This window comes from Rhinolophus hipposideros (genome assembly GCF_964194185.1).
Source record: "Rhinolophus hipposideros genome assembly, chromosome: 13".
Classification (NCBI taxonomy): Eukaryota; Metazoa; Chordata; class Mammalia; order Chiroptera; family Rhinolophidae; genus Rhinolophus; species Rhinolophus hipposideros.
The window spans coordinates 784,536-919,877 of NC_138059.1; the positions used below are offsets into that span (position 1 = coordinate 784,536).

The following is a 135,342-nucleotide window of genomic DNA, read 5'->3' on the forward strand; positions in this document are numbered from 1 at the left end:
CACCCAGGCTCCCCACAGCAATCCCGACCTGCACGTGGGCCAAGGGGGTTCATCCCTGGATGACCAGCCCCTCAGCCTGAGGGTGCTACCCTTCCTCTCACACCACGCTCAGATATTTTATCCACCCCACCTGATGTCTGGGGGGCCACTTCCCGAGGACAAGTCTCAGGCAAGGCTGGGCCCCCTCTGACTCGCGCTGCCTGGTCTCGTCCCCCAAAGCACATAGGTCAGGGGTGGTTCCAGCAGAAGTCTGCACACTGGCTTTCCTTCCTCACCCACTGCCATGCCCACCAGGTGAGCTGTAACAATGACTCTGACCAAGGGCCACTTTTTCGAAGCGCAGTGACCTTTAACGCCTTGAACAGGAGTGGGGAGGCCAATGGCTTTGTCCCTAACCACCTCCTGAGTTGCAGGGTCCCTTACCATGGTAGGGAAAGTGTTATCCTCGAGGGCAAAAGTTTCCAGCTGGACCAGGACGACATGGGGCGGGTGAGAGTGGGAGAGCGGACCTCTGTACCTCAGGAGGGCTCTGGGCAGTATCTCTGCAAAGGCATCCCCTCCTCCCTGGAGGGATTGGCATCTCTGGGCCTCATACAACCAGCAGCCATCTGAGTCTAGAACTGGACGGAGAAATAGACCATGCAAGAGCTAGGCAGTAACGCACAGGCCCAACCCCCTTTAAACTGTGCCATCCAGAAGGCCAATTCCTAGGGCCCTTGGCAGTGCCTGAAGAGGCAGAGGAGCCCCAAGGGGCTCGAAGGCACTGCAAGGTTGTCCTGGCACAGCTGTCAGTGCTGCTAGGGGAGTCCAGGAGCTTGTCCAATCAAGTCACCAGGGCCCAAGTCCAGCCGCACGCCAACCCCACTCAATAAGAGCTGTTCAGAAAATGTATTTTCTTAAGGAAAATGAAAAACCCAAGTGGAACAGAAATCTACACCCTACTGCATCCAGAACCTCAGGAAGCCCAAGTGCGGGGCACCGTCCCCCTTCCCAGCCCACAGAGCCATCCTGCAAGAATGGGTCCAGGCTGGGGACTGAGACCCCACCCTGACCTCCTAGAGCATCTGTAAAAACGGACTTAATGCGCTAAAAACAAAACCGAGTGGTGCACCTTTCCACTGAGATGACCGTGTGGCTGTGGCATGGGAACTACGCAGCACCAGGGCTTGGGGTGGACAGGAGTCCTGGGCCCTTGTCCAGTGCAGGTGACAGGCTACAGGGGTGGGAGTGGGGTTGGAGGCCTCAGCTTTACAGAGACCAGGGCAGGGCACAGCCAACTGCACTCTGGTAAGTGCTGTGGTGTGTGAATGCCAGGCGTGCCTGGGAGGGGACCTGGCTCCGACCTCAGACCCCATGTGGATGCTTGCCCAGGGAGGAGCATGAGCCCGGGGGCTCTCCTCCAGCACCCCCAGGATGACCCTTCAGCAACAGACAGCCCTTCCAAGCCAGGCTGGGCTGGGTTCCCTGGAACGCTATTCACGGGGTGGGCCACCCCAGGGGAGGGGAGGAGGGCAGAGGGGAGACTGTGTGTGTCCTCTCCCTCCAGGTGCAGCAGGACAAAGGCCGTTGGGGGGCTGCTTGGGCTGTCTTGGTCACACCCCGTTGTCGGGGACTGTGGGAGAGGGCCCAATGCCTCCCAGCCGCCGGGCCATGCTGATCAGTGAGCGCAGGTGCACCAGCTTCAGTGGCCCCACCTCCCGGGGGTCCTGGCACTCCAGCCACCGCAGAGCAGTCTCCAGACCCCGAACAGCCTCTCCAGCTGTGGGCATGGGGCCCTCCTCCTCCTCTGCGCCCTCCATGACAGAGGGTAGGCTGGTGGGGGGTGGAGGGGTCACAGCGGCCAGCACAGGGGGCCGGCCAGGACCTGCCTCCTCTCGGCAGCCCTCAGGCAGGCCCCCGTCATCGTCCAGGTGCAGCCACTTGGCCACCTCCTCAGGTGCCAGGCGCTTGTAGGCGAGGGCTGCCAGGTGCGTAAGGTCGCTGAGCACCCTGCTGTGCTCGGCCGCCTCCTCCGCCTGGCCGGCCGGCTGCCCCACACACTCCTCCTCCAGCCGAGGCTCAAAGGCTGCCCGCAAGCCCAGCAGCCAGCAGCGTTCGATGCTGCCTGCCTGCACCAGGTCCCAGGAGAGGCCCGCCAGGTAGAGCATGTCCTTGAGCATGAAGCTGCGCATGAAGTCCAGCGGGGAGCCGCCGGCACAGGACACGGCCAGTCGCAGCAGCTCCCGCTTGTACAGCTGCTTGAAGGCGGCCACCACGCCCTGCTCCAGCGGGGCGGGGATGTGTGCCCGCCTGCTGCCCTTCGACAGGAATAGCACCCGGACAGCCCCATCGGGGGTCTGCAGCTCCTCCGGGGAGCCCAGGGGCTCTGGCCGAAACCGCCTGGGGGTCTCGTCGCTCTCCTCCAGGGCGAGCATCCTGGCCGCCGGGCTCGGGCAGGGTGGGTGGGCGACCAGCAGCACCGCCTTCTGCTGCAGGCAGCTGCGGCGCAGGTAGCGCCTGACGCCGGGGACGAACTCCTCGAAGAACCAGCCCCGCAACAGAGGGCGACTGAGCCAGGCGTCGGGACTGTAGCGGTAAGAGGCTGGGAACTTGTCCTGGTTGTGGTGGCGCAGGCTGGGCGGGTCCGGCAGCTGCCCAATGACCAGCGGCTTCAGCTTGTGGCTGCCGGTCAGGTTAGCGGCTAGCAGCACAGTCACCCGGTCGCCCCGCCAGCGGCGGCTGCAGCCCCCCGCACCTACAGGCGCAGCCTGCTCCGGAAGCAGCTTCCAGTAGAGGCCGGTGACGTTGGCGTTGTAGATCTGCTCGTCGCCGTAGCCACCCTCGGCTGGAGACGACGGGGCCGAGGCGCGGCCCGGCACGGGGCCGGCGCCCGGGGGCTGCGCGGGCTCCGGCTTGACGGGCGGGCCGGGCGCGGGGCTGACAGCCGGGGGCTCGGTCTCGCCGTAGATGCGCTGGCTGGAGATGCCGTGGCGCTTCTGCCAGCGCCAGAACCAGCCGTGGCTGGCCTTGAAGGTGCACTCGGGCCCGTAGATCTGGCGCGCGAAGGCCTCGGCCTGCGCCTGGATGAGCGGCCCCGACAACGGCACGCCGTGCTGGCGCAGCGCCAGGAACCACGAGTACACGGCGCGGTCGATCTCCTCTTCGTTGGCCAGTCGCATCTTCTTGCGCTGCGTGCCCACCTCGCCGCCCAGCTGCTCCAGGAACCAGCGCAGCTTCGGCTCGTCCTTGAGCCAGCCGCGCAGCGTGCCGCCGGGCACGCCAAAGTCGCGGCACACGCTGGCTTGCCGCTCGCCGCCCTTGACGCGCTCGATGGCCTGCAACTTGTCCTTGATGGAGTAGGCCTTGCGGAAGGCCATCTTCACCGCCACGCGGGGCCGCGCGGCGGGAGACGGGGCGGGCGCGGGGGGCCGCGGCGGCTGCGCTGGGCGCCCGAGAGGGGGCCGGCGGCCGCGGCGCGGGGCCGGGCCTGGCGGGGGGCCCGCGGAGTACATGGCGGCGGCGGCGGGAGCGCAGGAGCCATAAGCCCGCCGGCCGGCCGCGCGGGGCGGGGCGCTGGGGGCGGGGCCGCCCTCGGCCCTCCCCTTTGTCTCGCCGGCTCCCGGGACGCAGGCGCGCTGGCTCCGCCCCGTGCCGACGAGTCCACTGGGCCCGCAGCGCAGGAGGGGCGGGCGGAGGGCGGCTCTGTTCCCGGTGGTGCGCTCCGGCTCCTTGGGGGACAACGAGCCCCGTGCTGGTGTCCCCCTGGCCTCCGTGTTGGCGGCCGCTGGGAGAGCCGCGCGGAGGGCCCGGCGGCGGGGCGGGGCGGGGCGCGCGCGAGCCGCGGCCCCCGCTGCCCTCCCGCGGCGCGTGGTACAGCCCGCTGCTTCACTTCCCGTGCGCGCCGCCGGGCCGTCTCTTTCCTCCGCCGTCCCGCGCCGCCGAGCTCTCCTCCCCGGTCAGCGCGTCCCGGGCTGGCGTGTGAGTACCGCGGCGGGCCCCGAAGCAGCCGCACGCGCCGCGCAGGCCCCACGCGCCGGGGAGCGGGCGGCCCGGGCTGCGCTCGCGGCTCCGCGCCCTGAGGGACCGCGGCGCAGGTGCCGCCGGCGTGTCGGCCTGGGGGCCGTGGGCCAAGTGCGGCCCGGGGCGCGCGGAGGGGCGGGGCCCGCGGCCCACGTGGCCGGCCGCGCGCGGCGGCTGCCGGGCGGGACGGCGGCGGGGTTGCCAGGGCGGCGTGGGCCCGTGTCGGTGGGTGACGGCAGCGTGTGCCGCTGGGGCCCAGGCCTGTACGCCTTCCTTTGTCCCGCGCGCGTTCACTACGCACCTGCGGCTCACGGACGCGGGAGGGAATAAGGACGTGACTGCTGAGTGACGAGCCCAGGGTTTTCTGAGCGCGACTGGCGTCTTGACTTGGTTAAGGTGTCCGGGCAGCAGCCGACGTGGAAGCCACCGTCAAGGGGAGGGAGACGCCTTCCTGAAAAAGGGGCACTTTGAGTGGCAGAAGGGAAAGGCTGCCTGATGCTGCAGCCCAGGGGTGCAGTGGCGACCCCATGGCGGCTGCGTGTCAGAGTTTCCAGGACGAGGGGCCACCCTGGAGCCAGACGGCCATTGGGGTGGTCCCTGCCGGACGGTGGTGGCCCGGAAATTGACGCCGGCGTGAACTCCTCGCGGGCCTGGCCTGGGGCAGGGAGGGACGTCTTCACCTTCCGCGGCTCCCACAGGAGCAGCTGGGGTACCCCGGGCTCGCCGAGGCAGGAAGTGTGCAGGCTCGGATGCAGTTTGTGCCCAGTCCCGGGGGCAGCGTGCCCCCTGATCGAGCGCCTTCATGGAGCGCCTGGCACACAAACTAAGGAGTAGGCTCCGGCTGCCCCCTCTGCAGGGCAGCGTTCTGGGCCGTGTGCCAGTCCAGGCCTCCGTCTCTTCCCTGTGCAGTGGGGCTGCTGTGGGGTTCATGGGAGCCTGGGCAGAAGCAGCCCTGGACTATGGGTCCCTTCTTGCACTCGATGGGCCGAACGACTGCCGTCTGGAGATGGGCTGGTTCCTGGGCTTTGCTGCTGGGAGCTGGGTGAGGCTGCAGGTTTCAGCATAGGTGGGCAGATGTGCTTGGCTGGGGTTCTGGTGAATGGTTTCTTAAGGTGATGTTTTTTAAAAGGTCCATGAAATAATGTCCTCCAGCATGTCACGTACCACTGTCAACTTTGCAGGGGCCGCATGCGGGTAATGCTGGCCTGAGGGTTTGTCGAGCCCTGGCCCTGTGCCCATAGTTTTAAGATGATATGTGTTGGAAGCGGGTGGCAGCGAGACACTGAGGTGCAGCAAAGGCATTGGAGGAAGAAGACGGATCCCAGCCGCTCACCTCACCAGCTCAGAGCCTTGCTTCCAACTCCTGTGTCCCAGCTGTGTGTGAGGCCTGGGGACACACCAGGTGTGCACATGAAGGTCGGAGAAGCACATGCAGAACCAGTGTTGCCCCAAGGGAAGGACGCAGGGACCTGGCAGTCCCGGTGGAGCAACACGGGCTGGGACAGAAATAGAACTGACAGGCTGTGGCGTGAGGTGGGACCGTTGTCAGGCCTGGGGTGTGACTTGGGTATCCACAGTGTGAGCCCCGAGGCTGTGGGGGCCCCTTCCTACCGTCAGATGGGTTGGCAGTTCTGAGTGGGGCTGAACTATCCAGGAGGCAGAAGTCAGAGAGCCCGAGTAGGAGTTTGGGGCTGTGGCACCCGCCAAGGGGAGGCAGAGGGCACCCCGGCCGTCTGCACCTGGCCTGCACTGCTGGTGCCGCTGCTCAGTAGCTACGTGTCTGTTCTCATCGACTGTGACGTTTCAGGGGCTCGAGGCTGTCCTGGCGGCTGCTGCAGGTACACACACACAGCTCTACTGCGCAGCAGCCGTCGCGGCCATGCCAGCCGGGGGCCCAGGGCAAGCCGAGCCAGTGGCAGAGCAGCACACCGCATGCTTGCTCATGCCAGTCTCACTTCCAGTGGCAGGTGGGCATTTTTTGACCCCTGGGCACACAATCTAGGAGCTCCTCCCTGTGAGACTGCAATGGGGAGAGGGGGGCTGCGCCCAGAGGATGGGAAGGTGTGTGGAGGGTGGAGCCAGGGGAGGGGCCGGCCCCTCCCAGAAACCTGACACTGCTGGGCACAGCTCTGCCAGGCCACATCCTGACCTTCCTTCAGGGCCCTCTAGCCAGGAGTGCCCTGGGTGGGGGCTGTGGGTGGGTTCCTCGTGCTGGCACCTCTTGGTTCAGCTGGCCGAGAAGGGCCCATGGCCCACACATGCCCTGGACATGTTTTGGTGCACTGGGCTGGGAGCATCCAGACAGGGGCCGTCTTTAACCAGGACCACCTCAACCGTGTCAACTGCCTTCGCCACGGCCTGGTGGCCAGGCAGGCTATGGTCCCACTGGGGCCTCCCAAACTGGAGGCCCCCAAGAACCGGGGGTAGCGCCCCCTTTATGAGAAAGGTCTCAGTGTGCCTGATGGACAGGGTTGGGCCGCAGTGGGGATGGTCACCTCCTGGCTCTGCAGGTGAGCGAGCCAGCCGCCGAGGGGCCTCCTGAGGCCACTTCTGGTCCTTGCTCTGGTGTTTGTGAGTTTTCGTCCCCATGCTCTAAGCTGTGACCACTGCTGCCTGGACAAACCGTGGAGAGGAGTGTCCCTGTGGAAGCGCCGGGTCCTCACTGGAGAGCTGTAGGCATGTCTCTGTCCTCAGAGGGAAGTGTTTAGACTCCACCTCACTTTTCCACTAGGAAACATGGGGTTTCAGCTCAGCGGGTCCTTATGGAATGCAGGGCCCACGGGACAGGGGAGGTAGAGGACATAGGTGGGCTCCTGCGTCTGCTGTTTGGCTGTCTTGGGACCTAGCAGCAGAATGGGGGGAGCCAGAAGCGTCGCTGTGGGTGCTGTTGGCCCTGTCCCAGCATTGGCTTCGCCCCGGGTGGCTCTCCACTGCTCTCAGCTGTGACCAGCCTCCCCAGGTGAGGCTCCGTCACTGTCTGCAGAGCGCCCTTGACCCCCAGTGCCATACCCTGTCTGCCCCCCGCCCCAGAGCCTCACCTCCTGAGCAGCCCGCGTGGCTGTGCTCCTGCAGGCAGCCTGCCCAGGACCTGTGTGCTCTGAGGGGAGCTGCCTCCCCTTGGTGCCAGCTTGTCTATCCACCCCTGCAGGGCACCTTGTGCACCCCCATCCGGCAGTGACTTCATGCTACGCAGGGACCTGGGTAGCATGTCCCCAGAGCTCCCATTGGAGAAGGGAGACAGAGTCTTAAGAACTCTGGTGCTGAGTAGCTGCGGGGGACCCCAGGGCAGGGCACCGTGGGCAGGGCATGTCATCTGTGCCCAGCGGGCCTCTTAGAGTTGGCTTCTTAGTTTCCTCGGGCGGGCTGCCACCTCCTATGAGTTTGGGTGTGGCCCCTAGCTTCTGTGGCGTTTCCCCATCTGTGAATGAGCTGTAAGCCCTGTCCTTTTGCCACACGGGGAGACTTTGTGTCCCTCAGAGTCCTTTGGTGGTGCTGTGTTTCGTCATTGGCCCTGAGGCACGGTGGCTGCGGAGACCGCTGTGTGGCCCTTGCCGTCTTGCACTTTATCAGAACTGCTCCTTGGGGAGCAGCCTGGACCAGTGGCAGCGTGGGGCTGGGTCCTTTCACAGCTTCAGGTGGACAGTGGGGGCACTCGGTGCTGGCACACCTGCCCCAGGTTGCCTCAGCCTGAGCGAGGAGCAGGTGGGGGCTGTTGAGATGGTGCTTCTGGCGCCTGCGTGGGCTCCAGTCAAGGGGAAGCCCAGCATGCCCGTTTCGAGTGATGACAGCCTTGCTACCCGGGCGGCCTGCTGGCGTTCTGGTGGTGGGCCTGTGCTCACCATGTGTCCACCGCTCGCCTGCACGCCGCCTCACCGAGCAGCTCCTCAAAGGGCTGCCCTGTCTGAATGCCTCTAACTTGCTGCTTTCTCTTCATGCTGTCCTAGGAGGTCAGAGTGAAAGTAAGTACACCTGTCCTGTGTGCCCTTCATCTGAGACTGGGAAGCCCCAGCGTAGCCGGCACTGCTCCTGGAGAGTGCGGGGCCTGGCTTGCCAGGCTGCTGGCTTCTGTCCTTGTCGTCTGGAACACAGAGGAGCTGGATTTGCCGTGCTTCTGACCTTGATCCGTCGGGGGGAGCAGCAGCGAGTGTGGTCTCAGTGCTTCCCTGGGCTGACCAGCTGTTCCCTGAGCGGGTCAGGACTGTGGGTAGGGCACAGAGCTACAGCCCCTGCAGGGCTTGGGCACAGGGGGTCCAGCCGTGTGGGCAGGGCTGAGGGGGCTTGGCGTCAGAGGTCAGAGGGCACACACACCCTGCCTAGGCAGCCTGCTGCCCCCTCTGGGACAGTGGGTGATGTCACAATGCCCTACCTCCCACTACTGCCAGCCTGGCAGGAAGGCACCTGGGGGCGGCCCCAACTCCTCTCTGGGACCTCAGAAGAGACCTGAGGCATGTGCCATTAGAGGCCCCCAAGGCGCCCCTCAGGACAAGGGGGAATCTCCCCGAAGTGCTAGGCAGTGTAGGACTTAGTCCACGCGTCCCCACGGTAACTGGAGTCAGGTTTTGGTTTTGTTTGGGGGAATGGTTTCCCATCCAGGGTGGAAGGCTGCCCTCCCTCTGGAGACCTTGTCCCCAGGGGATGAAGGCTCAGTGGATCTGCCCTTGCTTAGGCTCCACTAACGACCCAGAAACGCAGGGGAGGCGGGGATGGTCCGAGGGTTAGCACCTTGGTTAGCGGTGGGCAGTCAGCAGGAGGCTTCTGCTTTGGGGAGCAGGGCCCCGAGTCAGGCCTGTGGCTGGGATGGAGTCGCTGTGCCTCTCACAGCCACCCCTCTGGATCAGGCCAGCCGAGTGAGCTCGGGAACCCTAGACGCACCATCAGAGGAGGCTGACTCCTGTTCTTGCTGAGTGGGGGTCCCTCAGCGTTCTGGTCTGGTCAGCATAGTGGGCGCCAGCCTTTCCACAGCACCACGCCTAGGAGCAGAGTGGCGGGTGGGGGGGGTCCCCGTGCCAGCAGCAGGATCGGAGTGAGGCCATTGTTGTCAGGCCAGCTGCCCTTGGAGCAGACGCCTCAAGTCATCTCCAGCGAGGACGCGGAGGCTCCCGGCACACAGGCTTGTCTATTGGCCACAGTACAGGTTGGGCCAAGCCCCCCACCTGTCTCCAGACATCCCGGGGCTCAGAGATTCCTGGTGGCCCCTTAGTTTAGTGCACCCAAAGGTGTGAGCTGGTTGCCTCTTGCTAGGAGGCGCCTGCAGCTGACAGTGGAGCCTGCTTCTCCCTCCCTGCCTGAGCCACTGGGCTCGTTCCCTTTAGAGGGTCACCGACACGGTGTCTGGTGTCTTCCGGAGGTGGGGCCCTCCACCCTTTGCGCCCAGCTGCCACTGCGCGGCCAGCCCATCTAAGACCCTAGGCAGCTCCTCTTGGAACATGTGATGTCTGGACGGTACTGTGGCCGTGACGGGCATGGGCGACAGGCTGGGCACACTGTGAGGGGCCGTCCTCAGGCAGCTATGTGCTTTCGGGAAAACCAGTGCCTCGGGAGGTGGCTACACTCAGCAAAACAGGACATCAGTGTCACTCTCATGAACAACAAGTAATTTATCGTTATAAGGGAGTCTCGTGTTTCGTGGGGCGTACTTATTCTAAAGATTATTTGTTGTTCACATAAAAGTAAGTTCACTGAGTGCATCGTGTATTTTATCAGGCGAGCCTACCTGGAGATTCTGTGAGAAGTTTCTGTGGCCAGAGAGGTTTGGAAACTTCTCCAGATTTCTTTGGAGAGCTTGGGGCATGTTGGATTAGAAAAGACAAGTACGGTTAGGAGAATGCGTGCGTTTACACACCCAGATGTACGGTGTTAGTTTATTGCGGTACTGAGCTCCCCTGGGCTAGACTTGGGATCCCTGCATGTTGCCTGATGGCTCCCCTTGGGAAGCGTCCGGGCCTCCACCTCGTGGCCGGGCTGCGGGGGAGGGGCTGGCTCGCTGTGCTCAACCATCTTCTTGTCTTGCTTTTAACGCTGCGTGGAAGATGAGGAGCGGGAAGGCCTCCTGCGCTCTGGAGACCGTCTGGGAGCACAAGCAGAAGTACGGGGACGCGGAGCGGCGCTTCTACGAGCAGGAGGCCATGCGAGCCGCCGCCCACCAGCAACTCCTAGCCACGGCACCTGCTGCGAATGGGCCTGGCCAGCAGGACACTGAGGCAGCCGCGGAGGCGGCGGCCCCGGGCAGCTGCAGGGGGGCCCCTGGGAAGGGCTGCGAGGGGGCAAAGCCCCTGCAGAAGAAGAGGAAGCGCTCCCCGAAGAGCTGTCTCATCCAGGAAGACCTGGCCCTTTTGGGCCTCTCGGCTGACCACGTCTGGCTGGACAAGCCGCTTTTCGACCAGGCTGAGAGCTCCTATCGTCAGAGGCTGGCAGACGTGGCTGCCCAGGCAGCCCGGCCGCAGGCTCTGGCCCCCAAAGGTCCCTGCACGCATGGAAGCCAGGTGGCCTGCCACCACGTAACCTGGGGCGTCTGGGTCAACAAGTCTGCCTTCGACCTGGCCGAGCGGGCGTTCGTGGAGTGGTCTCAGGCTTTGCTGTTGGCTGCAGAGGGAAGCAACAGGCAGGGGACTCCCGACACAGGCCAGCCGGCACCTGCCCCTGACCTGGCCCTCACCTGCCAGCCCAGCCCACCGGCCAACGGCCAGCCCCCGCTGGGCAGCCTGCAGGCCCTGGTGCAGGAGGTGTGGCTGGAGAAGCCCCGCTACGACGCAGCCGAGAGGGGTTTCTACGAGGCCCTGTTTGACGGCCACCCCCCTGGGAAGGTGCGCCTGCAGGAGCAAGTCGGCCAGGCCGAGGGCGCCAGGCGGGGCCGCAGAGACCGGCCGGGCCGCAGCGCTGTGGGGAGCCGGCGGGCCGGGCCTCGGCGGGTCGATGGGGTGATTCCCTCGGCCCTGCCCTACTGGTACTTCCTGCACAAGGACGCCGAGGCCCCCTGGCTCAGCAAGCCCACCTACGACAGCGCAGAGTGCCGCTACCATGCCGCCGAGGCCGTGCGCATGGCCTGGCGCCTGGAGGCCACGGCTCTGGCTCACCGACCCGCTGCCCGGGCTGGCCCATCTGTGTCCACCCTGAGACCCAAGTAGGAGAAACGTGCTGGGCGGGTGCTCTCCTCCCTGCCCCCCACCCCAGCAGGGCTATCCCCGAGACGGCTGGACCCGGCTAAGTTGGATGCACTAGTGGGTTGAGCAGTGCAGCCTCCAGGGTCACCCCTTGGGGGTCACAGTTATTGGGGCAGGGAAGGGGTTGGCACAGGGCTGACTGCCCCACACAGGATTCCCTATTGGCTGGGCAACTCCTGGGGCAGCGTTGAAGGCTGAGCCTCAGTGGGGCAAGACGTGGGAGGCACCACGCCCCCGCCTGCCCCTCCTGTCATCCACCCCTGCCTCCCTTGTCCTGGGGCACTGCGGAGGTAAGGTGGGTGTCTCAGGTCCCCCAGCACACGGCCACCTGAGCAGCCTGAGTCCGAGGGACACCGCTGAGGAAGGCAGACTTGCTTTTAGCCTGAGGCACCATTGGTGATCTCTGAGACCAGGGGCAGGGGCAGGCCAGTGCCTGGCCACAAAATGGGTTGTGGCGAGCTGGACCCAGGCAGGGGGCCACACAAACCCTAAGGAAGACGAGGTGCAGCTGGGCTGGGTGAGGGCTGGCGTGTAGGCAGCTGTGTCCCAGGCTGGGCCAGTGGGGACTTGGAGAGGTCCCTTGGGCCTCCAGTGCTGGCCTGGGCCCCTTGGTTCTGCCCTCTGGGGTTGATCTTGGTGTGAGGAACGGCACCATTGTGGGGGGGGGGTGATGCTTAGGGGGGGTTCATGGTGGTCTCGCTCCTCGTGGGGTGGGGGTGGAGCAGGTTCATGGGACCCACCCCCTCTTGTCACGGGGTCACTTGGCAAGGTCCAGTGGCGGCCTGGGGTCTGTTTCTGTCCCATTCGGTGAGGAACAGGAAGGGCTCTGCAGGCCCAGGTCTGGTTGCTCCCACCTTGCCGAGCGTGGGACAGCAGCAGACGGCCGGCAGGTGTGTGTGGCAGAGCAGCGACTTGCAAAGCGCCGGCTGGGTGTGGCTCTCCTGCAGGCGGCTTGTCCTGGTCCAGAGCAGCAGTTCTCAAGCTTCATGTCTCCGGTCCCCAAAGAGCTTTTGTCATGTCTGTCCATTTTTACCACATTTGCACTTAAAACAGATGCTAAAAGTGTTTATTAAAGAATGAGAGTAAATTTGAGGGTAGACATTAGGACTGACAGCATGTTTTTATGACACGGAGTTTTTCTGTGAGAAAAGCCTCCAGTGAGTGCGTGGCTTCGTTTCACATCGTGGGAATGTGAGTCAGTGTCTGGCTCAGGCGGTGTGCTCTCTCCCCTGCTCTGCACTCAGGCTGGGTGTGTTGTCTGACTGACCTAAACCCGGCCTCGTACACGTGTGTGCTCGGAAAACGGAGGGTCTCGGGGACCCCCAGAAGTTCCTGGCCACACTCTGAGAGCCACTGGTCTTGGGAACAGGCCTGGGACCCGCCTGGGCACTGAGGGAAGCCTGTGGGGGGAGGGGCATACAGGCTCTCCGGCCCTGCTGAGAACACTCATGCTCTGCCCCGGTGCCTGGAGCCCCTGTCACCCAAGGACTGGGACGGCCTGCCTGCCCCTCGGTGCCCAGGCTGTTGGCAGGGGTGCCAGTGCAGGCCAGGTTGTCTTAGCCTCCTCTCCTTCTCCTCCCAGCAGGAAAATGGCCACAAACTTCCTCGTGCACGAGAAGATCTGGTTCGACAAGTTCAAGTATGACGATGCAGAAAGGAAATTCTACGAGCAGATGAACGGGCCTGTGGCTGGCTGCTCGCGCCAGGTAGGGGCTGCGCTTGGGGCCACAGTGTCTGCAGCACCAGGAGGACAGGCACATTGTGCCCAGCGGCTGCTCCAGGTGGAGGGGTCTTTGGCGGGGTGGCCCTGGCTGGCTCCTGGGGTGCTGGATCTGCTCCTGTCGCAGCATGGGACAACGCGCCCCCACCGTCTCCCGGGCCTGGGCTGGGCCTGTGGTCAGGGCTGCAAGACTCCAGCACCCTGCGCTTCTGCCTGCTGAGCTCGTTCTGCGCACCACACGCCCGCTGTCCACACAAGGGCTCCTTTTTTATGTTTTGGAAGTTAAAATTTTTTAATGAAAAAAAAAAAAAGACTGGTTCTTTCTGCACTATCTGCAGGAGAACGGCGCCAGCGTGATCCTGCGGGACATTGCGAGAGCCAGAGAGAACATCCAGAAATCCCTGGCTGGAGTGAGTACCGCGGCCTGAGTGCTGCCGGCGCGCTAGTGCGGCCGCCCTCACGCCAACGGCACGCCCCACTTCCCCCACGACTGCTGGCTGTGGCCTTTGGAGCAGTTCGGGCAAGGTGTGCAGTGCTGTGCTCCTGCCGGGACCCAGACCTGGGAGCCTTCCTTCCTGCCGGGCCTCTTGCCTGCTTGCTGGTGCTTCCCCGGCTCTCCCCGCTCGCCCTGGCCGCTTGTGGGCACACGCCTGCGGCCATGTGAGAGCCTGGCATCTGTCTCTCCCTGAGGCCTTGCGCTTCCCAGAGAGAGGGTTCACAGAGTGTGGGGTTCAAGTCAGAATCGGCACCACCGTGAATTTGAGGCCCAGGGAGGCGCCCTGCAGCCCAGCTCGGCCTTTGGGATCCCAGGTGGGGACAGAAGGGGACAGCCCCGTCCAGCTGTGCCCCAACCTGTTCAGGGAGCTTGGCCCTAGGAGGTGGCAGACCTGCTGCTCCGCTGTCCTGGCCCTCGGAACCAAGACCTCATTCTCCCTTTGGGACGCAGGGGTGTGTCCTGACATGGTGTCAGCACGGCTGTGCTCCTTCTGGAGACCCCAGGAGAGAAGCCATTTCTTTGCTTTCTCCAACTTGGAGAAGCTGCCCATGCTCTTTGGCCTGTGGCTTCTGGCCAGCAGTATCATGACTGATGTTTGCCTCTGTCCCATCCCTTCTCTCCTTGCTTCTCTCACATATGGACCTTGTGATAACACTGGGCCCACCTGCATAATCCAGAAGCATCTCAACCCCATGACATCTGCAAAGTCCTTTTTGTCATGTGAGGTCCCTTGGCTGCACAGCTGGTTGACATGGCCTGGCTACCGGGCCACAGGCTGGGCAGCCTTGGGCCGTTGTCCCCCAGGAAGTGGGACCACCGCACTGCAGGGCCTCCTGCACACTTGGGCCCTCTCTGCCCCTGCGTTGCCTTCTACCCGACCAGGTTCAGGCCAGGCAGACAGGGAGCCAAGTGGCACGAGGTTTTTGCTGCCGGGGCTCAGCAGCTCTAAGCTACGGGAACTCTCCCTCCTCCCACCCTCAGGCCTGGCTGTGTTGGGCTCGGCTCTGGATCCTGGGCTTTGGGGAAAGCTATGCCATGCTGCTCGGGCTTGGGGACAGTATGTTGGGGCTGGCCAGCACCGTCCTTCCCGGGTCCCTGTCAGCAGCTGAATGACGTTACTCTAATGTTTAAAGCACCACAGACCCCATGGTTTAAACAATAGACATTTATTTGCTCACAATCTGAAGGCTGGAGTCCAAGATCAAGGTCTGGGCGGGCTTGGTTCCTTCGGAGGTCTGTCTCCTGGGCACACAGACGGCTGTTTCCTGCCATGTTTTGCGTCATCTTCCCTCTGTCTATTGTAAGGACACCAGTCATTGGGTTAGGACCACCCTAATGCCCACATTATAACTAGGTCACCACTGTAAAGACCCCACATCGACGTGAACGTTAGAGGAACGTCCTGCCACTGCTTACAGGACCCGGGAAAGGACAGGGCTGACCCAGTCGCAGGCTCGGACTAGTGTGGGGTGGAGCTCAGCAGACACGGGCTTCAGCACCCGTGGGTGCCTGGTGCCAGACACAGCACTGGGGGTAAGGGTGGAGACCAAACCTTGGTGAGCAGTGCTGCCTGTGGCTTGCGACAGCTGTACCTGGACTGGGCCGCCTGGGCCCTCCTTTCTGCGGCAGAGGCCCTGGGCTCCCTGGCTGCCGCGTCCTTGCTTTGGAATGAGCTTGTGTGCAGGGAGGGCAGGGGGCGGTAGTGCCCAGGCATAGGCTTCCTGGAGAGGTCTGATAACACTGCTTGCGGGGAGACTCGGCTCCAGCCTGCCACCGGCATCGGCGTCACTTCGCTGGAGCATGGCGCCCTGGGAGGGGAGCCTGCTGAGCCGGCCGGCAGGAGCAGGAGGTTCTGGCTTTCATCCGTGTGTGACAGAAGCCATCAGGGATCTTAGTGGGAAGGGCATTGGGAGCTGAGTGCCCGTGGGGGACAGTGGTCTAGGGAGACACCCTGGAGAGCTGCCGGTGGGTGGTGTGCCATTGACTGACTGAAGTAGGAGGTGGGGCCTGCATTGAGCTGAGGAGGGGAACGAAGTGAGCAGGACCCCCTGGGCCGTGCTGGTCAGTGTTCCTTCTGCAGCCACACAGTGCCCTGTCCACCCTGGGCCAGCTCTGCGAGGAGCAAGCTGGTGGGTGGGTCACTGCCCAGTACTCTGGCCGGGAGCCAGGCACTTGGCGGCCTGTCCTCTCTGGGGACCATGGTTCGGGGGGAATACAGAGTAAGGGGAGGCCACGTGGCTTGTCCTTTGGCTGCTTGGCAGGTGGACCTCAGGCCCAGGTCTCTGATTGGACACCTGAGGGGGACAGGGAATCCTGTCCTTGGTGCAATTTCGCTGGGCTGCACGTAGGCCCCTAGAGTGTGACTCAGGTGTGAGCTCCTTGGGCAGCATTGCGTGGGTCAGGCAGTGGGAGCCAGGCTTGGGTTCCTGGGTTGCCCAGAGCCCTCAAGGGTGGGCTTGGTGAGCCAGACGGTGGTTGCGTGGCCCAGGGAGGCAGGGTGCTGTGCTGGCTGCTGCGGGGTGGCATGCTCCTTCCTGCTGTTCCTGGGACCGGCAGCCCTCCGCTTCCTTCTGCTCTGCTGGGCAGTGCTGGCCCTGGCTCTGAGCTCCCGCTGCCTCCATGTGGGGGCTGCCCTGGGCCCTTTCTGCTTTTCAGTGTCACCGTGGTCCCTGCTCTCAAGGCTCCTCCCCCTCCTGGGTGGAGCATGGCAGGCGGACCCAGCTCAGGGCTACACTTACGAGTGGCTGTGAATGGCGGGGACCATAGGAGCAGGCTGGGGTGCCAAGCTGTCACCCTCCCCCTGCCTTGCAGAGCTCAGGCCCGGGGGCCTCCGGTGGACCTGGCGGAGACCACAGTGAGCTCATCACCCGCATCGCCAGCCTAGAGGTGGAGAACCAGAGCCTGCGAGGCGGTGAGGCCCTGACCCTGATTGGGGTGGGGGAGGGGGTCCCCGCCTGGCCCTGGCCCCCTGACCAGTCCCCTTGGCTCCTGCAGTGGTGCAGGACCTGCAGCAGGCCGTCTGCAAGCTGGAGGCCCGGCTGGCTGTGCTGGAGAAGGGCTCGCCAGCCCACCGCGCCACAGCCCCACAGACCCAGGTGAGCGCCACCTAGGCCCAGGGTCCCAGGTCCCCCGGGCCCCCCAGCCAAGCTGTGCGGGTCCCAGCCTCCACTCCCCCTCGGCAGCACGTGTCCCCGATGCGCCAAGTGGAGCCCTCCACCAAGAAGGCGGCCACTGCCACAGAGGATGACGAGGACGATGACATCGACCTGTTTGGCAGTGACGAGGAGGACGACAAGGAGGCCACGCGCCTGCGGGAGGAGCGGCTGCGGCAGTACGCGGAGAAGAAGGCCAAGAAGCCCGCGCTGGTGGCCAAATCCTCCATCCTCCTGGACGTCAAGCCCGTGAGTGGCCCATCTCTGACCCCCCGACCCCCGCCTGTGGTCCTGGTGGCAAGTGAGAGCCAAGTCAGAGACCTCGGGCTAAGGACAGACACGGGGCGGGCAGGGGTAACTCCGGCGGCTCGCGGGGCCCTGAGAAACGCGCTCTGCTGTGCTGCGGGGTGGCTCCCCAGTGTCACAAGCTCCTGCCCCAACCTGTCCTCCCCTCTGTCCCCAGTGGGATGACGAGACGGACATGGCCCAACTGGAGGCCTGCGTGCGCTCAGTCCAGCTGGATGGGCTGACCTGGGGGGGCTCCAAGCTGGTGCCCGTGGGCTACGGCATCCGCAAGCTACAGATCCAGTGTGTGGTGGAGGATGAGAAGGTGGGGACCGACCTGCTGGAAGAGGAGATCACCAAGTTCGAGGAGCACGTGAGTGGGGGGGCCCCCACAGGGGCTGGTCTGCAGGGGACAGGAGCGGGTGGGCCTTGGGGACATGGCCCCACGTGACCACTGGCCTCCTTCCTCTCCCCAGGTGCAGAGCGTGGACATTGCTGCTTTCAACAAGATCTAAGTCCGCAGTGGGCCTGGGCGCGGCTCTGGCCTGCAGCCATTAAAGACTGAGATCCAGCGCTCTGGCTCCTGTCCTGGTCTGGGCCCTGGGGGTGGGCGGCGTTCCGTGAGCAGCATTGCCAGGTCCCAGGTCTCAGTAGTGTCCCTGCTCCTACACTGCTGGTCCCAGGAGCCATAGCCTGCCTGTCACCTGGCCTTTGCGCAGCCTCCTCAGGGCCGGGGTAGCTCACCCCTCTGGGTCTCTGCTCCATCTCGCAGCCGCCCACCTGTCCTCATCCACCAGTCAAGCTGTTGAAGGCAGGAGCAGAGCTTGCCTTGGCGCCTTCCCTGCAAGAGGCCCAGGAGGCAGCCCCGCCCTCCCCTCCGTCTCTGCACTGTCTCTGCACTGTTCCTCAGCTCGGCTACATTCCTAGCTGAGCAAAAGTGCCAGCCTGCAGCTGTGCAGGAAAGAGAGGTCCCAGCGGCCAACCTGGCCCTGCTGCTGTGACCAGGCCCCAGCGCTGCCAGGTCTGACCTGTGTGAGACCTGGCCAGGGCCCACTGTCTCTAGGAAGAATGCTGGGCTTCGTTCCTCGGCCCTGAGGACCCCGTGGTCCTGGCCCTGTCCCATCCTCCAGGGGGGCACTCTACACACGCACATGCGCTCTCTCACACACCCAGTGCACGCCTGTCTGGTCCACAGCTGGAGACCTGGACAGAGCCCATGATGTACTCATTGCTCTATGGAGTCCATTGCTCTATGGAGTCCGGCCTGCTGTCCTGGCCTGCTGTCCTGCCTGCCGTCTCCCCTTCCCTGTCTGGGCACTACTGGCTCCTCCCCTGGACTGTTGCCCAACGTGGCTGGAGAGGTAGCCGTTCTTTGGGAGGAAGGTGGGCTGTTGTCCTGGTCAGAGCTGGTGTTCTCTGGGGCCTGGAGCCACAAGGGCATGGGTTGCCCTTCGGTGGGGGCATTGAGGTGACGGTCAGGGTTTTACAGGACTCCTGTGGGGCTGAGGGCGCAGGACCCCAGCCCCGTGGTGCCAGCTGAATTTAGAACCACCTCTGCTGCCTCTCCAGGCCGGGCTTGGCTTCTGGGTGGCGCGGGGACAAAGTTTAGCTGGCGGTGGAGTCACCACTGCCCTCGGCACCCATTGCTGGAGTTCCGGGCCAGGGGGCGGGGCCGGGAGGAGCTGGGCTGTCCTGCGGCTGCGGACACATCCCCCACTCCAGCCGCGTCACGAGGCCGGCAGACCCGCTCCGCCCGTTCTAGTTGCCGGGGAACGCCGCGTTCCCAGGGTATCCCCACCCTCGGGGCCCCTGGTGCGCGGTGCTGGCCATTGGGGAGCACCGTGTCACGTGACCGGGCGGGGCGGGGCGGGGAGGTCAGAGTCCCGGTGTCGGGCGACATGGCTGCAGAGCAGGACCCCGAGGGGCGCGCAGCGGCGCGGCCGCTGCTCACCGACCTCTACCAGGCCACCATGGCGCTGGGCTACTGGCGCGCGGGCCGGGCGCGCGAGCCCGCCGAGTTCGAGCTCTTCTTCCGCCGCTGCCCGTTCGGCGGCGCCTTCGCCCTGGCCGCGGGGCTGCGCGACTGCTTGCGCTTCCTGCACGCCTTCCGCCTGCAAGATGCAGGTACCCCCGTGGGCCGTCCTCCCCGCCTGGAGTCCCACCACCCAGGCAGGACCCTCCTGCCCAAGTCCCCTTCTCGCGCCCCGACGAGGCCCATTCGGCGGGATAAGACGTCTCCGCCACGCGCTCCCCACTGCCGCACGCTCGCCCCAGCCCACGCGGGCCTCTGTCGCCCACAGACGTGCAGTTCCTGGCCTCGGTGCTGCCGCCAGATACTGACCCCGCGTTCTTCGAGCATCTCCGGAGTCTCGACTGCTCCGGGGTGACGGTGCGGGCCCTGCCCGAGGGCTCCCTCGCTTTACCCGGCGTGAGTGCGGGCTGAACGGGACGGAGGGGTGGGCCTGAGCGGGGCCGGGCGGCGCCCCGCTGACATCCTCCTCGCAGGTGCCATTGCTGCAAGTGTCTGGGCCGCTCCTGGTGGTGCAGCTGCTGGAGACGCCGCTCCTCTGCCTGGTCAGCTATGCCAGGTGGGACTGACCCGCCCGGGGCGCCACCGAGCTCAGACTTCCAGGGGACCCGCCCTTGCGAATGTGGGCGTGGCTCCGAACTGTGTGGGTGGGACGCAGGGTCTCCAAGAGAGGTCGGGCTCTGGTGGCCTCCTGACCCTAACCCAGGGTCCCCTGCTCCCCACAGCCTGATAGCCACCAATGCGGCGCGGCTTCGCCTGATAGCCGGGCCAGAGAAGCGGCTGCTGGAGATGGGGCTGCGGCGCGCTCAGGGCCCCAACGGGGGTCTAACAGCCTCTACCTACAGCTATCTAGGCGGTGAGGGTCACGGGAGGGAATTAAGGGTGGGGGGAGGAGACTTGCTGCAGGGCCCCTTGCCCACCGCCTGAAGCCCCCCAACCCTGCCTGGTGCCCTGGTCTAGGCTTTGATGCCAGCAGCAACGTGCTGGCAGGACAGCTGCGTGGTGTCCCAGTGGCAGGAACCCTGGCGCATTCCTTCGTCACTTCCTTTTCAGGCACTGAGGTGCCTCCTGACCCGGTGAGTAACCCTCTCCTTGGCTGCACTTAAAGCCAGCCCTTGCCTGGGGGAGGGGACCCAGTTGCTGCCTGCACAAAGGCAGATGCCATACCTAGCCCACCAGCAGCTCTGGGAAGCTGGCTGGCTGCTGGCAGCACCCCTGCTCAGATCTTAAACCCTGGGGGAAGCAGGCCCCACGCTGCACTCTGTGTCCCCCATCCTTCACCGACCCCTCTCCCTAGATGTTGGCTCCAGCTGCTGGTCCAGGCCCCAGGGTGAACCTGGTCACTTGTGTGGAGGCATGGCTGGAGCGCGTGTGTGCCCACCTGGGGCTGGGGGTGCAAGAGCCGCACCCTGGTGAGCGGGCAGCCTTTGTGGCCTATGCCTTGGCCTTTCCCCAGGCCTTCCAGGGCCTGCTGGACACCTACAGTGTACGGAGGTGAGGCCCAGGCAGCCCCCTGGGGGAGGTGGGTGCGCAGCGGAGCAGCAGCAGCCCCCCCATACCCTTGTCCCTGCCCGCAGGAGTGGTCTTCCCAACTTCCTTGCAGTAGCCCTGGCCCTGGGTGAGCTGGGCTACCGGGCCGTAGGCGTGAGGCTGGACAGCGGTGACCTGCTCCGGCAGGCCCAGGAGATCCGTGCGCACCTCAGGACCTCTGCAGCCCGGTGAGTCCCTGGGAGGGGCCGGGCCTGCTGAGAGACTCCCCGTGGGGCAGAGCGAGGGAAGGGCCGTGCCCTTCCCACAGTGAAGAGCTGTGAGAGCCTACCTCAGTGGAGGCAGTGTGGCCCTGGGGGGGATGCCACAGCCAGGTGGCTGGGGCAGAGTCTTCCGGGAGCTGGGGGTGGGGATGCGTGGCTGCGGAGGGAGGGAGTCCAGGTGAATTAGAAACTTCTGAGGGGCTGCCCCTTCCTCCCATTACAGGTTCCAGGTGCCCTGGCTGGAGTCGGTCCCCATCGCTGTCAGCAACAACATTGACGAGGGAGAGCTGGCCCGACTGGCCCAGGAGGTGAGGTGGGGTAGGGGTGGGGTGGGGTGGGGCAGAGGCGGGACGTGGGCGGGGTGGGGCGGGCTCAGCGGCGGGGTGGCTGGAAGGGCCCCTGCTGGGCGAGCTCAGTGACCCCTCCCCTCCTATCCTCCAGGGCAGTGAGGTGAACATCATTGGCATTGGCACCAGCGTGGTCACCTGCCCTCGCCAGCCTTCCCTGGGTTGCGTCTACAAGGTGGAGACAGAGTCTGGGGCTCAGTGGGTTTGGGCCAGGGGCATCATGGGCTGCAGTAGAAGGGTCCAACTCTCCCAACACCTCGTCCCCACAGCTGGTGTCTGTGGGAGGCCAGCCACGCATGAAGCTGACAGAGGACCCTGACAAGCAGACATTGCCTGGGAGCAAGGCCGCCTTTCGGCTCCTGGGCTCTGATGGTGAGGCCCTCCCACCCCGCTGGCACCCCTCAAGTCCCCAGGCCCCTACACTATTCTTGGTGTCCCTCCCTCCCACACATACACAGGGTCCCTGCTGTTGGACCTGCTGCAGTTGGCAGAGGAGCCCCCACCCCAGGCTGGCCAGGAACTGAGAGTCTGGCCACGAGGGGCCCAGGCGTCCCGTACCGTGAGGCCAGCCCACGTGGAGCCGCTGCTGCGACTCTGGGTCCAGGAGGGACAGGTGACCACCCCACGCACCCCCTTCATCTGCACCTACAACCCAAATCAACCCCTGACCTGTGACCTTTTGCCAACCCGTTCCTTCTCTCCCCCCCCCAGCTGTGTGAGCCCCTCCCATCTCTGGCTGAATCTAGAGCATTTGCCCAGCTGTCGCTGAGCCTTCTCAGCCCCGCACACAGGAGGCTGGAGCAGCCTGAGCTGTACCAGGTGGGTGGAGGAAGTGGCACCAGCCCTGTGTGCCGCCCACTCCTACTGCCACCCATTGTCCTTGTCTCTGCTCCCGCAGGTGGCGCTGTCTGAGAAGCTGCAGGCCCTGGTGGCCAGACTGAGTGCTGGAGGCCCTCAGTGAGAGCCCCATGGTGGGGCTGCCTGAAATTAACACGAGTCACTCACTGTCCCCCACAACTTGTCGTGTGTCATTTCTTCACCTAGCCTGCTACTCACCAGCCCCCAGAGCCTTCAGGTGGGCTGGAGTTGGGAATCAGAGTGAGGGCTCATGCTTTCAGGAAGGGCCAGGCCTAGTCTGGGTGAGGAGACAGCTCTGTGCTGAGGCCTGAGGGTGGTTGGGAGCTAGGCCAAGGCCGGAGCTGTGCCAGCTCGCGGAGCTGGACCTCAAGAGCAGATCTGAGGCTGGAGAGGGCAGGGCTGTGGGGACGGGGTGGACTTCGGTATCCAGCCCGCAGGTGTGGATACCGCGGGAGGCCTCTCTCTGCTGGAGGCTCAAGCAGGAGCCATGGGGTGGGGATGAGGTGCAAGAAAGAGGGGCTCGGGGCTTCCTGTGTCCAAGGGTGGCTCCCACACCTGCCAAGGGCACTGCCCTGGGCTCAGGGTCAATGGGACACCTCAAGCTTCCCAAGCCAAGGAAAAACCCAGGTGTCCCCTCCTGCTGCCAGCAGCCCTGCACAGCTCTGCCTTGGGGACCCTGCACTCCATCCGTCTGGCTCTCTCCAGACCCGGGCATCTGTCATGGGCAGCCCCACCTGGGCCTTGGGGACCCAGTTCCTGTCCTAAGAGGCCTCGGAATGGAGAGGAGGGTCAGGGGCCTACACTAGAGTCGCCGAAGAAGTTGCCCCGTGGTCCTGGGCTGGCTGTGACTGCAGGCAAGCTAGTCGGGTCTCCACCAGCTTTGGCAACGTCAGCTCCAGAGGACCTGCCCAGGAGAGGTTCTAGACTGTGCAGGATACAGGACAGAGGGTGGGGCTTGGGCCTCTCCCATTTGGCAGCAGGAGGTGGCACAGGGACAGGAGCATGTGGGGGAGTGCTGGATGGCTGGGGCGCTTTCCGCAGCACTTCCTCCTGCCCAGGTATTTGGCCCAACTGGCTCTACTGGTTCCTTGGGTTCGGGCAGGCATTGCCTGCTCTGTTGCTGTGTTAGAGTGAGAGTGGGGATTTGGAGCAGAGGCCTAGTTAGGCCAGCCCTGAGGAGCATGAGGCGTGGAGACACACACACACACACACACACACACACACACACACCAAAACTGGGTCCCAGGTACTCACAGGTCACCACTTCTCAGCTGCATACTCACTTCCTAGGAGCCAGGACCCAGGAACCCTGTGGTCCAGCACTAGGGGGTGAGGGCACCTCAGAACTGTCTAGGACCTAGAGGGCCCACCCCAACAAGTCAACCGGCAAGAGGAGGCAGGTGCAGCTCCCCTCATTTGCTCCACCCCAGGGCTGCCAGAGCTCAGAGGTGGCGACAGCTCTCCCAGTCATGCCTGTCCCCAGGAAGTCTGGCTGGGTTGGAATGCAGAGGGGACAGCCCAGGTCCAGGTCCAGGCTGGACTGCTTTAGGGCTGAATCAGGCCAGGACTCAGCTCGGGGCTGGGCTCAGACGTCTGGACCCTGCTAGGGCCTCCTCAGGTTGTCCACACCTGCCCCAATGCCCCTGGCTCAGCCCCTGTTCAGTGGGGCTGGAGATCAGGGTCGAGGACCCTTCTTCCCCCGCCCCCTTGCAGACCCACCACCTCCTGGGAATCATGCCCCTCCCCCAGGGCCCTGGTGGGCAAAGCCAGCTCCCAGATACTCAGGCTTCAGGCTGGCTTCTCAGCACCAACAGTCAGGGCAGGAGGACCTCTCACTAGTCCTCAGTGGGCACCAGGGTTGGGGAAACCTCTGTGTGGCTCCCCGACTTGCCCCACCCACAGAGATCACACATAGGTCACCACACCTGTCCCTGGTCCCGCCCCCCCAGGGCCTGCTTCTAGGTCAGGCCTGGGCACAACTTCCTGGGAGGACCAGTGGCAGGTGCTGCAGGCTGGGTCCCCGCTGAGCAGCTCCCTGAGTGTGGCAGCCATGGCTGGGGGTGTGTGGTGCCGGGCCCGGGGAGCCCCTGTGGGGGCCCTAACCCTGACAGCTCTGGCTGAAGGGATCCGGGCCAGTCAGGGACAGCCCATGAGACCCCCTTCCAAGGGGCCTCAACCTGAACCTGTACCTGAACCTGAGGCAGAGCCTGGGCATGTAGCTGCCCAGGAGCCCTGCTCCCCGCCCCATGGGCAGGAGCCAGCCCCTGAGGGGCTCTCTCAGGTGAGTGGGAGGGAAGGGAGGCTGAGGGGACCAGCCTGGGGGGCAGGGGAGAGAGCTGGGGGAAGGCAGGGGGTCTCACCGTGCTGGGGAACAATAAGAAGGCAGGGGGACTTTGTCAGGAGCTGGCAGGGGGCCTCGGGAAGAGAGCTGAAAGCAGCAAGGGCCTTCACACACCCTACCCACCCTGCCCTAGGCCCTCCAGAGTTCCCAGAAGGAGGGGGCCTTGGCAGACCTGGCGTTGTACACAGCTGCCTGCCTGGAAGAGGCTGGCTTTGCTGGGACGCAGGACACAGCACTCTCCCTGTCCTCAGCCCTGGAGGCCCAGGGGGAGCGGCTAGAGGACCAGGTCAGCCCCCACCCACGTTCTGCCCCCGAGACTCCTGCCCCATCCCCTCCAAGGTTGGGGGGTTGGAACACGCTCCCTGACACTGACACACAGGCCTCTTTTGGGCTGCACCTGCCCAGTGGGGACACAGAGGGTAATGTTGGGGGTCAAGGAGGCCTGGCTGCTGACATCTGCCTCTCCACGCCAGGTGCATGCCCTAGTGCTGGGGCTGCTGGCACAGGTGCCCAGCCTGGCCGAGGGAAGGCCCCGGCGGGCAGCTTTGCGGGTGCTGAGTGCGCTGGCCCTGGAGCATGCACAGGACGTGGTGTGTGCGCTGCTGCCCTGCTCACTGCCCCTGGACCGGTAATCCTCCAGGGCTGCACCCCCACTGTCCCCACACTGCTGCCTTCCCCCTTCCCTCTTGGCATGGAGTCTGGCCATGGGGCGGATAGTGGAGCGGGCAGAACCTCCGAATTTCCTCCTCCACCCCGCCCCTCTCAGAGTCCTCGGTACTGGGTTACTGACTTGGGGCCTGCGTTCACTTTCCAGGTCACCCCTAAAGTCCAGCCTGGGGGTGTGCGAGCCAGGTGGCTTCTGGGACCCAAAGCCTTGGCTCTTTGGTTTGATTCACCCCAGGAGAAGTTGTCTGATTTTATTCTCTATGTGATTGTGTATAATGCCGGGTTTGTCACTGTCGCTGGCCTGAGAGTGTTCTGAGTGGACCGTGCTCTGTTGTGGTCTGCATAGATGGCACTTATTTTATTCCTCTGGGATTGGAGGTGATATGGGGGGAGGGGATATTTTACCTGTCGCTCCTCCCGCTGGAGTCCTAGTGGCCATCTCCACCCTGACCTGAGGTCCTGCAGGCCAGCACGGACCCTGCATCGGGCACCCTGTGCCCCCAGGGCGGCGGCCGAGCTGTGGCGCAGCCTGAGCCGGAACCAGCGCGTGAATGGGCAGGTGCTGGTGCAGTTGCTGTGGGCGCTAAAGGGTGCGGCTGGACCTGAGCTGGAGGCACTGGCGGTACGTGACAGCCAGCACTGCCAGGGGACTCCCCCTCACCGCTGGCCCAAGGGGGTGGGCAAATTGGGCCAGAGGCAGACTGGGCGGCAGGGTCTTGCCTGAGTCACACGCATCTGTACTGTCCCTCAAGTGCCTGAGGCTCTGTCCTCATCCTGTCTGCGGTGCGCCCGAGCCTGGGTGGGCCACTTGTTCCACAGGCCACTCGCGCCCTTGGGGAGATGCTGGCTGTGTCCGGCTGCGTGGGCGCTACACGGGGCTTCTACCCGCACCTCCTCCTCGAGCTGGTCACGAAGCTGCACGAGATGGCCAGGGGCACAGGCTCCCCTGACACCTCCAAGGTTTGGACCCCATCCCACCAAGGGCCACCGCACAGCCACGCCAGGTGAGGGTCTCACACTAGGGGAGGTGAGGGCTGGATCAGTGCCCTGTCCTCACTGCCCTCTCGCCCACTGCCCCCACCCCCAGCTGCACAGTGGAAGCCTTGAAGGCCTTGCTCACGGGGGATGGCAGCCGCATGGTGGTTACGTGCATGGAGCAGGCTGGGGGCTGGAGGAGGCTGGTGGGAGCCCACACCCACCTGGAGGGTGTCCTGCTGCTGGCCAGGTGTGGCGCAGGGGGTGGGGGAAGAGGCCAGGCATGAGGGTGGCCGGGTGCGGGCTTCTCCAGGGATGAGTCCGTAAGCAGAGGGAGAGCTGCCATTTCGCCCCAACCCAGTGCCATGGTGGCCCATGCGGACCACCACCTGCGAGGCCTGTTCGCTGACTTGCTGCCCAGGCTACGCAGCGCCGACGACACGCAGCGCCTCACGGCTATAGCCTTCTTCACCGGGGTGAGCCCCTTTCCCGGATGGGTGATGAGGGGTGACCGTGGACCTGGCCCGTAAGCTGCACCACCAGCATCGGGACCGTGAGAGTCCTGACCGCGTGGCCCCCGCCCAGCTGTTGCAGAGCTGGCCCACCGCGCGGCTCCTGCGGGAGGAGGTGATTCTGGAGCGACTCCGCGCCTGGCAGGGCGACCCCGAGCCCACCGTGCGCTGGCTAGGCTTGCTTGGCCTCGGCCACCTCGCGCTGAACCGCCGGAAGGTGAGGAGCTGGGAGGGGCAGGACGGGACAGGGGTGCGAGCGGCTGCCCAAGATCCCTGCCTCCGCAGGTGCGGCACGTGAGCGCGCTGCTGCCCGCTCTCCTGGGCGCGCTGGGCGAACACGACGCGCGGCTTGTGGGCGCCGCGCTGGGCGCGCTGAGGAGGCTCCTGCTGCGGCCGCGGGCGCCCGTGCGGCTTCTGAGCACAGAACTGGGGCCACGCCTCCCGCCACTGCTGGACGACGTGAGCACTGCCCCGCCGCTCCAGGCCCCGCCCCACCAGGCCCCGCCCCGCCAGGACACGCCCTCAGGGACACGCCCCCAACCGGACACGCCCTCCAGGCCCCGCCCCTCTCCCCAGGCTCCCCCACCGGGTCCCGCTCCTGCCCCCAGATTGCGTCGCCAGGCAGCTTCCCTCCTGAGAGCCTCTCCCTCCTGACTCCCCCTGACTGCATCCTCGCACGCAGGCTCGGGACCCGGTCCGCGCCTCTGCAGTGGGGCTCCTCGGGACCCTGGTGCGGCGGGGTCGGGGCGGGCTCCGGGTGGGGCTTCGAGGCCCCCTGCGGAAGCTGGTGCTGAAGAGTCTCGTGCCGCTGTTGTTGTGCCTGCATGACCCCAGCCTGGACGCTGCTGAGGTCAGCTGCCCCCGAGACTGTCCCACCGCTGTCCCCACCCAACCCCACCTAGCCCACGGGGCTGTGTCTCCGAAGATGGCCCGTCAGGGATTTGCGCAAGGGTCCCGGGTGCAGGCGTCATGGGCTCCCAGGTTCCTGGCCCTGGGCTTCTCCACCCCTCATCTTGGCCACACCCAGGCCACCTCTGCCACTTTCTGAACCCGTAACCCTGCTCCCTTCCGGTGTTCCAGAGCTCAGAGTGGACCCTGGCTCGCTGTGACCATGCCCTGCAATGGGGTCTGCTGGAGGAGATGGTCACTGTGGCCCACTATGACAGCCCTGAGGCCCTAGGTCGCATCTGCCACCGCATGGTCAGAAGGGGAGCAGTGACAGTGAGGGGGTGTGGTGAGCTGCCCACTTGGTCCAGTGTACACAGGGACCACTGCCCTCAAACTGAGTCTCCTCACCTTCCCAGCCAAGGTGGTAGCAGGTCTAAGACCTCGGGCCCTGACCCCTTGCTCTGGGGGCTCCCCAGGGGACCTCAGCCCCTGGGCTCAGCTCTGCCACCTCCTCTCCATGTGGGGTTGGCTCTCCTGTCCTGCCATGAGCCCTTCTGTCTGCCCTCAGGTTCACTGGTACCCGAGCCACGTGCCCAGATTCCTGAGCCAGACCCAGGGCTACCTGCGGAGCCCACAGGACCACCTGCGCCGGGCAGCTACTGTGCTCATAGGTGAGGCAGTCCAGGTGTCTCACTCTCTCTCCTACCCAGAGCTCTGGGAGCTGGGGGCGTGGCGCCAGCACTCACGGGTTTGCCTTGGTCCAGGCTTCTTTGTCCATCACACCAGCCCCAGCCATGTCAACCAGGACCTGCTGGACTCCCTGTTCCAAGGTGAGGACCAGCGTCGCCAGGGCATGGGGTCCTGGACAGTGCAAGAGTGGAGTGGATGGGAATGGATGGGTGGAGGGCCAGGAGTTCTGGGGCGCTTGGCAGTCCTGAGCCCTTGCGCCCTGCCTGAGCTGCCCTGTCCCCGTAGACCTGGGGCAGCTGCAGAGCGATCCCGAGTCGGCTGTGGTCGCCGCTGCGCAAGTATCTTCCCAGCAGGTGGCGCTGCTGGCCCGCGCTCAGGGCCCTCGGCAGCGCCTGCGCTTTCCCCGCCTCCGCCTGCGCCGAGCCCGCGCGGCCCGGCCCCCGCCAGTCTACCCCGACAGCCCCTTCCGGCGCCGGAGCGTCACAGGCCGCTGGGGCTCCTCCACGCCGGGTTGAGCTTCGCCCAGCGCCCCCATCCTGGTGGGGCTGGGGGTCTGAGTCGGGGACCCCTCTGCTCTGTGGCCAGTCCTGGCACACTGCACTTGAGGGGCACCCAGGCCTAGTGCCCCCTCGAGCCACCGCAAGGCCTGGTGCACACAAAGACTCCTCCAGGAGCTCACCACCGTGATGGCACGTGCCCTAGAGGGACAGCAGTGTTTCTGTCAGCACCATTTCACCCTCAGCCCCTTGCCTCTTGCACCCATTGGTCCATCTGTCCCCCCCAGACCTGTTGCTCTCCCAAGCCGCGGTCTGGTGAGGAACACTGAAGCTGGCACAGCCCTGGGAGCTGCTGCTCTGATAGCCTGCCTGCTTCTTGGGCCTCTGCCCCTGCCTTCCCCTGGCTCCCTGCCTGTCTGGCCCCCGCTGGTCACCCAGCAGCTCTACACCGCCCACCAGGTGCCCCACTCCTTGCCAGCCCATGTCCTGGCCCAGGTTCTGTCTGCTCAAAAGACATTGACCTGTTCCCCTGTCCACACCTGCTACCCTCCCCCCCCAGCCTGGCACTATTTTCAGACGCCCCCACTCCTGCTTATTGTGTCAGATCCCACCTGAGCCTTCTCCACAAGGCAACCCCTGACCTCTCACTCCACTGGACACCACCGGCCTGGGATTAGGTGTGGGGTGCCGCCATCTGCACCCCTACCACTGCCTTCACGCCAGGGTTGGGAAGGAGGCGTGACTGGACATACAGGGAAGAAGGCCCTGCAGATGTCACCCAAGCTGTGACCAGGCCCCTCTGGGCCCTCGCCCCAGCAGGTTCCGCCACCAGAATGCCCATCCTGGAAAGCCCTTCTCCCCTGAGCTGCCGCCTCACAGAGGCTTTGACTCTGAAGGCTGGGCTCTGTCCCTCCAGACTGGGGACACCTCGAGGGCAGGCCTGGGGTCCTGCCAGCCCCCTATGGAAAGTATCTGAATAAAGACCCATGGATCAAATGGGTCTGGCATTTGTCTGGGGTGTGGGTCATGGCCAAGAATGTGGTTCTGATGGGCGGTGCCTGGTACAAGATCGAGCTCAGCTGGGATTGTGGGTAAGGCAGTGTGTGGGCAGGAGGAAGGGGTTAGAGTCAGGCAGGTTCAGGGTGCAGGCGTGTGGCCAAGTCAGATAGGGTTTATGAGTCAAGGAGGTGGTGGGGCCTCATAGGTCATCCCAGGGCAGGGTAGGGTCAGGCCAAGGGCACGGTCTGTGAGGAGCCAGACTCATGGCTTAGCAGTTCGGATCCTACAAAGCAGATATCAGACAGATTACACTACGTGAAAGGCATCGGGTATGCTAGGCAAGCCAGGAGGCCCTCAAGCTCCCATGAAGGAGACAGAGAGGGAAGGGAAGGAGGTAGTGGGCTCATCCTGGACACCTGTGCTGGCTTTGGGGCTTCTCAAGACAGTCCCCCGTCAGGGAGCCTGCAGATCTCAGGACTGGGGCCCCCCTGCAGGGCTGGGTTTCCATCCTGCTGTCAGGGTCTGTGAGGAGCCTGGGGCTGGGCGCACAGCAGGAGCGTCCTGGGACCCCTCAGTGGCCGCCCCCACTCCTTGTGGTCTAGGAGCCAGCCCCGGGGGGAGCGTCCATGCCCACTTGTCCCACCAAACACGCTTGTCCTCACCGCAGAGAACAGCTGGACAGGCCAACGGCAAGCCCTCGGTGGTACATGAATCACGGGGTCAGGCAGCCAGCACCCCGCCCCTTCCCACCCCACTTCCGTGGGGCCTGGGAGCCCACAACCCACCCTGCAGCGGCTATTTGGAGCTCAGGCTGTGTCTTGCATAACACAGCGGCCTGCTCATGGTCATGTGCCTCCCCTCCCACTATGGCCCCTGCCCAGGAGCTGACAGTCTGCTGGATGTCCTGCCTGCTAGGCTGAGGTTCAAGCAAAGCTCACATAGCATGAAGGCCAGACTGTTGCTGGGCCCTGGGAGTGTGACCCTTCTCGGGGACTTCTGTGCTGGGGGGAGCAGTGGCCTGGTCCACCCGAGGCTGCCTGTCCCCCTGACAGTGCCGTAGCCCTGCCCCCTGTGTTTTCTGTCTAGTCTGCGGGCAGAGAGCCCATCCACTGGGGCGAGCATCTGAGCACTTCATTCCATGTGTAGCCCTCCAGCATTGATGTTGACACTCAAATACTCCCACGTGGGCTATGTCCCTGGGGACCTCAAGGCATCGGTGGGCCTAGGTCCCAACAGCCACCAGTCAGATCCTCCAGTGGAGCCTGGGTGGGGCCTGTCCAGGCCCTCTTTCCCCGTGGCCAGGAGAGTAGAGTGTCAGGGCCCCCAAAGTGCCACTTCTGTACCTGCTCATTTAATGCTTTCTGATAGCCGGGCTCTTCCAGTCCCACTCATGCTGCTTTTGCCTGTTAGGTCACCCTAACCAGGGTTCCAAGAGGAGGACCGTGTGCCCTGGAGGGACAAATAGGCCTGAGAGGCCTCCAGCTTCCTCACTGTGGGGGAGCAGTTCCTGTAAGTGGATCTGGGATGTTTGAGGGGGCACTGTCTTTTTTTTTTTCTTTTAATTAGTTTCAGGTGCACAAGACAAAGTAATACTTAGACGTTTATCATTTATATCCCTCACACTGTGTGAACCCCCCACCCCCTATCCACTATCCCTCTGAGGCACTGTGTTTTTTAATTTCACTGTTGGGCTTGGGTTCTAGGTCTGTGTGGGGTTTGATGTCCCAGCCACAGTCGGACCTTCTGTCCCTCCTCTTGATGGAGTTGTGAAGCTGTGTGCTCCTACAATGCTCCAATGGGCCAGTGCTCCCTCGTCCCGCCGAGGAAAGGCAGACTACCCCCGGCTGCCCCAGTCCCAGACACGTGGAAAGTGCCCACTGATCAGCTACCAGGCCCACCTTGGCCACTCCCCCATGCAGCCCCTACGTGCTCTGAGTCCTGCCACTCTGCTGGGAGGCCTACTCTTGGGAGACTCTTACCTCTGAGCTGATGTATCTGGATGAGACGCAGACCCAAGGCCATCTGCTCTGGAGAGGGTCACTGCTTCTCCACGAGACCCCAGGAGTCCCAGGAGCCGGTTGGCCACACATGCTCTACCCCCTCTGCAGCTCCCCCACCCCCGGCCAAGGATGGGCTCTCTACCGGCAGCAGTGTGTTCTCAAGTTCCCTGAGGCAGAGACCCATTCTGCTGGAACTGCTCTGCTGGAGTCTTTCACAGGCCAGCTCACTGGAGAGGAGCCAGGGGTCCGGCCATGCATGGCCAGGTCCGAGCACAGGGCAGGCTCCCCCTTGGCCCTGTGGCGTGACACGCTCGAGACCATGGGGGAGACACCTTCTCTCAGCCCCTACGTCCCTCCTCATCCTGTGTGGGCAAGTCCCTGCCCCTGCCCCCTATCCCAGGTCTAGGAACCCTCAAAAATTCGCTGATCCATCTTCCCTTTGTACGTCGAATTTATTGGCTTTCCCCAACTCCCGAGCCCTGTGGTGGATGGGCTACTTGGCTGGGTTTGGGCTCTTATCTTCTCAGGGCTGGCAGCTGGGTGGGCATGAGCTCTGCTCCCCTGGAGAGCGGCCCAGGCGCATAGGTCCGCAGGCTAGCAGAGTTGGCCCAGCATTAACAGTAGAGCCAGACAGGCATAGAGCGCACAAGTGCAGCCCTGGGCCTCCGGCTTCCAGCACACCTGGGGGGCGCCCACCTGCAGCTCCAGACCACACTCCTCCAACAGGACCCAGGTGGGCGCTTCCGAGCCCCAGCTGCTGCCCAGGAGCCCAGGCGGCAGGAACACGGCCCTACTCTCCTTCCATGGGACACTCTGCTCCAAAAGGCTCTCCACCTGCCAGGACAGGGTGGGATGTTGTCAGTGGGACCCCAGGCATCCAGCGCCTACCCACAGCACCCCCTACTAGAGGTGCCCAGTTTCCATCCCACAGGGCCCACCCTTTCCCCCTCCATCTGCGCCCTCTCACCAGCTTAAACGGCTCCATCAGGGCCCTGGCCTCCAGCACCTGGGCCAGAAGCACATGCTGGGTTTCACTCAGTGCTGGGGAGAAACCTTGGGTAAGAGAAGCTCAGGAAGGCCCAGCTGAGCAAGCCCATATCCCTGCCCACTACCTGCCAGTGCCCTCACCAGCCAGAGCTTCCAGTAGGTAGAAGATGGGGTCAGCGAGCTCCTCTACTAGCGTTCTGCAGGGGAGCACCAGGCACTCCAGGATGGTGCCAGCTGGACCAGGCAGAGGCTCCACCTGCCCGCAGCACTGACCCTGCTCCAGCTGGGGGGAAGGGTGGGCAGTGAGCCTGGATGGCCTGGGGCAGGCCCCGCCCACCCCACCCACCCTCCCAGGCCCCAGTGGCTAGCTTACCGACTCCTCTAGGGCCTGTAGGGCCTCCTGGTCCCGCAGGACCTGCCCCAGGGCCCCCAGCAGCTGCCCACACAGCATCTTAGAGAAGTTCTCCAGGCCCTTGGCACAGCTCCTCACCTCCGTCTTCAGGCCCTGGAAGTCTTCAGTAGGTACGAACCAGTCCTTGGTGGGCCCGTCTGTGGGGACAGGGCTGGCATTGCCTGGGTGCCCATAGGGCCCTGGGGAGCCTTGGTCAGGAAGAGGAGACCCCCAGGGGACCCCAGGGGTGGTCAGGAAGGTACTGACCCGACAGCATCTTGAGGCGGTCAGAGATGGACTTCATCATGGAGGAGAAGGTGGAGGGCTCCTGGGGCTGGTCATCTGGCCGGGCAGGGCAGGGCTCGTTAGCTCAGTGTGTGGCTCCCCGAGCCAGAGAGAGCTGAGGCCTTCCCTGGGCCCTGACGGCCCCTCACCACCATCCCGTGCTGGCGACCAGGGCAGGGAGCAAGGCCATGCCAAGCTGGTGTCAGCCCGTGCTGTGCCACCCTTGCGTGTGCGCGCGGCGCACATTCCCAGCCCTCGGGAATCTCCCAGCTGCCCCGTGCTTGCTATGGAGGCAAAGGCCTCAGCTGCCAGGAGCTCATCCCCCTGCCCAGGCCGTGTGGGGGGATCCATGGGCCTCACCTGCCTCGGACGTCACAAAGGTCTTCTGCTTCTTGTTTGGGATGAAGTGGATGTCTGGCAGTGGGTGGGAGCAGAGGTGGGGAGGCAGATTGACGGGGGCTTCCAGCCTCCGCCTCATCCCGAGGCCCCCCTGCACAGTCCCCGCAGTGTCCCCCAACCACTCCACACCAGAGCACAGGAACCTCGGCCACCCCGGAAGCTGGGCAGCCAGATGTGCCACGCACCCCCAACCAGCCGGTGGCTCTTCCCAGGCCTCCCTGCATTTTTGCCACAGAGACTGGGCCCCAGGAGTCACCCCAATGTCAGCTCACCCAACTCAGAGCCAGTAATCACGAGCTGGGCCACCCGGAATGCGAGGATGCTGCCCGAGGGGATGGTGACTGTCTTCTTTTGGCTCAGGTGGCCCTGGCCCTTGCCCTGAGGGGTAGACCTGGGCTCAGGCGTGGGCTGCTACAGGGGTCTGCCTAGGGACACTGCCCTCCTGCCCCACGACCCTTCCCTGGACACGGCGCAGGCTGCTCACCTGCAAGCACGTGGCTCCAGGCAGCGCAAACTGGCCCGAGCCCTCCCGCCGGTGGGTCCGGGTGACCTCCACCTCCTTCTGCGTCTGCAGCACCTCAGTCACCACAAACACGTCGTCCCCATGAGTCCGAAGCTGCTGCAGGACTTTGTGTTCGGGCTGCTGCAGGCGCCTGTGGCGGGTTACGGGCAGGCCAAGAGACTCATGGTGCAGGTGGGGGGCACTGGCCCTCTCCCACCTCTGCAGGGAAGGGACAGCTTCCCTCGCCGGGACCTAGGCCTTTGTGCCCATCAAGGCAGGGGGTGACAGGGCCAAGGGGATCAGGACCTCTGTGGATGCCCAGGCGCGGGTGGCTGTCATTCCCCTCCCAGGTGCTCCCGACAGTGTCTATGGATTGGTGGGGGTGCAGGGGCCAGTGGAGGTACCCACCCCTCAGCCAGCTGCTCACCAGGCTGCTGCTGCCCTCCACTCCCTGGGAGCAGCCAGTCTTCTCAGCGGCCTCGGGCTCAGTCTGACCCAGACCCCCTGGGCCGTGCCTGGCCACCCGTGCCCTCAGGGTGCAGCCCCCAGGACCTCTGCAGCCTCCTTCCCCAGCGCGCTGGTCCCAGCACGTCCCTGCCTCTGGGACTTTCCTCCCACTGTGCTGACCCTCAACGTGGCACAGACATGCTGTGAAGTCATGACCCAGTGGCTAGCGGGGGTCAGCAGGGCCCTGCCCGAGGCCCCACCTCTCTTGGAGCATGGCCACCCAAGTGTTGGGGCTCACTCGCAGCGTGGACACATTCATTGAGGCACTGGAGCTTCCGGACACTGCAGCCCCACCTGCAAACGTCCCCTGTCCCGGGGTCACCAGCTCCACGCTGCCCTGCAGCTTCCCGTCCACGGCATCTTGGAAGTGGAAGTGGCCGACACACTCGACAGCTGGAGCAAGGCCAGAGGTGAGGCCCCATCCCGCTGGCCGCGCCTGTCCCACCCAGGGAGCGGACCTTTGAAAAGGCCCTGCCCTCTGAAAACAGACAGCCCAGAGGCCCAGAGCAGGTAGCAGTCTGGCCCTCCCGCTCCCCTCCCAGCTGGGACTCCGACTCAGTGTCGGTGGGGTACCTGGTTCCGGGATATTGGGCTCCAGGATGTCCTTGATGGACAGGTTGACACATACATAGCGGGGTCTCCAGAACCATGAACTGGAGGACTTCCTGCTCAAAAGGCAGTAGGGCTGGAAGCTGGTGGAGTTCCGAAGGCTGTTCATGGGGATGAGCTCCCCACTGTGGTCCAGTTCCCGGACCACGCTCTTGACCACCCCCTCAAAGGCCGACGCCATGCTCCTGAGGAGGACAGATGAGTCAGGCATTGCGCCCTCGGGCTGGAAGCAGGAGTGGAGATGGGGGTACGGCGGGTATTTGGATGCCTCCAACAATGGGGAGCTCTTCGCCTCCAGAGACAGGCTGCATGGCCAGTCCTGGCATGCTGTGACTGGCGGAAAGCTCCTGGCTCTGCCCATTACCCAACACAGAAGGAAGCAGAGTGTCCACCCTGTCATCCACCAGTCCCTTCCTCCAAGGGGCTCTGAGCCCCTCCCGGCAGGGATGTCATTCACAATGACATCCGGCCATTCACACCCTCTGTTCTGGGACCAGAGTGCCTACACGAAGCCCAAGAAAGCCCTGGACAACCTCTCATAGGGGCCACTACTGAGGCCTCCGCCACTTTGTCAGCCCAATGAGGCTTAGGCTGCCACCAAGGGAAGGCAGCGCAAGGTGGGGAACTTGGGTGACCCCCAGGCCAATGGTCTACCTGCTGTAACAGCTGTCTCCATGGCTGGTGTCCAAGGGTGGGGAAAGAAATATAAACCACCACCTCCTGGGTGCTTGGCACAGCGTCCCACAGAAAGACTCAGCCAGAGTGTCCCCAGCTCCCAGGCATGTCCTCTAGGGCTTTTTCTGGGCCCAGAGCTTCACGAGCCACTTGTCAGAGGCTGAGGCATCAGGGGTCAGAGGTAAAAGCTGGCCAGAGCTAGTGCAGAAGACCTGGGCCCAGGCAAAGGACCGGCCAGTCTCACTCCAGGAGAAGGCCTGAGTCTCAGTGCTGGTCTGAAATTGGAGGGGGTGGCAAAGGGACACCTGAAGGGCCCAGGCCACAGTCAAGCCCAAACCCAGCTGAGGCTGGTGACCAGGCTTCCCCAAGCGGATCTGGGATCGTGGGGAGTCCTAAGAGGGTGCTGGGACCAGGTCACCGCCCAGAAGGGCCGGCGCCCCCCCACCCAGTGCAAGAGGGACCACCCAGGCGCCAGGGGGCACAGGGCACAGCTCACCGTGACTGGCGCCCAAGCTCTGGCCTGCAAAGCTAGGCGAGGCCGCGCTGGGCCGGGTCCCGCCGCCTGTGCCCTGGAGCTGCTGAACGTGCACCGACCGCGGGTTGCCCAGACCCAAAAGTGAAACCGGCAAACTGAGCCTGCGCCACGCCCGGTGCTCCCGGAAATCGCCCGCGAGCCACCCCTATCCCCCTTCCCCCCCTCTGCCCGCCCACTGCACTCCTCTGCAGTTTCTTTCTCAAAAGTCTGGGCTATGGTGGAGGGGCTGAATGGACATTTCTCCAAAGAAAAAGTACAGACGGCCAACAAGCCCATAAAAAGGTGCAAATCAAATCACGGTGAGATGCCCCTTCACACACGCCAGGGACTGGTGGGAAAGAGCTAAGAGCAGGGGAGGGGAGGGAGGGAGCGAGAAGGGGGGGAGACTCCCACAGCCACTGCAAGCCCCATCCAGTCCACTGCTAGGTGTGTACTCAGAAATGAAAACATGTCCATGCAGAGTCTGCTCTCACGTTCGTGCAGTGGACTCATAACAGCCCCCACGTGGAAACACCTCCATGTCCACCAACTGATACATGGGTGAAAGAAATGGGGTAAATTCTCATGGGGAAGACACGAAAGGGTGACATTCCGCTGCAAACAGGAGTGATGTTCCCACATGCGGTACAACACGGATGAGCCCCAAAACACTACCCTGGATGACAGAAGTCAACTCCAAAGACAACGTATCACATGATTCACGCACACTAAGTATCCAGAGAAACATAAGGTTGGCACCAGGGCTGGGGGAGCGGGTAGGGAGTGACAGCTAACGGGTGCAGCTTTTCAGGAGTTCATGAAATGTTCTCAAGTTAGTTGTGGCGATAGTCGCACAGCTGTGAATATGCTAAAACCCATGGAGTTGTATACTTAAGTGGGTGAATTGTATGGCATGTGACTTACATCCCAAATCTGGAGCCAAGTGACAATACCCAGGCCCATCACAGGCTCCTCGGCGTGCTCACAGTCCTGGGTCGCATGCGAATCATGTCTGGCGCAGGGCAGTGTCCCCACATCCTTCCTTCCCCTCCACATCCTGCCTGGTGGCCCTTAACCCATGACACCTGGGCCACACCAGGGCTGGCCTGCCAGCCTGAGACACCCTGAGAGCTTGCCCACACTTGTCACCATCAGCACCTGGGCCAGGCACACTTCCCGTGAGGCTGTCACAGAGAAGCAGACGAGGCTCTGCCAGGCAGAGTGGCTGCCAGCACACAACGCCAGGCCTGGGACGGTGATTTCCTGCGCTGCATCCTGGCGAGTTGTAGCTGTGGTGGCTGGAAGGGCCGATTCAGACAGGAAACATGATCCCACGCAACCACAACTTCCCATCAGGCCGGCTTCAGGCCGTGGTGGGGGACAGGGGGCTGGCCTGTTCCAGGGCCGGCCTGGGCTCTCTAAAGCTGCTTTTCTCTTCATGTTGGGGCCTCAGGTACAGGCCTGAGGAGCCCTGGGGTGGTGGGTGCCCATCCCAGCTCTGGTCCAGCCCCTGGAGCCATTGGCTGCTGTGACAGGACATCCTTGCGGTGATGGCAGGCGGCTCCAAGAGCCGTAGTGGGGCTGAGTGTGTGTACGTGTGCAAGTGTCTGCATGTGTGTATGGATGTGCATGTTGTATGCACACGTGTCTGTTTACATGTATGTGTATTGTCTTGTGTGGTGTGTTTGTGAGTGTATACTTCTATGTGATGCATGTTTGTGTGTGTGTGCATGTCTGTACGGCTGTGTGTCTGTGTGTGCGTTGGGGGGCCCTCCTGGTGTCCTCCCCCAGCTCAGCATGCCGCTCCCTGCTCCCCTGGCAAAACTCTGCCTGGACTGTTTCCAGTCCCATTGCTCCTTATCTCCATCTTTCCAGCAGGCAGGCTCCAGGCCAAGGTCAGGAGGCGGAGGCTGCCTCAGCGGGGTAACCTCACTGTGGGTTTCCAGCCCTGCTTTACTTTTCTCGAAGGCCTTGTCTGCCACATGGGAAAATAGGGTGGAGACCGTGGTGCAGTCCCAGGGATTCGGTCTGAGGCAGAGGTGCCAGGCAGATGCCATCCACATGGCACCTGGGGATGGTGTGGCACACTGCACTCACCTGCCTTGAGGCAGCGACCTGGGGCTGGGTGGCTCAGGAAGCTGCTTGGCTGGTGCAACTTCTTGTTCAGGTTTTCAGTTCCGTAGATGTAACCAAAACAAGAGGAGTGGGCTAGGAGTGGTGGTGTAGCCTGGGCTCTTGACTCACAGAGGACAGACAGAGGTCAGCCTGTGAGGAGAGGAAGTGTGCCTGCTGGGGAGAAAAGAGGAAGGAAGGGGGTGGGGCTGGCGCTGAACCCCATTCCCATCCCCTCCATGGTACCCATGGTGGGTGGAGACAACAGTACATCTTGACAGCCAGAAACTATGGGGTGACATGATGTCCTCCTCACAGCCACCATGTGTTACATGGAGGTGGGTGACGTCACCCTGGGCAAGGTCTGGGCAGTCCTGGGGTTCCCGGGCTAGGGAGCCTGGCGGGATAAGGAGCAGTCAGCAGCCTGGGCAGGCTCTAAGGAAGAGAAATCACACTGCCACCGGCGCTCTGTCTCTCCACCACCCGTGTAAGGGGCTGGCGCCCCGCCAAGCACACTGGGAACGCAGCAGTGGCAGGCAGTGTCCCTGGGAGGGACAGAGCAGGTCATTAAGATCCCAGAGATAGCCCCAAGGGCGCACTGGGAGGGGCAGCTGGGCGATACTAGGGGGGAATGGGGAGAGTGGCTTAGGGAGAGGAGTGAGGCCGTGCGAGCCAAGCCAGGAAGGTGCAGTAGAGGCCAGGACAGCGTGAGACAGGGTGGGGTGCAGCGGGCAAGAGGAACCCAACCATGCTTCATAGCAGGGCCGGGCAAGCACCATCCCAGACCCAGAGTCGGAGGCGAGCGGGGCCTGGGGTACTGGGCCGCAGAGATGCCGGACGGGCGCACGGGTGGGACAGCGGCGGGCGCCGCTGGCTGTGCTATAGGAGCCAGCCGGGACCGTTTTCTGAGTGCGAGTCAGAGCATCTCGGGGTCCGCCCCACCCTGTCTGTGCCGGCCTCGGGGTGACACTCCAGCGTTCCCCAGGTGCCCGGAAGTCGGCGCCCAAGCCCTCCATAGCCCCGCCAGCCTTGACCCCTTTTCTCCCCTTCCCTGCCCTGCCTTCACCTCCTTCCCACCCAGCCCCCATCCAGCCCTGCCTGCGCCCACATCTGTGAGCGTCTCGGGGGGCCACCTGGAACCGTGCCCGGCAAACAGCTCTGCAGAGCGACCCTGGCGCAGGAACAAGACGCGGTCGGGATTAAAGAGGCACTGGCCTGGCTGTGGCGGCAGGACAAGGGGTGGGCGTGCTGAGCGAGAAGTCCCAGGGGCCCTTTCCTTTGGGGGGTTGAGTCACCGCCCCCACCCCCCCAGTGCTGGACTCTCGGGCACAACCAGGGGCGGGTACCCGGCTGCCCTTCGGGCTGCAGCTCCGACGGGTGGTCCGCAGGCCCTGCCCAAGGAGAGCTTAATCAGCGTTCGGCTGGGCGATGGGGGCAGCCAAGCAAGCTCCTGGCCCGGGCAGACCCAGAGCAAGGGGTCTCGAGTTCTGATGCGCTCCAGGAGTCAGGAGGGGCGTGGGCAGCAGGAAGGCCTGGCATTGTTGAGGGTCTGGGGAAACTACCCCAGCAGCACCAGGTCACCCCGCGGCTCAAGGGAGGGGTCCAGCGCAGGTGGTTATAAGTCCCCAGGGTCCAGGTCCTGCTTCCAGGCGCTCTTCCCTGGCACACCGTGCTCCTTCCTTTTGGGGTCCCCTGCCCTCAGGCCTGCTGCGACCTATCTGGCTCCCTAGGCTTTCTGCCCGCCAGGGAGCGGCACAGAACCCAGCCATACCCCAACTGGGCCTCTGCTGGAAGAAGCAGCCCCTTGGTCCTGCCTCTGGTGTTCTGAGCCTGGCTGCTCTTTGTCCCAGCTGGAAGAAGCCGGTGCTCTGGAATCCAGGCCTGGGGCAGCGGGCGTGTGTTCCACCGCGGTCGGGATGCTCTCCTAGGTTTGCCCAGTACTAGGGCATGTGGAAGACTGTCCTGATGAAATTCACACCATCCGTCCATCGTGAGCTCTGAGAGCCTCATAGAAATGCTGTGACGGAGGGAACAGCAGACCACTAGCCTTTTCCAGAAGCTTCTGGCTCAGAGTCTAAGGATCGGCTTTGCAGTGAGGGTGGGTGAGGGAGGAGATAATGGAGGGTTGGGGGGCCTACAGGGGGCTCGAGGTCAGTTCTCTTCCGCAGTCACTTCCTGCCCCCCCCAATAAGAGGCGAGGGGGCATCCGTGGAGGAGTGGTCCCAGCTGCCAGCCACTGCTCCCGCCTGAGGGCCTGGTGATGGGTCCGGTCCCCCGACTCCCACCCACTCCCACCCGGAGGCAGACGGTGCAGAGGCAGGAGGGAGGAATCCCCCAGGGAGGGGCCGGCTGACAGAGGGGGGGCGGAGAAACCGGACGGACTGGACGTTTGGTGCCGGTCTCCGGACAAATGCGGTTGCTTTGGCTCCACCGCATTCTCCTTCGTGACCCCTGCACCCCCTTCAGAGAGGCGGGTGCCCCTCGGTGGCCTTCTGGGGGGGTCTGGAGAGAAGTGGACGTGGCAAGGCCGAGGGCACGCCTGGGCGGCGGGGGCTCAGCGGGAACCGCTGGCAGCTCGGGAGGGAAGGCCGCTTGGGCCGCACTGCGGGGAAGCCCTCCGTGGAGACCGGCTGTGGGAGGCAGGGAGTGGGAGTGGGAGTGGCAGTGGGACGGGAGTCCCGCGAGCGCGGGGAGGGCGCAGCCCACCGCCCCGTCCTCCCAGCCACCGGGATGTCAGCAGTCGGGTGTGCCGAACGCCCGTAACTACGCGGAGACCGGCAGGAACCGCGCCGCGGCTCGGGTGCGGCCGGGCCTCGGCTCCCGTCCAGGCGTCAGGCCCCGAGAGCCCTCGCCACCGTCCGCTCCCCGCGCGCAGCTCGGCGGTGACGTCACCCCGTCGCTCGGCGCGTGCCCGGCCCCCCCCCCCGCAGGCGTTGCCAGGGCGACGGTGCGTCGCTGTGCGCCCGGCGGACGCCGGGCCGGGCCGCATGCGCAGTCTCGGAGCCTCCCGCGCTCCGCCCGCCCCGCCCGCGGGGACGCAGTCGCGTGGCGATGACGTCCCGGGGGCCTGGCCGGGCGTCGCGGGCTCTGGAGATGGAGGAGAAGGAGCTGTTACGGCGGCAGATCCGCCTCCTGCAGGGTGGGTCGGGCCGGCCGGGGTCGCCCGCCGGGCGTTCCCCTCCCCTCGCGGCGGGCCCCCCACGGGGAGTGGCCCTGTACCCGCCGTCCCCACGGCCAGGTCGGGGCGGCTGGGAAGGTGGCAGGGGAGGCCGGAGTGGGGGCCGTGCGGGCCCTGGCGGCGCTGGGCGGCGGTCTGGGCGCCGGCGGGAGGCGGCCCGGTCCTGGCCGCACGCGTGGGCGGCGTGGAGAAGCCCGCTCGGGGCGCGGGGCGCGCGTCCTCCCCCGAAGCCGCGTTTCGACGCTCGTAGCCTGCGAACAGCCTCCCGGCTCGACGTGCCAGGCCCGGGCCCCCAGGCCGCTGAAGGACGCGGACAGTGCGAGGGGGGCAGTCCGCTGCCGGCCCCGCCTCGGGTCACCCGGGCTCCCACCACCCGCCTGCGGGGTCCCCAGGTCTGGACGCGGCTGTCCGGGTCCGGGGGCAGGACCTGTGCCGGGGGCGGCGGTACTGGCCGGCTGGCCGCTGCTCTGTTGGCCGAGGTGCGGTGCCCGCAGCCCTGGGTCGTCCCGCCGGCCTGCGCCCCTCCCCAGGGGCCTCCTCGGAAGGGTCCTGTGACGGTCGTGCCAGTGCATTGCCCCAGGGCTCCGCGTGCTCCAGCCTCTCTCCTGAGGGGACGAGGGTGCCGTTCTTGTCAAGTGCTGACTGTGCCCAGGGGGGTCAGTTGTCGTGCACTCGTTGTCCTGTGTGCCAGGCAGGCAGCTCACTCACGTGCAGGCTTACCCCCTTTCCATCGGTGGCCAGGCCAGAGGGCCTCCATGGCTGGCTGGGCCCCTTTTTGTTGAGGCATCTCAGCATGGGGCCTTGGTGGTCTCTTCACACTGAGGGACTCTCCCTCAAAGGATTGTGCGCCCAGAATGATATTCCCGCACATAGGGGATATTGTGCCACAGGGGTGCATGTTCAAGACCAGCAGCCTGAAGTAGGACTGATGGGAAAAGGCTCACGGAGGACAGGCCTACGAGATTTAGGCTGAAGTGTCGGGGGTCCCCAGGCAGCAGGGGCTGCTCCTCCTGCACCAGGACTTGGGTTCAGCGGTGAGGGGTTCTGTGGGGTGTCTTAGCTGAAACCCCTCCAGGGGACTGTGGCTGATTTTCCTCTCAACTCCCGGTTAAGCGTGTGATTCTGTCTTCTCAGGTTTGATCGACGACTACAAAAACCTCCATGGCAGTAGCCCTGCCCCAGACACGTCCGCTGCACGCCGGTGGCAGCCACCAGCCTACAACAGCAGCAGGGCCTTCAGCGCTCGCTACCCTCGCCCCAGCCAGAGGGGCTTCTCCCTGAGCCATGGGCCTGCCTGGCGCAACAAGTACTCCCTGGTGAATCGGCCCCACGGCTCCTCAGACCCGCCCGGTGACTGTGCTGTGCAGCCCGTGCTCGGGGCTGCGGGTAGCCAGGGTCCCCACCGCCAGCAGTGTGTCTTGGAGAGGCGGGTCCAGCTCAGTCCAGATCAGAGTATGGTCATCAGAATCAAACCGCCCTCTAAGCCTGGCTCGGCGAGCACTGCAGGGGTCCTGCGGGGCTCCTCAGAATGTGAGGACCCACCCTGGAGTGACGCCAGGCCTCAGGAAGGTGAAGGCGAGCCCCCTGGCGGGCAACGGCAGCCCTCAAGGCCAGGAAGAGCCAAAGGGATCTGTAGCACAGAGGACCCCCTCCTGGTCTGCCAGAAGGAGCCCGGCAAGCCCCGGGTTGTGAAGTCTGTGAGCAGTGTGAGTGACAGTCCCTCGGAGCCCCGGCGGACAGTCAGTGAGAGTGCAGTGTCGGTCCAGGCGCGCTTCCTGCCCTCCACCCAGCCCCAGTGCAGTGGCATGGCCCTGGCCGGGAAGCTGGGCTCTCCCCCTGTGTCCAGGTGTGTTGCACAGCTCCTTGGGAGTGGGGCAGTGGATGCCGGCCACCCGGGTCAGCCAGTTTCCTCTGGTTCGGTGGCAGGCCCAGCTAGAACAGCTTCCGGCCCCAGGCAGGCCCGGGAGGCCTCCCTGCTTGTGTCTTGTCGAACCAACAAGTTCCGGAAAAACAACTACAAATGGGTGGCTGCCTCGGCAAAGAGCCCCCGAGCCCCTCGCAGGGCCCTCAGTCCCAGAGCGGCTGCGGAGAATGTGTGCACGGCCCCCTCTGGCCCAGCAGAGCGAGTAGAGAAGCCGCAGCCCAGAGGCGACGCAGATGCCAAGCCCAGGAAGGTGGCCGTGTCCTCCACAGCCGGGGCTTCCCGCAGCAAGTACAAGTGGAAGGCCTCCAGCCCCTCGGCCTCCTCGTCGTCGTCCTTCCGGTGGCAGTCGGAGGCTGGCAGCAAGGACCGTGCCTCCCAGCTCTCTCCAGTCCCGTCTAGGTCCCCTCCAGGGGACAAACCAGCAGTGGGACCCAGCGAGACCCTGCTCTCGGCTTACAAAGTGAAGAGCCGTACCAAGATCATCCGGAGACGGGCGAGTGCTAGGTGTGTGGGCAGAGCCAGTGGGAGGAGGACGTGCAGCCTCACCCATCGCCGCCTAGTCACTGCCTCGTAGCGCCTGAGCCAGCATGGAGCTTTGCGTGCAGTGGCTTTAACGTCCCCGGCAGGGATGAGGCCGGGTTACTGCTGAGGAAGGGGGGCTCAGCATGGCCAGGGGCTTGCCTGGGGCTCCCAGCCACGTGGGACAGGTTGGGGAGGGTGCCGGCCAGCCTTTGGCCAGCCTTCTCTTTCTCCTGTTGGTGAGAGACCACAGCCTGCTGGGGCGGCTTCCCTTCTGGGCCCATGGTTTGTGGACGGCTCGTGGTGTGCCTGGGCCAGGAGCTGGCCGAGCAAACCCAGGGTGCAGGGTGCCCACCAGAGAGGAAGGCTGTTCCATGGCAGCTGGGTGACTGCGTGTTCCTCTCCCGGCCTCCACCCCATGAGTTGTGTCTGGGATCAAGCACTTAATCATGGCGGCTGCTACTGGCAGGGCCAGAGGGCTTACCTCGGCTGTTTGACACGGTGGCTTGCGTTTTCCTTACTGGAAGGCCCCTCCGCCGGTCCTTCCCACTGTCTGACCTTGATCTTTGGCCCCACTTGCCCAGATAGGTGCCATTTTGGATGACACAGGCTTCCCTCACCTCCCTCACTTTTCTGGGTGGCACCCACCCGTTTCAGGAGTATGGAAAGGGGCACTGTGAGAGTAGACCCCTGTGGAGAGGGCTGCGGATGTCACCAGTCTCCTTCACCCCTACCCCAGCTCCACTCGGGGACGCATCGGGCCTGGGGAGATAGAGGAGACAGACCGCGCAGGGGTCAAGGGCTGGCTCCGGGCTCCTGGGCCCCTCTGCTCTGTGGCCGGGAGCCTGGGGGAGGGGAGGGGAGCCCCACCAGCAGACTGGCTTTTCAGGTGGAAGGCAGAGCCGGCAGGGCTGGGACGCATGAGGAGCAGCTGGCGGCCTCCTGGGGCCGATTCCATGGCACTAGGAACCGGGAGGGCAAAGGTGGGTGGGTTAGCTGCCCGCGGTAGGGAGCCCGTCGGGAGCTGCTTGCTCTTTGTCTCCACAGCCTTCCCAAGAAGAACAGCCCCCCACCTGCTGCCACTGCTAAGAGCCAGTTCAGCCTGCGGAGGAGGCAGGCCCCCCGGGGGAAGAGCAGCCCGGTTCTGAAGAAGACCCCCACCAAGGGCCTGATGCAGCCCTCCAGGCACCGGCCGTGCTGCCTGCCTCCCAGCCGGGCCCACCTCCCCAGCAAAGAAGGTATGAGGACAGGACGAAGGGTTCTGGGGAGGAGCGGTGCTGGTAAGCCCTGAGCTGGGCCCAGCTGGCTCTTCTGGGCTCTGAGGAAGCACCTTGAGTTCACCTCGGCCTCAGGCCCCAGCTGGAGAGCACTCAGCCTGGCGGCAGTGGGGGCCATGCTGCGGGCAGGTGTGTGGCGGTCTCTCTACGCTCCTGTTCATGGAAGGAGAGGGCAAGTGGACGAGAGGTGGCAGCCATGCAGTCCCGAGGGGGAGGAGGCCAGGGCTCCCTGGGGCTGCTGTCTGTCCTCTGTCCTCGTCCGCCTGCGCCAGCAGCTCTGCCGCCCCCTCTACTGGCTGCTGCCTGTTTCTCAGGAAGCCTGAGCTGGCCTGGAGTTTGGCTTTGTCCACTTTCCGGGTCACTGGTGTTTAATGAACAGCGTGGGGAGCGTTGTGGGCTGTGGCCTCCTTGAGCAGGACGGAGGTGATGGCAGCACATTGGGGGAGGTGCTGCCAGGCTGGCACGTGCTGGGAACCGTCGCAGCATGTGAGGGGCGTGGGGCTAGGGCCATGGGCCGCGGGGAAGGGGGACGCGATCACCGTGACACGTCATGCTGTCCTGGATGAGCAGGCTTCATCTGGGCGCCTGGTCCTGTGAAGTCCCCTCTCCCAACTCCTTTGAGCAGGTGGGGGGGGGCGGTGCTGGTGGCTTCTCCGGTGATGCTTGTGAAATGTGGAGGTGGCTTGGCCCCTGGCAGTCCAGCTGGGGACTTGTGCTCTCACGACTGCGCTGTGTTGTGCTTGGCGTTCTGGGACCCAGCTGAGGGCCCGTCCTTGGTCCTTGGTCCTTGGTGGGCTCCCAGAGCTGAGGGCCTGTGTGGGAGCGGGCCGCTAGCGGGCGGGGCGTGGGCCCACGGGGATGCGACGAAGTGAGGCAGCAGGGTGCCGGCTGCCCACCTGCCCTTCTTTGGATGCCGCACCCTGTGTGCCAGGGCGAGTGTGGACTCCTGCAGGGTGACCAAGCAAAGGGAGCCGGATGGTGGCTGCTGGCGTGGAAACCCAGCCCCAAGGGCCCGTTCAGCCTGCCGTGCAGCCTGGTGGCCAGCAGAGGGCGCACTTGCCCCTCTTATTCGGCAGGGCACCTTTTTCTGGTAATTGATTGCCTAATTTCCTCTTTATGTGAAAGAAAGCAGATATCAAGTAATTTGCAGCAATAACCTGCTAATGCTGGGCCAGTATCGAAACTCCCCTGTTCATTTCAAGTGGCAGATAAAACACTAATACATAATTATCCTTGCAAATTGGATTGTTTTAAATAACCACAAGGCTACGGCCAGGAGAAGCGAGCCCATCTCCCTTGAGTTACTGTTGCAGTGTAATTGCCGCGTTCAATCAATTTCCCTGGCATTAGAAATTCCATCACAATCAACATTAAGCTTTATTCGTTGTGATGGCTAAGAGCCGGGCCATTTCTCCTCTTTTTCTTAACTGGCAAAATTAATCAGGGAAAAGATTTTAAACATTTACCCGTGCGAAAGAGGTCAGCTCTGCCACTATATTGCTCAGCAGATAAGGGGGCTAATAAAAAGAAAATTGAATTACTAATGATCACCAGGAACAGAGAGTATAAACTCTGGCAGTCGTCGGTCCAGGAAAAGGGAGAATCAATTTTCCTGGGACAAGGTGCGCTCATTTTTTATTTTGGCGCATATTATCAGCAATTTAATTTGAGAGCGCATAAACAGGAGGAAACAGTTAGGGAATAATGAGCCCGGAGGTGTAACATGCTGCAGGATATATGCTGTACACAATTTATTTGGCACAACAGATAATCGCTTTAATTGAATTCAAAACTGCATTGTTCAGCAAGCGTGGGGCCCAGCCTCTTGGGGACTGAGTTGTGAAGATTCCAGCCTGACTCCTCTTGCTTTCCCTCCTCTGCCCATCCAGTCCCCTCTCCTCCCCTCCCCACTCCCTGGCCCTCCAGCCCTCCCTCCCGCCTGGTTCTCTGGGCTTAGAGTCAGACTTTAGCTGGGGGGGCGGGCCTCTTGTCATTTTCCTCTGGGGTTGGGTCCATCGGCAGCTGGAGGACTCAGAGGGCCCAGGGGAGTGGTTTGCTGGCTGGCGGGGCTCCTGCATCGCAGCTGCACAGAGACCCCACGGAATCTGTCTCAGGGCGCACAGCGCTGGAGGAGGCAGAAGAAAACCTTTTATAGACCTCAAACATGCTTTCCAATTTACCACCGTGTAATTGTGGCAACTAGAAATCATACCATTTCCCCAAAAATAAGACCTAGCCGGATAGTCAGTTCTAATGCATCTTTTGGAGCAAAAATTAATGTAAGACCGGATATTATGTTGTATTATATTGTATTGTATTATATTACATTACATTACATTACATTACATTATATTATACTGGGTCTTATAGTAAAATAAAACCAGGTCTTACTAATTTTTGCTCCAAAAGATGCATTAGAGCTGATAGTCTGGGTAGGTCTTATTTTCAGGGACACATGGTAGTACACAGCCTCTGACTGCAGTGCAGGCCCAGAGTGCAGGGCCAGTCCTAGGGCTTGTTCTCCTCTGGCCACACTGGGCCCCAGCACTGGGACGCAGGCTACATGTGTGCCACTGTGCCAGGCTTCATGTGCCAGGCTTCATGTGTGCCACTGTGCCTGTTTCCTATATGCAGAGAGGGTATTGCCCAGCCCACACGCACCCAGGCCTGACTGGGAGGGAGGGCCAGGCTCTTGCCTGTGGCGTGGGGGCTGGTGGCCCACCTGACCCCTGGGCCCCAGGCTAGGGGGCTTCATGGTGGCAACAGGTCACGGGATTCCTACAGCCACTTTTTGCTGTCCCGTACGAGGAAAAGCCACTGGTGGGCCGTGGTGTCACCTCCCAGAGATCACTGGGATGGGGGCCCCCAGCCTCACCTGCCTAGGACCATGGGCAGAGCCTGCCCCCTTCTCCTTCCTCTGCCTGTCCTGAGCCAGGGACCCTGCCTGGGAAGCCCCAGATGGCGCAGAAGGGTGGCCGGCTTGGTGGGAGAGAGTGCGGGCCTGGTGGGAAGCCCAGGGTTGGCTGGGCAGGTCTGTGGTTGACAGGAAGGGCCTAGTTTTCACCCCTGTCACCAGGTCTCACCCTCTGGTCAGCTGTGCCCAGTGAGCAGAGGCAAGCAGTGAGCCAGGCTGCAGCACTGCAGTGTTACTCTGGGGAGGCAGCCCTGATCTGCTGCTGGCTTCAGGGCTGTGGGAGGGTCAGTGGGCCAGGGTGCCTTGCCCTGGGCCTCCACTGGAAGGAGGCGTTTCTCACCCACTGCTTGCCCAGGGCCCTTTGGGTGGTCGGAAGCAGAGGGGTCCAGCCAGGCTGTCGGGTGGAGCGCAAGCTGGGAGGCTGGCTGTCACGAGCACACACTTCTGGAGCAGAGCAGCCTGGAGATGGGGGGGTCACTGCCTGCCCGGGACCAGCCTCCTTAGTGCCAGCAGCTCTCCTCTTCTAAGTTAGCCCAAGGCCACCAGTCCCAGCCTTGTGGGAGTGGGAGACGTGCAGTGAGCCCGGGACACCTCTCGGGGCCTGTGTGGTGGGCAGGGACACAGCAGTTCTGCCACAGGCCCCGGACTGCCCAGGCGCCCACCTCGCAGCTGAGGAGGAGACGGATGCAGCACAGGGTGCAGGGCCAGGGCGGGGGGCTTTCCCCTGCTGTCCCTGTTCTGTCCCGGGGTGCTCAGAAGCAGTCCTGAGCCTGCGCTCACCCTGGGATTGGCCCGAGGTGCTGGCCTTGCCTCCCATGCTTCCAGGTCTGTGACCTGGCCACGGGTCGTCCCCAAGGGCTGCTGTGCAGATTGAAGGAGCAGGCGGGCAGGTGCTGGGGGCTGCTGTGCGGCCCCCCCACTCGCCATGTGTGGGAGGTTTGCTTTTACTACGGCGAACACCGTAAAGGGCGGAGAACAGTTAAATCTGGAGTCCTGCTTTCATAGGGGAAAAGAAAGTGCTGAATCGGGCGCTCCATCCTGAGCCTTGCATAAATTATCAGGCGTGTTGTGGCTGCACTAATTAATTATTTTACAAGAGCTGGCGTGGGAGTGGCGTGTGCTCCCAGTGCTGGGAGGCATGTGGGAGGCACCTGGGCGGGCTCGGAGCCTCTCGGGGAGCCGTGACCTCCGCAGAGCTGGGGGTGCCCAGGCGACACTAAAGCTGGAGCCGGGGACCGGAGGGGGATGCAGTTGGGATGGCCGCGGCTCGCACCCAGGGGGTCTGGGCAGCATCCTTCCTGGGGCCTGGGGCGCTGTCGGGGATGACTTGGGCTGCCCCTGTGTCTGATGCCATGCGGTGCTATGCCCATGGCGTCGCAGCCCGTCAGAGCTGTGGCGGCTGAGTCAGGCCCCGCCTCCTGTCTTACCCAGCCCTGCCAGGCCGCAGGAGCCCTCAGCCTGCCACTGTCGCGAGCCCACCAGCTGCTGACCGAGAGGCCCTGCCCTCACCTTTGGCCTCCAGCGCTCTTCCTGCCCTTTGGGTCGTCTGTCCTTCCAGCTCTCCTGGGCCAGCCGGGGAAAGGGGCCCGCCTCAGTGGCGGCTCCCACCGGCTGGAGGTGGGGCATGGCTTTCGAGGTCCCTAAAATTTAGGACTGCTCCAAGGCTGTGAGAATGTTCCTGGGCCCCCCATCCAGCCGTGGGGTCCTACCCCTCTTTCCTGCTGTGTGGCTGCCAGGGGGCTGCCGCCTCCCCAGGCCCTCCAGGAGACCCTTGCCTGGGCACACCTGCTGGGCTCTCGGTGGTCTCCGTGTTGGGAGATTCCCCAGGGCAGGGCAGTGTGTGGCCAGCCCCCCACATGGACGTCCGTGGCTGTCGGTCAGGGCTCTGGACGCTGCCCACACCTGTGTCCCCTGGCATGCAGAGGCGAGTTCTTGGCGGGATGCGTGGGAGTGCTTCGTGTTGGCGCCTCCTGCCCAGTGCAGGGCTGGCACGGTGGGCTAGGAGAGGGAGGCCTGTGGGGGAGGGCACGGCCCAGCTGGTGCCTCCTACCCGCAGGCGCCTTGCCTTCTTGCTACTCATCCCTCCCTCTGTGCCATCCCTGGCCCTGGTGCGCTAATAGTCACTGACTGTCACCAGGCTCCAGGTGTTGTGCTGGGCATGTGGCCAATGGGCCAGCCTGGTGAGGCCCCCAACAGCCTGGGGACAGAAAGGCATGATGCCAGCACAGATGTGACTTGGTGGCAGAGACAAGACGGAGACCGGCCAGCAGGCCGCGCGGCGTGGAGGTGGTGCCAGGCCAGGAGGGCCTCCTGAGGGCCGAATGGAGGAGCCGGGGGATGGGGACTGGGCTGAGGGCATTCTGAGCAGAGTGCATGGGGGCCCGACAGGGCAGGCGGGTGTCTGAGCAGGTGTGGCTTTCCTTCCCCTGGAGTGTCCTGGAATGAAGGGACACGGGCACACCGAGCACGAGCGCACCGGGCAGGTGGCCGCTTCAGAGTGGGAGGAAGGGTGTTGAGCAGAGAGCCTCTGCGCTGGGCTGGCAGGGAGGCAGCCGAGGGAGGGCAAGGAGCCAGGTCAGGTTTGCGGGGCTGTTCCAGACCCTAGGCTCGGGGCCGCCAGGCCCGTGTGCTTCCCAGAGACGGAGCGTGAGGCTGGTGGCCCCGGGCCTTCCTCTGTGCGCCCCGTGTGCCAGCCGCAGGGCGAACGCCACCGGGCAGTAGCACTAAAGTGGGCAGGGCGGGAGGGAGCTCCGCAGTCCCAGGCGGGACAGCAGACCCCGGGAGGGGGTGCGGAGGCCAGCCTGCCCCCACAGCCCTGCTCACTCCCAGTCTGTGAGCCCCGCCCTCTGTCCCTCAGCAAGAATCTGGTGCAGGCTGATGACCAGCCTGGCTGCTCTGCCTGCATCCTGGGTGGCGAGTCCCAGTGGGGTGTCCGGGAGCTGAGTGGGTTCGCTCCTTGTGGATGCAGATGGGACCAGGGCATGGAGGCCGGAGTGCCAGCTGCAGTACGCGTGCGCCCAGCTGGTGAGCTCCCCTGAGCTGTGCTGAGAGGGCCTCAGCAGGTCATGGGTGCCTTGGCGGCGTCGGGCCGAGGACTGGGGGGCCACACCTGGCCCTGGGAGGGCTGAGGGCTTTGCACCTCAGGCCCCGGGACTCTGAGGCCACGGTGCGTCCTGAGCTGGGCCTGAGCCAGCCTTCCCTGTCCCTCTGCCCAGTGGGAGGCTCGAGGGGCCGAGGTGGGCACCTCGCAGAAAAACTCTGGAAGTGTTTCTTGTTCCCAGTTCCCTTTAGCCTGCTCTCCTCACTGCTTGCCTATAAAGGGGGGCGTGTGGGGTCAGGGCATCACTGTCTGGGCCTGGCTCAGGCTGCCAGCTCCACACTGCTAACCCCTGAGCTTGTGAAGGACAGGAGCGGGTGGAGGGGCTGCAGAGCCACATGGTCCCTCTTGCTGCCCTGAGCACTGGGCTGGCTGGTGCCTGTGTGTCCTTGACTCTGGGCTCTGAGGCAGTGCCCAGACAAGTGGGGAGATGGGCAGCCGGGGAGCAGAGGCCGAGGGGGCTGCTTTCAAGCTCTGAGCTGTCCACACTTAGTGGGCCTGAGCCCAGATGGAGTGCCAGGACCAAGTGGGTGGACGATTAGCCTCCGGTCTCTCTTTTTTCTAAAATACACAATTGTAAGGTTATAAATTTCCCCCTAAGCAGAGGTGTATTCTGCAGGTTAATTTTGTTTTCATCTAATTTTTTTATTATTTCATTTGATTTTTTCTTTGACCCATGGTGATTAAGAAGGGTATTGCTTCATTTCCAAAGCTATGGGATTCGAAGCCATTGTATTTGCATTTCCTGCTTTCTGGTTTAACTCCACTGTGTGCTGGTGTGATTTCAGTTCTGTGAGGTGTGCCAAGGCTGGTGTCCTGTAGGGCCCAGGTCACGGTCAGTTTGGTACAGCTCCCGTGTGCACTGGAGAGGATAGGGCTCTGGAAGGTAAAGTGTGTCACTCCGAGGATTCCAAACTCTGTCCTTGCTGACGGGCCAGGGAGGGGCTCTGCGTTTCCCACAGTCGCCAGGAGAGATGTGCTCAAGTCTTCCACTGTCTTCTGGATTCATTCGTTTCTCTAGTTGTTATTTTTGTACTAAATATTTGGCAGTTACTTTACTGGGCGCAAACCAGTTTATAATTGTATCTCCTGGTGGATTGAATCTTTTGCTGTTCTGAAGTGTCCTTTTTTATATCCAGTAACGCTGCTCCTCGCTGTAAGGTCTCCTTTCTCTGGTGTGGCTACGAGTATAGCCACACCAGTCTCTGAGGCAGCGATGCAAAACGTGTCGCCGTGCAAATACATGTCAGTATAACAACACGGTTACTCTCAGCTTATCTGTGTTACGTGTAGAATTTTTTTTATATATAGCAAATGGTTGTTTTTTAAGTGCAGTCTGGAATTGTCTAAGAAAAGATTTAATCTGTTCACACAGTGTAATTAACTGATGTGTTTGGGTGTAAATCTCCTGTCTTACTACATGCTTTTTCTTTGTTCCGCCTCTTCTGTGTTTTTGTCTCTCCTTTTCTTCTTTTCGATGTATATTTTTTGTTCGATCTCTGCTCAGTTAGCTTACTGGATGCTCGTTTCTTCTTCCTTTACTGGTTTCTCAGCAGTTAGTCACTTATTACCGTCTGATCACTTCCTAGATGGCATCAGGAGCTTGCAGAACAGAAATCTATTCCCCCTCTTCTAGCTTACATGCTAGAGCTATCACGATTTTAATTCCCCATGTATTTTAGACTTCACAACACATTTTATACAGTCGGCATTCATTTTGATTTACCTGTATGTTTACTCTTCCATTTCTCTTCACTCCTTCCTCTCCTGCCTGAACAACACCTCTTAACATTCCCTTTGACATTGCAAGTCTGCTGGGGACCATTTCTCCCCATAGAGGTTTGTCTGTAAGGTCTTTGTTTTTGCCTCCAGCTCTGAGCTGAAGCCTGTGGGCTGCAGGCCGGTCCTCAGCTGTGTGGTGCGGACGCGCCATCCTGGGACGGACGGCTGCCTTCTGCTGCCGGCCCTGGTCTCCGCTCGGCTCCCAGCAGCTGTGCTTGGTGTCCTGCGCTGTCTGCAGCTGCTTCGCTTCCCTCTGTGATCGTCACGAAGCCGTGGCTGGATGGTTTTCATCACCTGGAAAGTTCTCAGCCACTGTCTGCCAGTTCTGTTTCGGCCCCACTCCCACCTCTCCCCGGGGCTTAGCTACATTTTCCGTAACACTTTTCACCACTTCTTAGATGTTTCCTGTGCCCTTCTCTCTGTCTTCCATACGTTTTTTTCTCTCCGTGCTTAAATTTGGACAGTTTATTCTAACCTATTTTCTTGTAATTTACTTATTGTCTCTTCAGCTTTGTATAATCTGCTACGAAACCCATTCAGTGAGGCCTTGGTTTCAGTTATTTTTAAAATTTCCACGTCTTCTTCAATAGTTTCTACGTCTCTGCCAAGGTTTGCAATCTTGTGTTTCAGCTCCCAATCATATCAGTCATTGTAAAGTCCACTAGGTTGTCCGGGTCCCTCTTCATCCCACGGTTCATTCCAGGCTTTTCCTTCCTAGTTCTCAGTCGAGTCTGATTTGCTCGTGTGTCTGGTTGCTCTGTATTGACTGGTAGTCATTGTGGAGAGTTCTGGCTGGATGATGTCATCTTCCCCCGAAAGGGGATGCGGCCCTCCGGCAGACCGGCCTGCAGAGTCAAGGGCAGTGTGTGCCCGGGAGTGAGAATGCCCAGGCAGGCTGCCTGGGGGGCTGGGGGGCCTTTGCCCTGCTCTGCCCTGCCCAGGGAGGGGCCCTGCGCTGGGGCAGCTTGTGGGGCACTCAGGAGGGCTCTGGCTCTCCCTCCACAGTGCCTCCAGGGGCTCACTGTGCCAGCAGGCTGGTCCTGCAGAGCAGGGTCTGTGCGGGAGGAGGGGTGATGAGGGTGGTGAGTGCCCACTCAGGCCAGCCCCGCAGCTAGCAGCCCACTTTCTCATCTGTAGGGGGCCATGCTGGAGTGGGCAGCCACTCCTGCCCCCAGTGTGTGATTGGTGGGGGAGGAAAAGTGGCTCCAAGCGTGAGCGTCCCGGTGACCTTGTGTTTGGGACCAGAGTGGCTCTTTGACCTGTGTTCCCATGGGGTCTAATGCTGCAGGCAGCTGAGGGAGGAGCAGGGCCTGGTGACACTGGGTCTCCCCCCACCCCCAGCCTTCACCTCTGTGCAGCTGAGGCCCCGCCTCGCCTTGCAGGGTGGCAGGAAGTGTGGTGGTGGGCTCTGGCACACCCAGGCAGGAAAGCTTGCTGCCGGGGAGCCTGCAGGCAGGTGGTGGTCACCTGGATGAAGCCGTCCCAGGACAGGCACCAAGGACAGGGCTCCCTCCAGGGTCCAGGCTGAGACCCTCTGCTTCCTATCTGCTGGGGTGCTGCGGGGGGGGGGGGAGGGAAGCTCGTGGGCCAGGCTGTCCTGGAAAGGGTGGGGCCGTGTGTCCCTCTGCAGAGGCACTGCTCCTCCAGCTTGGGCTTCTAGGGAGAGGGTGTGACCTGGAAACAGTGCCTGTTTTCCTGGGGTCTTCTGCTTTTCATGGCCTCCTGCTTTCTTGTCCCTCTGGGACCATGGGAGGTGGGAGTGGCTTCCCCAAGATTGTTCAGTGACAGTGCTCCCAGCAGGAAGCCGGCACCTTTTCCAGGTGGAGCCCAGGCTGGGAGGGAGCCTGGCTCAGGGGAGCCTGAGACGGTGCCACAGCTCAGCTGGGCCCTGCTGGAGCCACCTGGGTGGCACCCTGCATGGCCAGGAGCTCCCAGTGCTCATACAGGATGCCTTCCAATTGGAAGATTGGGTCTAAATGCATAGTATTTATGGAATTTGCAAAGGAAATCTATAGCCGTACACTACGACCATAAATCCAACAGCTTCTAATCATTAAATGTTCAGTTGCTGTTGGTTTGCCTAAGTGTCTGTCTCCAGGCCTGGCAGGAAGGAGCACTGGCCTCAGAGATGTGCCAGAGATGCCACTGTCTGCCTTTGTCCCTTGGCCTGGCCCCACCTGTTGCAGCTGTGCTAGCGCAGGGGCTGAGCAGCAGCCCTGGGGCCCATTTGCGATGGCCTAAGGGAGCCAGGAGGCTACAGGCCGAAGGGGTTTTGTGCCTGTACACTCGCTCCCTCCCAGCTTGTTAGAGTTGGTGTGTGTGGTGTGGCCCTACGACACGTGCTACCCCTTGTGCCTCTCTTGCCCATCTGGTCGGGGAGACTCCAGGCCCCCCAGTGCCCTCTCAGTGCCAGCCTGGAGGGGACTGGAGCCTAAGAACCTGTGTCCAGGCAGATCTCCTGGGCCCCGCCTGGGCTTGGCCACCCCCCAGCGCCCACCAGCCATTCTACAGCTCTGTGCTTTCTGTGATTGCCGAGCTCCCGGCTGTGCTCTGGCGGCGTTTCTCCTAATTGCCCTTTCCACATCAGCAGCCAAGCAATTATGTGCTGCCTGTGGCGACTGCACTCCCCGTGGTGCCAGGTATGCCAGCAGTCACTGCGCAGAGCCCAGCCTGCTAGAGGGGACTTCGGGGGGTTGTGAGCGCACAGCCCCTAGAAGCACAGCGCGCAGACGGTCCGTCCTGAGAGCATGTGTCTGCAGTGGCCCTGCCCATGCTGGACGTAACCCATTCCAGAAAGGCTGCTGGGAGAACTGGGGACATCTCGTAGACTGGGGATGGCCCATTTTAGGGGTGCCTCCAGAGGAGTGCACTGTCCACCCCACATGCCCAAGGAAGCTGCCTGGCCGTGAATCATCGTGGGCAGGGTGGGGGGTTGTGGGTGGGTGACCGGGCTGGGCCCAGGCCAGGTACACCGTTAGCTCTGCCCACTGGAGCACGAGGCCCAGTGAGCGGATGTGGGAAATGCCGAGTGACCAGGTGACCATTTGCAACTGATTTCTGGTCCCCGCCAGCGTCCCCCAGGGTCTCCTGTGGTGCCCTGCCCTGCCCTGTACTGGTGAGCTGAAACCCAGGCTGGGGTCTCCTCTGGGCCAACCGAGGGAAAGACGTTCCTCTCCCCACTGCCAGGCTGGTGCCCCAAGTACCCGGACTTTCAGGGCCAGGGTCTGTGCCTTGCATGCTATCTGCTTGCAGCTTTGCAGCCATCATCCCTAGAGGGGACACACAGGGCTGGCTTGGGTGGCTGCCATATGATGTGGGACCAGCTCCTGTGGAAATCAAAAGGCAGTTTCTAATGAGCCAAAGGAAACAACTTCAGTCAGAGGGGTCCCCTATGGGTCCCCCAGGTGCTGTGTGCGGCCGTGTCTAAAGGGGACACGACGCGCGTGTTATGAGCACTAAGGATAGTTGCAGATTCAGACTCTGCTGCAACCCAGGGCCGTGAAGTTCATTTCAGGGTAAACTGTGCCCCGAGGGAAGTCTGGCCCAGGCCATGCGGTCAGCAATGGATCTCAGATACATGCCTAGGAGGGCACGTCCCCTCCAGCCTGACTCCCTTCCATTGGAGAACCCCACCCAGATCTGTAGGCACAGCTCTGAGCTGCAGTGCTTGTGACCGCCACTGGTGAGTGTGGTGCAGCTGTGCTCTGCTGCTCACCTGCCTGCTCACCTGCCACCCCCGGGCCTGCCCATGGACACTAGCAGGCGCTGCCAAGAGCTGGGCTGTTGCCCTCCTTCCAGGCCAGCTGTTTGCAGCCGAGGCTGAGAGCCTGCCCTGCTTCCTGGGGCCGCTGGTCTGCTCATCTGCGACTCTGTGGAAGTGGCCTTGTGCACGTGTAGGGACGTGTGAGGGTAACTGTGGTGCTGGGCAGCAGGTTCGTCTGACTGCAGGGCGGTCGGTGCCTGGCCCTCGTGTTACAGGAGGGGGTTGTGAGCCAGGAGGATGCGGCTCCCCGCCTGGCCCCCAAGTCTGAACTGGCCTTCTGTGGGCCCCCGCCCCCATGGGCCAAAGACCCACCAGCTTTACCTGGGCAGGGGCCTGGCAGTGGTGTTTGCTCTGGACGCTCTGCCTTCCCATTGCTCTGTCTCAGGAAGTGCAGTGCTGCGGATAAGTGACCACTGAGCACTCTGAGCTGGCAGCACGACTCCAGCCAGTGGCCTGGGGCTCCCTGGTGCTACACGCGGGGGCCCAGGCAAGCAGCAGCAGCAGCCGGGTGGCCACACAAGGGCTGAGGGGTCCTGAGGGTTGCTGAGGTCAGGGCCGATCTCCGAAGGCAGGAGGGCACAGGCCTGCCCTACGACCCAGGGCCGAGGGGAGGGTGGGACCAGATGGGGACCTGGCCATGAGTTCTGTCTTCAGGAAGCTGGACCTGAGCCCCAGCACTCGCCCTGGGCCAGGGGCTGATTCCCCAGCTCTGACAGATGCTGGCCACGCCCCACACACGTGTGTGTGCCCTCAAGTGTGCCCTGGGTGCTCGTGTTCACACCTCCACGTACACCCCTAGGCTGTCTGCATACAGGCCTCTTGTGGCTGCTGGGGCTGCTGAGGCAGAAGAGGGTTTGGCTTTTGTCCTGTGTCAGAGGCGGACTTGACGTGACTGGGACCTGAGTGAAACAGGTTAAGGGACATCCAACCCCAGGACATCCTGCCCGAGCGCTCTGGCTGAGGTCAGACGGGGCACTGGGAGGGGCAGCGGCCTCAGGGTGCGGCCCCCAAACTGCTCGGGTCTGCCAGGGAGGCTGAGCACCAGCTGTGCGTCAGGACAACCCAGCGTCAAGGCGGACGCTGCTCGCCCGCACACTCCGGCCGGCAGTGGCCCTCTGCTAGAAGGAGTGTGAGCTGTCTGCCTGGCCCGGAGCCCCTGCCCTTTGGAGCACATGGTCTGGAGGTGTGGCTGTCTCTTACTGCCACATGCTCTGCCGGGCCCCCTCCAGCTGCCTGCCACGCTGTCACTTCCACCTTCAAGGTCCACCTTGAACCCTGGGGATGTGCTGGGGCTCCCTGTCCCCTGGGCCCCACAGCTAGGGCGGGACAGATAGGGGGAGACACTCACTTTCCCCTCTTCCACTGCATAGGGCGATGGTTAAAAGGGAAGGGAAGACCCAGCCCCCGTCGTCTATAGCGACGGTCACGGGGCAAACTACCCCCATTTCATACAGGCGGTCAGGTGTCAGCACGCGATCGATGGCTCGCGCACAGTAATTATAGGAACTAGCGGCTTGTGTTGCTTGAGTGAGTTTAAGCAGAGCAGGGTCTCAATCTTTCCTCTAATAGGGCCCTGACAGTCTGCGGTGCTGGCGCTGCGTCCAGGCGACAGTGTTGTCATTTAACACCAGGTAGTGTGGGACAGCAGAGAACACGCCTGCCGTGGGACAGGCGGCTGACAGCGGTTGTTTGTCATCCCCGCGCTGCCCACGCTCCTCAGGCTGCAGTGCTGTCAGCTGATGCGGTGACGCATGGCCCTGTGGGGCTGCACTGTGATTTGATAATCAGTAAGTGTTTGTCAGAGGCCCACCCCAGGTCAGACGACCCCTGGACCCGACGACCGGGTGCTCCAAGGCTGATGACGAGCGCCTTCGAGCCGTGCGGACTCGGGTGGGAAAACCCATAGTTGGAGCCTGTCCTGTCGTGTAGGCCTGAGGGCCAGGAGCCAGGCAGGTGGAGCCCTCGTCCTCCCCAGGAGGCGCTGAGTGGCCCCTGCAGGGCCCTCAGGATGGGCCTGGGCAGTGACACCGATCAGACCCCGCCTCCCCTAGGGCCTGGGGTCCTCCCGCACCTCTGTCGGGGAGGGGGGTGTGTGTGTAAGAGAGACTGAGAGAGAGAAGGAACACGTGTCCACCATCCACTCCACGCCAGCTTCGTGCTGATGATGGTCAGTAACTTCCTGCGGCCACCTGCGTGAGGAATTCTGGCAGGGCCCTAGCCAGTCCCATGGTCCTGTGGGCGCAGAGCTGGGCGGGGCCTCCGCTGCCCCTGCGCCTTGCCTGGGCCACCACTGCAGACAAGGGCTGAGGCGTCTGATTGCAGCAGGGCTTTTCCAGCGTTTGAAGTGCTGAAAACCATCAAGCCCAGGAAAAGTGAAGTGATTTATTAGACTCATAAAAATTCATACTTCGTGATTCCAGTCATCCCACGTCTGAAGCTTGTTAGAGCAGGGTCCCTGGCAGCTCCTGCTGTGTGAGTGTGGTGGGGTGGGGCATTCGCTGCCTCCTGCGTCGCCTGCCATCGCTGCTCATTTGGAGGACTAGATGGGCCCCTGCAAGCACATGAATAACTGTTCCTGGGGCGGGGACTTTGCTATAGTTTTGTGGCTGTGTTCTCGTAGGTGGGAGCAGGAGGGCTAAGCCCTGTCGCCTGCGTGCTCCCTGCACCCTCGGGGCCTGGGCTGGGACTGGCCAGGGCTAGCTGGGCGCCAGGGCACTGCACACAGTGGGGCGCAGGGGTGGCAGCAAGTGAGCAGTGCACCTGTATGAGAGTACCGGTGGAGTCCAGCCAGAGTCCCTCATTTCAGGGGCAGGGGAAGTCTGCAGGTGTGTGTCCAGCAGTCGGCACAGGATGCGGTGGTGTGACCTCTGTGGTCTCCAGGCTGCTGGCAGTGGGAGTCGGGACCCTCTCCATCCTTCCTGAGAGACCCCCTAAGCATAGGCCCCCGTGGACCAGCACCTGCCTGGCCCAGCCTGGGCTCCATCCTACTGGGCATGGGACAGGTCGCTTTCCTGCTCTAGGCCTCAGTTTCCTATCTGTGCCCGGTCAGCTGTGCTGTGCAGTGGGCACTGTGGGTTCTGTCTAGAGGTCTGGGGGCAGCACCTGCTTCCTCGCTGGCAGCAGCAGGATCCCCACTGCGTGCCAGGGCCCCTCATGGGGCCATCAGCATCTCGCAGTATGGGGGCAGGGTGCCGACCAGCACAGACCTCCCACAGCCCCTTGCCTGCTGACGAGGGCGATGGGCAGGCTCCCCGCATCCCTCTCTTCTCAGTGTTGGTCAGTGAAGAGCAGTCAGGTCTCCTGGGAGAACCTGGGGACGCTTTCTAAGCTGCTAAGTGGGCTAGCAGAGAGGCTGGGCAGTTCCCTGAGAAGCTGAGTCCCAGCGAGGGCTGTGTCTGGGGAATGTGTGGGGGCTCAGCTCACAGGCCTGGACAGAGGGGCAGGTGGTTGTGGAGGTCTGGGAGGCGGGCCAGGAGGACACATGAGGGAAACCCTCACTGGAGGGTGGTCTGCAGACGGGGGCTCTCCTTCCCTGTCCGTGGGGCCCCTGGTCTCCAGGTTGGGAGGCCCGGACCCCATCTGGTAGGCCCTGGGCACCACTTGAGAGCACTTCTCATATGTGGATTAGATGTCCCGCTTACTGCACTAAATGTATGTGAACCACACACTGTAATTAAAAGACGGAGGCTTTTACAATCAGACTGCAGAGAATGTAACCCCAATCTGTGCCACTTTTAAACATCAGAACCTAGAGAGGAGGAAAGTGATGGGCTGTCCACAGCGAAGCTGGCATCATTACACGAGGGACAGAAAACAGATTTTAAAGCCAGAGGCCACTCAAGAGACAGAGAGGAAGCTTTCACGGCTGGGAGAGGTTCAGGCCAGCAGGGCGAGGCGGCAGGCTGAATGGTGGGGCTTTGGTAGTGGCCCGGCCGGGACGCGGCGGAGCTCTGCTCCGCTTTGAGGCTGCCCTGTCCGTTCCGTGTGGTGTGCTCTCGGGTGGGTTAGCTCACTTGTGACCGTTTCCCTGTATACTGGGGGTGCTCATACAGCTCATCTTGGGTGGAGGGAGGACAAAGTGAGGTGTGGGTAGAGCCAGCATGGGGGCTGTGTCACCTATCCACCACCAGTCTCCTGGGGACTATTAGACAAGGCTTGGAGCCCCATTACCAGGTGCCTTTCTTTGGGCTCAGACCCCCGAAGACCAGGACCCCACTCTGAGCGTCCTCAAGGAAGTGCCCCTCTGGGAGTGGCTCTGTCTAGGTGGCCTCCTAGACACCTAGCAAGCGTCTAGCCCAAGAATTGGCCATAGAGCTGGGCAGGGTGAGCCCAGGCCAGGCAGAGAGCCGTGTGATGGGTGCGGGCTGACCATCTGTTCCTTCTGGAAGGCTGGCTGCCCACTGGACTGGAGAGGCACAAATCCCAAGGGGCTGCCGCCTGTGAGCTGAGCACAGACTCCTGCCCTTTTTCTTGGGACCGGAGCCCAGCCTGCCCCCACAACAGAGTGGCACCCTGCCTGGGGGGGCCCTGCCTGTGCCCCTGACACCTGCATGGGGGAGCAGGCCGAGTACCCTGGGCGCAACGGGAGTGTGGTGGCTTCCTGGGGTTGAGCAACCACTTCTGTGAGTGCCTTGCCCGCCGCCTGGGGGCCAGGGAGGGAGAGGGATAGTCCAGCCCAAGTGGAGAGATGGCCAGGTTTACCCTCAGCCTCTAGGTAGGACCCTGCTGCCCACCCCAAGCCAAGGGGGCAGGTGGGGTAGCCGCACAGCCCTACAGAAGCGGGCTGTTGGCAGCTTCCACACAGTCCCACGGCTGGGCCCCATTCCACCGGTCACCCCCAGCAGCACGGATGGGGCGGCATCTTGGGTCCCCAGCCCTGCATCTGCAGTCGTGTCCAGCCCGGCTGAGCGTAGAACCGAAGGACCTGAGGATGGAGGTGGTGAGGTGCCAGCGTGAAAGTCCCAGTGGGTCCTGGGGGGCTGGCAGGAAGGCCATCGGAGCGGGAAGTGCCCGCACATGCGTGCCTGTGCCTGGAGGCTCCCGTGCAGAGTTGCCGGGGTGTCCCAGGGGCAGCGCGGGGACCCTAGGCCAGCCTCTGCTTGGCAGCTGCTGCCGTAGAGATTGGGGAAGGACAGGCCTGAGCCTGGGCGGGGAGGTGGGTGGGGACCCAGGGAGAGGGCTCCTGGGGATCCCCTCTGTAGCACCAGAGCCCACACCCCCCAACACCTCCTTCCTGGCTGCTTCCTGCAAATGGCACTTGTCCCTGGAGCCTGTCCTAGTGACCGCTGGGGTGTGCCCGCCCTTCCTCAGAGTCCAAGGGTCCTTTTCACCCCCAAATGGCCCTGGCTTCCCTGTCTCCAGGACCGTAGGGGTCACCGAGGGGACAGCTTAGATGGGGCCAACTTTCAGAAATGCCGGGCAGTGTCCAGAGAGTGGGGGCACTGCTGGTTGTGCCGAGAGGAGCAGGTGTGCGGGCTCCTGCTGGCAAAGCCTCCTGCCCCAGGAGCAGCGCCTTGCCTGCTGGCCTCCTCGGAGACTGTCCTGTTGACGCGGCATTGTTCCGTCTCCAGGAGTGGCCCTGCGGTCCCGCCACGTCAGCCTCTGCACACATCTTGGATGTGCGGCAGGGGTTCTTGCAGATGGAAGAGCAGCAGCAGCCTGAAGACCTCAGGTGTGCCTGCTGTTCTGTTTCCGTTTCTGTGGCCCTTTTTCCAAGAGCAACTCAGCCACCGTTGGGGAGAGGCTGCCTGCCAGAGCCCCGCTCAGCCGAGGTCCCCGCACGTGGCTCCAGAGTGCAGCCCCGCTGCAGCCAGGGGGAGAGAGAGCTGCCCGGCAGCCCCTTACCCGCCCTGCCCTGGGCAGCCACAGCCCCGCCTCAGGTGGGAAGGTGAGGCCCTGGAGGTGCGTCCTGGGCTCAGCCCCTCCTACTGGCACTCTGGGGACCCTTCCCCAGCTCAGGCTCTGTGGGCCCCTTGCTCCCCACCCACTGTCCAGACCCACCGTCTTGCCTGACCCGGCCTGTCCCTGTCCCCGCGGTGGAGTCTGACTGGGATGAGGTGAGACCTGAGCCTTGGGTGTAACCTTAGGCGGGGCCCCTCGAGGCCAGAGGCAGCGTGGGGCGGGCTCTCCCTGGGCTCCCAGCAGCCCCTGACCCACCTCTCCCTTCTGCCAGCTGCTTAGCGCTCTCCCTGCTGCTTATTGTCCTGAGACCTGGGCCCTTGCTGTCTGGACCCCACCCAGGTCCCTCCTGCTCTCTCTACGCCCTCAGTGTCACTGCTGGGGACACTGCCCCTGAACCCGGCCCACTGTGTGCGCCCCACGACACCACTGAGCGCCTGCGTGTAGTCACCGCTGATCAGGCAGTGATCTGGACGCCTGCTCTCCTGGAGAGCCAGTCCCGTCAGGGCCTGCCTCCCGGGGCCGAGGAAGAGGCCTTGCAAGGAGTCCCCGCTGCTTGCCCGCGGCCCTGGTCACCAGCCGGTGCTCCGCTGTCCCCACGCCCAGCTGGGAGGATGGGCCAGGCAGCTGTGCCTTCAGGTGTTGCTTTACCTGCAGCGCCCCCGCCGTGTCTCCTCCCGCCTGGTCCTTAGAGCCTCAGAAAAAGGTTTCGGGACAGAGGTGGGGAGCCCAGTTGTGGGCTGTCCAGATGTTGTCTTCTGGCCTCCGCAGCTTGTTGCGCTGCTGGCTTGGTTCTGGAGGCCCCGTGTCCCGTGTGTGGCCCGTTGACGGGTAAAGCCCAGAGGCTGGTGGATGGGAAGCTGTGGGGTAGGGTCAGGGCTCACCCTGGTGGTGGGCCTTCTGCTGTCTGTCCCCTCCCTTCTTGCCAGGCCTATCCTGCTTCTGTCCACATGTAGGGAGTTGGACAGAGAGCTGGACAGCCACCGGGGACACAACCTCGGCCCCGGGCTCGGCTCGTGGGGCTGGTTTTGAGAGCAGCTTTCTCTCTCCTGGTCGGCAGCCTCAGGCGGTTCTTTGCACAGATGAGCAGTTCTGGTTTCATCTTCTCACTCATTAAACAATTGTGAAATTAGTAACTCATTTTCCTCCTAGTTATTTCCCTTTGAAGTTCCATAAAAATCTGAACTCCCTGTCAACTCTCGCTGCACAATAAAACAGAGCGAGAGGCGTGACCTCTGTCTGATGGGCTGTGCCATCTGTGGTAGCTCAGCAGAGGGGGGCTGGGAAGGGCGAAGTCCCCTGCTTCTTTGCCACAGCCAAATGTGCTGGGGACGTGGCCACCCCATGTTGTCCAGACCCCGAGAGGCTGGTGAAGTCCCTGCTGTCACAGCTGGGGCACAGAGGGGCAGTGCGTGCTCCGGCCCAGCCAGACCTCCCGGTTCTGCCACCTGATGGCTGGTCTCCAGTAGGGCTCCCTCACCCCACCCACGGCCCGCGAGTGAGCAGGACACAGAGGCCATGGCCTGCACTGTGTGCAGGAGCGCGGCCCTGCTGATGGATGGGCTCATATCCCATTCAAATATGATGCCAGCAGTTTTTTTGTAGTTTGTCTTCCATTGCGGTAGTAAAGTTTTTAATTAGGAAAGCTAATGAGATCGATTAGTCATTAGGAGTGACCTCTGCACGGCAGGGCGGAGAGGCCTGTGTGTGCGGGCCTGATAACACGGTGCCGGGCATCGCTGCCATAAAGGCGCCAAGGGTTTGATTTGAGTGAAATGTGCCACAGGGAATTCATCATGCGGAGAAAAAAATTACAACCCTGGGAGTCTGTAATGAAGGGAATTAAACCAACATCCTATCTAAATAACATGATTATCTACACAAACCCTCAGCCAGCCAGGAGGAATGGAAGAGAGCCTGCCTGGCAGACTGCTGCTGGGCCGCCCTCCCAGCGGGCAGGGTCTGGAGGGGAGAGGGGAGCGGGAGGAGGGGACGGGGAGAGGGCTTCAGGCCTGGCTGCCCACAGGTCTGCGCACACACCCTCCAGGGCAGGCCCGGGGGGACCTGCCTCCTTCCCAACTTTCTGCCCCTCGTGCACCACAGCACGGTCTTAGGAGCCGTCACTGCTGCTCGAGCTGTCTGTCCGTCCACCCTGCTGAGCTCTCTGTGCCGTCCGCACTGGTGCCCTGATGGTTCTCTCCAGGGTCACTGCCACAGTACTTTTGCCCATGTCCGAGCTGCCCATTGGGGAAAAGTGGGGACTGGAGGTGGTTTGCAGGGCCGCCCTGAGGGGGTCACAGCCACACTGTGGGTTAGGGCATGAGCTGGGGTGCCCTCCCTCTGCCTCTCAGGCCACCGAAGTGGCCGGCATATAACAGGTAACAATGTGGGACAAGTGACAAGAGGCCAGTCTTATTACTTTGTGTTCTTTTAGAAGTGGTAATTGGGCACTAACAGGTGAAATGCAGTAAGTTAATAAACATTGACTTCACAGTAGGCCTGCATTGCACAGGAATGCGTGTAAACACTAATGTCCGCTTACGAGGGCCAGGCCCAGAGGTGCTCGCCCAGCCTGGGTACTGTGTGCCTGCAGGAGCTTTCTAGAATGCAGAGTCCAGTTCTGTGGCCACTGCGGGCTGGGGGCTTCCTGGAGGAGGTGGCATCTGCCGGGCCTAGTTGCAGGCTCCCTGTGCTCAGAATGTAGGTGACGAGGAAACCGGCCCCCGCTGGGCTCAGCCCTCCTTCCCACTCTGCACAGAGTGGCTCCGAGCGGGAGCCGGGCTGCACAGCCTGCACCGTGGGCTCCTGGGAGCCCATCCTATCCCAGAGCGGCAGGCGGTGGCCACCGTGGGAGGCCTGGGAGGAGGCTCACCCAGGTCGGAGTGGGGCAGCAAGGGCCACGGACAGGTGGGCTGGCCCCACGCACGGCCCATGGAGCAGGGAGCCTGGCAGGAGCTGAAAGGAGCTCCTGTTGGAACAGGGTGTTAGCGATTTTTGTTGGTGTCTCCTTGCTTGTAAGGACTCAAAAATTCAATTGAACGAACATTATTTATTGACCCCACTGTGTGTTTGGCTCTGCCCTACATCGGAAGTGTGTGTGTGTTATGGGGTGCCCAGAGCTGGAGATCCACTTCTCACTTTGGTCACTCACAGCAAGAGCTGGCACCCAGGCAATGCCTTTGGTTTTGCTGAACTTCCCTCTGCTCCCCACTTGCCCTGAGCTGCTGCCCTTGGAGGGGAAGAGGGAGGGAGAGAGGCATGGCAGGAAGCATAGAGTCTCTGCCTTCAGTCCCTGGACCACAGGTGTCCCCCGCTCCCAGCACTTTCTGGGCCACATGGCCGGTGAGGGCACATCTGTGGGGGTAGGTGTACCGTGGGGTACACGGTGTGGGGTCCCAGCTGTGGGCTTAGGGCTCGGAAAGCTGATCTGTAGTAATAATTACTGTCTGGACCAGTAACCGCTCTGGGGGCTGCTAAGAGGGAAGCTCCCGGTCTGAGTCAGACGTCCGCGGCTGCTGGGAGCGTGTCTCCTTGAGGCCTAGGGCAGCAGGTTACAGGTCTCAGAGCGCTGGTCTGGGCCTCGGGAGTGGGTGGCCGGTCACATCCAGGGCTGGCACCGGGCAGCAGGAGTGTGGGACCTGTGAGTCTGGTATCACTGTGCTCCTGTCCTGCTTCCCCTCGTGGGCCATCCGGACCCCAGGTGGCCTTCAGCTGCTGGTCAGCCAGCTCTGGCCCAGGGGTCCGCCTATCTCTTGCTGACCTCTGGCGGTGAGATGACGTGTGTGCTTTCCTGGAGGCCTCACCTGACACACATGCCCCCGGTCTCGGCCATCTTGTCCCCACTGACTGCACTGCCCTGTGTGGGTGGGCCTGGGTGGGAACCCCGAGAAGGTGCCTGGTGCTGGGGTCCCGCCAGCAGCCCCCTTCCAAGCAAAGCCCTGGGCATTGTGCAGGTAGGTCTGAGGGCCGCAAGGAGGAGCCCCAGGCAGCCTGGCTCCACAGGGCAGCTGGGTCCTCGGGGAGGCCGCGCGCCTGCCTCTTGCTGCATTAGCTTTAATTATCTGGGCGGTTAGAGCTGGAGATTAGGAAAGTCGGGCAATTTGATGCGTTCCTCGAAGCCATGGAGAGATTGCCAGCTGTCAAGTGGAAGGGAGCACGGGCAAAACAGGTCCCTGTGAGTTGCATGACACATTCAGCAAGAAGGGAAGCCGTACATTGAAGTCCATCACCCTACAGTCAGAAATGACTCAGTCCATAAATCCAGGAGGGCACTCGAGAGGGTACCCAGAGAGGGGGTAAGCGTTCGCACCCCAACCTCCTGGACCTGCCCACAGGAGCCCCGGGGTCGGGCCTGCGCCCAGCTTTCCTGCAGCGGGGGGCTGTCAGGCCCTCCGGCACGTGTGTGGGGTGGGGCTGGGCCAACCCGCACTGACTGAATGCCTGTGTCTTCTCTGCAGCGTCCAACACGCCCAGCCTGCGGGCCCCTGCCAGCAGCAGAGTGATCAAGACGCGTTACCGCATCGTTAAGAAGGCTGCCGCCGTGCCGCCTCCCAGCGCCCTGCCCTTCCCCGCGCCCCTGCCCTGCTGGCGGGCACGGCGCCTCTCCCTGTGCAGGTAGGAGTCCCGGCTGCCCTAGGCCTGGGCGGGGACCGAGCTCACCAGCCAAGTGCTGCCCGGGGGGTGGCCCCAGATGCCCGGCCAGCCTGTGTGCTGCACACGCAGACGCACGTGGAGCCCTGTTAGCTGGTGGTGGGCGGCCGCAGGAGCAGACACACCATGGGCTCTGGGGAACTTGTGGTCAGAGAGGTTGGGCCCTGAGCAGCCCCCTTTGGAAATCTGTGCGCCCATCTCGCCACCTGTCTGACTGCTGGGGGCGAGAAGCAAGGCTGCAGCCTGCCCCATGCCGACCTCGCATGAGCTGCTCTGGCTGAACACGTGCAGAGTGGGGTGGTTCCTCCTTCTGTTCTGGGTGCCCAGAAGCCAGGGAGGCAGTGTCAAGGGTGGGTGTTGGGGGCCCATCTCGGGACGCCGCTCAGCCTCGGGGCTTCAGGAGGCCATGAATGGGTGCATGGCCCCTTCCTTTGCAGAGGCTGGAAGGGGTGACAGACTGGTGGATGGGTGGGAATCGGGCAGTGGTTGACCCCTCCCTCTGTCTTCCGTTTACCCTCGGAGCCTGCCTCCTGGGGAAACAGTGTGGAAGCCCCTTGGTGCAGTGTGGGCTTCCACTGGGTGCAGTGGGCATGCCAGGGCACATGGCCTCGGGCCAGAGGCTGTGGGGCAGCGGCCGTGGTGCCTGAGGGGCTGGACCTCAGGGCAGAGCAGCTATCGTCCCCGGCAGGGGCTGTCCTGCCAGACCCCCGCAGGCTCTGCCAGCCTCTGGACAGTGACTGCCCAGCCGTGGGGCTGTTGGGAGAGGAGGGGCAGCCCGCTGGCCCACGGCAGACGTGCTGGGTGGTCAGCCTGCCCAGGTGGTCAGAGGTTCCCACTGTCCTCCCCTACCGCTGGGCCACAGTAAATGTGGCCCTGCCACCTACTTTTCTGGAGGCAGTAGCTGGAAGTATATTTTAAATTAATTTTACTGCACTTTTTGTAAGATTTTTGTTTTAAATAGATTTATAAGCATCTTGGGGGCTATTTCTACAAATTTATGAAGATAATTTTCACTCTCTTGATAAGGGTAAATTTACACCTGCTATTTCCATATTAATCCACGCTGCTAAGTGGGCCTAATTCTCTTCTGTTCTCCTATCTGGTGAGCGTGGCCTTTCCTAATGCAATTTCCCCCTCACTAAATCATTGTGATCGGGAGTCAGGATTGAGCTAAATTAACTTAAATTAATTTACTTAATAAGAGCCCCGATTGTGGTGAATGAGGCTGATTTATTGATTCCTGCCTCCCCTCCTGCAGTCGGCATCCTGGCCCCACATCCATGTGACACCCTGGCCAGTCCCCGCCTGTCCTGGGAGTGCGGCTGGGCCAGCAGGCGTCTCCTCCTGGCCTCTGAGCACCAGGGAGGCAGCGGGTCTGGGGCCAGCTGAGTCAGTGCGGAGTGTGCTGGGCCCTGATGGGGTCACTGAGTGGAAGGGGTGCCAGGTCTGGCGGGGCGAGGGTCCTGCAGGAGGGAGGTGGGCAGGGGTGCCCCTGAGGCGGCCGCTGAGCTTCAGGCTCATTAAGTGGACAGAACTTCGTCACCAGGAGCAGGTGGGGGCTGAGAGAGCACCTGTGTGCCCTGTGGGCAGGCGTGCGAGGTCCTGCCTCGGGTCAGGAGGTTGGGGCAGGTGTTGGGGGAGGCCCTGCTGCCCCCAAGCTCCCTGTTCCAGCGGTGGTGGTTCCCGGACAGCCACCTTGCAGGGGTTCTGTGGCTGTCTGGATGCTCTGGGCCGTGCTGAGTACCCAAGGCCCAAGTCCCGCAGCCCTGGCTTGTGCACTCAGGTGTCCCTGTGTGAGGAGGCATGCTGTGCCCACCCCCAGGATGGCCTGCAGTCACTAGGGGTGCGTGTGGGGGCCGTGCTTAGTGGGACCTCCCTCCCTGACTGACCCCCAGGCCTATCTGACCTGTCGCTAGGCACCCAGGACACACCCTGAGCACAGAGCCCTGGATCCTTGGGGGGCCTGACCTCTGACCTTGGGCCTGTGGGGTGCTGAGGCCTGAATGGCTCAGGAGGCGCTGGAAAACGTGGCTGCCAGAGGACTAGGCTTCCTCTGCCCAAGGTCACCTGTGCCCTGGCTGGGCTGCCTCCTCAGCAGAGTGGCTGCCTGCCAGTTGCCCGGCGCTGCTGTCAGGAGTACATGCCTGGCTCCGCTTGTTGACGCAGCACAAAGGGCCCGTCTCCGGGCCGGCGGCCAGTCTGGAGCCCACCCACCTGCCTCCTTCAGCTCCATCAGAGCTGGCGCTGCCTACATGTGGTCAGCAGGCCCCAGGCCGCTGGCTTTGGCCCTGGCCTTGACCTCTGCCTGTGCAGCTGCGGGTTCCTCAGCCCTCCCCCGGCAAAAAGAGGAGCTGGACTGGTGGCAGGACCCAGGCCAGTGGGGGCCAAATGGCTGCCGCTGTGAGCAGAACGCAGGGCTGTCCCACCTGGCAGCCGGCCTGAGCCTGCGGACTGAGGGTTCTCCATGGGACTCCTGTGTGTGTCTGCCTTGGAGGGAGGAGGCCCCAGCAGTACTGGGCATCTCCGTGGGCAGCCGGGGGCTAGCAGACATGGGCAGGTGAGGCAGGCAGCCAGTGGGTGAAACGGCCAGCCCTGTACCCCATTCTCCTGCAGACACTCGCTGGGAGTGAGTGTGGTCACTGCAGAGGGGCAGCGCCATCCTGGGGCACACAGGGAGCCCTGGAGAGTGGTATATGCGCCTGACAGCTGGCGGCCTTCGCGAGCCACTGCCCTCCTGCGGAGGAATGACCCCACCCCCTCAGCCATGATTCTGACCCATCACCACACCTGATTCTGCACCACGGGGGGCCTGGTATTAGAAAGACTGGAGAGGTGGCAGAGTTGCCAGCCCTGTCCCGAGTGGGTAGGGACTGGGGCCCCACCCCTGCTCACCCCATGTCAGGGTCCCTCACCCCCCCACCCCATCACCTCTGAACACTCTGACCTGCCTTTTCGCCCTCCCCCCAGCTGGTCCCCACTCAGCTCAGCACTGGGTTGGGGTTCTCCTCTGCCCGTTCCTGTCTCCAGCCCTGGCGTCTGGGAAGAAGACAGAGGGTGCAGTATCCTTGGCCTGTTGCCGGCTCTAGAACCCCATGTGCAGCGCCACGGCCTGAGACGTGTGGCCCTGTGGCCTGTGATCCCGGGTCCGTCAGCGTCCCTGGGGTGCCAGGTGCACTCCTGCCTTGTGAGGTGGCTTCGCTGTTTGTCTCCTGACTTAGAACCCTCCTCTCAGTGCTGGTCATTTGGGTGCAACATGTGGGAATGTGGGGACGTGACAGCCTACTTTCTAGGCGACCCGGGCACCCCCTCCCCACATAAGCTTGTCTGGGCTTGATGTGGAGGGAGGCGCCGCGCTCCTGTGGTGAGGCCCTGACTCCAGAAATATCCCGGAAGACAGTCACCAGGAAGTAGGTCAGCCCATCAGATCTGCCAGCTGGTCAGGGCTGGAGGTGCAGCAGACGGAGGTGGGAAGCCGCTGGGCAGCAGCTCCTGGGCTCTGTGGGCCCTGCTAGGCACAGCCTCTGGGGATGGGCAGATGAGGTAGCTGCTGCCCTGGCCAGGTGAGTGCGTCTGGCGGCCTGGGCAGGAGGCACCGAGGGTGGGGGCACAAGGGGCCCTTCCCGGGAAGGATTCTGGCCTGCAGGGGCAGCGGCTGATGGCCCCAGAGGCTGTGGGTGGGCTTGGGTCCAGGGCCCCAGGAGGCCCGGCTGGGCCCTGAGGACTCCAGGCCACTGCTGCCCAGACCCGGCCCGGGCTCCCTGGGGCAGCAGAGGGCACCCCAGGGCTGAGGCTCATGGTGAGTGAGGATTTAATTTTTTTGTTACGAGATTTGTGGATTTGCCTGCATCCTCACCAGCTTCCAGCAAGTTCATTAATCTGAACTGAAGCTGAAGTGTGACTTATATCCCTAAACTGCCTGTCACTTTTTTCTCTTTCGAAATTCACTTGACATGAAAGTCGAAATGAACAGAAGCCGCTGTGCTTAAGCAGCTGCGTCTGGAGGCTGCTCGGTCCGACTACGAATGGAGCTGTCACGGGGCTGCTGCTCGCCGGGCCGCCTCACTTGATCTTATTTCACTTGTGTGTGCGGTAGCTCTTAAGTCATCTCTGGAAGGTTTGACGACGTTTGGGCTGCGGTGCTCAAGGCTCTGAAACCCTTCTGCAAAGTGACGTCTCATTAAAGAGGAATTCAGCCCGAGGATGGGTGGCCACGTCCCGTGCTCCCCCCTCCCCCCCATCTCCCTAATGAGCAGGCACCATGCAGCCTCCCGGGCCAGCTCAGGCCCTGCTCTGCCTCCTGCCTGCCTCTGGTTCCCCGAGTCCGGCCCTTCAGCGACCCCTTTATTTCTCACAGGCTGGCAGCCTGCCACAGGGCGCACAGCACCGCCTTCTCGCTGTGTCCCTTCCTGTAAGGACACTAATCCTTCATGGGACGCCACCGTACGTCACCTAAACCTGATCACTTCCCAGAGGCCCCCCTCCAAATGCTATCACATCGGGCGGGTTAGGGCTGCAACACAGGAATTTGGGGGACACAATTCAGTCCACAGGACAGAGTGTCCTGCTTATCCCCAGATCTGCCCTGGAGGCTGTGGCAGTTAGAGGAGCTCAGGGAGTCACGCTGTGCTCCCTTTCTGCCCTCTCCATCGAGGCCACACCCCGCTGGCCCTGCAGTCTCTGCTGAGGCCCTGGCCTGGTGGTGTGCACAGAGGCCCCTCCCAGCCAGGCCTGTTACGGGCAGTAGGGTGCCCAGTGCTGCGTGGTGGGGCGCCCCCTGCAGATAGCTGGGCAGAGCCGTCTGTGCCAGGCAGAGCTCTGCCCACAGCCTGCCCCCTGGTGGGGCAGTGGTCAGGAAGCAGATACTTTGGTGGCGTGGTGAGTGCTGGGAAGCGCTGAGACCCACCCGGGGTGGATGGAGCCAAGGGGGAATTCAGAGAAGGCCCCTGTGGGCGTGGGGCTTACAAGGTCAGCGTGGACTTTTCTCGTGCGCCTGGGCAAGGAGCTCAGGATGTCCACTCACAGGGCAGAGGCCACCTGAAGGACGATACGGTGGGCGCTAGGCCCTGCTGCTGCACCAGCAGGGTTGTGGGGGGACGTCAGGATGGCGGTTCCCCTCCCTGGGAAAGTGGCAGGCACAGCGTCCTCCTAGGCTGTGACCTGTGTGCAGCTCCAGGGCACATGCGGCGGCCAGCCTTGACCTTGACCTGTCCGGCATGTTCCGGGAGTGACCCCAGCCTCCCACCTTCCCTCGGGCCTGGAGAGCGACCCACTGCACTGGGCTCTGTTCATCCCCGAGGGGCGGACGGCCCAGTCCCTGTCCCCAGCTGCCCCTGTGAGCAGGGTGCCAGGCCAGTGCAGCTCTGCTGCCCGTGAAGCGCTGGAGTGATTGTGGCAGACGGGGCGGCAGGGTTGAAGGAGTGTCCATTTCAAGCCAGGAGAGCTGTTCCGGGGCGTTCATGCGGTCCCCCACCTCAGACCCAGCTTCTCTGTCCGCAGTGGCCAAGGGGCGGCCTGGCCTGCGTGCATGTGGGGTTCTGCCCACCTGGTGTGCTGGGGAAGGGAGTGAGCTTGTCATGAGTGGGCGTAGGCCGGGAGGGGAGCCTCAGGTGCTGTGTGCTGCCCTCTGCCTGCTCTCTGCCCCCAGGACCGTGGGTGTGCCTGCATATGATTGCCTGGGCTCTATGCCCGCGAACCCGGGAATGGGCTGCCTGGGGGCCCCGGGGAGGGGCTGCTGCTCAGCCTTCTGCCTGACAGCCACTGGAAAAACCAGACCAGGGCCCCTCTGTAGCCAGGGAGGATGAGGTGGGGTGTCACCATCCACCCTTGAGGTGACCTGGGCCGTGCCAGCTCTTCCTAGCCTTGTTTCCTCACCTCGGTGTCAGTAGGGAAGGGGAGGTGAGCCGCCCACATGGTGTGGGCCTTGCAGTGGAGCCCGTTGATTCCCAGGCCGGGGGCACCGCTCAGTGCCCAGTGCTCCGGGAGCCGGCCCTGCCCTGGCGGAGGGAGTCCCTGGCAGAGCAGGTAGGGGCCTGCCAGCCAGATGAGTGGCTTTAGCAACTGCCACCTGCCACTGGGGTGGTATGGGAGGGCACTGGTCTACTCTCCCCAGGTGCCTATGGAGGGCCTTCCTTTTGTCCAGCCCCTGCCTCCCTGGAAGCTACGGCCGGGGGGTGGACAGATCCCGAGCAGGCAACTGCAGAACTGTCCCTGGGCGGCATGTGGTCAGTGGGAGCTAGCCAGGCACAGAGGGCTCCCCTGGCAGAGGAAGCGGCGTGCAGGCTCAGAGGAGACCCCAAGAAGCCTGGCCAGGAGGCAGAGTAGGTTCAAGTGCAGCGGCTTGCACAGGCCTCAGGCCTCGGGTAGTGAGCCGGGGCCCACGGAGGGAACCCACTGAGCCTCCTAGGCTTGGCAGTGCCGGTCAGTGAATGAACGACCTGGTCCAGCCCGTGCTCTGCGGGCACTCAGCCACCCAGGGCCCTGCAGATGGGCACAGCCGGGCTGCGGCCTACCCATGGCAGAACTGCTCTGTGGCTTGTGACCTGAGTAGACAAGAAGCTGCCCCCACCCCGTTCTGTCTCAGCACGTTGAGGGGGCAGCAGCCTGTTGCTGCTGACCACCCCTCACAACCCCGGGAAGAGCTGGCCGGATGGAACAGGGCAGGTGTGTGAAGGAGGGTCGGGCAGGCCTGAGCCAGGGGCGGGGGGCAGAAGGACAGTCACCCTGGGGCTCCGGGCTCACTCCCGGTCTCTCTCCTAAGTAGTTTCTTGCATTTAACATTTTTGGGTGGCTTTGATATACTTCTGCACTTTCAGAAAAGTTGCCAAAGCAGCACACTGAGCTGCTCTGTACTGTTCACCTAGGTGACCAACGGGTGGCACCTGGTCACATCCCCTGTCTGTTCATGTATGACCTTCTTTGAGGAGAACGGAGACTCGGCGCCTCTTCACCAGGCACTGAATGTGGGCCCCAGGTCAGGGAGCGCCGCCCGGAGACAGAGCTGGCTGCACTCCCCAACGGCTTAGGGGCTGCGGCTCTTCAACCTCATTGAGGCTGGAACCAGCCTCAGCCTCGCTCTGTCTTTTGTGACCTGCTATTTGGGGAGCGGAAACCAGCTGCTTCGAGCAGTGTCTCTGGGTTCATGTGTGAGGAGACTCCGATTTGTGGGCAGGGATCTGGAAGCGCTGGGTGGCCCCTCTGTGCAGTCTGCAGGGCCTGGGGCCTCACCACCCTCCTGGTGCTGCTGTGTGAGCCCGACTGCCTGGCTGCTGTAAGGCAGCGGTCCCTTATGGTCTGCTGCTTTGTTTTCCTTCTTTCCTTACAAAGCTGTGGACTTCAGGTTTTCAGTTTATTCTGCAGGCTAGAAATCTGCTATCACCGTGCTTCATTTTTAACTCTTGGTTTGTGCCCACCCTGGCCCAGGGTCCTTTCCACGGGCACCATCATCCATCCTCAGCCTCCCCCTCCTGCACAATAGGGGCTTCAGGCTGACACCTTCCTTCCTGAGCCCGGAAGCAGCCGACTGGGCAGTACAAGGCCCCTCCCGGCCTGGTCGCTCTCGCCCCCACAGCCAGGGCTGCATTCCAGTGTCCACCCCGCAGTGGTTTATCGGTCCTCCTCTCCACGGACACTTGAGGCATTTCCACTTTGGCTGACGATGAACAAAGGCTGCCCCCTTGCTCGTACACTGTGTAGACCCGTGTCCCCATTCTGTGCGGTGCATGCACTCCCAGTACGGGGACTCGGGAAGGTACTCTGTCTTCATGTGACACTGCAGCCCTCCCACCCCCCAGCCCTGGTGCATTTCTGTTCCCAGGACAGCGTTTGGTGCTACCATCCTTTGACTTGCCTCCATGTGTGGTGGTGGCTCGTTGTGGTTTGAATTTGCAGCTCCCTGAGGACCAGTGGTGTTGAACACTTATCACGGCTTCTTTAAGACCATCCCTTGTCTTTGTGGACATGCCTCAGGTCCTCTGCCCTGTTTTAAATTGGTGGTTTGTCTTTTGTTCTTGGCAGGAGCCGTTTATCTCGTTGAGGCTGATGCCCTCCGCCTCCCTTGCCTAGTTGGCCTTACCTGCTTGAATGGGGCCATGTTTCCTGCCCAGGAGTCTGCTGGGGGGTGCAGGGGCTCGGCCCTCTGGGAGGCTGCCCTGTGGCTGCTGTGCTGCCAGCCTGGCCCCAGGGCAGAGTACAAACAAGATCAAGAGCCCTCCCCGGGGCTCCCACTTGGCTCTGGTCTCTCAGCATTGCTGTGCCCCGGGAACCCTGTAGGCTGCGGTCTCCCTGGGGGTCCTGGAGTCCCGAGGGGAAGCCTGGCCTTTCCAGGACTCCATGAGGTAGAATTTGAGGAAATAGGTGAAAACCTGACAGTGTCATTTGGACCTGAGAGTGACGAGCGTGTGGCAGAAGTCAGTGCTGAGGCTTTGGCCAGAGGCCTGGGAGGACACAGTGGGCTCCAGGCGGGGCCCAGGGGGGCCCGTGGGGGTGACCCCTGACTGCTGCTGAGGCAGGTGTCCTCCGGCAGGTTTTTTAGAATCCTGTTTTATGTGAACAGGCGGCTACGGCTCCCCAAGTGCCGTGAAAGTTAATGTGATGGCCTCCGTGCGCCTGTGCTCATTTTTATAATTTTTTATTTTATGAAACGGGACAGGGAGCTTAGTGACTTATTACTATTCATTTCGTTTCAATGCAGTAAATATTGATTCAGTTGGGGGTTTTCAATTGAAACCACTCGGCGATTATATAAAATATTACTGCCTGTGAGATTATGCTTACCGATCCCTTCGGCTGCTCATTAAGGAAGGAGTGCCGTGTGGGTCCTCCGCCTTCATCATTCTAATAAACGGGCTGAGGTTCCATTCTGCGCGGGAGGTGCCGCGGAAACTGCTGGCGGGGGCCTGGCAGCAAGGATGCAACTCTTAATTTGGAAGTCGGTTCAAAGCGCGCCTCGCTTATTTATTTATTTCTCTGTCTGTTTGAGGGAGGCAGGCCTTTCGGCTGTCAGCAGCCCGGTAGCAGCAGGGCTGAACCGTCCTCTGAGGCCAAAACACCTGCCCGCACTCCTAGGCTGGGTTTGGGGAGGGGCTGGGACCCGCGGGGATGTGGGCCTCGACCCCTGACCTCCTCGATGGTTTGGGGAGGGAAGGGAGGAGAACCCGCCTTGCTGGGACACTGCAAGGGACCCCGAACTCCCTCTGGAGCCTTGTCCTGAATGTTAGTGCCAAGCTACTCGCTGGCAGAGAGCGCCCTGGTGTCGGGCTGGCTGGCACGCAAGCTGCCATGGGTCCTCTGCCTGCCTCCCTCTTCTCACGGTTTCCGAGAGCGGTCTGTGCTCACTGTCAAACACCCACCTGGTGGGGCAGCACGTTGAAGCCAAGCACCCTGTCCCTGTCCCCACCTGTGTGTGCAGCTCTAGGATGGCCCTGCTGCGACAATGACAGACAGCAGCCAGCACAGTGGAGGGTTAGGACTAAACGCTCCGCTCGGCTACCCCAGTGCCACGCAGCCCCTGTGCTCCCAGGCGGTGGGGGGCAGACCTGAGTCATCCTCCCAGCTGCCCCTCCCTGGTCCTCTTGGGGGCAGTGGAGTGGGGCTGACACGCCACCTCCGCCACCTCCCCGTTACTCTGAGCCTCTGGCCCGTCCCCTTGGGACAATTGCTGCCCCATCCCTCTAACACAGTATCCTTTGCTATTACTTCTTCCCTGGCCATGGGGACAGCTGGTGTGGGGCCTGGGGTCACAGGGTTTGTCACTCAGTATTTGTGGCGAGACCATGTGAGAGGCAGCATGCGGGCCTCAGCTGTAGGTGGCAGGGGAGGGGAAGGTGATGGCAGGCTGTGGGGGCCCCATGTGCCCTGTCTCAGGCCTGGTAGTCACCTGCCTCTCTGGGCCCACGGTGAGCTGGCCCTGAACTCCCGGGCTCAAGACATGTCCCTGGTTCTGTGTCCCCTAGGGCCACAGGTAAGTAGGAGGTGCCTGGCAGGCCTGGGGCCAAGACGGGGAAGGGGCGGTAGTGAGGCCCAGTGCGCTCTGCCTCCCTGTCTGGGCTCTGCCACAGGTCTGCTGGGACAGTCCCTGCTGTCTGGCCAGCCCCCCCAGCCCTGCTGGTGTCACATCTGTGAGTGTGTCAGGCCGTTAACCTTTGTCCCCCTCTTCAGTCTCTTAGCCCTGCTTTCTCTGCTGCAGCTTCCAGGCATCTGTCTTTCTTCCCTCTGTCCCCTTTCTCCATACATGTGTGTGCGCCCCTGTCCTGCTCCTGTCGCCTGGCCCTCTTGCCCTTTCTCGGTGTGGAGATCCAGGAACGGGGAGGCCTCGGGCTGCCCAGCGAGGGGGTGCCGCCAGGAGGAGTGGGTTGCCAGGCTCCTGGGCCTGTGACGGGACTGGGCGGCTTGAGTGAGTGGGCTTGGGCAATGGCCGTCTGGAGGTGTCGTCCTGCCGCTGCTGTCCAGGGCAGCCCTCCTGCCTCCCCTCACTGCACCAGCCCCAACGGTCAGCGCTCTCCCAGGCACCCAAGTCCTGCTGCGTATGGACACTGAGCCCTGCTGGCAGGCTGGCCCCCTTGCCTGGGCCAGGCCTATCTCTCCTGCTATCGCTCAGCACATCTGCATGACATGCAGGTGGCTTCTTTGCCCTTTGTGAGTTGGCTTGTGTGGCAGAGGCCTGCTCAGCGGCCTGCAGGCCTGCCCTTGGGGGCAAGCAGTGGGAAGGGGTCGGGTAGGCTTGCATCTCACCCAGGCCTGGCTCCTTTTGGGCAAAACCTGAGGGGACAGGACCACGCAGGGCCACGTAGGACATACCCACCACCATGGCAAAACCGCAGGTCACGGGTGGTCTCCTTGTGGGCCAGCAGGATGGGCCAGCTGGGCTGTTTCGTGACAGACTAGAGAGGATGTCCCTTTGGTCTGCCTGAGAGAAGCTTTGTTCTGAAAACAGTAGGACATTAGGAAGGGAGCCTCACCTGTCCTTAGGTCTGCCCGTGGAGCCCATAGCCCGTGAGAGGTCACCTTTGAGTTGAACCTGTGCCTCCTGGCCACACCTTGCCAGCACCGTGGGCCCTCGTGTGTCCTTGTGTGTCCGTGTTGGTACCCCTGGATGTCTCTGGAAATGACGAGCAAAGGAAGCTGAAAATACTGCCCCTGACAGGGAGAAATAAAACGTCCTTGTCACCCAGTGGTGCCTGGGTGCCTTACACACTCAAACACCATTTTAAATTCCACTTTTATTCTGCATTTAGAGGTGCCAGTGAAGCAGCGCTTAGATCATCGGTAGCATAGTTAAGTCTTCGCACGTATCAGCCCTCCAGCCTGATCTTCCCCCAAAACTTCATTCCCCTGCAGATGGTGGCCGAGGCCTTGCCCTGGGGATCTAGGGGGCTCCCTGTGTGGGCTGCAGGGTCTGGGGGTCTCACAGCCACCGAGGACCATACCAAAGGGCTCCCATAAGCAAGTAGTCTTTCAGGCCCCTGGCCAGCTCAGGTGGCCTGGCTACTGTGTTGTCCCAGGGCCCACCGTGGGGTACTGGCATCTGCTCAGCTCCCGGTCATTCACAGGTTCTCTGGCCAGGAGGCTCCCATGAGGTGTGGGGGCACCCAAGGAGGTGTTGGGCCCTGGGGGGGTGTCCTTTCCTGCCATGTCCTCACCCCTCCCTCCCTGCTCCCCCCCTTCTTTTGTACTTGCCTCCCCTAAGTGTGTCTTCAGGGGTGGAGCTGGGTGAGGCTCTCCTCCACACCCTTCCTTGAGGGGAGGGGTCCCTCCCTCACCATTCTGGGATCATGTTGCTGAAAGGCTGTCAGAGGGTCTCTCCAGCCACTTCATGTACAAATTGGGGGACAGCTCGGGAATCAGTCGGGTTGTCTGAGGGGTGTTTTATTTTAAACGTTTGTCCCCAGGTGGGTGGCAGCTGCAGTTGCAGACACCTCTGTGTGGGGACAGGCCCAGTGACCCCTGCCTGCCTTTCCTGCGCTCCACCCTCTGCTCGCAGGCCAGTCCCTGAGCCGGCCCTCAGGCCAGGAAGAGCCTTGCTCGTATCCTCAGACTTTCCCCCAAGGCAGCACGGCTTCTGTGGCCGCCTGCCCACTCCCCCGAGTAAGGAGCCCCGGTTTAATTTGCGGTTAGATGTCTGTTAAGATTGCGTCCACTTCCCAAGTCAGCACTTAATTGGCAAGGCGCTTGATTTAACAGCGTGGGAGCCTCCACCGGAAAAATGGCTTGAATAAATCACCGCCTGACGCCAGAAAATAGATATAATCTCAGCATTAACTACATTAATAGTAGCAGGAGCCGAATTAAGAAAGCCATAAAGCATCGGCGGGGGAGCATAAATTATGACCCGGTCTCTGTCCCCTCTGCCAGCCAGGCTCCTCTGGGGGTGGGGCGGGGTTCCACGCTGTTCCCGACCCCGCCCACCCGGAGACCCCGCCCAGCTCTCCCCTGCCCCTCGCATGGGGGGGTGCGCGGGTGGGCGGGGCTGGGGGCAGGCAGGTGGGCGGCCCATGCCGCCTGCTGTACCCGCGGGCGGGCGGGCGCTGCTGGCCTCTGGCTCTGGAAGGCAAGCCTGCTCCGCTGTGCCTCCGGGCTCCCTGAAGAATTGAGCAGCTTGCACTGCCCGCACCCACCCACCCCACCCTCAGCGCCTGCTTGGGGCCAGGCCCTAGCTGAGCGTTTCCACCTGTTCTGTCCTCAGCCCAGTAGGTGCTAGCAAGGTCCCTGCTGTGTGTCATGCACGGGAGTGTTAGAGCACCCAGCTCTGCCCCTGCTCTGCCCCCACCTCCTCCCTCCCACGGTTGTCCTTTGCCCTCTGGTTTCTGCAGCCTGGCAGGCTTCTTGGAGCAGGCGACACCAGTCAGGTCTCACATCAGGCCTGCAGTTGCAGTCGATCCTCTTCATGGTTGTTCTTTTGCCTACCCTAGTGAGAGTGGTTCCTCCGGGACAGTCTGGCTGTGGTCTGGCTGCCAGGGAGCGGCATGGCTTTGGGGACATGCAGGGTGGTTTGCAGCTTCTTGTGCCGCTCTGTGTTAGCCACCATTGCCAGGAACTTTTCAACAATTTAGTAGAGGAGAATGCTATCCAGTTTAATTTCAATTTTATTTATGTTCTTTGTCAAGTTCATCATTTTTTATGCTTACTGTTCATTTGCCTCTGGCCTGTTTCTTACATGTTTGCAAGAGTCTTTAGATATCCAGTGTGTCACCTTTTATCACAGACTATGCTTTTTTCAATTTCAACTTTGCCTTTGAATTTTGTTTGTGAGGATTTTTAACAGAATTTTTACTTTTCTGTGTAAATCTATCATTCTCTTAAGACAGTGTGTTGATTTGCTTAGAACAGCCTTCCCCCCGCCCCCGGATTATATGAGTTCTATTATATTTTATTCAAGTTTTACATTTAAAATTTTTGTTGTGGACTGAAGCCCCGACCTCCAGTGTGGCTACATTTAGTGGTGGCGCCTTTGCAGAGGTCATTAAGGTTAAATGAGGTCATTAGGGTGGAATCCTAATCCGAGGGGATTGGTGTCCTTGTAAGAAGAGGGGACACCAGAGCTCTCTCTGCAGATGTACAGAGGAAAGGCCATGTGAGCACGGCGAGAGGTGCCATCTAATCTGCAAGCCAAGGAGAGGCCCCCGGAACCAGCCTGCTGGCACCTTGACTTGGCCTTCTGGCCTCCAGAACTGTAACGAAATCAAGTCCCATTGTTTAAGCCGCCTCGTCTGTGGTGGTTCCTGGCCACCGAGCTGACAGGCACGTGTTCTCAGGTGGGTCTGCACCGCCTTGTGTAGGTGGGTAGCTCGACAGACCCTGCCTCTGTCGTTTGCACTGTGCGGATATACCAGTGTGTCTGTTTCACTCCGGGGGGGGCATCAGGGTTCTTTCCAGTCTCTTCTGAGTGTGTCGCTGAGTGGCCGGGAGCTCTTTGTTTCTGTGAAGTGGCCACTTTAGAGGGTGGGTGGACACTGCATTGTAGATGAGGCCAGTTGCCACGGTGGCCGTCCCTGTCTGCACTCAGCAGCCTGACAGCGCTCTGCTCTGTGGTCCCTGCTGGGCCCGTCTCTCCCGTTGCGCCCTTCCTGGAGACGCTGTGTGTGCCCTTCCTGGAGACACTGGTAGCTGATCGTCTTTTCCCACCTTCGTGGCCACTGCGGTGCTCTTCTGTGAAGCACCCCGTGGAGACTTTGCCCACTTTTGTACTAATTTGTCTTTTTATTGATTTGCTGGCATTCTTTACATATTATGGATGCAGTCTTCTCTAGGATGCTTCTCACAGTCTGGGGCTGGCTTTTGAACGTTGTGTAACTCACCAGTCTTTTCTTCTGTGAGCAGTGCTCTTTGTTTTCTGCTTAAGAAATACTTGCCTACCCCGAGGTCATATTTTCTTCTAGAAAGCTGGCCATTTTGCCGTTCACTTTTAAGCCTGTGATCCTTCTTGGGTTAACTCTTGCTGTGGTCTGAGGTAGAAGGGGTCGAGGTTCCTTTGTCTCCTCACTGATTGGCATTGTATTGACACAAGCCCCTAGCCCCACCCACGTGCCGTGCCCCAGACACTGCTGTTCCTATGTCTGTCTTCTTCCTGCACGTCTGTCCTTTCAGACGACCTGTAGAAATACTGGCTCAGTTTCTCAGCCTTCCCCGGCCAATCAGCCTCCAACCAGCCAAGCTGCATTTTATTCTTCTCATAGTCCACCTGCCACACGGAACCAGAGAGGACAGACCACGCTGCCCCTGCCTCCTGTCTTTGGAGCTGCAGATGTTGTGTGAATTTTGCAGGCCTGGGGCACCTGCTGTGGCGTTTCCCTCTGTTTACGTTTGTGTGGCTTTTCCTTGTCCCCGCCTTGGCCGGCTGTTGGCCCCTAGGACGGCTATTGATACTCCTGTGTGCTCAGTTGCAGTAAACTGCCTGACCCCCTCAGACTCTCAGGACCTCTTGCTGTTGAGTTCATGGGCCCCACCCTGTGTTAGCATGGATGCCACCATCCCTGGCTCACTGAGGACACTACCCCCATTCCAGGGAGCCCTGCTGCTCTTGCTTTGTGATCCCTGGAGCGGACATCCCACCAACCCCTCACTTTATGAGTCTCTTTAGGTAGTGGTAACGTGGGGTCCCCGAGGACCAGCTCGTGGCATTCTGGGTCTTGTTATGTTTCCACTTTGTCACACACCCCTGGCGTGGACTGCCCTTCAGCGTCCCTCAGCTGGGCCACTTTGGGGACTGGGGCACCTTCATGACATACGAACAGATATGAATATCCTTTGGGTCACCATAGGGGTGCTGCTCCAGGTAGTGGCAGGCTTGAGCAGAGCAGATGGTGGCCGTGGCCATGAGGCTGGAAACAGGCCAGCATGGCTGAGGGTGAGGGGCACGGCACAGACAGAGCTGACGAGTCGGGGTGCAGGCCAGGCCCTCCGACCCCGAGCAGTGGTGGGCACCGGGGCCAGTGAGGGAGGGGCAGGTACCTGGGCTGACAGTGCAAGTGTGAGAGCTCAGGCTCTGACACGCGTCACCCAACCAATAAGAGGCACCTGCTGCCAGAGGTCAGGGCGCCCAGGCTTTCCCATGGGGCCTCAGCGACCCCTGTGCCCTACAGCGGAGGGTTCAGCAGGGTGCTCTCCAGGCTGGGCCCCCACATCCCCAGTGATGAGGGTCAGGCACAGACACGGTTCTAGAGGGAGCATAGGAAGAGGCAGCCCTGTCCCGCACCAGCTGTCACAGACTGGGGGCCCTGGGCTGACAGCCCAGCCTGGAGGGTGACACCGGGCCCTGCCCCAGTCCTGGGTCCCCAGCCCCTCTGCCCCTGAAGCTGAATTTGGCCCTCCTAAGTGGGGCCATTAAGGCCCAATAATACCTGTGTTTGCAGCTAACATACAAAACACCACTAGCTTCAGCCGAAATGGATTTTTAAAGGTGTCATTTTATGGAGAATTTTACTTTCCATCTTGTTGTTTATTAGGCTCTTAAAGGGAAGGCTTGTAATGCACCCATTGATCGAAATACCAATTGAATAGATGTGACCACATGAAATAGCCCAGCCCCTCATGATGGAGTCACAGTGTTTGTAACGGACGCAGCACAAGTAGTGTTGTCCACCAGCACGCCTGCTGGCTAGGGTGCCGAGTCATTTCTGTTCATCACCAGGGAGAGATGGCGAGGGCCCCTTGGAAAGGAGCAGCAGCTGACGAAGGCTTCTGGTGACCTGCCAGCACCCCACCTCTCCCCCAAGGTCACACAGCCCCCACGTCCCCAATAGGCTCACCTGCTCACCTCAGGAAGGTGGGTGCAGGGAGCCAGGCCCTAGCGGGCGTAGTGCCCCAGCCCAGGAGCTGGCTGTGGGTCCCACTCAGAAGGAGCGAGTCTGTGGTTTGAGGAGGGTCCTGTGAGGTCAGGAGGCCACAGTCATGTGAGGCCGTCACCGTCTGCTGGGTCCCTGGCCATTGAGACCCGCTTCTCAGACCCCTGTGGAGCGTGGCACACCTGCAATCTGGCTGTCCCTTACCTCCCACCCTGCTGGTCCTGCTCACCTGAGCAACTCTGTTCCCTCCCCCAGAACTACCCTACAGACTACCCACTGCGCTGGGGGCCGGAGGCACTCCGGAGGTGATGGGGCCTGTCCCGCACTGGCCTCCATCTGGGGGTGTCTGAGAGGGGAGCTGTGCTCCAGCCCGGGCGGAGGGGGGGCGGGGCTGGCCCCTCGCAGGCAGTGTGAGGTGGTGCCCGTCAGCGATTCTGTGGAAAGCGCACTTAAGCAGTGTGCAGCCTGTCACGGTGGCGCTGGGCCTGACCTACTTGGAATTTGCTGTGCGGAGCTGCCTGCCGCCCTTCTGCTGACGGCGCAGTCCCCGCTCGCCTCACAGCTTTGCAGTCGTGCTCCATTTCCTGAGAACTGCCTCTCCGGTTGTTTTCTCTGCTCCCAGCCAGCCTGCCCACCTCCCGCCTGGGCACCACTACCTGGGCGGCTCAGCCACACACTGACCCTACCCCACCCGCCCTGCCTCTCCCCACCTATGGCCCTGTGCCCAGGGAGCGTCACTGCAAGAAGCAGCACCTTCTCGCCCAGGACGAAGGTCTATGCCCAGTCCCGCTCCAGTCCATATGACGTATGCCCGGCCCCCATCGGCGCTGGGCACACTGTGCTGTGAAAGGCCTTGGAAAGCCTCAGGGTTGAATAAGCAGAGTGGGGAGCTGATGTCCCCTCAGCCGTGACAGCAGAGGACAAGCCAGAGGCCGAGGTGGGGTGTGTTTAAAGGTGGTTGCCCCTGGTCAGGAGACAGGGTACCTACCTGCCTGTCTTCAAGCTACTTCAGGTTCCCTGGGGCAAGTCTGCCCCCTCCCCTCCTGGCCATCCTGCCCCTGAGTCTGCCTGCCGTGGCCTTCATGTGATGTGCCCCAGGGTCTGGCTTGCAGGGGAGGCAGCCCACCGGGTGCAGCACCGGGGGGGGGCCGGGGGGCGGCCGGACCTCGGGAGCGGCTGTGCTTGTCAGGCCCTGTCACAGGTGAATGGTGTGTGTGCTCTGTGTGCACACGGGTTCAGGAGCCAGTCGGCCTGTCCACTTGGCGTGAGCACACCTGTGCCCTGGCTGCCAGGCTCCATAGCTGCGGATGCCTCGGGTGGGTTCATCTTAGCCATGCCGCCTGCGAAGTGGGCAGAGGTGCCCTGTGCAGTGTTGCGACTGCATGGACCTGCGTGGGCAGTGGCGCAGGGCTCGGGGAGCAGGGAGCTGGGGTGAGCAGGGAAGGCCGGCCAAGCCCTGGGAGGGTGAGGAGCCTGCCACAGCGGGCACACCCAAACTGGCCCCTCTTCTCAGGGACAGCCTCCCTCTGTCCTGCCCAGACCCTCCTACCCTCCTCTGGGTCCCTTTTCCCCAGGATCTTCCACTGGCCCAGCCTGCACTGGCCCCACTGTCACCCTCCACACCCGGCTACCGCTCGGCCGCAGGTCAGAGGGGCCCCGGGATGGCCTCACACCGGGAACTCCGCAGCTGCTGGCCATGCAGTGGACTGGAGAGAGCAGCTTTTCCTGGAAACCTACTTTTGTGGCGTTGTGTGTCTTCTCCCCATTACCACCGCTTTTCATTTAAAACGTTATCTCCCCCCACCTGTCCTTTGTGCCCCCCAGGGAGGGTGAGGGGAGGCCCAGCCCTCACCCTGGTGTAGTCAAGGTTATGGCGATAAATCCTGGGGCATTGTCACTTCTATTCGGAGTAAATTGGCTGGCCGCTTTCGGGCTGAAGGAAAGATAATTTGCTGTAGTATTTCAAATGGATTAGAAATGGATTTGAAGGGCGAGTTCACGCCTCCCATTACAAAGGCGAGAGAAAGGCCCATCTGAAAGCACCGCTCCGCCCCGCCTTCATTACACACGCTTAATACTTTTCCTATTTTCCAGCGTTAATGAAATTTCCTGGCCGTGTGGGCCTGCTGGCTGGCCAGAGAAGCCTCTAGATCCAAGGCTCCTGTTGTAGGAAAGGGATTACAGGGCCGTCTTCGCGAGGGCAGGAGCGTTCCCTGGGTCCTTGGCCCTGCTATTATCTCATTAATTTTATTCCCTCTTCTCAGTATGGTTCGTTTCCAAAGGCTGTCTGTCCATTAGGGAAACAATTTACTGCAGTGCTGTGGCACCCACGGCAGTAGAAAGCTACCAGGCGTTTGGGGTGTGTACCCTGAGCTCGCCATTCCAGCCCCCACCCGCCCGACACCCACCCAGCCACTGGTTCAAAGTCAGGGATCAGCCGGGGTTGAGGGGGACACCTGCAGGCTGGGCCTGTTCCTGTGGCCAGGTGGGCTCCTCCCGGGGCCCTGGCTGGCTCTGCCCAGTTCTGTGGGTGCGTCACCTCCTCCAGGCAGCCCCGTGGCACCACGTGGGGCTGTAGTTTTTCCCACCTAAGTGCCCAAGGAGTTCTGGTGCCCTGGAGGCTGGGGGTCCTGGGCTGTTTCCGGGGGCCAGAGCTCTGCACCCCTTGACATGTGCATGTGCACAGGCCTCTACCCCTCCCAGGTGGCCTACGGTCCCCTGTAATTGCCAGCAGACCCCAGGGACGCTGTCTTTTGGATGGGAGAAGGAGACTGTCACCCATAACTGTAATCGTGGGAGTAATCAACAATGTCCTGGAAAAGAAGTGTCACTTGAGATGGGCTTTTAGCTGTAAACACAGATTGTAAACGGCAGTAGGTTGTGAGCCAGTGCTTCTGCTTGAGGGGCTGGCGTGGCCTGCCCCAGCAGGGGGGTTGGGCCCAGGCTGAGGCTCCTGGCAGGCTGGGGGCCGACTCGCTGCCCTGAAGCCGCCAGTGACTTCTGAGGAGGCCACCTGTGTGTGGCTGCCCCGGGGGTGGTCTGTCCCTGTCTGGACTCAGCCAGGAGCGCATGTGCACACATCCTGAAGGCTGGGCTCCCGGGGCATCGCTGCCTCCTTCCCACCTTCTCGGGGCATCTAGACGCTGGGCCTAGGGTCCGGTTCTCACCTGTCCCTCATGCTTGTGGTATAGACAGAGGGGAAGGGAGGGTTGGGCAGTAGGAGTGGTGGTCCTGGAGGCCAGGCCCTCCCACAGGAAGAGGCAGCTAGAGCCGTGTTCTTGCTGCTGGCAGGAGGCAGCCCCGTTATCAGCAAGGGAAGCCTGGCAGGAAGCCTGGGGGTCACGGCCGCTCCATAATGAGGGGCGGGTGGGGGTCAGACCATTGAGGGCTCTAGGCTGAGCCAGCTGCTGTGGCCACAGCCTGTGTGGGTTTGGACTCAGGGCCAAGCTGTACCCTGAGGACAGTGGCCACAGCCCCGAGGACTGATGGGTCCCACAGCTGCTCCCTCCTCACACCTTAGCCTGGCCTCAGATGCCCCAAGGTCTGAGGAGAGTCTGGTGGTCTTGCTGTGTCCCCCAGAGGGTGCCCACCACCCCGTCCTGCTGCCCAGACATGCCCTGTGTGGGGTGGCTGCAGCCTGTGGGGCACGGACAGCCTGGGTCGGGTGGCCAGGCCCCAGGGTGCGACTTGTTCCCTCCAAGATTGGTGTTTGTGAACTTGAATTTTAATTAAGGGAAACTGGGTTAAGTGCTTTCAGGCGGGCGGCCCCCTGGGCGCTTCCCGCCCGCATTTGTACTTACACCGCAGCTTTGGGTCCCCCAGCGAGCTCAGCTCGCTTGCACACGGTCTTTCTCTAACGGGCCCTCGGAGGCTACAGGCTGGTGAGAAGCACAGAGATACTGAGGCCTAGAGGGGCAGCAGCCGGCACTGAGTAGTGGGGTTGGCAGCCGAGCCTGAAGCATGGCTGCCCTACCTGGCACCTCAGTGCCTGTGAGCCCACCGTGGGCGCCTGTGCCCTCAGCACTCATCATACCCCACCCTGGGCGCCCCTCCCTGGCCCTTGGCAGCTGCCCAAGGGGGAGTTGGGGGTCCATGTGCTTCCTGGGGAGGCCCGCAGAGCTGTAGGGGCCTGCACACGTGCGCCGCCCCTCCCCCACCCCAGGACAGGCCCCAGCAGGAGCATGCCCTGCCACTTCAGGTGCGCTGCTGGGCCAAGCCGGCACCCTCCTCATGCCTGCCGCTCCTGCTGGGGACATCCTTGGGTAGAGGCAATGTGCACAGGGGACAACTGGCAGGCCTTTGCCAGGGGGTGCAGGGGGGCTCAGGAGCATGAGTGCTCTGAGCAGAGTCTGAGCTAATCTAGAGTTAAGCTCAATTTGCATAAACAAATCGCTGCTGAAGTGTGTTCTGAGGGGGAAGCCCCATGCCCTTCTGGAGTCCTGAGGCTGGCTGGTCCCTTGGTCTCCGTGGCTGCCTGCCCACATGCTAGCTGGGGGAGTGGGTTGGCCAGGACACCACAGGGCCCTGGTTGGTGCCACCCAGGCAGCCCTGAGTGTGGGGGCGTCGGGGGTCATGTCCCAGTGGTGTGCCTGTTGGAGGGGGCAGCTTGTCTCTTCAGAGGCTCATGAGGTCTCAGCCTGGTTGGCAGGGTTGGGGGCACCACCTCCTATGCCTGGACGTGGGGGTCTCCTGACCATGGGACCGCGGGGCTGGGCTCATTGGCATTTCCCTGTCTGCAGGTCCTCTGGGCTGAACCGCCTGCGCCCTGCCAGCGGGGGTGGGAGAGCCCAGGCCGGCTCCCCCCGGTGGCGGAACAAAGGCTACCGCTGCATTGGAGGAGTCCTCTACCGAGTGTCGGCCAATAAGCTCTCCAAGACCTGTGGCCGGCCAGGTGGCGATGGGGGCAGCAGGCCTGTCCTCCGCACAGGTGAGGCTCCCCGTCACTGCAGTGCTGACACAGCGGCCGGGGTACCTGTGTCCCCAGAGAAGGCTCCCGGGGGCGAGGCTCTCGCTTGGCTGAGTGGCCCCTGATTTTCCGTGTTTGCTCCTGGACAAAGGAGATGAGCCATGTATGGTAAACACGGCTGGCCGGGAGAGCGAGCGAACACCTGGGGCTGTGATGCTGGAATCGCATTGGCAACGCCTCCTGACTGTGTATGGAGGTGGCGGCTGCCGCCCTGCGTGCCCCCTCCGCCTGGGGAAATAGGCCAAGAAGGAGGAAATGCTTTGGACTTGCTTATTGTACAAATTAACTAGAAAAATATTTGGTCTCAGTCCAATTCCACCCCTTCCTTTCCTGTCAAATAGAAAAGGGCCAGGTTGCGGGCACTGTGGGATTGCAGAGGCCTGGCCGTCCCCAGCCCCACGCCCCACGCCCCACACCCACAGGGGCGGGAAGGAGATGCCTGAGCGGCCCGCAAAGCCCCTGCCTGTCTGGGCTCCCAGGGCCTCTGACTGTGTGACTCGGGGCACTCGGCTGCCCAACTCCAGCAGGGAGCATTAGGCTCCCCAGGAGAGGCACTAGGGGCTTGGAGGCCAAGGCTCCTCTCTGCCCGTGTGCCTCAGTTACCCCATTCCTTCCTCTGGGGTTGGCCCATAGGACCTCCCAGGACCTTCCTGCCTTAGCCTCCACGCTCACCTGCAGGGGCTGGTGCAGGGGAGCAGGTGCAGAGCGCTGGCCAGCCCCTTGGACGTGCCACTGTGGGTCAGGACGTCTCCCCTCCGCTCCCTGCAGTCCTGACTCTCACCCCCAGAGCTCAAAGGCCCGTGGTGTCCACGCTCGTGGTCTGTGGTGCCCCATGCAGGTGTTGGCACAGTGGAGGGCTGGGTTCCAGACCCTTCCTCCACCCACTGCCTCCTGGGTACAGCAGAGCCCCTCCCCGCCTGCCGCTCCCACTGAGCAGGCTCTTTACAGGGCTGGCCCCAGCCAAACTGGTGTGCCAGGTGGGCTTGTGGGAGGCACCCTGCAGTGTCCGGTCGGCCTCGTGTGGGGGGACCCTCTTGTGGGGGCCCCTGGCACCAGTCTCTCCTGGGGCCTCCTTAGCACCCCAGCTGCCCTCCCCCGACAGCTGACCTGCTGGGATTCAGGCTCTGCTCCCCTGGCCAGCACGCAGGATGCCCTGTTTGCTGGTGTTTCCTCCACCAAGCTTGCCAAGGGCCACCACGTCCACCCACGTCAGCTCCATTGTCTGGGTCCTAGGGACTCCCCCTGGCCAGACATGACACTGACCGTTCTGGCACTCGTACCATCCACGTGCAAGGGCCCAGGTTCGGATGTGGTTTTGGGCCATCACGGTGCTGGCTGGGGACCTGCTGCCCAAGTGGGCTGTGTGGACCGTGGGCAAGGGCTGTACCCACCACCTCTTCTCACTTCTCTGTCCCCTCTTATGCCCTGGAGTCCATGGTGGGAGGAGAGGTGCCTAGAGGCTGAGAAGAAGAGGCGGGTTTGCACTTATACCTCCTCACAAACATCAGCCTGGGGGCCATGTTAGAGCTGCCCCCACCCCTGGCACTGGGCCCTGAGTCTAACCCTGGGGAGAGCCAGACTGCTGCCAGGGTGGGGTGGGGCAGTCAGAGCAGGAGAGGCAGTGGCAGGGGCCAGCTATGGGGGGGTTCTGCCTTCCTCCCCAGCACAGGCCCTGCTGCCCCACCTGCCACCTGCCTCTCACTGGGGCGATGCCACCTGAGCCCGCTTCCCTCCACCCCTCCTCCCCTCCACGTGCTGGGCTCTGCAGAATCCCCCTTCCCACTTCCTGGGCACAGGCCCTCCTGGACTTCCTGGCCCTCCTCCCCTGGCTCCAGCCTTCAGGAAAGAAGTGAGAGGGATGGGCCTGGGGGCGGGGTCCCAGGACACCCTGCAGGCTACAGCTGCCACCCTGCTGACCAGCCTTGGTGAGCACTGAGGGGCAGTCCTGGGGCTAGCCTTCCCCATCTCAGGGCTGGCCAGCTAGGGCCGCGGGGTGGGACGTGGCACACAGACCACAGGGAGGACAGGGCAGAATCAGAGCCCCCGAGGTCCCGCCCACACAGCAGCCTGGACCCCCTGGGTGTGGCCAGGTCCTGACTGAGGAGGATGGGCTGCCCCCCCCACCCCGCTGCGGCAGTGCCCACTGACCTACAGCCCACTTAGTGAAGGGATTAAAGAGGGAGATTTTCTCCTCTGGTGTCAGCGCAGCTCTGTCTGCAGCAGAGTGCAGCCCTCCTTGGACCTGTCCTCTCCTCCTCGCCCCTCCTGGTGGCCCAGGCTTCTCAGGACACGTCCACCCCTGGTTGGGCCCGTGCCTTCTTGTGGGCAGACCTCAGCCCCACTCTGGCCCAACAACCTGCTATCCCTGTGGTGGGCAGAAGCCCCTGTCCATCTGCCAGAGCCACCTCGCTGGGCTGGCCCCAGGCCCCAGAGCAAGGCCAGCCTCCCTACTGCTAATGTCCGCCACGTAGCAGGCGGGTCTGTGTGCGGCATGGCCTCATCTGTGACCGGGATGTGCCAGCCTCACACGCAGAGGGCCCTGTCAGCCGTCTGCAGCCAGCACCAAGGCCCCACCCACTGCCTTCCCCCTCCCTCATGCCCCTTCCGGGGCTCCCCACCTCCAGAGCCAAGACGAGTCAGTCTTCTCCCGCAGGGTGACGGGCAGAGAAGAAGCTGACTTGGGGGTGGTGCTGCTGCGCTATTTTGGGAAGATCCTTGGGAAGTGCAAGTTCTCTGAAGACTCAGTGCCTCCCCTCCTGCCGCCCCTCCCGCCTCCCCTCCTGCCTCTCCTCCCAGGTTGCCAGTTTCAGCTGAACTTTTTAGCACCTCTCAGCCCTCCTTCCTCCTTTCAAGCCAGCTACTTGGCGTGCATTTTTTAACACTGCAAAGCATTTGAAAAGGTGCCTCAGCCTCCCACCATGAGTCAAGCTAGTATCTTTTTAAGACTGAAAAGTGGAAAGGGGAGTCCACCTGCCCCTTTAGAGGCCAGGCTTGGGGGCCACGTCTGACAGGCCAGCGTGATAACAGCAGGCCCTGGCAGGAGCAGATGGCGCCAGAGTGTCACCATCACCAGCAGCCTGGGTGACAGCCCAGGAACCGTGGTCACCACCACTATCACATTGCACTCTGTCACCCGCTGGCTGGCAGGTGTACGGTACCACGTGCCACCTGGACTGGCTCCCACTGCCCGCTCAGGACTGGTGTCCCCAGCCTGGGAACCAGGACTCCACTGTGGTCTGGGGCCCTAAGACCGCCTCCCTGCCAGCCGCTCATACCCTGAGCCCCCTCACTCCATCCTTCAGCCCCTTGCACCATAACCAGCCTGGGCCCCCAGCCTGGCCCCCACGTAGGCACTCCATCCCGTTGGGGGTCCCGCTGCTTAGTCCTGGAACCACCCTCTTTAAACTTGAGACTGAAGCTCAGAGAGGGACAGACACCAGCAGTGGGTAGCTCCAGCGGCCAGACACTAGCAGAGGGACCGGCCCAGAGGGGCAGTCAGGGCTCAGTAGCTGTTGGGTGTAGAAGAGGGGTGTCTGAGGCCCACTCTGTGGGGACAAGGGAGTTTGGGTTTGCACAGGCCATGTTTGGGGCTCAGGAGATGGGATGGAGCTGAGGCCCTGGGAAAGATCTCCCTGGGGATGGTGGGGCCTCCTGCAGGTACCTGCCCAGGCTTCCCATGTGGCCCTGATAGGGCAGCTCAGGGCCAGCAGCTTGGGGATGTCCCTTTAAAGCCTGGGTGCTTTGTCATCGCCTCAGGTCCCTAGAATTTCTGAGTGATGTCACTTCTGCCTCCTACCACCAGATCCATTTCAGCAGTTGCCTGTGGGAAATTGGATCTGGTCTGGGGGGTGACATGGGCGTGTGATGAGCTGGGGAGCCTGGGTGGCTGTCCTGAGCAGGCGCTCGCTGTGTCCTGCCCTCCCGGGTCCTAAGGGGTTGCAGGCGGGGATAGCACCACCCGAGCACAGCTGCCCTGGCGGGGAGTGTCCCCTGCGCTCTTCCTGTCCCCACTGGCCACTTGGTGAATAGCTTCCCTCTGGCCACAGTTGGTGACCTCAGAGACGCCTTGCTTGGTCTCTGTGCTTGATTTTGAAGTGTGCCCTAAGGCAGCTCCACTGTTATGAGGAGTGGGCGTTGTTGGGGCCCCCCGAGAGCCGGATGTGCCTGGCAGGGCCTCCACGGGCCTCGGTGGGCACTGCTTTCTCAGAGCCTGGCGTGAGGAGGATGTCAGGCTTCGTGGCCACATGCTTCTTTTTTTGTTTCCATGTCACAACCCTTTAAATACGGAAAAGCCATTCTTGGCTACTGCAAAGTTAGGTGGCATCCTCAGGACCCACTCAGGTCCCCCATCCCTGGGCTCTGCTCCAGGCAGAGGGAAGTAGGAGGACGCCCCCCCTCCCCACTGTTCCTGGGACCCCCTGCCTTGTGGTGAGCCCACTGGTCAGCAGCCTGTGTGGCCTTGGGGAGCCGTGCGGTTGGATCTGATCGCTCAGCCCTGGCCCTCCTCCCCACAGATGCTTCCTGCACGGAGGGCGGGGGCTCCACTCTGTCCTCAACACTATGTCCCCAAGGGGTCTGGCAGAGACGCAGTCCGAGCGGAGGAGCAGCAGTGCCTGAGCTGAGGGTGGGGACTCTAGGGGGTCCTGCACCAAGCAGGTGAGCAGGCAGAGCCCATGGGGGTGGCCTGGCTGACCTGGCCTGTGGTCTTTCTCCCCACAGGCCGACTGGACCCTGCTAGCAGCTGCAGCCGCTCCCTGGCCAGGTATGTCCCTGGGATTGTGTGGGTGGGGCCCTGTGCTCCCGGGCCTCGCGCGCCTCATGTGTCCGTGTGTCCACAGCCGGGCCCTGCAGCGCAGTCTGGCCATCGTCCGACAGGCCAGGCAGAGGCGGCGCAGGAAGGAGCCGGAGTACTGCATGTACTACAACCGTTTCGGCAGGTGCAACCGCGGCGAGCAGTGCCCCTACATCCATGATCCCGAGAAGGTGGCCGTGTGCACCAGGTGACCGCCCGTGGGGGCTCGGGGGCTGGTGGTGGTGCACAGAGGCCCCGCCCATCTCGGCAGCCCTCCCCTCAAACCCTCTCCTCCGCGTACATAGGTTTGTCCGGGGCACGTGCAAGAAGACAGACGGGACCTGCCCGTTCTCCCACCAGGTCTCCAAGGAGAAGGTGAGTGCCAGCCTGGGGCTCCCTGAGCATGTTCCCCCGAGGTCCCTGCCAGGCACCTGTCCCCCCCAACTTCTCCCTGAGGAGCAGGGGTGTGGCCCAAAGGCTCCGCCCCTCTGTCCCCACATGGGGGCTGTTCCGCTCAGCTGCTTCTTACCCCAGCTGACCTGGAGGGTGTCCACATGGCACATGGAAGGCCTCCACCCCAGCCCCTGCCACATGCCTTCCCGCCTACTGGCGAGGGGCAGCTGTGGGCTGGTGGGCAGGGCCCCTGGGCACAGGGGGACAGGACGGCACCCAACTGTGTGGGCTGAGGGAAGTGAGCGGACCGCATCACGCAGACCCCCACCGTGGGGGCAGACAGGGCAGGGCTTGTGGTCCCAGCGCCTGCTGAGAGGGCAGGGCTGGGAACTGTGAGGTCAGGGGTCAGGACTGGCTGGTGCCCAGGAGCTGAGCACCCATCTCCGTCCCAGTCCCCACGGGCAGAGGCAGTGCTGCTGCAACAGCTTTCCCCTTGAGGGACTTGGAAAGAGTCAGCATTTCTCTCCCTCATAGAGCTCCAGACTCTGCTGTGAGCAATTTGGAAAGTCACGTCGAGTCTGTCTCGGGTTCATTAGCTCTGAGCTCCGGAGCCGCACGACCGGCTGCGCTGTCTGACGAGAACGGCCCCCCCAGCCCCTGAATTCACGTTATTGTTATTTGTGCGGACGTGGCGGGTGCAAACAAGGTTAATTGAAATGAGAATGCGGTTTCCTCTTGATAGTGGCCGTGCTGACAGGCGGAGGACTTCCGTTTGGCGTGCAGTTGGCTTTATTACCCTTTTTATTAGAGCTAATTTGGGCTTTAGATCAAAAGCGCATTAAAGGCGCTGTGTGCAGACGCCGGCCCCTCTCCCCTCCGTGCTGCAGTTAAAAGACAATTAAAGATAAACTCCAGCACAGAGATCGCCCTTTGTTTCTCTAGTTTCTCCCTCCTCCTCAGCCTCCTCACGCCCCCCCTCCGGAAAAGTGCAGTGAGGAGCCCACGGGGGGCTGCCCAACAGAGGAGGGAGGCGGAGGGCCAGCGGCTCACAGCCCCCACCCTGAAGGCCCCAGGAGGGTGAGACCACAGGGGTGACCCTTCTGGCAGGTACATTCCCTGTGGGAGGGGCAGGGTTCAGGGGGGTGAGATCAGAGACCCTCCTGCTGGCCTACAGGCGTCAATTTCCCCCAATGGGGAGGAGATGGGCACATCTCCCTGTCCCCGATGAGGTCTCCCCTGGACCCGCTGCCTGCGCTGGAGCCGGCCCTTGCCAGCCGGGCCTCCACAGTGCCAGCCTGAGGTCAATGCACAGGATTGGGCTCCTCCCAGGTGGCTTCCTGCCCACCGAGCCCACGACCCACGCTTCACCAGCCGGGTCAGGTCTCCAGTCTACAGACCCTGCTGTTCCATCAGGCAGCTAGGAAATCGGTGGGATTTTGCAGGCCCACCTGGCCCATCCCATGTGGCCCCGCAGCCTGGAAGCTGGGCCGGCTCAGAGCAGGGTCAGACTCTGGTGGCAGCACGTGTGGGCAGGAGCCAGCGCTGTTTCTGTGACCTTGTCCTGTCTGTGCAGGGCAGCTGTGCTCTGCCCGGTGACCTCGCCGTCTGCGGAAACCAGGGTCTGACTGCAGTGGGCAGCCCTCACCTGGCCTGGTCACAGGTGCACTTGGCGCCTCCCATTGGTCAGCACCAAGTCCCTTTCTTCCTTGCGGCAGCACCCTGCTGAGGGTCTTCCGCCATGATCTGTGTGGCTCTTGCCTTGGAGTTCTGGTGTCTCCACTATAAAGCGGGGGTGCCTGACGGGAGGGGGAGCTGCGGGGTCTGCCAGCCCTCACCGCTCCTTCCCCACAGATGCCCGTGTGCTCCTACTTCCTGAAGGGCGTTTGCAGCAACAGCAACTGTCCCTACAGCCACGTCTACGTGTCCCGGAAGGCCGAGGTCTGCACTGACTTCCTCAAAGGCTACTGCCCGCTGGGCGCGAAGGTGAGGGGTGCGGCAGGCTGGCCTGCTCAGTGCCTGCCCTGGCACTTGCAGCCCCCAGGTGGCACCGGCAACTGGGGAACTGGGTGGTGCGGGACCCTAAACGCCGCCTGTTGTCTCACTTGTCAGCTGTGGGAGTTCCTGACAGCTGAGCCAACTGGCCCCTTCCTCCTTAATGATGTCCTGTCACCCCTTCCTGTCCCCATGGGGGCCTGCGGAGAACGTGGGCTGCATGGACCAAGGTGGTCCCAGGTTGGGATCCATGGACAGGCCTCTTTGGTCCCTGTCACCCCAAGATGGAGCCTACTCACCACCCAGGGTGGCCCACTGCCACCCTGTCCCCAACACTTGTGAATGACCGCCCTGCCTCAGGGGCCTGCAGGCTGGATTGGGGGCCCCCAGTGGATTTGAGGACATGGGCCTTCCACTACACGCGCCCAGGGCGGCAGAGCTGGGCCTTGGGCAAGGGGAGCAAATGTCAGTGCAGGGCCTGCGGGGGGTCACAATTCAGGGATCCCAGGGGAAGCACGAGCGCTCCACAACCCTCTGCAGTAGGTAAAGCCCCTCCGGCTGCCAGGCTGAGTCCTGGGGACCTGACCGGAGCTGGTGTGTCACCTTGAAGGACACCCGTGCCCTTGTGGGGTGGTGGGACCCCCACAGAGGCCGTGGGCGATGATTGTAAAATATTCCAATTTCAGGGAAATACCAGAGCGATATTTAAGTTCTCTTCTCTTAGAGGAAGTGCTTACTGCGCCCCTCTCAGTGTGGCTGTCACATGATGGATAGCGGCTGGTGATTATGGATGGGAAAGCGCTGAGCAGGCCAGACCATCGGGTGGGCAGGCGCAGCAGCAGCCGGGCTGCTGAGGGTTAACTGTGTTCTCTAAATAATGGGGAAGTGCTGAGTCGGCACCTGGCGCCTGGAGCACGAGTCCTCCAACGGCCCCAGAGAGTCCATGATATTCCACGAACCAAGCGGAATTGTTAACCTTGCTAAAGAGGCAGGTCCCTCTTCTTGGGAGCAGTGTAGGCTGGGGCTAAATCTCCTCCGGAAAGGCCTGCAGGCTGCGCTGTCGGATTCCAGGGACTGGCAACACACGGCCTGGTGTGCGGTGCCCCAGCCAGCTTGTGGTGGGCTCCCCTTGGTCATTTGACGTGATGCCCACCGAGCTGCCCTGTGGGTGTCCTTTATGCTCAGTATATGTGCAAGAGAGTAGCCACTGTGCCCGTCGTCTGCACACACTGATGCCATCGTCCCGTTTGGGTTTCCAAGTGGCACTCTAAGGAAGAACTTTCTCTTCCCGTCTCCCTGTGTGCGCAGCCGGATGTCCCTGCTCCAGCCCTCCCCTTGTGGAGCTGGGAGTTACCCATGTGTCACATGTTCCACAGCCACCCGGAGTCCACACAGAAGCCCCTCTGCAGCCCAGCCCCTCACTCCTTTGTCCCCCAGAACTTCCTTATTTTTCTGTCCCCTGCGTCCCCTGCGTGGCTGTGCCTGTCCCCTGCCTCTCCTGCCTTGCAGAAGCGCTTGTGTCCTCTGGATGTCTTTCTTGGGTTTCGGAATCACAGACAGCATGTCCTTGTCTGTCACCACCTGTTAACTTTGCCCATGCTGTCTGTCCTTCCTCGGGCTGAAGGCCTTCAGTTTTTCACCCCGAGGTGTTGGCTAGGACCTGCCCCCACCCACCCGGGCCACAAGCGTCCCCCTTCTCTCCTCCAGCGAGGCTTTCCGGGCTACATGGAAGTGGGCTTGAGAGGGAGCCCTGGGGTGGGGGCTCAGATCCCAGTCCACCCTCAGCCCTGTCACTCGAGCTGTGATCCCACACCAGTGCCCAACCCCTCTGGGCCTCGGTTTCCTTTTATGTAAAAGTCCTGCTGCTGTGGGTGGCAGCCTTTTGACAGGCTTTGCATGTGGATACCCAATTTCCCCAGCACCACTGATTGGCTTGGCACTTTTGTCAAGAATCTATTGGTTTATTTTTGGGTTCTCTGTTCTAGTTGTTGGTCTATGTGTCTTTCCTTATGCCAGGGTTTACTCCTATAGCTTTATAATAAGTTTAGAAATCAGGAAATGTGACTCCTTCAAACTTTGTTCTTTTCCAAGATGGTTTTGCCTATTTGGGGTTCCTTGCAAGTCCCTGTGCATTTTTTGGATGGGTTTTTCTATTTTTGTTTGGGGGTGCCGTGCGATTCTGGTAGGGGTGCATGGAGTCTGCAGATCACTTTGGGGAGAACTGCTGTCTTAACAGCACCGAGTGTTCCAATCCCTGAGCACGGGATGTGTTTCTGTTAGACCTTCTTTAATCCCTCTGAGCAATGTTAAGTAGTTTCCAGTGTCCACACACGTCTTTTGCCTCCTTGGTTAAGTTTATTCCTATTATAAATGAAATTGTTTTTTAATTTCCTTTTTAGGTTGTTCATTGCAAGTGTACAGTCACCGAATTGTTTTTGTGTGTTGCTTTTATATCCTGAAATGTTGCTGAATTCATTAATTAGCTCTGAAAAATATTTTTGTGGATTCTTCATCTGCTAACAGTGATAATTTTCTTCCTTTTTATTTGGAGGCCTTTTATTCTGTTTTAATTTCTTTATTTTTGCCTAATTGCTCTGGTCAGAACTTCCAGTACTGTGTTGAATAAAAGTGGCCAAAAGGGACACCCTTGTCTTGTTCTTCATCTCAGAGAAAAAGCTTTCAGGCTCTCGCCGTTCATCTGGGCTGTGGACTTTTCCTACACGGTCTGTATCATGTTCAGATTCCCTTTCTACGCCTCGTTGATTGGGTGTTTTTATCATAAAAAGGGGTTGAATCGTGTCAGCCCAGTGTTGCCTCATTTGAGACGACCATGTGTTGTTTTTCTTCATCCTGTGAAAGTGGTCAGTCAGTCTGTCGTCACACTGAACCACAGTTGCATTAATTGATTTTTGGATGTTGAACCATCAGTGCATTCTGAGCATAACTCCGACTTGGTCATGATGTCTGATCCTTTCAGTATGCTGCTAAATTCAGTTTTCTAGTATTTTCTTAAGGATTTTTACATCTGTGTTCACAAGGAATATTGATCTGTGGTTTCCTTTTCTTGTAGTATCTTTGTCTGGTTTTGGTATCAGGGTACATCTAGCCTTAGATTATTTTGGCTCTTCAGTTCTTTGGAAGAATTTGAGAACAGTAGGTGTTTGTTCTTCTTTACGTGTTTACTAGAATTCACTAGTGAAGCCATATGGTCCTGGATTTTCTTTGTTGGGAGGTTTTGTTTTGTTTTTTAATTTATTTTAAGTGTGTTTTTCCAGGACCCATCAGCTCCAAGTCAAGTAGTTGTTTCAGTCTAGTTGTGGAGGGCGCAGCTCACAGTGGCCCATGTGGGGATCGAACCGGCAACCCTGGTGCTATGACCATAGTGCTCCAACCAACTGAGCTAACCAGCCACCCTGTTGGGAGGTTTTTGATAGCTGATTCAATCTCGTAGATTTTCTATTTCTTCTTGAGTCAGTTTTGGTACATTGTGTGTTTCTAGGAATTGGTCTAATTTATCTAAGATGTTCAATGTATGAGTGCAGAATTGTTTGAAGTATTCCCTAATTATCCTTCTGATGTCTGCAGGGTCTGTAGACAAGAAATGACCCTTGTTTCATTTCTGTATTGGAAATTTATGACTTTTCTCTTTTTTCATCTGTTTTGCTAGAGGTTTGTCAATATTATTAACCTTTTCAAAGAGCCAACTCTTTGTTTCACTCTTTTCCATTTTATTGACTTTTGCTCTTAATATTGTTTCTTTCTGTTGCTCTGGGTTTGTTTTGCCCTTTCCCCCTAGGTTCTTGAAGTGGGAGCTTATATTATTGATTTGAAATTTTTCCTCTTATGTATGAGTTTAGTGTCCTACAGATTTTGAGATGCTGTATTTTCATTCAGTTCTGTCTTCTTAATTTCCCTTGAGATTCCCTCTTTGACCCACAGATTATTTGGAAGTCTTTTATTTGGTTTCCAAGTTTTTGGATATTTACCTGTTATCTTTATATCATTGATTTCTAATTTGAGTTCATCGTGGTAAAGAATACACTCTTTATGATTTCAATTCTTCTAAATTTTTTGAGGTTTGTTTTATGGGCCAAGATATGGTCAATCTTGGAATATGTTCCATGGGCACTTGAAAAGAATGTGTGTTCCACAATGTGCATTAGATTTTGCTGGTTAAAGGCATTTTTGAGTTCTATATCCTTGCTGATTTTCTGTCTAGTTGTTCACTCAATTGTTGAGAGAGGGGTGTTGAAGTCTCCAACTATAATTGTGTGTTTGTTAATCCTTTCATACCTATCAGTTTTTACTTCACATATTTAATAGCTCTTATTTGATGCATATAAATTTAGTATTTCTATGTCTTCCTGATGGATTGACTCTGCTCTTTTGTCAATATAAAATGTCCCTCTTTGTCTCTGTTAATTCTTTTTAATTCTTTTTTATCTGGTATGAATATAGCCACTCCTGCTTTCCTTTGTTCACTGTTTTCAAGATTTGTCTCTTTCCATCCTTTTAATTTCAGCTTATCTGTAGCATTATATATGAAGTGACTTTCTTATAGACAGCAGGTAGTTGGGTCATGTTTTGATATTTAATCTGCCAAACTCTGTCTTTTAATTGGTGTATTTAGGCCATTTACTTTTAGTGTAATTGGTGCTATATTGGGGTTTAATTCTGCAATTTGATTTTTGTTTTCTGTTCTTTCTGGTTTTTATTTCCATTTTACTTTTTCTGCCTTCCTATGGGTTACTTGAACACTTTTTAGAATTTTCTTTTTATTTATCTATAGTGGTTTTGAGTGTATATCTTTATATGGCTTTTACAGTGGTTGCACTAGGTATTACATGGTATATTCACAACCTAAGTATAGTCAACAAAACCTAATTCACAGTCTACTGTCGTTGTTACTTTTCCAGTTCAAGGGAAACATAGAAACCTCACCTTCCTTTATGTCCCTATTCTATCCCCCATTTATAATTGCCCTGAATGTTCCCTCTGCAGACATTTAGAACCACAATAGACATGGTGATAATTTTTGTTTCAGTCATCAAGACATAATTAGGAAACTCAAAAGAAGGAAAGATATCTAGTTGACCCATGTTTTGGTTAGCATGGTCTTTCTTCCTGGTATTCCAAGGTTTTATCTTTTATCATTACCTTTCTGTTTAGACAACTGCCTCTAGCCACTATTAGAGCAGGTCTGCTGGTGACAAATTCTCTTCGTTTTCCTTCCTCTAGAATGTCTTGACTTCCCCTGCATTCCTGAAGAGTATTTTTGCTGAATATATCATGTTTCCTCCAAAATAAGACATAGCCAGACAATTAGCTCTAATGCATCTTTTGGAGCAAAAATTAATATAAGACCCGGTCTTATTTTACTATAATATAGGAACGGATCGTAATATGATATGATATGATATATGATATGATATACTGGATCTTATATTAATTTTTGCTCCAAAAGATGCATTAGAGCTGATTGTCCGGCTAGGTGTTATTTTTGGGGAAACACGGTAGAAGTCTGGGTTGACAGTGCTTTCCTTTTAGCCCTTGAAAATGTTCCACCATTTCCTCCAACATCCATGGTGTCTAATGAGAAACTCATTGGCATTTTGACTTTGTCTCCCACAAAGTGTCATTTCACTCTGGCTGCTTTGAGGATTATTTCTTTGTCTTTAGCTTTGAATATGGTGTAATTTTTGGTGGATTTCTTTGGTTTTTCCTATTTGGGTTTCACTCAACTTCTTGAATCTGTAGGCTTATGAGGTTTTTATGCAAATTTGGGATGTTTTCAGCCCTAATTTCTTTTCATTCTTTCCCCTCTCCTTCTACAGCTCTCAGTCCATGAATGTTGGGTCATTTGTTGTATTCTCACAGGTCCTGGGGGTGCCCGTCATTTTTTGAAGTCTGTTTTCTTTCTGTTGCTCAGATTGGTTAATTTCTGTTCTGTCTTCAGCTCGCCGATTTTTTCTTCTGTACCCTCCATTCTGTTGTGCCCATACCCTGAGTTTTTTATTTCAGTTATTGAATCTTTCAATTCAGAAATTTCCATTATATCCTTTTTCTTTGATGAGCCTTGCTATGTTTTCGTTGTGTCAAGGCTATTTGTAATAGCTTGTTGAATCAGTTATAATGCTACTTTAAAATCTTTCTCAGGTAACTCCGACACCGTGTGTTTCACGTTGACATTGGTTGTCTTTTTTCCATTTAGTTTGAGTTCTTTGTTGTTCTTGGTATGATGAGTCACTTTCTATTGAAACCTGGACGTTTTGGCTGTTCGGAGAATCTGGATCTTACTTAAACCTGTTTCAGCTGGTTCCTTTGACACCACTCCCGTAGGCGGGCGGGGGGCGGAGGCACCAAGGGGGATGAAGTCCACGTTCCCCACTCGGACCCCCACTGACACCTGACGAGGGGTGTCCCTGTTACTTCTGGATGGGGTGCCGTACTTACTCCCCACCAAGCCTCTTCTGTAACCTCCCTGGTCCAGGGTGTGGAGAGTAGGGAGACACCAGAGGCCACGGCTCCCCACTTGTCTTTGCTGGCCTGAGTGGCAGGGGCACTGCCCAGTAAGTAGGTCAGCTAGATATGAACCCCACGTGGGATTTTAAGGTTTCTAGTAGCTGCCTTAAAAAGTGAAAACAAACAAAAAATGGTGATAACAAATTTTATTTTGCCCAGTGTATCACAAATTCCAACATGTAATCAAGGAGGAAACACAAATGCCCTTTTACGTTCTTCCTTTTCTGCCCGTTGCGCCTACACTGCCCTCTTGGCTCAGAACAGCCGTGACGTTCGGCCCCCTCATGGAATAGTGCAGGCCCAGGCGCCCCGGTCATCTGTGTGCAGTCAGCGCCCAGGGGCTGGATGCTGGAGGGTCTGCTAGCAGTGGGTCTGCTCTTGGCCGGTGCTGGACCCTCGCCACCCAGGGGTCCTTCCTGTTCCCTCTGCCCACCCAAACCAGCCTCTTTCCCAGAAGACCCCACTGGTACGTCAGTGTTTCTGCAGGTCTGTGCTCTCAGCATGGGCCCCACAAGGATGGGGCTGCTGCGTGTCAGGACACTGTCACTGGCCAGGCCCAGTGCAAAGGGCCTTCGGCTCTGGTGGGAGGAATGAATGAGTGAATGGTGAGTGAGCAAGCCTGAGCCTGCCTTCTGCTTGGGGCAGGAGGGGTGCAGCTCCCCGCACAAGGATGAGCTGGCACGGGGTTCAGTGGTGTTCAGGGGCCCTACAGCTCCAGCCTGCTCCCACGCACCAGTGTGAGGGGCTTCTCGTCCCTCTATGGCAGCGGGGGGCCAGGTGTGGGGACAAGAATGGTGGGTGGGGGGTGGGAGATGAGGGTAAGGGGGATCAAATATATGGTGATGGAAGGAGAACTGACTCTGGGTGGTGAACACACAATGGGATTTATAGAAGATGTAATACAGAATTGTACACCTGAAATCTATGTAATATTACTAACAATTCTCACCCCAATAAGTTAAAAAACAAAAAAGAATGGGGCCAGTACCCAGATCCTGCTCAGAGGGTGCGTGCACGCTCCATGAGGTCCTCGGCCAGGCTCTGGGTTCCGGTGCTGGGAGCTCTGAGGACCGAGCCCAGGAGGGAGGTTCTGGGCTGGGAGGAGGTATGTCCCAGGCCACTACGCATCCCCAAGCTGGGCGAGCACTGTGGCCGGTTTTAAACTTAACTGCGATGGTTCTCGTCCAGTAACTGCGATGGTTCTCGTCCAGGTCTTTGTCTCTTGTCACCTGTCACCTGGTCCCACATGAGAGGGCTTGCAACATGCCGGCCCTCTCCTCCCTGGTCCTGCCCACTAAGCCAGCTGCAGGGGGTGGAGGAGAACAGGACGCCCTCCTCTGGAAGGAGGTGCACAACAAGGCCCTGCAGCCCCCACCCAGGGGCAGGTGGGCTGAGGGGAGGTGGGAGCTGAGGCCTCTGGTCCGAGCGCCTGCTGGATGGCACGCCCCCCGTGGGTATAATTAGCCACTGTGACAGGTGTGGTGGACGAGGCCTGCAGTGGCTCAGCCAACCTGCCACACCCCCGGGCTGGAAGCCTGAACCCCTCCCAGTGAGGTACCCCGAGGCCTCGTGCCCCCCAGGCCCCCATCCCCTCCACCACCCCACCCCATCTTCCGCTGCAGTGGAGGAGCTGTGGTCAGGAGGAGGGGTTAGCACCCCAGGCCCAGCCTCGCCCTAGGCTTGTTCAGGGTGCACCTATGGACTGTGGGGGCGGGCCAGGGGGGCTGCTCGGCCCGGCTGTTGCACCACAGTCAGGGCCGTGCCCAGCTGCCCCTTCCCTCTGCAGTGCAAGAAGAAGCACACGCTGCTGTGTCCCGACTTCTCCCGCAGGGGCATCTGCCCCCGGGCCGCCCAGTGCCAGCTGCTCCACCGCACCCGGAAGTGCCTCGGCCGGCGGGCAGCCCCAGCCCCAGAGCCCAGCGACATACCCTCCAGGAGCAGGTGATGGGGGTGTGGGTGCTGTGTGGAAACTCGGGTGCTCAGGAAGCAGTCCTCCCGCTCTGGGGGAGCCCCGACGACCCTCCAGTTCTTGGGCTTCAGACCCAAAAAGAAACCTCAGTCCAAAGTTGAGGATCACATGGTCTCCAGAGGTGCCGCACCCCAGATCTCAGGCTGGACACAGCCAAGAACACCCCATGGAGAATAGCGGGGGGCTTCGCTCCTGCTCCCCAGAGGAGAGCAGGATCCGATCCTAGGTGCCCACAGCACTGGGGACCATGTCATGCTCACCTGCCCCGTGAGTGTGGGGCCCCGTGTGGACCAAGAGGGCAGGCTGGGAAGGTGAGGACAGGCTCGGTGTGGTGCCAGGGCTCACCGGCCCCTTGATGGCACCAGCGGTCCTTGGGCCCAGAGCCAGCCTTGCTCCTGATGGTGATACTGATGGCTGCTGCGGCAGCAAGGGGTGGGGACGGGCCCAGAGCCTTGCCGTGGGGACAGGCACCTCCAGACGCCCCCCTCCCCATCCGCCGCCCACCCTCACTGTTCTGCTCCCCTCCCTTTCCTGCAGGAAGTCTTCGGCTACCCAGCGCCCCACCGGACAGACGCCTAGCTCCCCCACCTCTGTGGCTGCTGGCCCAGCCTCCCGTCCCTGCTCCCCACAGGCATTAGCTGCAGCTTCAGCCTGTCCCGTGTCATCGAAGGCCCCCGCCCCGTCCTCCCCCTCTTCTCCCTCCCCCCCGTCCCTGTCCTTGGACGGGGAGGAACTGTCTCTCCAGGAGGAGGCCACCTCGGTGCTGACGGGCTCTGGCAGCCTCTCCAAGCTGCCTGCCTTCATCTCCCTGCACTCCTCACCGAGCCCAGGAGGCCAGCCCAGGGCCCGGACCGCCAGGAGTACCCCCACCAAGGACGCAGGTAGGCAGCTGCCCCGGAGCCCAGCTCAGCACAGCCAGGGGTTCTTTTTCAATGCCCACCTCAGACCCACCGAGTTAGAATCTCCAGTTGTGGCCTGGATGGTTCTGGAGAGCCCAGTATGGTCTGGGCACTGCTGTGCCCTGTCCCAGCTGGCAGGTGTGCAACTGCCACCCACAGGGGCAGGGCCGCCCTCACGGACCACCCCAGCCGAGGGCTGATTTAATTAGAAAGCACCCATTTCTGTTAATTTGTTCTGGAAGATCAGCGCACACTCCTGGAGAGAACAGATGTGCCCTCTCCCGATGAACATTTGGGGCTTGGTAAATGGTTCCACTCAGCCTTGTTTAGGAGAGAAAAGAGGATTTTATGGCTGCAAACGACCCTTTCTGTAAACATTTTACAGCTCTCCGCGCGTTTGAGTGACGATAAACCCCACGCAGCTCGGCGGGCTGCAAATTTGCCGCCATACGGCTATCATTTTATTGTCATATTTCACGGTCGTAACGTTAATGGAAGATGCTTGCTGCAGCCTTCTCTAACAGCTCCGCTGAGCACGCTCGAACGCGGCCACAGAGGGGCCCGGCCCACACCACCTGTTTACAGCCCCCTTCGGGGGCACAACGCTGCGGCCAGGCCTTCCACTGCCCACTAGGACCAGGGCCCCAGCGTGCCACCTGGGTGTGGCTCACTAGGGTGGGGGCCCTGAGGCAGCCACCTGTTTTTATAATTTTTTTTGTAAGGTCAGGAACGTGGCTGCCAACCCCAGAGTCAGAGGAGGCAAGTAGGTTGGGCAAGGCCCAGGGAGACTGCAGAGACCTCCCCTGGCTGGGAGCCCCGGGCAGGCAGCCTTCTTTCCCAGCTCAGGCCAGGGCTGGGAGCTGGAGGGGTAGGCGGAGGTGGGCTTGGGAGGGCCCCAGAGCAGGAGGGGTGGGCGCAGGGGCCTGCTAAGACTACAGGCCTGGGCCCTGGCTGGCTGGGCCTGACTCGGGGCTCTGGTTCGGCTGCACAGGGCCCCCAGGAGGAGAGGTGGGCCATCTGTGGTTAGCGGGAACACCAGCCTGTGAGGTGGCTACCTACAAAGGGAGAGGCATTGGCACTCACCAAGTGTGGGGCACACAGGGCAGGAGCCGTCCTCTAGCCCCTTCCTGACCTCTGGCTACAGCCCTGGCACCCTGCACAGGACCGTGGTATCTCCCACCCCACCCAGACAATTGCTCACACACGCCCGGCTTTTCCCTCTGAGGCACAGCTTGGCTACCACGTGTGCTCCGGTGTGAGCAGTGTGAGCGCGTGCGTCTGTGCGCCTGCTGTTCGAAGCTCCGCCCACAGACTGCTCTGGCTCCCCCCACTGCCCAGGGACCCCCAGCCAGCAGCCCACTGTTCCCCCACCCATCTTTTTGGCACCCAGACCAGGCCTGCATCCCACTCAATGGCTGGACCCTAGGGTGGTCTGTCCAAAGCTGCTCCCCGCCATTGCTAGTAGCCCCCTTCCTGACCGGGACGCTTTCGGTGGGGAGGGGGGTTCCTGGCTGGGGGCTCCTGGTGCCTGACCTCTGCCCTTCTCGGAACAGGGAGACCTCTGCACATCAAGCCCCGTCTGTGAGGGCCCAGGGTGCCAGCCCGTGCCTACCTCAGCCCCTCATCCCTGGAGAGGAAGGAGGCTCCACCTGCCGTCGCCCCAGAGGAGGGGCCGCAGGGCCGTCACTGCCCACATGGCTCTCAGCCTTCCCTGACCAGTGTGTGCCCAGGGCCTCACCCTCTCCCACAGGCCCCTCTGCGTCTCAACACCTCCCCACCTACCTGTCTCCCCAGCCTCCCACCCAGGACATGCTCCCACCTTCCTGCCTGAGGGGTGCAGGCCTGTGCCCACTATGGGTGTGGCAGCGGCCGACTCATGCCTGAGGGAGAGGCTGCTGGCCTGGCCTCCCTGGTGAGCACGTGTTCAGCAATAAAGGTTCTGTCCTGTGTCAGCTTGGCTTTTCTGACGCCTGCCACGCCACCACCCAGCCTGCTACTCACCAGCTTAGACGGCAGCACGTTGTCCACAGACTGCTCACAGGTCCTGTGGGTGCCCAGGGGCGCCAGGAGGCCAGAGATTGAGAGGCACCCAGGAGAGAGGCCCCACTGGCCACAGAACCTGGGAGGTATAGAACCTCCCACCCGGTGGCCTCCGTTTTGTCCACCCACCCACCCACCTGGCTCTGGACCTAAACAGGACCAGCAGGGCAAAGGCATAGCCCCGCACCACCTCTGGGCAGAACATGGGCTCACTTCCCGCCTCCTTGAGATGGCTCAGAGGGGCGGGGGCTGCCTGGCCCCCATGGCCAAGGCAGTGTGATTTGTGGTGTGGAGCGGCCCAGAGGAGGCCCTGGGGACACGGACACAGCAGGCTGGGGCCAGAGTACCCCAAGCCGAGGTCCCCTCCAGAGCTCCCTGGACATCTCAAGAGAGTGGCTGGGCCACAGAGGGGACAACGGGCAGGCTGGGGCAGCCTGAGGGGGGAGGCAGCTCATCCAGGCTCACGCTTGCCATGCTGGAGGTGTGTTTCCAGAGGGCCCCAGGGAAGCCTGGGAGAGGATCTGGTGTGACAGGCACCCTGGAGGCCCGGGCCAAGGTCTGAAGGGGCGCAGGCCCATTCAGAGTATTGCACTCCAGGGTGGCCGCCCTGCACCTCCACCTCTGTCCATCAGCGACTGCCTGACCACCCACCCCGTGCGCTGTAGGCCCTCTTGCTCCCGGCCTGGCCTGCTGCATGGCTGCTTGTCCTCTGCCAGCCCTTCTGGGCCTGGGTCGAAGGGGCAGAACTGGCCGAAGCAAGAGGACTCAGGTGCCTCAGCTCAGCCTGTGTTCAGGTGGGGTGGACACTGCACGCCCACGAAGCCACACGAGGGTCTAGGGGTCCTGCGTCCACCAGGCCCTGTCTGTGGGATGGGGTATCTCGATACCAGCCCCAAAGGTGACTAGAGCTAAGGCGGATTCATGTGTCTGTGACGACTCGCTTTCCATCAAGCAGCGCACAAGTTTCTGGTCATTTGGTGATTGTTGCTGGGGCCACTGCCCAGGACCCCACACTGGGCCGCCTGCAGCCAGTGCAGCAGGATGGTGGGATCTGGAGTTAGACGGGCAGAAGAAGGGGCCCTCCCCGCTAGTCAGTAAACTGAGGGTTCCCTGTGGGCAGCTCCCTTCCCCTGCCTGGCCCCGGGGCTACTCTGGCCCGACACATGCAGGCCACGTGTCCTCGGCTCGCGACCCCTTGGGTCCCTCTGTGCCAGCTTTGGCCCAGGCCCTTGGAGGTGGGGCAGGTGGGCACAGTGTGAACCACAAACCCCAGGCTAAGCGCTGACAAGGGAGGGCTGCAGGACCACCCCAGCCTCTTGCCTCCTCCCCTAGGGACCTCTCGACACCCTCTGTGAGCTCTCCACAAAGGGCAAAGCTTGGCAATGGAAGGGCTTAGTATAAATTCTCCCTCCTGTGCTGCGATGGACAGACAGACGCGGTTGTTGGTTGGGCCTGATCTGAACTGTGGCAGCTCGGCTTCCAGGATGCAGACGGAGGCCCCCACACCACTTGGTGGCAGAGGGAGTGGGACCCAGTGCCCCACGCTGTAGCCCATCGCCTGGAAGCAGCCAGTCTGACAGCCAGAGGCCAGCATGGAAGGCTCCAGAAAGACTGGGTGCTCTGGAAGCCAGAGATGCTGGGCTGATGGCTGCCCTGTGCTTCTGGGCCCAGTCTTGCCCCACCCCATTCCCTGTTACCCATTTGGGGACCGGCTCAGCCTCATTCATATTCCCAGGTGGGAGGAGGGAGCCATTCCTCTAAGCTAAGGGTGCCCATTGGTCACTTGGTTCTCATGCCAAGGGACAGGCCAATAGATCCTCAAGGATGAAGGTCCAGATCACCCCCAGTCCAGACAAAGTGGGGTGCCTCAGGCCTGTGCCAGAACCACACTCCCCGCCCAGGAAGGGTCACCTTCCCTCCTCTGGATCCTACCACTCTAGCTGGGCTTGTGCCCTCCCATGGCCTGCCCTTGCGGCAGGTGACACCGCTTCTCAAGGACAGCGAGCCTCATGTGAGGGCAGTGGCCAGGTGCAGTGAGATGTCCTCACTCTGGCTCTCCTGCCACTGCAGGTGGCCTGGGCAGGGAAGGCCAGCTGGCTAGATGAGACCCGAAGTCATGTGACCAGCAGAGTGGACCACGTGGGCTGAGAGCCTGCAGCGGGGAGGAGGGGCCTTTGCAGACCCTCAAGGTTGGAGGGGAGGGGTGAGCTTCATTTGCGGGAGACCCGGAGCATGGTCCACTATCCGAGCTCCAAGCTGGCAGGTCTTGGGGCACGTTTGGGGCGTTTGGTGTCAGAGGTGAGGAGCAATGGGCAAGGGTGAGCAAATAACGTCCCGGTGTGGGTATGCAGGAGGCACGGACTGGGGAGGGGCCAGTGGCATTGGAGCCCCTCCCCAAGGAGGCAGCTGCCGAGTGCACATCCCCAGAATGATGCTGGCATTACAGCGGGCTCCTCATTTTGAGGGCAACGGAGCTTCCCAAGTGGGGCGGGCGCCAGGCCTGTGGCCACTGAGCCCAGGAGGAAATGCCAGCCTCGGAGAGGCCTTGAGCACTGCCCTGCTGCCCCAAGAAGTGCGGCTTCACCTCCTAACTTCCATGCAGGGGGCCCACAAGTGGCCACTCGCCCAGCTCAGGAGCTGCCTCCGAGGGACGAACACAACTTGTCCACACCTCCTGCACTGGTTCTTGGGCACAAGGACTTTCTGATGGAGCGTGGACAGTGGGGATCTGAAAACCTGTGTGCCCTGCAACAGGACAGACGCACAACTGCAGAGAGCCACGAGCACTAAGCTGAGGGCTCCCAGCAGAGGTGGCCGTCGGGCCGCACAGTGGGTCCCACCTCAGCAGGGCCACCCGAGCTCCTGATCCCTCCCCACATCAGACCAGGCCCCTTCAGCGTGTCCTCCCAATCCTCCCAGCTGTCGGGGTCAGAGACCAGTCATTCTGCACGCCCAGAACGAACCCTCTGCCACAAAGCCCGACTGTCCTGAAATGCTGCATTATACCATCAAGCTTCCGCAGGCTTGTTTTCCATCAGGGATCCCTGGAAAACCTTACTGGTGGAAGGTGCCCCTGGGGCAGGCAGCCTGGCGCATAGTAGGTGCTCAATCGAGATTTGTAGGGTAGGTTTAATGATGAGCCACATGAGTGGTCCCTGTGGAATTCTGTGGGTCCCACGGCTGATTGATGGGTGTGAGAGGCTCTAGGAGTGTGGTGCTGCTGTATCAGAAGGAAGAGCCCTTTCTGGGAGTTGGTGTGTTCCCCTCCCGGCCACAAAACTGACTACTGAGGGAGGGACAGGACAGCCTTGCCCCGCGGGCCATTGTGACACCTGTTTGCTTTTGCTGTGGCACTTCTACCGGCCACTCCTGGCAGACAGGAGGAGGACCTGAGCCCTCCCAGCCTCTGTTCCCCGCATCCAGCTAGGTGCCTCCTAATAGCCCCACCCCCACCACCGAGGCCAGCACCTTCCCAGGGCTGGGCCAGTCTGTCACACCCACCCGCAGGAGCCCGCTGGGCAGCTGGATGGGCACGCCCTCAGGAACCTGTGTACAGGGGCTGATGGCCTCTTTTCCATCCTGGCTGGCTGGAACTTGACAGGCAGGACCAAGTACGTGGAGGCCAGGGGGTGGACGGAGAAGCCAGCAAGAGCCCGGGAGGGCCGTGGGCCTCTGCAGGGTCTCCCGCTCCCAGGCTTGAGGGGGCCAAGAGCTGAGGGCAGGCCTGTTGGCCCAGAGAACTTCTAGAAAGCCAGTCCAACCTGAGGCCAAGTCCAGGGCCAGGGGAGTTTGCCTGGTGCCTAAGCCAGTAGTGGATGTGGGTGCCCAGCTCAGCCTCTGGCAGCCCTTTCCTTCCGGGTTGCTCTCGGGTGGGGGAGACTTGGGTTCCAAATGTTCCTGTGCCTCCCCCCAGTTCTGAGTACAGCCGCCTCGCACGGCTAGCTCTCTCTCCTAGTGGATAATGAATGAATGGGTGAGGAAATAAGTGATATGTGCAAGGTAATTGAATGTGTGTGTGTGAGCGAATGAAGGGGTGGCTGGCCCTGGGCTGGCGCAGGGCCCAACGTCCTTGCACATCCCATTTTGGGGCCAGATGTGGGGAAACTGTCTCAGTGGTAGCTGAGTGTGAGCCTGGAGGAGGCTCAGGGTAGGCGGGGCGGCGCAGGGCATCAGGGCTGATGTGCAAGGGCCACCCTGGCCTCAGCTGCCTCCTTGCGCTTCTCGGGACAGCGGAGACGCTTGGGCCGACCAGGGTGCCACAGAGCCCGGGCATGGCCATGGGTCCATGCCCCTTGGCCTGAGGCCAGGAGCTGTGAGGAAGCCCACATTGACCCCTGGTGTTGGGCTCCTCCATGCCAGGGTCCTCCTGGGCTTGGGACCAAACCCCTGCCTGGTCCAGTGGCGTGAGGGGCAGAGATGAGGCACAGCAGTCCAGCGCAGGCACTCTCCCTGTCAGACAGGCAGCCGCACCACCAGCTCACACTGCAGCTTCACTCCTGGGGGAGCGCCTCTGGACATGGGAGGCTTCAAAGGGAACCCCAAACCCTGCAATGCATCCTGGAGTCCAAGCACCTGGCCTGGGGCCTGGGTTCTGCCACTTGCTGGGCCATCCCTGTTGGGGGGGTCCCCACGCTTTGCCTAGCCCTGCCTGACAGGGGAGTCCTTGCCCAGCCTGTAGGATGGGGTGAGGGGGAAGGGGAATGGGGTGCCCACCTGGCACAGGGCAGCCAGGCCACCCCATGACATCTTAGGAAGTGAGATTTCACTCCCAATTGTACGACATTTTTTATTATGGATACTCGAGCTGGAACAAGGTACAAGCCCTGGGAGCTAAATGCCCCCAGCAAGTGTCTAGGCTGCCCCTGGTGACACTGCCCACATCTTTCCAGACCTTTTTTCCTGTGCACAAACGGTTACATTTAATATTGAATTTTTAGATTGTAAAAGTTATGTAACCGCAGTACAGAGAATTGGGGGGGCGCTCTGGGTCAGGCCGCAGCGCGGGTGGCCCCTCCCATGCCCGTTGACCCCTGAGAGGCGATGTCAGGGACTTCTCCCTTGCTCCTGGCACCCACAGCCCCACAGCCCTTTGCCCAGTCACCGACCCTGGACAACCGGATTCACCTTCGGCCAGTGAGGCCCTGTCCCTCGCGTCTTCTCCTCGTGCTGGAGCTTTCACCTCCGTCACCCATGCCCACCCGACCCAGCACCGTGCCCCAAAGCCCCGCCAGGGCGGGTGGGCAGCTGGGGCCGGGGATCCCCAATTCCGGAGCCGAGCCCGCGCCGCGTGCCGCCCCCGGCCCCTGCGCCCCCACTCCTCCATCCCCCCCGCGCCCCTTGGAGCCCCGCCGTCCCGAGTGCATCCCGCCGCACAGAGGTGCCAGCAACTTTGTTGACTGAATTCCTGAACCCTCCTGAACCACGCGCTAAAAATAACCGGCGTGCCCCGCGCAGCGCCCGCCGGGCCGCAGTGTCACCGTGTCAGGAGGCCGGAAGGTCCCGGCGCCGCCACGCTAGCGGGCTGGACGCGGCCTCCCCGCCAGTCGAGGAAGGGCTGCGGGTTCACGGCCAACGAGGCGGCGGGGGGACCGAGGCACCGAGGGGAGCCCTCTGTTCTCGGAGACTCTCCGGCTGCCCCGTAGCGGGCGCGAGGCCCCAGAGGCCGCAAACCGGTCCCGGCTCCCTTCTCTGCCTCGCGCCCTCGCGCCCCCCATGTCCTCTGCGGGTGCAGTCCCCCGCGGCGGCCACCAGAGGGCCCTGCCCCCTCCTCTTCCCCGGCGGCGGGTCACTACCCCTTCCCACAGCTGTTCCCCGCTGGAGATTGACAGCTGGGCTCCAGGTTGCCATGGGGATAGGCAAATAAGGGCGGCGGGTCTGGGGCTCCGATTGGTCCAGGGACGCACGTCCCTCCCTGGGAGGCGGGCCTCCGTATCCGGCTCTATAAAGGGGAGAGACCCGCGCGGCGCTCTGCCGTGGAGGCGGGGCCGGCGGCTCGCGGGCGGAGGGCGGGGAACCCCAGCAGCCGGAGGCTGCGGCTGCACCGCCACCCGCCCGGCCACCTGCCCGGGCGCTGGCGTTCGGACAGGGAAGTGCGGCTGGCCTGCGCCCTCCAGGGAGCGGCCTGAGGCCGCCCGAGAGGCCGGGCCGGCGGCGTCCCCAGCGGTCGCCCCGGAGTTGACTGCGCGAAACTTTTCCCTGCGCGTTTCTACGCGGCGGCACCGGATCGGTCCCCGCTCCAGCCGCAACCACCCCACCGGGACCCGACGCCCGTGGGAATCGAAGGGGGGGGAGAGGCCCGCGGCTCCCCCCCCACGCCTTCCGTCGGGGCGCAACCGGGCGCGGCAGCGGGGCCGGGGCCCCGGGCGATGGCCACGGAGCTGGCGATGGGCGCCGAGCTGCCCAGTAGCCCGCTGGCCATCGAGTACGTGAACGACTTCGACCTGATGAAGTTCGAGGTGAAGAAGGAGCCACCCGAGGCTGAGCGCTTCTGCCACCGCCTGCCTCCCGGCTCGCTGTCGTCGACGCCGCTCAGCACGCCCTGCTCCTCCGTGCCCTCCTCGCCCAGCTTCTGCGCGCCCAGCCCCGGCACCGGGACTGGCGGCGCTGGCGCCGGGGGCGGCGGCGCGGCGCAGGGCGGGGGCGTCCCGGGGCCGGCGAGCGGGGGCCCCGGCGCCGTCGGGGGCGCCCCGGGGAAGCCGGCGCTGGAGGATCTGTACTGGATGAGCGGCTACCAGCACCCCCTGAACCCGGAGGCGCTGAACCTGACGCCGGAGGACGCGGTGGAGGCGCTCATCGGCAGCGGCCACCACGGCGCGCACCACGGCGCGCACCACCCGGCGGCCGCCGCGGCCTACGAGGCCTTCCGGGGCCAGGGCTTCGCGGGCGGCGGCGGTGCGGACGACGTGGGCCCCGGCCACCACCACGGCGCACACCATGGCGCTCACCACCACCACCACCACCACCACCACCACCACGGCGGCGCGGGCCACAGCGGCGCGGGCCACCACGTGCGCCTGGAGGAGCGCTTCTCCGACGACCAGCTGGTGTCCATGTCGGTGCGAGAGCTGAACCGGCAGCTTCGCGGCTTTAGCAAGGAGGAGGTCATCCGGCTGAAGCAGAAGCGGCGCACGCTCAAGAACCGCGGCTACGCGCAGTCGTGCCGCTTCAAGCGGGTGCAGCAGCGGCACATTCTGGAGAGCGAGAAGTGCCAGCTCCAGAGCCAGGTGGAGCAGCTGAAGCTGGAGGTGGGGCGCCTGGCCAAGGAGCGGGACCTGTATAAGGAGAAATACGAGAAGCTGGCGGGCCGCGGTGGCCCCGGGGGCACGGGCGGGGCTGGCTTCCCGCGGGAGTCCTCGCCGCCGCAGGCCGGCCCCGGCGGGGCCAAGGGCGCTCCCGACTTCTACCTGTGAGCTCGAGACCCGAGCCCGCGCCGCCGCCGGGAAGCGGTTCGGACTCCGCGGCCCGGCACGAGGACGCGAGGCCGTCCGGGTCCAACTCCGCCTCCTCCGGCCGGGCTGCGCCCCGCACGTCCCGCTCCAGGTCCGCAGGCGCGGGACCCGAGGCGCCTCCGTGCGGCGCGGCCCTCTTACTCGCAGGCCGGCGCCGAGCACGTGTGGGGTCGCAACTCCTCCGCGCACCTGGCGCGGTGATTTCCAGGAAAGTCGCGCCGGGCGGAACTTTGGCGTCCACGTGTACGTGTGCCGCGCGCCGTCAGCGCCCAGATGCCGTCCTGCCCGCCCAGGGGGCGCGGTCCCCTCCCGGCAGCCCCGCCGACCCTTCCGTCTTTTGTCTTTCTTTCGCCTCTCTTCCTTGCCCCTTTTTTACTCCTTTTAAAAGCCGCCTTATTTTTTAAGTATTTATATTTATTTCGCTCGGTGATTAGAAAAGAAAGCCCTGGAAGACGCTCTTTCCTTCCCGCCGAGGTCACCCTCGGACGTCCGCGTGTCCCAGCATGTGTCACTTGCTCGGAGGGTCCCGGCCCCTGCCTGCCCGCCTGCCCCCACCCTGTTCCCGCGTTCCCAGGACTTGAGGTTGTGTTCAGACCTGCTGCCCAACTGTACTCGAGGGGGGGAGGGGGGTGGGGTTGGCCTGGACTCCCGCGCTGCTATTTCTCTATGCACCAGATCGTATTTATGACCCCCGGGGAAATATATCTTATTTTAACCTTGAAGAGAAGTGAAAGAAATAAAAAAGTAATGCACAGTGTTTGTGGCAGAAAAAAAAAATTTAAGAGGAGGTTTTGGCTTGAACCTCCTAGCATGGGGGCGGGTGAAGAAAATGTATTTATTTTAATTTAAGTTGTGTTTCGTTTTGTTTGTGAAATCTTTTTTTAAAAAGCCTGATGCTTTTTGGACTAGCAGGGGAGAGGGTGGAGAGGCCGGAGCTCTGGCCCCTGCCGGCCTGCCCGGCCCAGGACTCCCACTGTTCTGGCTCCCGGAGCCCCTGTTCCTGCTGAGCGCTTCGAGTAGGACGCTCGTGCGACCGTTTAAAGTTTTGTTGTGTTGTTGGGTTTTGTTGGGTTCTGTTTTCATTTGCTACAAAACTGAGGAAAGGAGAAAAAACAAAAAAACACACAAATAAATCCGTTTGGATCCAAATGTCACTGGAGCCTGGCTGGTTTTTCTGTGGCTTTCGTTTTTGCTATATTTTTCCCCAGTTAGAAGGAAACTAGGACCCTGACCTGGGTCCTGCCTTAGCTCTGGGCCAACCCCGGGCAGTAGGAGAAACTGACCAGAGTTGTAAAGAGCACCGCTGTCAGTCAGCTGGCCCCACCCAGCAGGCACCTGCACGCACCTTCCCCTCAGGGCTGCCTGGTGTGCAGGAGGGCAGCTCTGGGGTGGCCCCGGCCACCTCTAAGGCGGGATGAGGCAGTCCTTGGTGGTGATGCCCTGTGCAGACCATGGCATCCTGGTGGCAGGCATTGTCCCCAGATCTTTTCAGCCCTCGGTCTCCCACCTGAAGTGGTGGCCTGGCCTCTGTCTCCTGGAGGTCCCCTGAAGAGCCAAGGCCTGGACTGCTGGGGCACCGGGGATGGGACAGAACCTCTAAATATTTCACCACCCTACATGGGCCTGGCAGTGGCAGTACTTGGCGGACTGTCTCCCTTCACTACCGGACAGATTCGGCGAAGCTCCGTGGTTGGGCCTTCTTGGGGAGAAGAGCTTCCCGGGGAGAGGGCTGCCAGCTTTCTGTCTGGGACAGCCACGTTCTGTGAGTGCATGGCGAGTTTGTTTTATTGTTTCAACCTGAGAGACCCAGAGAAAAGGTGAGGCTGCTGCTCCGCCTTTGCTTTAAACTCAGAGCAGGAAGTTTTGAGCGAAATCGGCAAGCCCAAGGGCTCAGACACCTCCAGCCGCCAGGAGGGGAGCACGATGGTGCTGAGAGGTGTGTGTGGGGGGTAGAGTGAGTGAAAGGGATTAAATAGGGAGGCCGCAGGGTGACCAGAAGGAGCCAGGCCCAGCAGGTCCAAGCCAACCCAGGACGGAACCCACCCCCTTCTCCTGCCAGCTCAGACCGAAGGATGTCACCGGCCTCGGCGTCCTTGCACAGCAGCCGTCTCTCGCCACGGAGGGCCCGGAGCCTAGGCGTGTGCATGGCAGGTCCACTGGCTTATGTTTGACGAGGACACCTTAGTTTTCACTGTTGCCACCTGCGGGGCCACTTGGGAGCCTTCCTCCTGGCAGAGAAAACGGGTCAGAGGCCAGGAGCGGTGGAGAAGGAGCCGCACAGTTCTCCGCGGGCGCTGGGCTTGATTCCACTTTCCTCTGCTAGTCTCTCTTTTCTCTCTTCCTTCCTTCTTTCTTTTTCCTCTCTCCTTCCTCCCACCCCATTCCCTCCTTCACCCGCTTTCCCCTAGGATAACACGGAGCAGATAAACGGACGTGGAAAACGTGAGAGTATCACGGCAGGCAGGAGGAACGGGTTTTGTGTGTTTAGAAACAGATCTTTTCCAAAAGCATTCGGGGATCCACCGACTCGCAACAGAACAGCCGATTGTGCGTAGCACCTCCGGTGTCCCCCAGGCCAGGAGAGCAGAGTGAGGCCGCAGCCCCGGGGCGGGCGCACTGGTGCCGGGGGGTGGGGGGTGCAGTCACCTCCGCTGTGGCCAGCCCCACCCTGCCAGGCCTCCCAGGGGAGACACCGGTGCAGCCAGGCTGGGGGCAGGGAGGGAGGATTGTGGGGAGGGAGGCTTGGGGGGGGGAGGGCTGTGTGAGAATTGGAGGCCTTGGCACTCATAGGGCCTGGGGGACGGGACCAAGCAGAGCTCAGGAGTGTGGACAGATAAGTGCTGGGGTGCAGTGGTCTGCGTCTGCCTGTGTGTGTGCGCGCGCGCGTGCACACTCCAGTCCGTGCAGGTGTGTTCTGGCAGAGGCAGCACTGAGATGCCCAGCTAGGAGCCACCTCATCACAGGTCTGAGGGAGCCCTGGGCCTGGGGCGGGCATGACCACAGTGTCCAAGCTGGAAGAAGAGCCTCCCACGAGCACCCAAGTCCCTGAGCCCGGTGCCCACCCTGGGAAGGGTGGCTGACGCCGTCTGCCTGGATATTCAGGGGGCTGTGGTGACTCCCTTGCCTCCTTCACGACCAGCAGGAGCTATTCCTCTCCCCCTCCCCCTGCCCCTGCACCTCGGGCCCTGTCAGCCCACCTGGTCCATCCTGTGCCCTCTCTAAGGAGGCCCGGGACCCGTCTTGCCAACAGAATTGGCTGTGGGGCCCCCAATCACCCTGGGCCTTCCCCTCCCTGCACCACCCCCACCCCACCATTGCCTTGCGGGAAATCATTCATTCATTTCGTTGTCATTTTATTCAGTCTGAGTCCCTTCTCTTCGTGGGGCCCAGCGGGAGAGCACAGCAGGGACCAAATAACAGCCCTGGCTCCCGAGGAAGTAGACAAAATGCCGAGGAAGAGAGCTGGTCAGACTGCGGGGAGCCTGGGAGGGAAGAAGGCCGGGAGGGTTGGGGTTTGCATAGTACATGGTGGTTGGGGTGCCCTGGAGGGTGGCAGGAAGACCTCGTGTTCCTGGGAACCATCCTCCCCGCAGCACTCTCCTCCCAGAGTGGCAGGAGAGGCTTAGGGGGCCACATGTGTGGACCTGTGATACTGTGATGGGTGGGCCTGGGAGGGGACAGGGCCGTTCTCACACACTTGACATGTGCACACTCCACGCACACTGGACATGTGTGCATTCGACTGGTTCCCCAGCACCGCTGCCCCACAACGGCCCTGCCACAATGGCCTGCCCAAGACAGAGGTCACTCCCATGGCCTGACTCCTCACAGCTGTCCTCAGTGCCCCTGGAATTCCAAGGATTGGGCTCGGGCACTCCTCACCAGCTGCCCAGCTCCAGCTCCAGCGGCCCTGGGGGCGGCCTCATTCCAGGCTGCTACACACACACAGAGCAGCAGCTAGGCCTCACCTTCCACATCTGCAAGGGTCCCCCCACCCGCCCCCCAAACACATGTACACAGCACAGCTGCTCCCCGCATCCTCCAGCTGTTAAGGATCCCAGGGAAACTCTGAACATGGGTCCTGGGTGCCACAAGTGAGAGCCCAAATGGGGTGTCCCCCCACCCCCAACCCCTGCCTCAGTTGGGACTATCATCAGTTGCACTGAGCTGGGCACTCTGTGTCCAGGGCTCATTCACTCAGTGGGTACTGGGACCAGCCCTGGGCTGGGCCTGTGTGGTGCTCGGCTGGGCTGGAAGCGCAGGTGTCTGTGACAGTTCTGCCCTACAGACAGGCCTGTGGGGAACTGTGCGTGGGGGGAGTGGCCGGTCCACCCACCAGGGCTGGGAGCCTGGGGTGACACCGTCTCCTGGGCCCCAAGGAGGAGTCAAGCCACCCACTGGCCTTGATCTTGGCACTCTGTGGCCCAAGGCCTGGGGGCCTCAGAAAGAAACTGGCCTTGGCCAGACCCAGTGGTACCTGGCTCTCCTCACCTCCAGCTGCTGTTGGAAGCAGGCAAGCGGGAGCTTCCAGCACTTGAGGAGACAACTGGGGGACAGGGACAGCCCCAGCCCTGCCTGCTGCTGGGCGTAGGACCAGCCCCATCGCCTCCTTGGGCCCAGTTGCGTGGTAAGCAGTTCCTGAGGCTGTAAAGTCGGAGTCTAGACACGGGCCAGGGAGACCTTCTGGGGCGCAGGAAAGGGGGTGCCGTGGTGTCCCTGCTACCCCACGTTCAAGCCCAGCCCAGCCCCAGCTCCCAAAGGGACGCCTCCCATCCCTATCCTCTGTCCCAGGGTCCCTGGAGGGTCAAAGTGGAGAAGAGCCTGATGGTCCTGACACCCAAGGGGACTCATTCATTCACTCAAAGCCTGCTGTGTGCCAAAGGCTATTAGGAGGTGGGGCTAGAGCTGGAACTAGGAGGGACAGAGCCCGCTGCCAGAGGTCCCGTTCTGGTGGGGGGCAGCCGGTACACCCCAGTGTGGAGGCCTGAGGGGTGGGAGCCGAAGGGAGAGAGCCGGGTGGTGCCTGGGAGAAGAGAGACCTGGAGAACACTCCAGGAGGACACACCTGGGGGAAGCATGGGGGTGAGCTCAGATGGGGACAGGGGAGGGGTGAGCTGCCTTACTCATTATGGGCAGAGTCTCCCGGAGAGGTCTGAGCAGCAGGGGTAGGTTGGCGCAGGCTGTGTTCCACTGTGGTGCTTTCAGGTGAAGGAAGCGACAGCTTCCGCATGTCCACTCAGAGCGTCCACTCAGAGTGGGTGTGCAGGGCCAGGGCTCCCCCAGGAGAGGGCGCAGACCTGCGCCTGGGAGGGCTGGGGAGCCAGGGCCAAAATTAGGTGATTGAATAGGGGAGGAGGGGGAATGGCAGGCCCTGGACTTGCCCCCTGGTGATTCCAGAGAGTAAAGGCCCAGGAAGTGGCACAGTGAGCTGAGGTCATTTTAGGACGTTTGCTGAAGGGAGAGCAGATCCGCATGGGGGAGGCAGCTAGAGGAGGGGGCAGTAGCAGATGTGGGAGGTTGGGGTTCCCTCAGCTGGGGTGGGTGGGCGGGGGCTGCAGGAAGGTGGAAAAGGTGCCGGTCGAGGGACAGGAGGGGTGGAGGGGCCAGCGGTAGGTGAGAGAGGAGGGGTGAGGCTGGGGGTGAGGTACCCAGCTCCAGAAGCGGAGGACAGAGAAAGGAGGGGAGGGGAACGTGCCCCGCACCCACACTCCGACCACACCCTCCAACTCACTCGCGCACACGCCCACAACACAGGAGCCTGTTCACACAGCTCGCGTGCCCACGACCACGTGCACGCGCGCTCAGCTCCGCACCCGCGCAGCAGCGACAAGTAATTGGCTGTTGGCGGGCTCAGCGCCTGCCTAATTCCCAGTGACACCGCTCAGCTGCTGAGGGCTCGGGCTGTCACAGCCGATTAGCCCGCGGCCGGGAGGCGACACGGCTGGGGAACTGAGGGGGGTGGGCAGAGGAGTGTGGGGGTGGGGCGGCAGGCCCGGCGGAATCCGGACCCTACCAGGACGAGGCAGGGCGAGGGGCAGGGGCCGGCCCGGTGCCCCGGACCCTGGCCGGTTCCCACTCCCGCCGGGCCGCTCACCCCTCCTCCTCTCCCTGCTTCATCCCCTCCTCCAGGAAGCCTCCAGGCTCGCGGGCCTGTCTTCCTCCTCCTGGGAGGAGCACAGTGAGCACGGCTCTGGAATCCTGTTATAATGCAGATTCCCTGAGCCCAGCAGAGAACTTGCATTTCCTGGGCACTCTGTCTGAAGCCACAGGGCAGGGGTAGAGGCCACAGCCTGATGGTTTTCTTTTGGGGGCATCACAGGAGCCCCCCACCTCCACCTTAGTTCAACTCTAACTCCACCGCCACTGCCTGGGGCCACAATACAGATGAAGCCTCCCTGTCCTCAGGGGGACCCCACACTTTAGGAAGTGACTGGGGGTGTTGTCAGGAGGAAGCTGGTGGATGGGAGGGGGTGCAGCAGGACGGGGAGAGAGAGGGGGGTGTCTAATATGGGCTGGGCTGCAGTGGGGAGCTGTGATCTGCACCCACAGGCCTCAGGGTTTCCTCCTTTCCTTTGGTTGAGGGTGGGGGCTGCACCTTACCAGGGTGGGGCACGTGACTCTTTGGTGCGAGTAGCAGAGGGTGTCAAGAGATGGCACTTCCAGATGTGTGAGACGTTCCGGCTGGGTTGCCCCAGGACTCGAGGAAGCTCAGTGCTGGCACCTGTTACTCCAGGATGGGCGGGTGCGAGCTGCAGGGACATGCTGGTGCATGGGTGGCACATGGGAGGAGAGCTGGCCAGCAAATTGAATAAGTAAATAACAGAGTAAGTCTGAGAGTGACAGCTGTACTGGAGAAAGTAAACCTGGAAGGAGATGGGGAGAGCAGGGGGAGGGAGAAGAGGGAAGGAGAGACAGGGGAAAAGAGTGGGGGCAGAGGAGAGCAGGGGAGAGCAGAGGGGGAGGCCCCCCACCCCGCAGAGGCAGCAGCAGGTGCCCAGGTGCAGTGGTGCATGGCCTGCCCTGAGTTGGGTGCAGGGGGAGGTGGGACACATGAGGCTACAGGGGAGGGAATGGGAAAATGGTGGCAGGGAGGGCAGAGAGGGAATGACGCAGGTCACGGGCCCAGTGGGGATAGGAGCAACACCCTGCTCCCCCTGCCCACCCCCACATCCACACACTGTTCTTATGAGGGACAAATGAGAAAAGGCAAGTCCTTTGTCAGTCTGGGAAGGCTTCCTGAAAGAGGAGGCTCTGTGTAGGGGGTGGGGCATGGAACTGGACGTACCTCTCCAGAAACACTGGGGCAGAGTTTGCAGGGGAGTGGGTGCCCCTAATCCACAGCCATAGACATGTTGGCCACGTTCTTGGAAGCCACCACTTGCAGAAGCTTCACCTGAGGATCCTGATGGTGGGGGGGGGGTTGAGGCAAGGAAGGAGGAGGCGTGGAGGGGCTGTGCAGAGCTAGCTACCCAGCCTCTGGTCCTCCCCTTCCAGTCTGGGTCTGTCCCTGCACTGCCCTGACCCAGACCTCTACACCAGGGATTATTCTCAGGGAACAGGCACTTCCTGCCAAGTTTGAGGATCTCAATTAAGCTGAGTTCAGAAACTCCAGGGTGTGGACAGGGCATGTAGGGCCATGTCGAGATTATGATCCAGGAAAGCATGACTTTTAGTCCTGGGCAAGCAGCCCACAATCTGTGCCTAGGGGCTAGGTCCAGATCCTAAGCTCCTACCACAGTCCAGACCACCAGTGGGGTGGGGGGGACACAGCTGGGACCTGGAGTCAGGACTGGTCAGCCGGAGGTACACAGAAGACACGCAGTAAATATGAGCTGGCTGGCTGGACAGACAGAAAACTGGAAGGGTGAATAGGAAGGTGGAAGGATGGGTGGGAAGATGGGAGGATGGTGGCTGGATAGGATACATAGAGGGTTGATGATGGATAGACGAATGAGTTGGTGAATGAATGGGTAGATGCTTGGGTGAGAGAGTGGGTAGATGGATGGAAGATTGGGTGGGTGAATGGATGGATGGACAAGTGGATGAAGGGTAGGTGGATGCTGTAGAAAGCTGTGGGGCACTCCAAAAGTAGGGTTCACACTCCAGAACCTTCGCACATCTTTCCCCTTCCCTCCTTTCTTCAGAGCCCTCCAGAAATCTTACATTCCCATTTTCAAGAAACCTGTATCACCATATGGGACCCCCATTGCTCTCCTTTCCTCTCCCAGGTTTGCTTCTTCTGGTTCTTGGCGCCTACTAACACAATGTATTTGTTTATTTACCGCAGAATGTCAGCTCCAGAAGGGCGGGGACACCTGTCTTCACTGCTGGTTTCCTGGAGCCTATGACAGTGCCTGGAGCAGAGTCGCTGCTCAATAAAATGTTGTTGGAAGGGGAAAACAAAGGAAGGAAGGGTGGAGAGACAGACTGACCCTATAACAGCTCCCCTCCAGGCCCTGCCTCCTGCTCCCCTGTCCCTGCCCTTATTGCAGCCATCTTTCCCACATTGCTGTCCCACTGCTCCCCTAAGCCCATCCGTGGCTCCCATTTCCCTCTAGGTAGGCCTGGGTGTTCAAGCAGTCCTGAGACCCTCCCTCTGTGTCCCTTCCCTTGTCTGCCCCACTGGAAGACTCCCTGAGCCACTGTCTGCGAGAGGCCGTACCCACTGCTGCCTCTCCCTAAGACTGAAGTCTGCTTTCCACCTGCTGCCACCAGAGCCAACCCCCACATTGGCCAATTCTCTGCTCCATGCCCGCTGGAGGTAAGTACCACTTGGGTCCAGCTGGCCCCATAGCCATCAGCCATCGTGGTCTCTTCCACTCGTCAAGACAGGCTCACTGACCGCTGTGTGCCGAGAGACAGGAGAGGAAGGTGGGCACAGGCTCTTACCATAGCCCCCCAATCCTCCCCTGAGCCAGGCCTCGGAGCAGTCCCCCTGACAGCAGAGCTGTGGATCCCGGTGGCTGGGAAGGGCCAGTGGTTCTGACCACAGATGGCGTCCAACAGGCCACAGCTGAGCCTCTGGGTCCTGAGGGCTCCAGGGCTCAGCCACCAGCCATCACATCTCCTCTGTTCACCAAGACAGGCTCACTGACCGTTGTGTGTCCTTCCTTGCCCTCCCTGATTCTGTCCCACGACCACACCTCTCTCTAGTCCTCTCTGTCATTTTGGTGGCTTTTGGGGAGATCCTGAGGAGGAATGCCCATGTCCCCACTGCAGAACGACTGTATTTCCCCAAAAATAAGACCTAACCGGAAAATAAGCCCTAGCATGATTTTTCAGGATGCTCGTAATATAAAATAAGCCCTACCGTATTTCCCCCAAAATGAGACGGAGTCTTATATTAATTTTTGCTCCAAAAGACGCATTAGGGCTTATTTTATGTTACAAGCATCCTGAAAAATCATGCTACGGCTTATTTCTGGTTAGGTCTTATTTTTGGGGAAACACGGTAACAGCAGCCTGGGTTCCAGGTCTGAAAGGGGTGCGGGCGGGCATTTCTCCCCTAAACCTGGATGGGCACTGCTGAGACCTTTCTTATTCCAGGCATTTCCCAGGGGGTCCCGGGAGGGAGGCTGGGCTAAGGGACTGGGGTGGCTCCAGGGAGGGTGTCCTGAGTTGCCAGGATGGGCTGCCTCTGGGCATGGCTGAGGCCCGGGCCCAACCCGCTTGTGGCTACTGGACCTGTCTAGCAACGGGCTCCCTCATGGCTGCAGGCAGAAGGGAGGGTGTTAGGTCAATGAACAGGGGGTGCCGCTGCCTCTCCATCCCTTGTCCCCATTAAGGGGACAATGGGAGAATAAGCACTTTTCTTTCTTCATTTCCCTGCTGTCTGCTAATATCATATTGATGATAATTTCTCTTTAATGGGCTATTTGTGGTAATTATGATGCACTGAGTGAGTAATTGTATCTGACTCCAGTGCCCACCATGGAGGGGGTGGGGGGCACAGGGCCTCCGGCCCTCTCAGCTCCCCCCCTCCCTGGCAGCTCTGCCCTCAGCCTGGGACTGACTCCCAGCCTATGTCTCCTGGTGCAGGGTCCTCCTTGGCTTGCCACCTGGGGAACATTGGCTTCTAGCCCGGGTCCAGGCCCTCAGCTTCCCAGAGCTGATGGAGCTTCCCTCGCAGGGCAGGAGTCCCGGCAGCAGCCCCATCAGAGCCAGATGGGGCTGGATGCCCCAGGACAGAGCACCCCTCCCTCTCTTTCCTGGGCTGGCTGTAGGCTTCCATCTGGGCCTGGCTTGGCCTCTGAGATTCCCCAAAGGGCCTTGTCATGGGGTGGGGGTGCTGGCTTCACAGGCTGTCCTTGACCAGCTGCCATCTCTGCTGGGGCATGCCCTCCATAGGCAGGGACTTCCGGGCCCTGCTCTGCTGCATCAGGGCACCCCACACACAGTGGGGAGCCTCAGTCACTGCAGGGTCCTGCAGGGCAGACATCTGGGGACTTTGTCCAGCCTTACTTATTAGAGAGCTGCTGCCAGGCCCTCAGACCTACGTCGGAGACCCCCAGGGCTCCTGCCTCGCCCCCGCCCCCCAAGCATTGCCACTCTTCCCTCTCCCCATGCTTGTCCCTCCAGGTCCCTGTCAATACCAGGCCCAGGCCCAGCTGGTCAGAGGGCACTGGAGTCTCCGACAGTGATTGGACCCTACTGTGTGCCGGGGATGTGCCAGCTTGGGGAGCTGTCAGAGGTCAGGCCTAGCTCTGCCCACTGGTCGCCATGCAGATGGTGACTTTGATATGGGCGAGCCCCCCACTACAGAGATTTTAAGTTCCCTTTTTATTTGAATCTCTGATCTGTTTGAAAGCTTTCTTTTCTTTCTTTGCCTTTTAATGATTCTGTTTGCTATCCATTTACTATGCAGACCAGTTTCAATGCTTCTGTTTACTTCACACCAGTGCTGGCCTTGTACCTGGGGAGAGGTTTTGCTTCTGTGTGGGGTCCATTCCTGGCTCCAACTTAAATCTACATAACCAGTGCAACAGGGGGGAAATGTCGTGGCCGAGCAAGTAGCCCCCCACACAGACACTGAAAAACTCTTAAGTTTTCTTTCCTATAGAGATGTTAAGTTCTGTTTTTCTTAAGTTTTCTTTTCCCCACTTTCTTATCTCCTACCCCCTGTTTTAAATAATTATCTTGAAATTCGTGATTTATACTTGTTGATTGTAATCATTAAAGCCTAATGTTCTTTCCAACCCGTTCTGGGCCCAGCTCCTGGACAATTGACGCCACCTGAGTGACTGGTTGAATGGCCACAGGCTCCACAAGAACGGACGGATTTTCCATCATGTGGCCACCCCGCATCAATAGCTTTGAGCTCTGCTCATTAAGCCAACACTTTTAAATTTATTAATTAAGACCTATTTTACCTCATTCAGGAGCCTTGGGGATATAGAGAACACCCCAGCCAGATTGCCAGTCCCGACCAAAAAAGCCAACTCGGTCTTCCAGGTGGATCTGGAGACCCCTTCCTCTCGTCTGAGATCAGATAGGCGAGAGCTCCGTGAATCCCCCAATAGGTAGGGACAGCTCTACAGCCCTGTCCAGCAGGAAGCAGATACAGAAGAAAAGACCTCCTGTCTCTCAACTTCCCATAAAGATTTTGTGGGGAGCACATCTCTTAAGGGGAAAACAAGGCAGGCAGTTAAAGACAGGCATTGGCTCTCTGCATTCCTACACATCCAACACAACCCACTGGATGTGACCGCCCAGAAAACCTCCTCTCTCTGCCCCAAACTTCCCCTTTTTCATTGTAATTATCTATCCCTATAGGTACAAAATACCCAACTAGATTACACGGGTCACTCACACCTGCGCAGTAAAGGCCACAACGACCTTCATTTACCTGGGTCTCATTATACCATCATTATAATATCATACATATGCGTGGAAGTTCATTATAACAGACTGAATTCTGGGAAGGAACATGCGCAGTCTAAAAAGATGAGGTAATAGCCTCTTGTCAATCACAGGTGTCAATCAAGTGGTCCCACACCTGGAGAGGAACAGCCCACCCCAGAGAAAAAAAGGTAAAATCCCCAGGCTCTTGTGCCCCTCTTGAGGCTTGTCTTCGCTCCGGCCCGCTCCAGACCCTTTGGAGTATACTTTTTCTTTTAATAAACTGCTCTCTCACTACATTACCTCAGTATCTCGTTCAATTCTTTGCTCGAGATGCCGACAACCTGGACACTGCACCGAGGAGGGCTCATCCTCTGGCAGCTGGAGCGGCAGAGATCCCCAGTTTTGCTTGAAGGGCCGGGTTTGATCCCTGTCTGGGAATCTAGCTGAGGCACCGCCTGGGTTCGACCCCCAGTGTGAGCCAAGCCTGGACATCGCTCCGAGAAGGACCCACTCTCCTGTAACAACATCAAGCCCAGGTCTCAGGGGACACAGGAACCTAGAGTCCACCGAGTCTCTGTTGAGGACCCCAAGCCCACACCAAACAACCTCCCAGGCCCCTGAGGCCCACACCCGGTCCTGCCGTCCCCAGACCGGGGGCCTCCCGTCAGACTCGCGGGCTGTGTTTGGGACACACGCCACTCACTGCAGCCTGTAAGAGCATCCCCTCTCCTCTCTCAGCAGCATGACCTCTGCCACCACCACCACGGGCACCACGCTCACCGCCATCAGCACTGTTCTCACTGCCATCAGCACCATCACCACCACTCCCACCGCCGTGGCCACCACAACCACCATCACCATCCTGATACAGGACCTCTTGAATTTCTTGGAAACACTATGTGCCAAATTGGCTATTTTGCCCATGAAGCTGTAAACAGGGAGGGATCTCCGGGGCTGGGGATTTCTGAGAGGGCCTTGTGCCTGGCCACTGCGGATGGTGGTCAGGAAGAACATGTACTGAACTGAACAGCATGGCCAGAGAGGTCGGCGGAGTGCAGGAGGAGAGTACTCCAGGCGTTGCTGTGGCCTGGGGCAGAGGCCGCAGGGAGGAGCCAACTGGGGCAGAACCGCTCCAGGCCAAGAGCAGAGGGCTGGGTAGGGGTGCGGTCTTCCGTCTGCGGGGGCCCAGGCCATGCACCCACCCTGCCTGGAATAACTTCAGGTAACGACGGTCTGCGGGAAGGTGGGTTCAGGTAGAAGCTCGGAGGCCAGAGGTGCAGAGTGGGAAGGACTCACCTCCAGGGACCTGGGGGGAACCGGCAGAAGATGTGGGAGTACCTCCCCCAGGCTGAGGGTCTCCTGCCTGCTTCCCTACCCCTCCACTCACCCCACACCCCACCTGGCTGCCACGGCCAGGGTCTCCTAGTGTGTCTTTTCTGGTCAATAAACCTGGCTCCTCGGGGCCTGGGGGTGTGGGCTGATAGCTCTGCCCCACCCCCACAGACGCACTCTGTCATAATTAGCACGAACAGCCTAATTAATTGAGTGGTCAGGATGCTAATTAGCGGCTTGATTGAGACTGGAGGAGGGTGAAGGGCAACCTTGGCGGTGAGCATGCCTCCCCCAGGCCCAGCCCCTGCCCCTCTGTCCTTACGGTTCCTCTCCCTGCGTTCCTGGCCCTGGCCATGTGGCCATGCTTGTCGCTCTCTGACCACTTGACGTGATGGGCCCCAGGCTGCTCTGACCTCCCCGTCAGCATCCCTGCCGAAAGGAGAGCCCTTGCGACTTGAGCTGCTCCAGACAGAGCCCAGTCCCTTCCCAGGGAAGTCTGACCAAGCCTCCTGGCCATGGGGCTCACCCCTCTGGCAGGGCCTTCACCGCCTCCAGATTCCTGACCACCTGGGCTGGACTCTGGCTCTCCGTCCCCCACTCCAAGCAGCCACAGACCAACCGGGGGCCTGGACATAGTGACCTGACAGGTGACTGGCCAGACTCCTACTTCTTTGGAGCCATACTCTCAGAGTACCCCTCCCCCACAGGCTCATGGGGTAAGTAGGTGCTGGAGGGGGTAGCAGCCTGATGAGAAAGGGGAGAGAGGAAAAGTTGGGAGTAGATGTGGGACAAGGGGTTAGGGTCTGCCCTGAGACACCACCTCCTGCCATCCCCAGGCAGCCCACAATCCCTGGACTGCATACCAGCCAGGTCTGGGGTATCTGGGGAGCCGCTGAGGATCACACCCCTCCTTTTCCTGAAGGAGCCAATGGGCAGGAGTGGAGGGGCGCACTGCCTGGGATAGCCACGCCCCCTCTCAGTTTCCTCATCTGTAAAATGGGCAGTGATGACAGGCCACTCACCGGGGGCTGGGAGTAGCAAGTGGCACCGGAGGGCCCTTTGGTTTTTCTGCTGATCCGCCTGACCCAGCGGCCACACGGGCAGGCATGGAGGTGGGGGTACAGATGAGGAGGGCACAGGCACAGGTAGGGACCACTGGCTGGCTTGTGCTTGAACCTGACCAGAAGGCCTCAGAGTGGGGAGGGCCCAGAAATCTTTGGGCTCCACGTGGAGGTCAGAGCACCTAACTTCCCTGCGTCCTCCCCTCTACTTCTCCCACAGCCCCTCCCCCATTCCTGGCCCCCCACCCCCCGGGAGTCTCCCAGCACAACCCGGGGCTCTGCATCTAGCCTGGGGGTGGGGACGGCAGGACGTGGGGAGAGATGGGGCACAGGCCCCGGCCGTGGCCTAGTGCGGCTCCACCGCCTACAGATGGAGGCGGGCGTGGGTGGTGAGGTACTGGAGGGGGCGTCAGATGGCGCCGCCCCAGGCGGACCCCCGCCACAGCCAAGAATGCGTACTGGGGCCCTGGGCTCTGCGCATCTGGAGAGGCCGCGTGCCCGCTGCGCTGCGAGGGTGGCAGGAGAGGTGACACGCCGAGCTGCCACCGCCGGTGCCCGAGGCTGTCCCGACAGGCAGGCGCAGCTGTTTTCTCCTCTGCTGCGCTGCGTCGGGGCTGCTAGTGCGCGTGCGTGCGCGATCAGGGTTGCAGGAGCAGGGGATGGGGAGGCCAGGCGGGGGACAAGCGTTGGTTCCCGCCACCGGCCCTCGCTAACCCTAGCGTCCCCCCACGGGTCCTCGCTGCCCCTGGCGTGCCGCACCTGGCCCTCGCTACTTCTGCTGCTCCACCAGCCCGGGGCTGGTCACTCCCCGCCCCCCACCCACCCCCCCACCCACCCCCCCCACCTCCCAGCAGGGGCAAGGACGGTTGGGGGTGGTATAAGGATTTGAGGTAATATACAGGAAACCTAAAGGGTAAGGCAGAAAATGACATTCTTAAAGATATGTCCCCCTGCTCTCCGAGGACCCCTCCCTCCAGCTCTGAGCTTCCCAGTGGCACAAACTGTCACCCCTGGCACCCTGTCTCCTTGTCAGAAAGTGGAAAACGCACCTGCTGTCCTGGGGCTTGTCCCCACAGAGACCCCTACACCAAGGACGAGCCCAGGGCACAGTCAGTGCGTCCAGGGGGGCTCCACACTGTGTCATGGAAGCTGCTCAAATATCAGGCAGCAGGGAGTCGCTGCAGGGAGGGGGCATGGGCAGCTTGGTGGCCATTCTCTAGGCAGGAAGGAAAGGCACCTGCCTGGTAGACTGGGTCCATCAGCTCCATGGGACCCCATGCCCGAGCCCTGTGGAGAGAGCTGCTCACCCAGTGAGGGGCCCAGCACCCAGAGTCACCACAGTGAGGTGGGGGCTGCCACTGCCTCCCCCTCAGGGCATGGATGCCAGGCCCTCAGATCCATATTAGTTTCTTCCAGGTCAGCTATGCCAAGATAGAAGGTGAGGGGTGTGGGGGCATGCAGACGAGAGGCACAGTGGGCGCAGGCAGCCAGCGTGTGACTGCCGGGGACCTCCATGGAGATGAGGGTGGGTGTCCCAGGACAGTGGCCTTGCCCGTGTGTGATGGCTCTAGGGCTCCAGGGGGATGCAGGGGCCCCGGACTCCCATAGCCAGCTGAGCGCTTGTCTGTGAGCACCTGTGAGGACCGGTATGGAGGGTAGGGCTGGAGACCAGGAGAAGACGGAGGGCTAGGGCTGGGGTTCCCAGAGCCTGGGCCACCTCCTGGCAGCCTCATCACCTGCCTCCTCCCCTCCCAGGCCGGGGGTTGAAGAGGCCCCCAGAAGGAGGAGGTCCAGGAACAGCTCCCTTGTGAGGAGTTGAGGCAGCTCTGGGGTAAAGGTGGGAGGTGTGTGAGGGGCTGCAGAGGGGCCTGGGCGCCTCCCTGCTCAGTCCTGTCAGAGGCCAGACCAGTCCTTCCTGGGTCCCTGGGCTGAAGGGGTCCGCTGTCCTCCTGGCTGCAGGGGGTGGGCTGTGTGCTGGGTGCCGTGGGCAAGGGGAAGGGGTGGGGATCCCCAGAGAGATGGCGTCCCACTAGGCCCTGGAGGAGATGGTGGCAGTGTCACTGGGGGAGAGCACTCTGGGCATGGCGGGAGCTGGGGGGAACAGGCCCACGCTGCTGCAGCCTGGTGGCCACTGTGGGCAGCGGGGTGAGGTGGCTGGGTTCAGGCTGCAGAAGGGACTAGAGGGGCATGGGGCCACATCCTGAGTTTGCTCCTGAGTGGGGCGTCATGTGGCCTTTGGCTGTGAAGCGGACGCCTCAGACACAGCTCATGGAGAGCCAGCCGGAATGATCTGATTATCTGAGTGGAGACGCCTGGTTACAGGCTGAGGGGGCAAGTGGCTGGTGTGAGGGGTTGAGAGGGCTGCAGGGTGGGGCTGGGAAGAGCCTCTGGAGAGTGGCCTTCTTCTACACTTTTATTAAGACAAATAGAATTTAATTCCAGCCCTCATTTACTATGTTTTCTCAAAGCGGTGAAATTCAGCTCAGTGTTTTCCCAATCAAATCCATTTGACCTAATGGAATACATTTATCACAGGTCATACATTTTGGCTGGGGTGGGGGTACTCAAGAGCTGAGAAGTGCGGCCGGAGTCAGGGAGGGGCACCAAGGGCTGCAGCCAGAGCTTCATGCAGACCCCTCTCCTGGAGGTTCTGTTTCTATAGGGGTCCCAGCCATGCCTGGTTAGTGGGGGGGTGCTTGACAGCCTTCCTCAGAAGCCTCTTCCCAGTGCCCATGGCACCAGGAGGAATCAGAAGTGACACTTCTGCCCCACCCCCAGGAGCAGACCTGAGAAAGTGCATGTTTACAAGTCTCCAGAGATCCTGCCACCTGCTCTGATGGGGACACCTGTCATCAGGCCAGGTGGCAGGAGGCCAGACCTTAGTTGGGATGTGAGGGGTAGGCTGGGATGGGAGAAAGGAGCATTGGTCCTGCTGGGGAAGGCATCCAGGGAAGACGGGGGATTCTGAACAGGGGGACCAGGCAGGTGCTGGAATGGCCCAGAGGCCAGGGACCTGCCTAGCATGTGCCCTCGGATTTAAGGAGGGCCCGCGTAAGGGCCAAAGACCACGTGGCTGGACCACATGGGCCTTAGGAAAGTGGAAGGACAGTGGCTAAGAGGGAGGGCTTCCTGGAGGTTTTAGATGACCTCACAGGTGCCCTGCAGCGAGGGCAGAGCAGCCAGGGGCTGGCCTATGGATGGAGATGGCAAGGCCCTGGCCGGGGACTGTGGGCAGTGCCCCTCTTGGTGTTTGATCTCACCTTTGCCTGCTCACCTGCCCTGGCCCTAGATGGTGCACCTCCCCCCTGCCCCAAGCCTGGCTTTTTTGGAAGGTATTCCTACCGGGCTGCCCTGCCTGGGCCCTGCAGAGGGAACTGGAGCTGAGGGGTTGGGTTTCAGGCCACTCTGCGGTCCATGAATAATGCAGCTGGCTGAGATTGGAAGGTGACCTCAGCTCGGGGGTGGGGGCACCCCCAGAGCCTCCTGCCTGCCCACCAGAACACCAGGTTCCCAGCACTGGCTCTGCTTGGGCTTCTAGCTGGCTGTCCAACTATACCCTGGCCTCTGTTGGGCTGGGCAGCCAGGGATGGGACACCCTTCCTCTATGTGGGGAGGTGGGAGCTTCCCCAGTGGGTCCCCAGGGATGGGACAGGGCCCACCAGGCTCTGCTGACAACCCAGACCTGTCCCACTTCCAGGCCATGGGTTGAAAGAGGCCACACACCAGCATGAAACTTCCCAAGACGAGGACAAAGAGAAGATCCTAAAAGCTTGGCGGCAGGTCACATACAAAGGAGGAATCAGAAAGGAGACAGCAGAGCTGTCCTTCAGAGCCAGTTTCCAACCAGAATTCTGCCCCGCCTGCCAATCCTCCAGGGAGGTGGTAGAATAAGGACATTTTAAGGCGTGCAAAGTCCCCAAAGATCTGCCTTCTGTGTGTCCTTTCTGAGGAAGTGAGCAGACAGTAAGCGTGAGAGACTGCCAGCAACAGGAAGACATGGGTTCCAGGAAAAGGAACTTCAGCACAGAAGAGAGGCCCAGGGAAGCAGCCTCAGGACAGGGGGAGGTCATCCCAGGACAAGGGAAGACTGCAGATAGAAGGTCCAGAAGGAAGGCCTGCGAAAGCCTGCTGGCCTTCACATGACTGACACCAAGTGTGGGACGAGCCACATAGGGGCAGGAACACAGAAAAGTAAGTGAGCATCAGGGAGAGGGAGAGAGAGGCAGAGACAGAGGGAGAGCCAGAGAGGGAGAGGGAGCGAGACAGAGGAAGACTAACTCCAGGAACATGTGAGCCCTAGGACGCCACAGTGTTTAGCTGTGGACAGACCTGCATTGTCACAAATGACCAAGATCATGCTCTGCCCACAGCTGACAATGACAGTGAAGTAGGAGGATCAGAAATGAGGGGCTAGAGACTCGTGTGGAGGAGGAAACTGGGAATGACTACAGCTGAAAAGTCAAGAAAAAGCCACATTCACAGATGATTTAGAAATATGGAGAAAACACTGACAACACCAAGTGCCGGCGAGGATGTGGAGACACAGGAACTCTCCGTCACTGTGGGGAATGCACATGGTGCCGCCACCTTGGGAGGCAGCTTGGCGGGTCCTTGCAAAACTAAACGTGGTCTCACCACACGATCAGCAGTCGTGCTCCTTGGTGTTTACCCAAAGGAGTGGAAACGTACGGTCACACAAAACCTGCACATGGACGCTTAAGCTGTCAAGATGTCCTTTAGGGGTAGCCAGATGGCTCAGTTGGTTGGAGCACAAGTTCTTAACAACAGGGTTGCCGGTTTGATTTCCACATGAGCCAGTGAGCTGCGCCCTCCACAACTAGATTGAAGACAACGAGCTGCCGCTGAGCTGCCGGAGGGGCGGCGCGATGGCTCAGGTGGTCAGAGCGCGAGCTCTCAACAAGGTTGCTGGTTCAATTTCCGCGTGGGATGGTGGGCTGCACCCCCTGCAACTAACTAGACTGAAAACAGCGAGTGGACTTGGAGCTGAGCTGCGCCCTCCACAACTAGATTGAAGGACAGCGACATGGAGCTGATGGGCCCTGGAGAAACACACTGTTCCCCAATGTTCCCGAATAAAAATATATATATATCCTTCAAGAGGTGAGTGGATAAACTGGTCCATCCGTCCACACACTGGAATAGTATTCAGCACTAAAAAGAAATGCGCTGTCAGGCCATGAAACGACACACGTGGAGGAACCTGAAATGCACATGACGGTGCAAGCAGCCCGCGTGAGAAGGCCACACAGTGTAGGATTCCAACGGTACCCATTCCGGAACAGGCGACACTACGGACACAGTAACGAGCTCGGTCACTGCCAGGAGGGGCTGGGGGGGAGAGAAACAGCTGGAGCACAGAGGGTTTCCAGGGCAGAGAAAGTCCTCTGGCATGAAATTCTAATGGTGGGTACACGTCATCATACACGTGTCCAAACCCACAGAATGTCCAACACCAAGAGTGAAGCCTGATGTAGACCCTGGACCTGGGGTGGTTAATTACGACGTCGGTGAAGCTCATCGATTGTAGCTCACGTATTGCACTAATGCAAGACATTGGGAAGGGACTGAGAGGGTATATGCAGACTACTTTCTGCTCGTTTTCCTACAAATATGAAACTGCTTAAAAAGTCTATTAATTATATATATTTATTTATATCTATCAAAGGAAACAGCGAAAAGGATGGCCCTGCCGCACTGGAAAGGATGGAGGGGAGGAGGATCTCTGAGGGGCCGGGGTGCCCCAAGGAGCCCCAGCCCTCCTTTCAGTCCTGGTCACAGGGGAAACGGTCGGCAGGCTGGGGCTGGACACGCCCCTCCCTCTTGTCTCTCCTTCTCTCCTCTGTCTTTCTGTCTCTCTTTTCTTCTCTCTTTCCATTCTCCCTCTGTCTCCCCATCTCCTTCTCTCCCCACCTCTGGGCCCTGCTGCCCTGACAGGCCGATCAGCTGCTCATCACTGCTCAGGGGAGGTTCTAACTCAAGGGTGCCATCTTAATCAGCGTCTCCCTATCCCAGGCCCCTGCCTGCCTACCCGCCTGCCCCGCCCACAAATGAGCCCACTGACCAGCCCCCTGGCCTCCGCCCACAGGCTCCGTGTGGTGACCACTAGGGGCAGTATGGCAGAGGGGGAGCCAAGGGAATGACCTGGGAGGGGCTTGGTGAGGGGCCCAGGTGCAGTCCAAGAGGGAGGATGCAGCCCCATCAACCCCCTGCCCCATCTTGGGCCAGCCAGCCCCACCACCCGCCGCCAGGCCCCTCCTCTCTCACACACAAGTGGTCTCCCTTCAAAAGACACCAGAACTCCCCTTCTGCCCCTGCACTGCCCCTCCTGCCCACTGTCCCAGTGTCCTGCACAGCCAGCCTCCGGCTTGTCTGGTCCTCCAGCCTGTTGTCCACCCCCAGACACAGCAGGTGAGACACAGCTGGGCACAGAGCCGTCCACGT

The 135,342-nt window shown here is 61.3% G+C and overlaps 6 protein-coding genes across 28 annotated transcripts; 5 read left to right on the plus strand and 1 right to left on the minus strand.

The window, feature by feature from the left end:
- Positions 1–3,622: 3,622 nt before the first annotated feature.
- EEF1D (eukaryotic translation elongation factor 1 delta) lies at positions 3,623–17,384 on the plus strand. 16 transcript variants are annotated; one of them, XM_081070705.1, is made up of 9 exons: positions 4,163–4,224; positions 7,944–8,203; positions 12,742–12,865; positions 13,218–13,289; positions 16,187–16,286; positions 16,370–16,470; positions 16,558–16,776; positions 16,991–17,185; positions 17,289–17,384. In XM_081070705.1, the coding sequence occupies exons 3-9, from the start codon at positions 12,749–12,751 to the stop codon at positions 17,325–17,327; spliced, it is 843 nt and encodes a 280-aa protein (XP_080926831.1). In that variant the 5' UTR covers positions 4,163–4,224; positions 7,944–8,203; positions 12,742–12,748; the 3' UTR covers positions 17,328–17,384. The 16 variants fall into 16 exon arrangements, with proteins under 16 accessions (XP_080926830.1, XP_080926820.1, XP_080926822.1 ...); XM_081070703.1 differs by lacking the exon at positions 13,218–13,289 and adding an exon at positions 10,029–11,119 and having other exon boundaries at positions 4,185–4,224; XM_081070691.1 differs by lacking the exon at positions 4,163–4,224 and adding an exon at positions 10,029–11,119 and having other exon boundaries at positions 7,639–8,203.
- Positions 17,385–17,897: 513 nt separating this feature from the next.
- On the plus strand, positions 17,898–21,994 carry NAPRT (nicotinate phosphoribosyltransferase). Of its 3 annotated transcripts, none has more exons than XM_081070719.1 (13): positions 17,898–18,195; positions 19,113–19,240; positions 19,318–19,400; positions 19,567–19,697; positions 19,802–19,917; positions 20,139–20,335; positions 20,419–20,559; positions 20,816–20,900; positions 21,034–21,114; positions 21,209–21,311; positions 21,398–21,552; positions 21,651–21,758; positions 21,838–21,994. In XM_081070719.1, the coding sequence occupies exons 1-13, from the start codon at positions 18,048–18,050 to the stop codon at positions 21,898–21,900; spliced, it is 1,539 nt and encodes a 512-aa protein (XP_080926845.1). In that variant the 5' UTR covers positions 17,898–18,047; the 3' UTR covers positions 21,901–21,994. The 3 variants fall into 3 exon arrangements, with proteins under 3 accessions (XP_080926845.1, XP_080926846.1, XP_080926844.1); XM_081070720.1 differs by having other exon boundaries at positions 18,063–18,173; XM_081070718.1 differs by lacking the exon at positions 17,898–18,195 and adding an exon at positions 18,574–18,936.
- A 1,853-nt stretch (positions 21,995–23,847) lies between these two features.
- Positions 23,848–29,359, plus strand: MROH6 (maestro heat like repeat family member 6; the record flags this gene model as incomplete). The annotated part of the gene is made up of 14 exons (XM_081070879.1): positions 23,848–24,078; positions 24,272–24,424; positions 24,612–24,766; positions 25,309–25,426; positions 25,624–25,808; positions 25,892–26,029; positions 26,141–26,255; positions 26,365–26,508; positions 26,577–26,750; positions 26,974–27,141; positions 27,372–27,491; positions 27,748–27,850; positions 27,944–28,009; positions 28,155–29,359. 14 exons carry the CDS (start codon positions 23,848–23,850, stop codon positions 28,382–28,384), a joined length of 2,100 nt encoding a protein of 699 aa, XP_080927005.1. The 3' UTR covers positions 28,385–29,359.
- Positions 29,360–31,800: 2,441 nt separating this feature from the next.
- GSDMD (gasdermin D) lies at positions 31,801–38,482 on the minus strand (the record flags this gene model as incomplete). Of its 6 annotated transcripts, none has more annotated exons than XM_081070256.1 (11): positions 31,801–32,199; positions 32,333–32,406; positions 32,494–32,635; positions 32,726–32,901; positions 33,011–33,085; positions 33,389–33,442; positions 33,700–33,805; positions 33,912–34,080; positions 34,637–34,829; positions 35,010–35,230; positions 38,332–38,482. In XM_081070256.1, 10 exons carry the CDS (start codon positions 35,224–35,226, stop codon positions 31,960–31,962), a joined length of 1,446 nt encoding a protein of 481 aa, XP_080926382.1. In that variant the 3' UTR covers positions 31,801–31,959. The 6 variants fall into 6 exon arrangements, with proteins under 6 accessions (XP_080926382.1, XP_080926383.1, XP_080926385.1 ...); XM_081070257.1 differs by lacking the exon at positions 38,332–38,482 and adding an exon at positions 36,217–36,354 and having other exon boundaries at positions 34,731–34,829; XM_081070259.1 differs by lacking the exon at positions 38,332–38,482 and adding an exon at positions 36,217–36,354 and having other exon boundaries at positions 32,333–32,371.
- A 2,916-nt stretch (positions 38,483–41,398) lies between these two features.
- ZC3H3 (zinc finger CCCH-type containing 3) lies at positions 41,399–107,109 on the plus strand. Its single transcript, XM_081070202.1, has 12 exons — positions 41,399–41,485; positions 42,659–43,952; positions 45,015–45,205; positions 67,156–67,312; positions 88,365–88,552; positions 93,311–93,353; positions 93,430–93,591; positions 93,689–93,758; positions 95,628–95,759; positions 104,077–104,231; positions 104,797–105,140; positions 106,712–107,109. Exons 1-12 carry the CDS (start codon positions 41,440–41,442, stop codon positions 106,741–106,743), a joined length of 2,814 nt encoding a protein of 937 aa, XP_080926328.1. The 5' UTR covers positions 41,399–41,439; the 3' UTR covers positions 106,744–107,109.
- Positions 107,110–113,563: 6,454 nt separating this feature from the next.
- On the plus strand, positions 113,564–115,786 carry MAFA (MAF bZIP transcription factor A; the record flags this gene model as incomplete). The annotated part of the gene is made up of 1 exon (XM_081070370.1): positions 113,564–115,786. One exon carries the CDS (start codon positions 113,564–113,566, stop codon positions 114,605–114,607), a length of 1,044 nt encoding a protein of 347 aa, XP_080926496.1. The 3' UTR covers positions 114,608–115,786.
- Positions 115,787–135,342: the final 19,556 nt, after the last annotated feature.

What these genes read in the sequence shown, in the direction of transcription:
- EEF1D (XM_081070691.1), top strand. Translation starts at nt 7,781, where the DNA reads ATGACAGCCTTGCTACCCGGGCGGCCTGCTGGCGTTCTGGTGGTGGGC. An exon ending in TGGCTGGCTGCTCGCGCCAG is followed by an intron (nt 12,866 to 13,217) that starts GTAGGGGCTGCG and finishes CACTATCTGCAG; the next exon opens with GAGAACGGCGCCAGCGTGAT. An exon ending in CCACAGCCCCACAGACCCAG is followed by an intron (nt 16,471 to 16,557) that starts GTGAGCGCCACC and finishes CCCCCTCGGCAG; the next exon opens with CACGTGTCCCCGATGCGCCA.
- NAPRT (XM_081070718.1), top strand. Translation starts at nt 18,711, where the DNA reads ATGGCTGCAGAGCAGGACCCCGAGGGGCGCGCAGCGGCGCGGCCGCTG. An exon ending in CTGAGGTGCCTCCTGACCCG is followed by an intron (nt 19,918 to 20,138) that starts GTGAGTAACCCT and finishes CCCTCTCCCTAG; the next exon opens with ATGTTGGCTCCAGCTGCTGG. An exon ending in TGGCCCGACTGGCCCAGGAG is followed by an intron (nt 20,901 to 21,033) that starts GTGAGGTGGGGT and finishes CCTATCCTCCAG; the next exon opens with GGCAGTGAGGTGAACATCAT.
- ZC3H3 (XM_081070202.1), top strand. Translation starts at nt 41,440, where the DNA reads ATGGAGGAGAAGGAGCTGTTACGGCGGCAGATCCGCCTCCTGCAGG. An exon ending in CGGCGCCTCTCCCTGTGCAG is followed by an intron (nt 67,313 to 88,364) that starts GTAGGAGTCCCG and finishes CCCTGTCTGCAG; the next exon opens with GTCCTCTGGGCTGAACCGCC. An exon ending in ACTGCCCGCTGGGCGCGAAG is followed by an intron (nt 95,760 to 104,076) that starts GTGAGGGGTGCG and finishes TTCCCTCTGCAG; the next exon opens with TGCAAGAAGAAGCACACGCT.